Here is a 144,179-nt window from a genome sequence, read left to right on the forward strand (position 1 = left end):
ACTTCACATTCGCGTTTCTGTTTGTAATGATTCTACCTCTAGTTTTTCGACGTAAATTGCTATCGAGTTATGCTTACTGATCAGTTGTCCCGTTTCGGGCACAAAACGCCCCATAATCAATATGGGCTTAAATTGGAAGGTAAAGCGGGTTAAAGCTAACGTCTAATATTCCTTTGCTCAATCTAGAAACTAATTAGAGTATGACGATGAGATCTGACGTTGCCATCATGTACTCATTCAACGTGCTTTAGGTTGTCTACAAGTCTCTTGACGGAGTCGAAATACCACGCTGCACACATTTTTCCATTTTCAGCGCGTATGTACTGCCATCACTCGTCTAAACCTGCTCTATCTAGATTGCTACCGAACTTCATTTCTCTAGATGCTAGAACATTAATCGTAACTTTGCTATTCGTTATGAGATACATATATATATATCACAACGAATAGCGATGAACGTATGGGGTGTATCTCAGCGCCGGTTTAGACCTATGGGAAAAAGCCAGCAGTACCATTGAAAGATGCGGCCAACTTTTAATGCTGTGGCAACCAGTTTGTGACTGGTACACGAAATAAAGGAAAGGTTCGCCCCTTACCAATGCGTCGGTCGCGCACCCTATAAAGCTATAGACACGGGGCTTTCTGCGTGTTATCGTTTAGCTCTAATGCATATTGTGAGGACAAGTAGGAAGCAAGAGTTGACAAGCGTCATTTCTTCTTGGTCGAGTATCCTGAAAACGTCCCTACGTCGACTACGATCAACTAAACGATTTTCCTTTCAGTTAAACAGAGCAATATTTAGACCAAGCCTTCACACATTGCATATACCCCAGCAAAACGATAAAGCTATTAAATCTTTTTTTTTCGTCAGTGGAAGAAGTTTTGGGAAAATGATAAATTGGTGATTTGGCAAATAATCTCATTGACTCTCATTCGTTGTCACGCGATCGCGTCGCGCACATAATGGCACTTCACTCTTCAGTAGGGCCCGCAAATTTACTCAGGACTGGAAATTTATAATGTAACAAGCAGTATTAATTCTGCCTAATAATTCCTAGATAAAATATCGTTCAAATCGGAGTTAGATTATCTCAACAAACCGAAACGCTGGGTCTGGAAACTTCTACCTGTACACTTGTAGCACAACTTAATCTCGGTGTATTTTTGTTTCGTGTTTAATGTTTGCCTAATAACATCTACTCAGAAATAAAGAAAAACGACCAGACAAAGAGGCTCGAAATCGTTAAACATCCGCTGTTTGTAGTTATAAACGGTCGATTTTAGTTGAAACGCGTCATTTCAAAGAAAAATTTCTAGTAAATCCTACGGATAGAGCTTTAGATCGGGATCAGCATAACTTCACGTACCAAAGAAAAACATCCACTTCTATCGTCGGTACAGAAATAAGAAGAAAGTAGCTTGCCACAAGGAAACGCTTGTGAATTAGATGGCATCTTTGTCGCAAATAAGCTCGCGCATGTGATTATTACCTATGCCTGAGTGCGCTTCGGAACATTGGATTTGAAATTATTTGGCTATGATGAACATAAAATGCTTCCCAGGGCATTTGTTGACAAGGAGACAAAGGCAAAGGCAAACACCCAGAAGGTCGGGTAGGAAGCTTACTTTAGTATTTGGATCATACGAGAAACGTGCTTTCATTTTTTTCGAGACACCTCTGAATTTATTTCAAAGAAAAGGAGTCTTAATGCGGGCACTCTATAATTTGCTATACCGAGAACTCAGTTCGCATTAGCGGATCAGACCTGGTTCAGGATCAGGTGCATCGCATGACTCAAGATCTGCTAGATAATCCTGCAGCCGGGCTGGCGTTACAACACATCAGTTTGCCATTTCCTTCTTCTAAACTACAGCAGAGGTGGGGAGCGGGGGGCTTTTTGGCTATTTGCCTAAAAAAGCCTTCCGCAATTTTTTCACTTGCACATAGGGGATTGCAGTTGGGAAATCCATATGGCATTTAAATGTGAGGTAAAGCTAAATATAAGCATATTGAAACCTCAGCCCGAGCTGCATGTACGGTAGTAAAAGTTTCTACGTACTGCCGTAAAACTGATGTGTACTTTACCCTTAAAGAAGATTACACATTTAGAATTTTCAATCGCAGTCAAAATGACTAGTTCTAGTTCCTTCATAATCGAACATATGGAAGGTTTAGAGCCATTGCAATATTCGGTTTCAAGGTTTTCCATTTTTGATTGCTTAAAAATAATTCGTTCGTGTTATTACAGTTAAATACTACTATTCTTAATAATTATCTATTAAAACCTACAAAGCCTTACTGTCTTCTGTCATTCTCCGCGTCCAGAGAAAACGTAGCAACGCAGGCTTACAATTGTATCCTGCCATCCCGAAGGTTCATCATGTCTGCATATTCGAAGCGTCTATCCGTCTCTGTCATGCGCTATCGATTATGTGGATTCTAAATACCACGTTCAAACCAGTCGATAGCCAGTCCATTTTGAAACTGAATTCATGTCACAATTTCGAAAAAAAAAGGCGCCATTCAAATTAAAATAGGGATTTTCTAGATGTCTCGAATGTTTATTGTCACCATGACAAAAGCCATTGTCACACTGGTGGCAGAATTATACAGAAAACCTATTCAACCGAACTTGTTAGAAACTTTGGCAACCTTGAAAAAGCCTTTGTGTCTAACACCAAAGCTCTACTCGACTCGATTTACCTTATTCTTAACAAGGAGCGAGTTTCTAAGTAGATGTCTGCTATGTGACCGAGCTGACCTAACAAAAAAATACCGTCAGTGCGCTAACGATTGGCAATTATTGGTGACACAAATATTACGGTCGATGGTAACGATCGGCAAGAAGTTTGGAACACAAGGAGGCAGGTCGAAAGGCTACTTCAAGTGAACGTCCTTGTAGCCATCGATTCGGCTTTCTTACCTTTCCACTAACCATGTAGACCTATTTTCTGACTCGAACACTAGGTAAATGACAATCTAATTAAATGGCAAAGTTAGAGAAAGGCCACATCAAGCAAACATCGGACGAAAACAGAGAAGAACACGGCAGGCTACCGTTTAGGACATTGTCTGTGTTTCTGTATGATCGACAGGGGTTTGCTAATTAGCTGATGAGGCCGAAACGATCTTCCTGCAAATGCCACACAAAGAATGACAGAAACATATACAAAAGGCTATGTAACCAGTTTTCTGCACGTACACACTCTATAGTACGCTGAATATGCTGTTCATTGACTATTACATAAAAAATTAGGCTGTTAAAGAAACTGTAAACTACAACGTCTATTGCTGCGAAATTATTCTTCCTATATATATATATATATATATATATGTATAATAAATTTGTGCTACAGTATACATATGAAAGGTACGTTACCTTATATTTAATTCGGTGCTTATAAGTTATCATTTCAGACAGCGTTCACAGCTCACGGGGCGTAGCAGGCTGAAGGAAGAAAAATTTAACTTACCAAAAAAGTTGTACAAGTAGCCGACACTATAATGGATTCCTTGTCTGGTCTCTAAACGATTGACTGCGAATCCTTTGTAAGTATTGCACATGTAATTACAATAACATTCCCTCGAGGTTTCCCATATAGTGAAACTCGTTTCGCGCCAACTTTTTTCCCACATAGCAGAACTCTCTTCCTTCTGTTCTGAAACTTTACTTCAGAATTTTTAGAAAACAGTGGAACGGAACTCGTTGTCCAGGTTTGACATATGAATTCACAAGCTTCATGCCGTATCGCAAATGTCGACGCACCGTTACCTTCCCAAATCTAGTTAGATACACGCTTCTTATTTATTAAAAGAAAACTCGGTAATATTCGCTGGGATTGGGTATATTTACCAAGTTGACTATTTAATGGATGACTGGTAAAATACAAATTCACTAAGGTGGAAGACTAAAGAAGATAATTTTCCAAAAAGCAGCACATCCGGATCACCGCTGGTCATGACCGAAACTAATGCTTTAACAAAAACCTCTGAACGTGACCGTGCTAAAATTCTCGAAATCGGCTCTGGCCCGTTCTCAAACTCAACTCTTTTTGACCTCAGCTTACGAAAAATCACAGGGTTGACTACCTGCAACGCGCTTAACATTTTTATTGAGAATTTATTGCCACATGTTCTGTGCACACACGGCGTGTCGGCCATAATATATAATAATGCACATAATAATGCACATAATAATAATATAAGAAAAAACTTGTTGACAAGGAGAGTCGTGCTTCTACATCGGGCTCTAGTGGAGTCAACGTTGTCAATTCAACTAGCTTGACCATCCGATATTTTATATAAGTGGACTATTCATTTACGTTTGTTCTCGTAATTTTCCGTGTATCGCTTTTGATGGCATACAAAAGTAGGGAATTTAGCGATCTAAACCGCGACTAAACAAGGCAACACGAAGGACGACAAGATTGGCGTTGCGTAGACGCATAGCCATAGGTAAGCCATGTGTGTATGTCTAGTCGCATGTGAAGCGGTCGCTGGCTGCCTGGGCAGAGATCTTGTCACCCGATGCCCAATTCACCCCAAGCCCGCCATCGCTGGCATTCTCGTTGACGACACAGAAAAGATGGGGAAGCCACAACGGCACCCCAGTGCTTTTTACTAGGCGCGCAATGACAATGACTATGCTAGACTAACGACCATGATCGTCGCTCTCCACCTCGTCATCCTATGTATTTACGGAGTGTATAATATCAACAGCGTAAGCAGTTTTTCAAGACCAGAGGGTTGACTCCTGTCTGACTCCATACCCCTCCACCCATAGTGCTTCTATCAAAACTCATCAGAGCTATTTGACGTTCTGGGTGCAAGGAGTGGCCACAGTAACTGGGGTGGTTCATGAAGCGATTAAAACTTAAGAAGCACGACTCAAGTTTTCATCTACTGCCATGTACGGCAAATGCCCAGACCTTTCAGCTGATCGTATTAATAAACGGAAGAAAAAAACTGGTTGGTTATGTTTACAATGCACACCAGACGCAATGAAAGGTCGGGCGGTAAGGGTTACGGATGTAGCGGTTACTAGCAGTGACCTCGACTCTCCCTTCATCCCGGACTTGCTGTGGTTGTTTACGCTCCCAATGAACTCGTTCTTCGCTCATCGTCAAATCCCCCTCTATTCACACGGCGTTTTCCTCCGTAGCACTTTGCACTGCTTTATAAACAACCCTTTCTATCCGACAATGGTAACGGCGTACATTCTAACTCTCTGAGCCGCTAGCATACAGTGTACTTATATATATTCGCTTATGTCAGCTTGTTTACTTTCCCTATCTTTAAGCGCTTCAGGACATTTGTGTCAGGAATGTTTTTATTTCCAGAGACGTTTATGTATTTAGCCATCGACTCTATATTTGATAAACATAAAATGGCTCAATGGGTGGCTGAAATTTTATTAAAAATAGCCTCCATCATACATTTCACATTAGAGGGCGCATTAATTCAAATGAGTTTTTTGACAGTGGAAAAACCTTATCGTTCCTTTTACCGCATTCAGCGCATTCTTAACGTAAATATATTTTCAAACAGAGTTAATCCATTTCCTGTACTCGAAGGACGACCTCTTCCTGTATCAACATATGACAACTACAACGGGAGGCACTTGTTATTATTTCCTTGTGACGCAGAATGTAACTTTCCTCGATACTATGCTTGCTTGCTTCAGATATCCGACGATTACTGTGTCGGGAATGCGTACAGAAAAGGTATATGCGAAATAGATACTTAGCAAATATACATTTTCCTTTTCTATGACGAAACCTAAAATCGATATACTATTTATGTGCGCAGGTTTTTCGTAAAATGGCGTAGATGTAACAGCTGTTTCTCCTGTAAAAAGGATATACAGGTATACATTATACAGCTTCGTTTAAGTTAGCTATTAGATTTTTTAGGCTCGAGATTTCCTTTGATGACTACAAACTTTGAACTTGTACACCGTATTTGACAGAAAACAAGTTATGTACAGAGGCAAACAATATCTGCAAGAACACAATAGCAAGAAACTTATGCATCATTTATGATTGTTCCCGCAATTACGGTTTATCTACGCAGTATGGCGCTGACACTGTATAATAACGAGACATTCTGGTAGCTGGTACTCGCACATGTTCCGATGCACCAATTTCTGTCACTCTGCTACTAGTCACCCTTTAACTAGGAGCCTACATTTGACAAAAACGCAAGGCGACTATTAGAAGTACATACAAGATAGCACAGAGTAAACCTGGAAACATTCCCGGAGAAGCTCTCCTATTGACATTTGACAATAGTACCCATTACTGCTGTTTACTCTCGACTTCACCAGACCACCGCTATTTGAGGCCCTATGCGCTTGCAGCCTTTGGTAGCGAACTTAGACAATGTATACTTTTAGGCGTCTAAAGCATTTGGATACATGTTGAAGCTTGAAAATTCTTCGGGCTTTACTTTATATGTGTCAAAATATTATTTTTGCAATTAGAAAACGAATAAGAACTCCGACCGCAAATCCAGCTAAGTCAAAAGCACGCCCAGTCAATTGAAAGACATAATCATACATTTTATCATCATAAAAATTCTCACGATAAACATAACAAAGCTCGGGATTCTAGAGAAGACAGAAAAATCGAGTTTGTTCTTATTTAGCCTTTGCCCTATCTACAGATTTAAGCAGCGCGGTGACGGGTTGACGGAATCAATGTTATTGCTTCATGACTTGCCATAGTGATGGACAAATAATGGAGCGCAATGAGACCAGCGTGGCCTAGAAAGAAGCTTTACAGTTTAGTTGCCGTAATTGTTTTGAACATATATAATATAATATGTATAATATATAATAAGCCCTTAATATAACGACAGTCATTGTTATCGTCATAACTACGTGAAGGAACCACACAAACAGATACAACCGTTACTAGCAAATTGCTTGCCAGTACTACTCTGAGTCGTTTTGGGGACTCTGCAGTTTTTGAGAGAAGAGAAGCAAAGCAAAATTGAAATGTTTTCGTTCTATTGAGCAGGATTTTTACATGTTTGTAGAAACCGATTTGGGGATTGTGACAACCGCATCCTTGACCGCCTAAGCGAGACAAGGACAACATAATAAAAGTGCAAAAACGGCTATGCAGTCTCACAGGTGTTACTATTGAACCTCGATTGTTTGGGTTCTTGCTACCCCCACACAAGAACTGCAGAAGCATCTGTGTCAGCTATTGAGAAACCCCAAAGACGGTATAGGATAACAGCCGGGTCTGAACGTTAAACCTGCTATTTTTACGCAATGCCTGGTGCAATTGTGCTTGATTTCCGCTTGAAGCCAATGACCGCTCATATAACAGTTGCTTAGTAAAAATCTCTGGCGCAATTAGTGCGTTAGCCAACGTGCACAGAATAAGTACACAAAGGATCGCACGCAGACATATCTTTAAAGAAATGCGATTGAGCAAAGAAATAAGGGAAGTCGAGATACAGTTCGACCAGAAAGCCAAGCAAAACTGTCTCCGTTAAAAAAAAATAAATTCACTATGTCAACTATCCTGATAGTCACTTTATGTGACTTTATATTAGTATTGTTGCATGTGTATCTATACAGGAACATCGTTTTTCCCCAGTGCCTTTTTATGTGCTTTCAACATTAAATTCATTCCACAATGCGCATTGTTTTTTTTTTTTTACCAACCAAGAGGTTCAGAAACAGACTCGGAATTAGGTAGAACTAAGCCCACAATTAGGAACATAGGGGAAAAGGTGGAGTTGTCACTGATATTTGTTATGCTTATGTTATAGGCCTATTCGTTCTTTTTTTTGTTTGTACAGATGCGAAAACATCTTTTCTAAGCGTCACCTTACTCTTAAGCCCTATAATGGAGCGGGATATTGTCGTCTGAGTAAGGCTTGCTAAACGATCATGAAATTAATGCTAATAGTGCAATGAGCGCAGATATGAGTTCCTTCCGCTAACAGAAAAATTGAGTATTTCTTAATGGCTGCTTCTTTCCTTACTTGTCATGTACATATGGTATGCATGCATGTGATGACGTAAAACAGTATAGTGGAGCGTAAAAATTCAAAAATCGACTTAAGAATATATGTTTAATGTATGCCTTCTGGTGGCGTTGTAGTTTCTTTCCGTCCGAAACATCCTCTCATTTCAGTACCTAACGGCCCTGTTACTACAGGTAGACCTGCAGCTACCTCAGTGCTCCGAAAAAAAAAAAAAAAAAAAAGAATAATGTTTGTCATTATGTTGGCTACGTCGGCTACTTTTTTGTGAGAATTTCACGTACCGCGGGTTCATCATAGACAGCTGACTTGTAGCAGTGGTCTGTTCCGTTGTCGTAAAGCCGATGTACAATGGTCCAAACTATAATCCAGTATTGCTAGCAAAAGGCACCATGTCATTGTTGGACGACAAACAGCTAGGCGGATGAAAATATAATATTATGAGATTAGTGCAAGAAGGGGAAATACATAGTGGTACAGGTGTGAAGGTTTTGCTAAGACAAGTATTTACAAGTAACCACGTGAAAGGGATCATCTGCAAGCAGCTGCACTCTAGCTGTTCAAGACTGTCTTCTTTGCCACCCACGTCGATTAATGTTCAGTTGATTCAACCAGATGGGCCACCAGCCGTCTGCCTTCGGGCTTGTTTTACCACACACAAATTCAGACCCGACCATGGTAACAAAATAAGTAACTTTATTCTAACCTTTTTTCGGTAGTCGTACGTAAATGAGAATCTCTATAACGAGCTATTGTACTCCCGCAACAAAGTACTTCTCATATGGCCTAGCCTTTTAACTATTTTCCACTGAACGACCTACTGGGCTACCCAGATTTTGTACCTGTATCGTATGAGTAGTGGGTGGAACTGTTGAAGAGTTTATTCAAGAGAACCCGCACCACTGGAAAATCTTAGTCCACGTGGTCATTCGACAATCATAAGCATCGAAAACACCGTATCTAAATTGAACTATTTGGCGATACTTAGTGGTGTCTTCAAGGGAACACGCAGAGAAAGGTCTTTGTGAAGAGCTGACGTATTGGACGATCCACAGATCAAAGGGACCATAATGGCGGTATAATAAAATCGGTAGTACATAAATTCCAACCACATCCTTTGACGGTGAGAGCCTAGGCTGTGCATCGTTCTATCGTATAGAAGTAATAATGTGGGTCAACAACCAGACATAAATAAAATATTCATTTTTAAGGCTTTGTCTATTACATCTGGTTCGAGTATGCCTTTATTAAAGGGATATGTTATTGGCCTTCGGATATTTCGAACGAGGCCCTTATCCGCCCAAGGCATTAATGTAGCGCTTCATGTTTTATTGCTGTTATTACTATTACTATATTAGCGCGCTGTTCCATAAATAAACGTAGACCGATTGCGTTCGTACAGCGATACCGAATCCTTAGCACTTGGATTATATTTTTTCGTCAATTATAGCCCCTTGTGCAAAGAGGGTAGTTAATTCAATTCATATCAATACAACCGACCTATCTTTACTGGCAGGTTTGGGACATCTGTTACTCGCTGCGGCCGTTTCACCAAATATAAGTTTTAGACGACGGTGGTATAAGAGGGCAATATAATCTCGCGGCCGACACTCTATCTGGAGTTCGCTGTCACAGAATGGAATAAACCTATTTTCAAGGCCATCTGTAAAGACGTTTCTGCAATACTGAGTACTGCCTGGCGAAGTGGAAAAGGAATCATTATGAGGAAAGCTTTTATAGGAAATCCTTGAAAAGGTATGCCGCCATTTGTATAGCACATCATACCATTGGGCTGCATCGTAGGAAGCTGCACCATGCAGTTACGTCTACCTTTAGAATACCCTGCATTTTGCTGGCGGTATTGGAACTGCCATTAAAACATGATCGTTAATTCTAACAAAAGAAAAATACTGCATAAAGGGCACGTAGCCTACCCAAAACTCCAGGAAGCAAAGGCGTTTCTTCGTGAGTAAGCATCCGTAAGGTCCTTACTCTCCCTCCTGGTCAGATAGTCCGCACACGCAATCACTATTGAAGAAAAGAACTAGCGTTTCATTAAGGAGCAGTACTCGCTTCGTGTGCGAGGCTGGCTTATTTTGTCTCGCCGCCTGTCACGGATCGCTATGACATTAATACCGGCGAGCCAATTCTAACTGAAAGCGTTTGAAGGGTATCGCAGCAGCTGTAGTCTACCACTTTGCAATTTGAAAGAAGACATTTTAAATAAGTGCCTCGCACTTAAATTTAACGCTCAGAAGGAGATCGTAAATGGGTGCATGATATTATCAGCGATAGTACTAGAAGCCGATAATTTTATGTCGACGCATTAAGACAGCACTCAATTGCAGAAGAGATAAGCGTTGAAAAAAGCAGCAGAACTAGTCTGAAGGCCTTCTCAGTTAGTGCGTCCGAAAGTATCTGATCGTGCTTAATGTTGCGTCCAGTATAGAGTTCGATGTAGATACGCAATACAGACAAACTGACTCTCACATTGAAGCACTGTATGTAACTTCGTCATATTGAATAGGTTCAGGGAACTTGTAAATCTATTTATATGTAATCTATCTGAATAAACGCGGCTTAATAAGGGTAGGTGTCCTATATTGGACAAATTTTTCGTAGCAACAATTAACTATCCTATAAAACGAATATTTTTAACACTCAGTTTTTTCTAGTAGCTAATAACAGAGCTAATGTTTCTTTTCATATTATTTAATGGTTTTATTAGGTGTTTCACGTTATTGCCTAAGAGTAATATATATTTTAGAAAAATGGCTTTTTGCTGCGATTTTTTAAAGAACATTTTTTGGCTCTAGCAGTTGTTGCAACGCTATTAATACCGGTAGGAACCTTATCACATTAGCGTGGAAAAAAAATATATATATGGCTTAACAGCGCACTTTCTAGCTACACAATGCATACTTTGTCTTTCAAACAGGATTAGCATAAGTGATTACGTATATCACGCAAGCAATAAACGTTCAGCATTAAATAAACCCAGTTCGCTGGTCGAGTTTTCGTAGTTCTGGTTGTCTCAAGCACAGACAGAATAGTACCTCCATTTTTTTGTTGCCAGCTGTGCAGGTTTCGAGCATCTCTCATTTTTCGAGCAAAAAAGAGCATCTCTTCGAATAGAAGAGTTAGAAACTGACTATCAGATTACTGGATGTTACAGTCATGAATGAAGCACACGTAAAAAAACATTAACAAATACGTAACGAAATTTCAATCGGCTCTGTTTCGAGAAAAAGTATTCTGTCCTTCAATAGAAAAAGATAGAGTTCTACAGGGTCTTGCCTGGCAAAATCAGCCCATTGCGATTGCATCATAAGAACCCAGTTTTCTGCACTGATAAAAATAAAACAGCCTCCACTTTGGAACGTACGGGTAGACTTTGCTCAGCCGAACCAGTTTGTATTACTGCAGTCATTTACTCAATTTGGTCTCGTTACTTATTAATCTCTATTAAACTATATTCTATCAGCCTGGCAATTTATTACGTCTGAGATTGTTCACGTAGTTTCAGGATGGATAGTGTGATCAAAAGTAGCCGGGTTTCTGTAACAATAAGGAGTGCACCTAATTAGAATCTATATATATCAAAGCGTGAGAGCTACCTGATTTGCCTATTAGTATATCTAATCCCAAAAATATCTAATGTCTCTTTATATAGAGTATATAGTATTAACCTTGTTGTTGTAATAAACTACCTAGCGGAATAGGATCAAATAAAAATCGCTAGCTACAATAATCTCTCTCTTAGCAGGCACATTAAACTTTTTCGAAACAAGGACCGTTTATTGAAAAGGAGATCACACATAAGGGCCCATTTTACCTAGCACGATTCAAACTACTGACCTCTGGATAGTTTAAATTTGTTTGCGAGCCTTCACTGTCGAGACTTCAACGTAATGGAATAGTTAAATTGGGCTAATTGGTATTGGGATAGTATGTAAGATATCACACAAATGATGCAAGGTTTTGGGACAAATCTTCTCTGCTATTCCAAATGTAGCTATTGAACGCAGTTACATGATATGAATCACTTGCTACGATCCGATACCTTTGCTATAAGCATATCTAAACACTCGCTGGGTTTTAGAGGGCACTGGGCAACTCTAGTTGCCCCACTGCTAATTACTGAAGTGACATAAATTTAGATCTATAAACCATCTTCCGTCCCATAACTGACGCCCGCCGTGGTAAATTACTGTGTCACTGAAACGCTTTCTTTTATTTTTCTTTAAACACTTATCCTGGTGCTCTGGCAGTAGACTTAGACTTCCAGTAATAGACAGCTATGTATTTGTCATTAATCGCCCAGAAACCCAGGGAGAACAGGCGGGTTGAAGCTGACGTTCCGTATTTTTTTGCCAAATCCAGGAATTAGTTGAGGCATGGCGATGGGGTCTGGCGTTGTCATTAAGTAACCAGACAGCGTGCTCTTGATTGTGGTGCCAAGGGTTTACGAGCCTCTTGAACTACATGAGTTAGCGGGCTGTATTCATTGTTTGATTTTCGGCGAGTATCTCGTGGTAGCAGAGGCCATGATGTCCACTGCCGTCACCTTACGTGTGAGCGTACTCGATACTGCTGCCAAACGCGATCTTTTTCTAAGGCGACGCCACTCTGTCGCCTGGCCTATCTTTGGCTGATGATAGAGATAGCCATTGTCTATAGCGATCGCAGCCTTTAAGCAGACTTCTTGCTGATGAAAGTTCCGGAAATTGTCGGCAAAGTATACCACACACGTTTCCAGCTGGCCTCGAGTCAATTCACATGAAATCAATTCTTTGCTCACTTTCGACATTTTCAGTTTTTGGATAATAGCTCTGTAATTCGTTACGGGTGAATTGCCAGTGAATCTCGACCGGCAAAAGATTATTAAATTTCAGATTTTAGTTTTTTGACAGTGCGGTCCCTCAGGTCCTGACGTATACTTTTTTGTCCGTTAGTCTTCCATGCTCAAATCTTCGTTTCTGTATTGTGCTTCCACTTAAAGCCGCCTTGTCTAATATTTTAATTAATCTTCGGTGAATTTTTGTAGCGTTGTGGCTTGAATAGGAGTCGAAAGTTGACGATGTTTAGGCATTGATATTTGAGATTGAAAGATCTTTTTTTTAAGCTTCAGAATTAAACTCAACCTTTCCAACAAGTTTTTGCAAGACTGGCATATTCATCAGCTAAATTTCTTCCGGTAGTGGCGCGTAGTTCAAAAGTTTACAATTTTAGTTTCAAAAGTATATTTCAATTTCAATTTCAAAAGTATACAATTTTAATGGTCTGCCGAATCCGCCTGTAACAGTCCTACGTCTTTTTTTAACGTCGTCCAGCTTGCAGGCTTATATCGGAGGCTTTTAGGCTTTCTGTGTGTTAGAGTGGCCTAAGTCGAGTTGGATTTCGTCCAACTGCTAAATCTACAATTGAATACAGCCCAAACGTACGATGTAGCTAAGATGGTTCAACAGTCGCCACACAACGTTTTCGTTCACACGTCGAATAAAAGGAAGCGTTCTTCGGGTGGCAGTTTGGCGGGCAGCTCTTCTATACTTTTCGGTAGTGGATACGGCCAATTGCGATAGTTAGGTCAAGCTCCTGTTGGTTGGCTTAGATCTTCCGTGCTTCTCGATCAGCAAGAATTTCTTCTGTATCTGATCCCTGGAAGGTTGATATCGAAACAAATGTAATGTTGCGTCGCTTGTATAATGTGCAACTAAGGTGATTAGACACGTACGAGGAAATTCTATGAAATAATTATCATGAAACAAAAACTACAGGTTGACTTAGAAGCGGACGCATTTATGCTAACATAAGCAAATTTTGCCTGGTCGAACGCGGGACCAATAAAAGCCTTAATCGACTAATCTTTTTTAATCTTCAACATGTGATCGGTTGTTTATTTCCACATGTAAAAATTATATCTTATGAAGCTATTTCTCACTTAATTCCTGTTATGTGACAGCGTTGACAAAAAAAAACAATGTGTATTTACCTTGTAGAGTATATGCACCGGAAAAAGGTGGGTTACTGAACGAGAACTTGGTTACTCGTTACGACGGAGAGGTGGCGATTCATTATCTGAGTAAATTCGGACTTTTGAGAGTAATTATATTGCAGTGACTGATGCTACTAGCTGCCTATAGTAAGCGAGGACAACGTATTAAGTACTTCTTGGTGTTTTCATTTCGTAAGCTCCTGCAGATCGTACAACCAGTGAATAGCAATCGAGTTACATGGTCGAACATGTGGACTCCTGCTGTTACGTAAAAACAAGTTATAGAATTCTAAAATGTTCTATTTCATATAAAGACTGGGGATTTTTCATGCACGTTTAGACTAACTCGGCCGTTATCGAGAGTGTATTATACAAGTGACAGCTAGTTGGCTTATAGCCCGTAGATAAGACATATAAAAGCGTGGAGTTGGTAAGTAAATCAAATGGTTTTAAACGTCCTAGAATCAATGGATCCCATTTGATACGCGGTTCTTGCCTTTAGCTTCGCGAGGAAGCTCAACCGTGTTGGCGATGGTTGATGTGGCAGCGAAGTTAATACCATATTACAGTTTTGCAGAAGTCGCGTATTCGAATCCGCACATACGCCCAAATATGATTTTGTCAGAAAATGGGCCTTCATTCTAAGAAATTTGCATCTAAAACAGACAACATCTTTACGTGCGATCTTCCTGAAGCATGGCCAGACCAGGAAGTGGCAGAGATGTCTTCGATATGGCAAGCCCACTGTTAATATATGTGCTTATAATGCCGGGGATGCCCACCTTACGGGTTCTGTAGCTATCTTATGTATATCTATGACGAATTGTAGCAAAAAAAATCGGGCTATCTTTCGTAAATACAGCCATACATTACGAAAATTAATGTTAAGTCAAATTCTGTCAGCAATCTATACTATTAGACGACAAGACTAACAAGTCCATCATCGGGATCGAATGAATTCTGATAACGTACAAGTTCAATATTATTGGAAACGTCATGCGTCAACTAAATGATAAGTTACAATTCAGTTTGATACGGCATTGGGTGCGAGACTTAAACTATCAACGTAACTTGTCCGCACAACGAGCCACATGTCCAATCCGCTACCTCTACGGTTATGAGACGTCTAGCAGGCATTGATCTTTGATGTCGCATAGTTTAATATGTTCCAATATTTTAAGTTGCAAGTGGAAATTTTAACTTAACTAGTACAATATAGCAATTGGTCTCAATCTATTGTGCGAGCAAGGGTTTGGATCAATACCGTCTGAACATCTGCTTGTGATAGGTTAAATTTTATTTAAAAAAAAAGTAGGGTTATACTCGCTTATTGATATTGTACCATAGTGATTTCAGCGATATAAATTTAAGTAGATTCTCTCGGATGGACAAATGACGAGGGAATTAAATAATTGATTTATTAAACAAATGAACTTCGTACCCATTTGATAATACCCACCTAAAGAGAACGTCCTGTACTGGCTTATTGTGTACGTATACAGTCTCGTCAAAGTTATCATGGTTCTGTGAATAGAAGAAAAAGCCAGACGATCACTTGGGTCATTGGTTTGAGTAGGGACTGCTAAACAAACAACTATAGTAATCAAAGGTGAAAATGGACAATTAATCATGCTCTATGTCTACAGTGTTTTTGCTTCTTAAATATACTACAGTTTTTTTCGTCCTATATAAATATTATACATTTCGAAACTTACCAAAGTTACCTAATAATAATATTTTTAGTAAATATATGCAAATTTCACTAATAATAATCAATGATGAACTGTTGTTAATATAAAGTAAGTTATTATACTGAAGAAAGTTCAGACGAACAAATTGCACGATGCAAATATGCGAAAACGCGTAAAAAACCTAATCGAAGTGTTGATTCTTCTCATCAATAATGAAATGTCCTATTTTTCTCTATCATTACTTGTCTTGTTTTTCTCAATAAGAATGAGCCATGAGATTTCAAATCGTTTTCGCCTGATGTCTGCCAATAATGCCGCCTCTTTCCATACAGCCTCTGAGGACATCCTATCAGTTGCCAGGCGTCAACACGTAAACTGCCACTTTATGTATACTTTACGCCCCAGCTGTTTCCTCAGATGTTTATCAACCCATTTGATACATGCGCACCTGGTAGTAGTTGCGAGCCGTTACAACATAAAAAACATTAACGATTAAGCAAGGTCTCCTTAAAATAGATATGATGGGATTATAGATATTCTAAGCGCACCGCTTGTAGGCCTTATGCGCGGCCTATATATAAATAATTGGAACAGTTCACGCATCCTTACGTGCTTCACGTCTTATGTCCGTCCGTCTGTCGCCGTGCTTGTGCTCTGGAAGAAACCATTCAAGACGTTCACTACGACAATACTAAGCCATCTCTGTCAACTGTGAAGTTATAAATTGCAAAAAAAACACAAACCATACACTAACCGTGTTCAAAAATGACAATTAGAGTGACAATGATGTATCTTGACATTCTGGTCAGGCCCTGCCTACGGGGACCTTTAAAAAAAGACGGCCAATGGAGAACTTTTGAATTGATCGCAAGAAAAAATGCAGTCATGTGACTATCACAAATTTATGAGTTTACAGGCACAGCTGTCCAGTAAGCTAAGTGAAGAGCACAGGGAAACAAACACGATCTCACAAGAAAGGCGGAATAATAACAACAGGTTTTTATACGAAAGGCTTTGTTTCTGTGTCAACCTGAAAGACGAAAAGAACGAGGACCGAGTAGGCCAAACTTGAACCAGATCTCCATCCTAAAAACAGGACGATTTGTACTTGAAATGGCCTCATACATTAGGAAATGCTATAGACGAATAAGAAGATCAACAAAGGTACGTGTGGCCTAGTCGTTTCAAATGAACAAAACTATCTGATCGATGAGATCCCACAGGTAGAGCGGACTCATATTTCACGTCAATATCAGATCATCGGCAAGAATCGTTAAAAATGCTCTAGTGGGAGGTCTTTTCCAGCCAATGTGAGTATATGTTCCTTCCACCTATGATCCCACCCATCATCATCATCTTTTCTGATCCCTGGCAAATGAGGTTCATATCCGATCATTTGATTATGAAAGAATTGGCTGGACGTATTCTTCAGCACCAGATATGAACATTTCTAACTGGATGTAGTAAATAATTAACTAAGAAGTGGAACAGGGTCGTAGAGAGCACTGATGAATATGCATATTAGATCAATTTGTTGCTAGAATTAAAGCAAATTTTGGCGTTTTTTTGTTAGAGGAAAATCTGTATTGTTGAAGTTTCAGTCTAACATAGGGCTTGTTTACCTTTGTTAGCAGTTCTGCCTTGCGGCAACCCATCTACCAAATGGCAGACAGTTCCTTCAAGGCCCGCGTCTGAAAACAGCCACATACTGCTATTAATGTTAGTGCTTTTTCAGAAATCACAATTTTCGGCGTTTTAGCCGAGGCTGTAACGATCTCAAGACGTTCTGTGGTCTCGTAAATTTCTCACGGACAGTGGGATGACACTCGTTGGCAACCATATCCCGAAGCCAACATCTTCGCCATAGACACCATCTTCGTGCGCACCTTCGTCGCCTCTATCTGTTGGTTCGTAGGTAAACATATATACATATGTTTAATAATGCATGACGAAGCTGTGGCAGTATAATTTAGCAACCTGGCAACCTCAGATGACAATTAGCGTTGACCAGCGAGACAGTCTACTAGCGCTAACAAAAATTAGAGGTAAGCAAAATGTGCGACTTTAACATGGGTGGCATCTTATGGGCAAGTAGCAAGATTTCAACCATCAGGTTTTTCGTTGATTACAGCTTTTTGGGCATCATTCCTAGATTTCGTAGCTCGCCAAAGGCTTGCTATCGATAGTTTACCATTTTCCGAATAAATTACATAACAAAGAGAAATAGCATAAGCTCAAAACAGTTTCCGTGACTGTATAAGATGATAGTTTTTTGAAGCAATCAAGTACCCTAACATGAATCACAAAGTCAAGTAAATCTCTCATAAGCTCTCCCATAAGCCACCCGGGTCCACGCTGAACACTCCAGTCGAAGAATCGACTCTTCATTTGCATAACGTTATCTTCCGCTATCGCCTCTGTGTACCTGTGCAACATCCCTAGCTGCCACGATGCGCAATGTGCATATTTTCCTCCAAATACATAAAAAATCTCGGTCTTCACTTATTTCTATACTGTAGCTTCTTTTTTTTTCTTGACAATAAATGTATGCATATATAGATAAATTATCAGTGGAATAGCTTGCACGCTGGAGATTGTTTCACATGGCACGGGCATCATTTTCAAACCTGGGACACTCATGCTATATGCCATAGAATTAACCTTGAACCCGAGATAATGGCAAAGAAATATATTCGTCCGCGAGTGAAATTCCTCGATGCAAAACGTGGGCTTAGATATGCAAAAGCTTTTGAGATAATGGCATAAATTCCTACGTTTTCCTACTATTCTGAAAAAGGATACGACATTCTCATGTGCCACATTCTATTAGGCACGACCTTAATGACTGCGACCGCCTCGAAGCGTACGCTCACATTGCCTCGTTGCAAAACAAAAATCACGCTTGCGGGAATTTTACATAATATATAAAATAGTAACAGTAAATACAATAGGCAGCAAGCGACGTCCTAACATTACTATCACTGATAAACCTATAGAATTCAAAAAGTAGCATGATCAATATATTGTTTCAAAGTGTCTTCCCACGTTTCCGACATTAGTTGAATTTCGATCCAACATGTCCGATAAATAATCAGTTTACAAATAGTATTCCATGAACATAATTATTAGCCCTTTGGGGCCAGAAGTTGCGCCGTAACGCAATTACGGCAAAATCAAAACGTGCTGATATTCACTTTACTGCAGAAGATCCAGAAGGTCCAACCGAGTGAATGGCCATAAGGACAGGAAGTTGGTCTACTGTATATCTTATTATATTCGTTTTTTCTTTCGTAGAGCTTCGCATTGCCAATCCAGTTAATGGACTAATTGCTACGTGTTGCTTAGATACGAGGCGTACCCAGTCCCACGAGGCCGGTAATCAATACGAACTTAAATGACGCCTCTTTCGCCCGCCACAGTCCGCTTCTTCGCCCCCTTCGCTGGGTGGACCGTAATGTAATATTATTGACTGTAATCAATGACAAAACTAGCTTTAAAGAGCAATTATTTTAATAGGGTATAGCCTAGAACAGATTAGTCGGACCAATCGCCGGTGTTACAACTTCTGTGTCTGTGACTCTACTGTCGGCCGAGTCCTGGAAACGATCCTATATCGACTGCGAGGCTCTGATAGCAGGTTACAGTTATTTCCTCTACAGGCAGTGATAAGTAATAACCGTAGCAGCTAACCACGGCATTCCCTCTCATTTTTTTCAATCGGCACCGTTGGTTAATATGCTCGTTAAGCGCGAGCTATACTTTCTCCACTAGCTATGCCTTGTTTCTGTCCTTTAATTGATGAAAGGATAGAAACAGGGCACTCCACCCAAAAATCGGCCTGTGCATAGCTGCCTATGTTCGGTTTCCCGGTAAGAACGATAAGTGTAATTGCTCATATCATCATGGTTAAAAAACAAAACCAAGTTAAGTTGATAAGCTTCTTCCTCCGCGACTTTTCGTTCAATGGCAAAACTCGGGTGTCTATTCCGTAGCGTGATATTTGACTTCTTCCCAGTGTGGTCAAGGTGCGGTCACACTCGAAACAGCGAGACTGAAAAAGAGTGATCCCTTCGTTCTAAATTTGAAAAAACCGCCGTCGAAAACCGCGCATGAATTCATAAAGCCAAGCATACGCCTACCCGTTGCTGTTCTGTCATCGGGACTGGCGATTGGGGAGCGATGACAATAGATCACAGGGTCCTTTGCCCTATTTGCCGACATAATTGCAATTACGGCAAGTCCTATATTATATTAGTGCATTTGCAACCTTCGAAGAATCAGTGTATGGAGCGAAAATAAGGACACAGGGCAGGAAGGGTGTTGCCATGGAGCGCTGGCCATGGATTGCTGCACAGCTAATTGCCTTCGTTTATGTCCTCTAACATTACGCTAGTTGAATCTACAGAGGGAAAGGGATTCATGCAGCCCGCTGTCGCAGGACATCCACCCAGGACTGTCGGTATTATTACCCTATATCTGACATTGTCTTCCGACGGTGGATATCTTGAAAGAGAACACGATCTTATAAATTCATTTCAGCGCACCGATGAAACTTTTAATAACAGTAATTATTTCATGCGATATTCTCTAGTCACGTACGTGGGTGACAGTGAGCAACATATAACACAATAATTTAATGTCACAAGAAGAAGAAGAAGGTGGCATTTTATATTCAATGAAAAATCGTACGAACTTTCTTTTTTAATCTAATCACAATAAAACAAACGTCACCAAGGTTACGTAATAGTGGATTTTCCCGGCTGTGTTATTTCGTGTAATACGAAAACACTGACTAAATCATAAAACCGATCAGGCAATAAGATTCAACATCGTAATGCGTAACTTGTACACTTTTTGGCCAAAGCGAACAAAGCCCCCCCCCCCCCCCCAAAAACCCTACCTGCAACCCAACAAATATAGCTTTACAAACACGTTGCGGTTGAACCCTATGCTGCTAGCCCTATCTATGAGACGATGTATATATTTGATTCTATTGCAAGTCATATATATGCGAAACTAATCGAATGGCCACAAAATACTCCTTGCTAAATTACTCATCGTTACAATTTCGTTGTAAAAGTGGTATTGTAAAAGCCAGAAAGGATATTCCTAGCTTTACATGCGGCACCGTCGTGAAGTATTCCATCAAACCGCTGGGGCTCAACATTAAACAAATCATGCGTACGCCTGGATTCGAACCTAAAGCATCACATGAGATGTCCTAAAGTTTAACACGCTACATCGTATCGCCAAACATTGATTTGCCAAGTAGCCGTTTCTTTCATCTAAGTAGCAAAATTCGTCATAGAATTCCGTGGCGCTAGTAATAACCCCCAGTCTAAATGGATTCTCAGTCTCCACCTAATGAGCATCTATAGAGAAAGAGAGAGACCAAGAAGGGCAGAGAAAGTGTAGATGTCGTTATGATACCGTTGTTGTTGCTTAATTATCACAAAAAGCCGATAGCAAATAAAGTCATCGTATCCGTCAGGCGACAGAATGCAATATATAAAACATCATAGAAACATCAGTACTGGCAGTACCAATAATGAATACAGAAAGGGCAGGTCTGAAAATCTTCTGGCGTGATCGAAGAATTAATACTATTATAGTCCCCTGTCTCTCTCTTTTTTTGATATATGTATGTATATACTGATATGATTATACATGTATGTATACAATCGTATCAATATTTGATAGTTATGTTAACGACCATCATTCCTTGTGGAAATAAGCTAGTACGCACGCTAGTATTTAGAACAGATCCTTGTTCAAGCAACTTTAGGAATATAAGCCCTCTTATCGGCCTGTTTAATCCGATCCATCATCTTGCAAGCACCAAAAGAAAGACTGCAACTACATGGATTGGAGCAAAAAGCTTGACGTGAAGGCGATAGGATTTACTATTTGTTTTTAACAGTTCAAGCTTTATTTTTGTCCAAATATTTTCGATGGTGACGACGAGTAACTTAACAATATAGGTTAGCTAAACGTTGGCTACCACTTTTGCCTGTCGCTACTTATGTAACTGCGCAGACGATCTTGTTAGAGAATGTAGTCTGGGGTGTCCCGTAGACAATAATGCAACACAAACGAGCTTTTCCGTAGGAGGTTATGCAATAGATTTTCTATTGTGAGACGCTACCAACATCGCCAGAACGCTTTTCGGCTTTACCCAGTTATATTACTTGGCAATAGGCGATTACGCTATTTAAATCAACCCGTATACGCAAGAATAGAGATAATGGTTAGGATATGTCTATTGGCTCTATATGACGCAAAGGTTTGAAAAATACCACAGATTCTAACAGAACTCATTGTGAATATTTCAGTATTTAAATGAACTTGAGGGAAATGTAGAATTCCTTCGGAAGTTGATAAAAGTTATCTACTAAAGATTAACTAATCTTAGAGTAAAAAGTGTGCCCTATTTTCGCGTGCACGTACACCGTATTAAACATGTTGTACCGTGTTGTGTTGACATATTAGTACGCTGGTGACTGAGAACTGCATATGTAGCGCTATACCTACTTGATTATCTAGAACTTTTCATTTTAGTATCAACTGTTCTAATGTCTATAGTACAGGCTCAAAAAAAAAAAGTTTCGACAACCTTTGGAGCAACTTGCCAGGAAGACCTTAACATATTAGTTCTTACAACTTAAAATCTTGGCCTGTCAGTAAAACCAGCTAAAATTTAATTAGAGTTCAATGTGACCATACAGATACGTCTGGAAAAAAATTTACCACGAAGCAATGTCAAGCGTCAAAAGACCAAGCAACGATTTACTTATAGCACAAGTCTGAAAAAATGAACCGTGTACATCTGTCGTTCTGCCAACTGAAGATATGTACCTATTTAACTAACAATATTGAAATGATTTTTTTTATTGTACATACGCTGTGGCTAACTTCCTCGTGCATATTTGGTGATCGTATTTTTTTTTCTACAGTCGATGTCTTTTCTAGGATAAAAGCAACTTAATTACATTCACATGTGGACGTTCACAGTGGAAGCAGGGTAGGCTGCCGACACGAAGCCCAATGCTGTGTTTTTATGGCAATGGCAAGAGGTTGAAGGCAAGATTCCAAGGCAAGAAAGTTGTTCAGCGTAGTACACTCCTTCAAGCTCTATGGTATATAGATCAAGGCAGAACACTGACCTGACCGCAAACCAGCTAATATGAGGCCGTATTGTCGAGCTCGGCCGCGTGGTATACATTTTTTTTCGAGAATGAGAAAGCTCTGCAAACAATCCGAGTAGATCCCTAGTACAATGAACGCGTTCTTCTATTACTGTCGATCCAGTTTGGCCACAGATCTCAGCCAATCTCATTATTTCTGTTTGTTAGTAAATCTTTAGCCAACGTTCTTTCCGGCAGCCCAACCATAGTAAGTTTGGCGACGGGTAATTACATTGCCTCGTTGGATTACGCGAATGTGCTGAAGCGTTCTACAACGAGCAGTGTTCGCATCGTAAACATATGAGCATATTACGTTAAGATCTTTCTCCTCAGATACTTTGATCTGAAGTCAAACAGATGTGCGATAAAGTTTTCCCACTATGCAGTTGCTTTCGGCGAGAACATTTGAATATTCTATAGGTGACACGATAGAGGGCAAATATATGCACAGCGTAAATATCAGTATCGACGAACTATGCGTCATTGAGGTTTTTCAGATATTTCTCAAACTTGAGAATAGTAGGTAACGTCTGTTTTCTCTATACAGAATATTGAATAACTCCTGTATGTATCTAAAGAGAATTCTCCATTTTTAACACAATACTAGAACGACGAAAAGGGGCACCCCTCAAATTTTTTCAGTCTGAATCATGCATAAGGTTGTAGAAAAAAAAAGATTCAGAACTGCTTAGGGGAAGATTAATAGGATGGGTTTGCGGTTACCATCTGGCAACATCTGACCTTATCGTGCGATGCCATACACATATGTGCATATTGTTTTCGACTTGAAGGATAGGTGTTGGGATCAGGTCGAATAGTAGGGTCTCGTGAGACTTAGGGATACGCCCACGTTCAGAGAGGTGATAGCAGGTGCCATAGCTAGAATCAAAATATGCATAGAGCTAGACACAGAGATGAAAAAACGAAATCATCCCTAAGCTTCTTATGCCGAAAAGGGGTCTTTGGTCGTTTAGTTACATATTTGACTGAGAACGGGATATGACATTGACATTTTTTAGTCAATTTTAATCTTTTTGTCGTAAACGGTTGTCTAGTCCATGGACTACTCATGGTTTATAAGCACGCATGGAAATCGTGCACGCTAGAAGAGCCGTTGTATACAGTGTCAGCCCTGAAACATAATACTGGCACACATCTAATTTTCACTTCCAAAATGTTCAATAGATTAAACATTTAACGGCGCAGTAAACTCCAAGATACCCGACCCAACCTTGTACAGTTACATATAACTTCCACTATGGTATCTAGTAGCTCCATGTTTCAAGTGGCATCTTTGAATTAGGAAATCAAAGTTTAATGTCAAACTGTCTCTAGTAGAACGTGCTGGCGAAGTTAAGGTCCAATTTACGTTAAAGCTGTATTTTTCACCCTAAAATTAGATGTCAAGATTACTTAGGTCAGGTAGACCGTTTGTCAATACTACGCTTACACAGAAACCTGTGCTCACAATTAAAACAATAATAAGCAAGAGCGGCCATTTGGTCGGACGCAACTGTAAAGTGACGCCAACAAGGAATAACGCGATGCGAACGCGGTTCTTCGTGGTAGACTTTGTGCATTTAGAATCTACTTAAATATAAGACCAATAGAGTGGGCACACTTGGCGTTCTTCATTGCAGTTATTCTTTATAGCATATAATTTTTAGCCTTTTAGCCCTTTCGCCTCTCAAGAAAGTGATAGGGCTCATGTTTACATGCGGGTATACCTGAACAAACGAAATTTCTGCCTGTAAAAGACCGATAACTTGGCAGTTAATTACGAAGGGGCTTTACTCTACTACCTCATAACTATTAATATGACGACATAGCACGCTAAGTTGACGATAATAACTGCTCTACTCTTATCCTGTCGTACGCTTTGATTTGAGAAATGCCGTCAGGTAGACGCCAATCGCTGGAAGGCGATCATTTTAGATTTTATCACAGTTTTTCTCCTTGAAGATCTGACGTGGTCACTCTACACATCAGTTTCCTCGCGCGATATTTGTCTATAACCTAGTCGTATGGATTTAATAATGAGGTAATAGAATTAAACTTAAGACACGCGTATTAGAATAACTCTTTTTAGATAAGACGGTCGTTCAAGCGGTTCTGAACGTTTGGCTCGTTAAAATCGTGAAGCTATCGTATATTTCCGAATGGCAGTTATAATTAGAAAGGGCGGCAAGATCCAGAAATATAACACGAAAACAATAGACGCAACGGTTTCTGGATCATATTTGGCATAATACAGTGTTGCGTAAAATAAGTAATACGAATAGGAAAACAATCTAGCTAACGTTTCTCTTAATTAATTTTTGAATATTAACTTAGTGATAACTTCAGCTGGCAAAATAAGAGTTGCTCATAGCTTGTTACATTAGATCATAGACAAACCCCCCACCCATAATCATGACCCTAAAGCAGAATTATATATATATATATACCAACTGAACAACATTAATAACAACAATAATAATACTAATATAATAATAATAATAATAGTAGCAATAATTACAATGGTAGCGTTCAGAAAAGGTATTTATATTTGGCATAGAGGCAAAGGGGGCATTAAAGGTCATTTGTATGGCCCGATTGCATTCTCAGTATTATTTGGTTCAACAAGTAATGTAAACTCCATGTCGCTTCCACAGCACCTTTTTTTGTGTTCACACTGATTTTATGTGGACCAGGGCTTGTTTTAGGTGGCTGTCTCGTGTGCGATACCGATGCCAAACTGATGTGCATACCTCGGCTAGATCGTATAGGAAGTTTTTTTTTTATCACTCATTGTTTTTAAAATGAGCGACAGATGTTTTTCACTGTTAACCCTAAAAATGCTCAGCTTACTTTGCTTGACCGTTTAAACGCGTACGGTGCTCCTATTGCGTAGTTTGTATCGCCTGTGTGTTAAAGGTATTTTGTACGCTTGAACTGCAACGATTTGCTACGTACTTCTTAGCTTAATATTTTAACAGTGAGACAACAAAAGCAGTTCTACGGTTTTTAATCGCAATTGCCACCCCTTTATGCAGCAGTAATATATCCTGAATAGCACGAGCTCCGTTTCGGCAATATTACATATGGAGTGTAAATGATGATCAAGTTTTTACTCTTCTAACTTGGATGATAACCCAAGCTTACTTCCTGCCACTAGAAAGGTCAACGGAGCATCCGCAAACGAAAATCTTAAAACTGTCCTGAAATACCTCAGACACTGCGTTTTTGTCTCTTAGCAGCGTTTTTGCTAAATTCGTATGTTAACCAACCATAGTGACCACGTTTCATGGCAGCACGATGAAGAAGACAGTGAGTAGTTTTCTTTTAACATTGATTAGAGCGTTATGAATAATACGCTTGCGTGACACTTAGGTAATAATGAAAAGGATTGATAAAACTATCAGTTATGTGAACCAGCTCAATCAATGGTTTGAATGTTGAGTTTCTCACTTTACTTAGATATAACACCATGTGATCACCCGTAGTGCTATTTTTTTTTATAATAACAAAGCCCAATTTTTTTTAATTGTGACATAATTTTTAGTCTACCGCTGGAAGTAAGTATTAACGTCTACAAAAATACAGATGTCGTACAAAGTATGTCGAAAAAACTTGGCCCAAATTCACAACAATTAGCTTGCGACAAGTCGTCATTGTTAAAACCGGCGCTTTTGGCGGTAAAATTTAAAATCATTTCTGATTTATACACATAGCTATATGGCTAGGCACGCCGCAGCTGTAAAATGAAAAAAAAACTTAGGCTAAATAGGATAACGTTATGATCAACAAGTAGTTCCCAGGTGCCATGTAAACTACTTAGTGCCGCGTTCCCGACAATAGCTGTCTGTGTCCCACCGGCGCCTAACTGCAATGAGCCACATGCGGGCCTACTGCTCCCCACGAAGCTTTGTCCGTCTCTACGTAGGCAGAAGTAATCGATAAAAAAAATCTTTTCTGTTTCGTTATCACTGCTGAGTAGCCGTATTGTGCGTCTTACATAAAGGGGCGCCAAAACGACGCATCGTTCATTAGTGAACATCAGGCCAAGTCAGCGTCTTTCTATGTAATCCTGTAAGCGTAAGTGCGGCATGTAACCCTAATGGAAACTAAAATATCCCTTTTTTATGGGGTCACGATGTTTTGTTGGCACAAGGTATTGCAATCTCGCTAGACGAAACGACAATGTAGCCAGAACGAGTACGGTAGGCTATAAACTCGATAACTGATACGGAATGGTTAGATAAAAGAACACGTACACTGGACACCAACAAGGTAACAAAAAGGGGTAAGACAACCAGCCACGTACTATAGTAACATAGTGCTAGCTACGATATTCCCTCGTTTGGCTCTTTCTTTAATGTTCAATACGGTGACGCCTGGCTATGCAAAGAAAGGAAGACGAGTGAACTAGGAAAAATAACGAGCACCCGACAGATACGTTTATCAATGTCGTAATGTTTATTAATGTCGTAAAACGAGATTAAATTCAGAGATAGTAGTCCTAATAACAACGCGGAAGACGCTACTTAGGTTTGATCTAGACAAATGGAAAGATCCTAGAAGGGAAAATATGCATATATATGACTAGAAAAATGCATCATTTAGATCCCTAGCATTTTAATCCCTAGGAATGTTGTCTAGTAACGCGGGAGGGAAGGCAACATGTTTAAAATAGAAAATTACGGATTGCATGAATTATATAATAAACATAAAATGTATACTCATCACAAAATGTGTAGCGAAACGCATACGTAAAAACATAAGAAGACACCTAAAGCAGGGGGCATCAGAATCGTAGTTGTCGAAAACTAGTATACGACCGCGACAACGTTTCTCCTTCACAAATTCGACATTAACTCTCTGAGCAATCTAAGCGGCTACGGAATACACTAAATCGCCTATTGTCACGTTTTATGACGGTAGTCAATAACTATTCACACTACAGTAATGTCTGATACAGAAAGGCGTGCGTTGTCAAGAAACAAATTAACCTACATAATTAAAGTGTTCCGGAGTAAAACGATCGAACTAAATCTGTTATGAACCTTTTGGGTTGTAAAAGAGAAGCAACTGTAGGCAACTGTCTGCTTTCAACCGTTCTGATCTCTTAATTTCCACGCACCTGCCCACCTGGCCTGTCGTATAAGATGGTAAAGAAGAAGCGTGGAGCACTAGCTTTTTGGAATGAAAGGGCGCTTGTTCGCCCCAATAACAGATAACCAAGAAAACTCACGGACGGAACGATCGTCTTCGTTTCCAATCCCGGCCGAACAGGTCTCTAGAGGCTTCATCACAAACAGGACTGGGATCATTTCCCGTTCGTTGGAACTTGCTAAAGATCTCCAAGAACATCCACTACCCTATCTGTCTTGTGCAACTCACTGTAAATATAGTGAAGGATGAAGTGTTCTTTGTTCTTTTTTTTTAGCTAAAGAGATGTCGACATTTCACAATCGTGGATTGAGAGAAGACATGCGTGTTGCACGTCTATATCGTGACTCCTTTCGCCATTTCCAGTAACTTTATAATACAACTGCTGTATTTAAAGAAACTCGTTGATTCGTCATTCTTCACTGCGAATAAGCTACTTGATAAAAAAACAAGAGGCTGGCTATGTTCTATTTAGTGTACTTTATATTTACGTAGTTAGTGACGTATATGCATCTAAAGCTACAATGCTGAAAGGTTTAAGCCTTTTGAGAGAAATAAAGGTGGTACTCTTGAGCACCGGTATAAATCTTCTTGTCGGGCTAAACACCAAAGTAATTGAATGATGCGAAATCGTTGATTTCATTTATATAAAGTAAATTGGAGTTCAGTAGCTTGTAGGCGACTACAACGCGGGCTGGCCCTGAACTATCTGTTCGAGGCTCTCAAAAATAATGGGTCTACAGTTAGGCCATTTTGCCAGGCGGCAGCCATCAATCCTATACCTTCACGTTCAAGTTTATTAGCTCTGCCAAAATTCTTGAAAATGCTATGCCAGTCAATTCGGCATAATGATTGACACTTTTTTTTTTTTATCTAACTCGGTGCAAATATAGTCTATCATTTCATTATTTCCCAAAAAATTGGCGATAATGTATTTTTTTAGTTAGTTTTTTTGTTTTTTTTTTTTGTTATACCCAATGCCGTGTTAAGTGTTAGGATTGCTTTCCTCATGATTTATTATTAAAAAATAGTAGCCGACATTATCTATGCCATTTTCTGACGGTTCTCCATTTTATACATTGCGGAATGCACAGAAAGTGATGCCGTCTATATAATTATTATTATTATTTAGACTTAAGATAGAAATACTCTGATAACTTACAACTTTAAGCCTATGTATTTCTTGTCATGTCTTAGCTATTTTTTGACGATCCCTTAACAAAAAATAAATCTGAATTGCAGATAGATATCGAGCACAGCAGAAATGCTATAAAGTACCGAACCGGTCTACGTATCGTCGTTAGGAAAAGCAAAGTTCAAGCTCTCTATAAACTTTGAGCGTATTTAAATACTATGATCTGTTTACTCTGAAGCATTGAAAAACGCTCCCAGAGGTCCAACAGGAACGTGCATACTTATTATTCAGGCGCGCCATATTCTCCAGAAATAAAAAATAACCCGGCGGTAAGTTACTTGTACTTTGGCAATCAAAGTGCTAGAAATCATTTCAGCAGAGGCCAAGCAATAAATCCGGTGGGTAGTTTAATTTTAAGAGGTCGGACGTAGAAGCTAACTGACTTTGCATCGAAAAATGACCTGCCATCAGACGTACTACCGGTAGATTAAGACGATTGTGGTTTTTCGGTCTTGTGCTTTTGTTTCTGTGCTTTTTAGGGCCTCTTAGCCCTGATTCAAATTTTTTAGTAAGGGCAGATAATAAATGCAGAGGTGCTCACTCTTTATATCGAGTTTATTTTGCCGATTCAGCTAACGTCTTGCAAGATAAAACATATATGAACCAAAATGTTCTATAATTCGTTAACTATCGCAATGGCTTACCCTATGCTGCAGTGCTCCAAAAACGGTTAGATACTAAAATTTTCGAACATGAAAAAAGGTATAAGCGTTAACCTATGGGTGATTTAACAATACCTGTATCGATGAACAGTATAATCAAGCTCAAGAAAATTAATTACCACCACCCCTGTTATTTGATTTGAGATTAAATCCGAAAGACTCTGATCCAACTAATCAGATCTAGTAGACTTCATACGCTTAAAAATCGTCGCATGTACACAAATTGTATTTGCCGGGGTCTGTTCGTCGACCTGGACGGCTAGAAGAAATCATAAAAGAGCGCGACGTTTTAATAGGAAAAACCGAATCGGAGCACTCGGATGTACAGCGCAGCATTGAATATTGATGGCGGCACAAAGACGCCGTTTTAATTGCTATCGGTTTGAGAAAATTACGAAGGATAGGTCTTTACGAGACCTTTAAGGAGTCACTGATATCTAACACGGTGGTCGAAAGGAAGAAAGATGAACCGGCCAATTGGTAGCAATAGCAATACACGCAGATTACATAAATGTGTAGCTAACGCAAAAATGATTGTGTTCAGTCTGCTGATATTAGAATGCAATACCAAAATCAATTGATCGAGATATCATCAGTTTGTTGGCGTATTGAAAAGCGAAAGCGATGACAAATAAATGCAATATTTAATAAGAAAAAATACGTATTTATTTAACATAATTGCGTCTGTGAGGTACAAATTACGTGTTTTTGATGAACTACGCTGTTTATTATTTTTTTTAACTATAATTATTTCGACTTATACTTTTACTATAACGTATCTCTTAAGGACATGTTTATGTAACTCTAGAAAAGCATTCGGTCGTAGCATGTGCGTGTTTCCTCACAGAGTGATTGCTTGCGTACGCTTCATCAAGGGGCCATCAGATTCACATTTGCCAACACGAAAGTTTACAAACCTTGGCATGTCAGGTACCTAGAGAGAAGTATGCCGCCCCGATTGGACCTCCCCAACCTAGGGTTACACTTTACTCTTCAATAGAAGCTTGACATTCATACAAATCTATTTTTTTTTTCGTTGTCAATTAAAGGTATACCTTTCGATTCTATACAGACTGATTGACAATCAAAGAAGGTTACCAGGACTCGACCTCCGATATGAACAAATCAGCTCCGTGGCTTAAGAAATTATATTTTTCTATTTATTACAATCAAAATGAGCATCATTATCTGAATTTTTCAACATCGCGCTTTGGCGACGCTTTTAGGCTGTCGTGCAAAGTAATGACTTAAAAACAATCCACAGCAAAAGGCCTTCCAATAGTATAACCATTTCTACTCCGCTTTCGTCGCTACCATTGAATCCTACCGAAGGCAACACCTGGTGTTAAATGTTGCGTGTTGGGTGACAGAACAGCTTGCTAGACGATATATCAACAATGTTCACCGTCGTATTGTTATGGTCGGATTACCTCGTCGCCGCTGTCGCTTAATTCTCTGTTTTCAACAGAAAAAGAGGATGCACTTGGATAAACTTTAAGCCTTGCTGATGTGTTGTTTCTATTCAGACAAATAAAGTCTGCAGAGAACTTTGCGATGTCAGGGTCGCTCATTTCCAGCTACAACTGGTCGCTTTCAGTTCATCTCCCTGTCGGTAATCGCCGTCCATTGTGATATTAAGTCTCTCACTTCATGCTACACGTTCCGTTTAATGGGGAACTGTAAAATAAATGTCACGTCGTTTTATACTGTATTCATATCGATACCGATCGTATACTTTACTAGGAAATTCACAAGTACATGACCGCGTCAATCATTCCTCACGATGTAGGCCTTTCAGGTTTAGAATATATAAAATTAGATGAAATATGTGATCAGTTTAAGCTCTTCCAGCGTCTCGTTCATTTCTGCCTTGGGAACGACTGCAGCTGCTACGGTGGGACACAGAATATACGTAATTACATCATTTTTTTTTCCTTTTCTGATTATTAGTATCGATGAAAAAGGTCTCAACGATTCGCTATTTTTTGGGTTTAGATAGTACGAGAAGCGGAACAAAGTAAGATTTCCCAATCAGTGGCGCCAGTTGTATATTCGTTAAGTGATTTGCCAGATTGCTAATTAGTGCTCAGGTAATTGATCTGATGCATTTTGAACAGCTTTGGGCTTCTTGTACGCCCCACAAACCCATTCTCAAGCGCTTTTCAGGAAAGAAACTCATACACACTAACAGTTAATTCGCACCTTGCCAAAACCCTTCTAATACGATTGATTAGATAATAATAAACCGTCTTAGTTATCGGCTTATTACCTTATTGTTAGTGCATTACTAGTCGAAGCTAGAAGTATAATAAATAGAGATGTTTAACCGGAGAACTCAGTTTTATTTTTTTAAGTTTTTTAAAATCAAATTCTGGTGCAAAAAATTATTTCCATGCAGTAATTGTGATATATCGCACGAATTGTCGTCGAGGAGATTGTATGGCAAGTGATTTTTGTCTTTTGGAACTTGCGCTAATGTTAACATTGGCAGTTTATTCTCTGAGAGCAAATAGTAAATTTTCATTGAAAATCCGTTTGTCAAAAGATGCTGACGATCTCTTTAATAAGGCAATCTATAATGGCTAAAATAGTGATTGTATCCATTCTCGTATTAAGGCAATCAAATTATACATACTATGAGTCGCCTATTCGGCATTCCCGCATTTAAAATTAAGCAATAACCTTAACCTAAATACACTTCAGGTTTTAGAAACATGCTCGTGAACTTGTTATCTCTGATAGACCGTTTCACCAAACTGAGCTCCTCAACTATGTCTGGTGTTACGCACGATAACTAAAAGGCCGACCTTCTCCGACCCGTTGATCCCACACAATTTGGTCAGGTTGGAAAGTCGTTCGGACCCCAGCTCGGCCTAAGGGAATCTAATCATTGTTTTCTACTACTGAAGTACAAACGTGGTGCCGCACCGTGAAGCTAGGTAAGTCCCGTTGATTAATGCCAACGCCGGATTAATATTGACGTGCTGCAGCATCGTTGTCGACATGTCTGAGTCTATCGGCAGCATTCGATAACCCCGCACTGGGTCAGATGGTGGCGAAATGTACCCTTTGGGTTCGATTAATGCCCATAGTACTTAAGTAACATAAGATAACACACTGAACTACCTTCAGTTGTATTATCGCTATTAGATATCCATGTTTGAGCACCTACACGGTCATATAGATAGCGTTGTCGTATCACTGGAAGACTCTGGCATATAACAATAATCATATATTATTATATTAGAGAATAAGATCTTCCCTTGAATGAAGTAACAATCCGCGCACGTCGGTAGGTGTACGTTGTCATTTAACGATTCAAAGGCTGTGATATGTAAATAAAAATAATAAAATAGTACGGCATAAGTAGAGCCGCCTAGACTTGGTTTTGCTTAAGTTAGGTTTTGGAGTTGCTCCCATCAGCATCAATTTGATTTTAAGCTCTAGCTCATGTTTGAACTTGAAGCCTAATTACTCCTAATTCATCCCGATACGACCTGCAACAGCCGTTCTGTAACAATAACAAAATAGTTACTTGGAAATTAATTGGGTTTATTTGGATATAGATCCTCTTAGGGAGTTAATCGAGAAAAAGCTTTAAAATGACTAAGGCTCTAATATGTTACCTTAGCCCAGTGTTCTTAACGGAACGATTACAATCATTTAACGTAGAACACTGATTTCTGTGAGACAATATGTTATATACAGTGTTCCTCGCTTGCGCTGCTGTCAATATTGCTTGTCGATAAAGGTAAAATTTTCAACAAATTTCTTTTATTAGGAAAAACAGTCTCAAGTTAGGCCTCTTTAGATGTAATCTTAAATGCAGCTTAAGTCCAACTGTAAATTATAGCCTACGCTTAGCATCTAATCGCAGTTTGTGCCTATCAGTAAATTGTTGCTCAGACTTGCCATAAAATTATAGGCCAGACTTGTTGGTATTAAACTGTAGCTTAGGCCTACCCCTTGTAGGCTAAATTTAATCTCAACCTCGACCTAACTATAATATAATGTTAGGACGTTAGATTATACACATATCAGTTATTCTTTTTTTGACGTTGGGCGCTCAACAATACGTATACGTGTATACGATCCCGAAGGTTTTGGAATATCTATTACAATACTTTCCACTTGTGCATAGCTTGTAGTGGGAATCTTGTCTTATGATAACGTGCCAGTTTGTTCAATTCTGCACCTTCCAACCATTATTTCGTGTTATGTTATTTTCTAAGTTTTTCCTTATTCAGGTCGACAACATTCAGTTATTGCCATGTATAGTCTAACCGGAACCGCACTCGAAACCTGCTACGGCCGTAGATCGCCAAGTCGTCCGGTTAGAGTATAACTTTCAACTAGGTACTTATTCTCTCCTTGAGCAAGATTGACAACAGAAGTTGGCCCAGATTATCACCTTGGGCCAAGCCTGTCGTTTGAGAAAGAGAGAGAGAGAACGAGGGAGAGGGGGGTTCCGCCACTATGTCTATGCTCATCTTGTTTTCCTGTGGGTTCGCAGGACGAAATATTTGGGTGCAAAGTTGAATGCGACTTCAACGGGACCAAACATAGTCTGTGTATAGAGGTTTCACTGGATCATTAGGTGCCTCGTTTTAGTGTTGGCTGTCACGACCCTGCATGCAATTTTTATCGAACGCCTTTTTCAGAATCCAAGTAGCCTTAAACGATCACTTAGGGTTACCATTTAACTGTAGCCTAGGTCTAGTCCTAAACGTTTCGGTATACAGGTCGTTTACCGGACGCACCGTAAGCAAATTTCAAATCTCTCATTTCAAAGGGACTTCTGTATAACAGCGCTCGAAGAAGCTTAATCTATTTTCAGAAATGTTCGTTACCGTATTTAAAAAGCTAATCCGTCCAACGACAACTTCTACCGCAGCTGCCCAGTAAGCTATTTAGCCAAAAAGGTTCTCGATATTCGATATCGGAAACAAGGGCGAAATCACGGACCGATTTGCCCTTCCATTTACAGACATCATGCATTTACTAATATGCGACCAGCATCGCATAAAAGAAGTTTAAAAGGGAGATGATCAGATATTATATTTATACCTGATCTATTGGGATCATATCTACGAGTTAGGGATCTACTCGACGATGAAAACCTCTAACGCGAAATAAGTTTTCCGAGAGATAATCTTGCATGCTTTCTTTGAGAGCCCCTTTATTGCAATAACCGAAGCATTGTTTTAATACTTGTTCGTTGTTGCCTACCCGATAGACAATGCGCATGGAAGCTCTTTACGCATGGCTCTGCGAGTTTTTCTGTATTTTACATCACGTAGTAGCGGGCGGAAATTCTGATTTCAATATGTATACCTTGATCCAACGTTATCGTTATATGTTTACCTTAAAAGTTTAAAAAGTATTTTGACTAAACCTTGGATTTTTTTATTGCCATGCACAGTTAAAACTTATACAGTTTTGCAGCGGATTAATTTAGCAAATACTTGACTTTAGATAAAAGATCATACTTTGTCTCTGATATTGCGAAATTCAATTTGCTAGCCCGCATCGATGCACAGAAGACGCATCGCAGTATGCCTACTTGATGCACGAATCGGGCATAACCGAAACGTCATACCGTCTGTACGTCTATATTATCTGTATGGTATTTATGCGTACACGAACTATGTGTATAGCGTCATTGATGTTTAACGCCATCAACCGTTACATAGTTAGCTGGTGTCGCCAACGCTTAACGCTGCGCAAGAACTGCTTTTTGCAGAGAATACTTTCATTGGCAAACCATTAGCGAAGGTATACTGGAGATCGAACAATTTTCCCATTACCGTCACTCCGACCAAAATATGTACTAACTATATGTAGCAGCTCAACGTATTTTTATTGATACCTTTGACATCTTTTTCTTGAGGTATCGAAAATTAATCATTTTTACCGATTTCCCATTTCATCATACTTTCTAAATGTACGCAAATCTAGTTACTTCTTTTTTTATCTGGTTTATTCCTATACATTAACCGGTAGTGAAAGAAACACCGTTATTACAAAAATATTCAATTGTCTCGGTAATGGTCCTGAGATGTGGTGTATTTTTCTTATGTAATGTCGTCAGATTATAGCTCACGGGTCTAAAGTCTAAAGCTGATTTCCTTGGCTCAGATATACGGTTATGCAAAGTGCCAACCAATGCTTTCGATGGAGTGGTAACTTTGAAAACAGTATAATGTAAACGAAAGGGCCTTTTGATTTGTCGCGTTTCGGTGAAAAAAGATTGCTTAGTCATTATGACGTCCGCTAAGATTCAAGTTGTTCATAGGTTCTTAGTTAATCTTCCATGGGGTTGTTGTCAAAGTATTTAAAAAATTAACTTTCATCTGCAGCAAGAATCGACAACCTACACACAATGAATATAAATACTTACAAGTTTTCTACTTTTTGCGAGACATCAGCGAATTGTTTCGTTACCTGTGTTAAATAATTTAGCATATATTCAATAGACCTAAAAAAGTACGGATGGCCTATCACACATATACATACGCAGGCTGATTGGGGGACAAGTATAAGCTTTTGATCGAAGCGGCAGTGAAAATGAATAGACATCTATATTAAAGGAAGGCAGGCAATAAATATTATATAGAAATCTATATATTATTAATTATTTAGATACTTGATGATTTACAATAACGGCAATATGTCATTTACTACAAATTGTTTGTGAATAGTGCAAGGTTGGCTGCTCCTATTGGCCCCTTAACGTGTTTAACCTATTTATATTTTCATTTCGTCAGACACCAACGTAGACATTGCTGTTATCCTACCATGTTGTAACTAGGGGAAATTTTGAAAATAAAAGATGCAAGAGCTAAACGAGATTCAATAAACGCCTCTCGCATATAGGACAAGGCAGCCTATATGGCGATACGTATTTTTTTCAGGTTAGATCGACTCGTTCTCGCCGAGATACAAGAATAGCCTAACAGGGCCCTAAAAACGATCTTACGCTTATGGCGATTGCGTAGCCTAGAAATGCTTTTTGAGTTTTGCATACGATACAAGCTCCCTGCGTCTACACCCTAATTTAAGTCTAGATCACCATACGTACTCACACATGATAGACAAGAGCGTCACTTACCGGATTATAACACAGAGCCAAATACGTAACTCTAGTTTCATGTTAGATTCTATTTAACACTAAACAGAATGAAGATACGCTCTTGCCAAGCGTCCCGCATTACCACGATGCCAAAGCAGCCTAGGCAAAACAAAGATTTAGTTGTGTAGCCAATATTTAGTTTTATTAGTCCAAAAAAAAGGTAAATAAAACACATTTAATAAGTGGAACTGATGAGCGCATCTTCACTGTTTGTACTATATAACTATCTATATGCTTAGCATTCGTCATCTGGCGTTAGGATTTCGGACACAGACTTCAAAAGCAGCTAGGACTCAATGATATCTACTCGGTTCACTTAAAAGCATGCTTGATTAAGGTAGCACTTACGAAATACTTTCTCGAAGCCTTAATAGGCTCTATCTGTAACCTACTGTGATGACTATGAAAAATAATGATGTAAATTGTAGCCTAGCTAAATGCGCAGAAGTGTCTTTGCCTATTAGAAATGCGAGCGTATAATGAATATTATGATTTTTTTGATATTATATTTCATACTACGTGTGATCAGAGGTACAATCAAAACGGGATAAACTCAGAAGCGTTATCGGTTAGGTGTTTCTAGCAACGCTTCAATGCGTTCGAGCGCTCTACAAAACTGAAATGATCGTAGCTTGCAATCTATAAACATATACGTTAATTCTACCGTATATACTCGAAGATATTTTCTCTCTTGTTGCATGATGACTGATATATATATAATTCGGTTTCGTGCGGATACTCTGCTCTTTGTTTATTATGTGTGACCGCCGCGGGCACCATACTCTGTAAAATTAAGCGTTAGCCCCAGACTGATCACCGCAAAACAGCAAACATAATAAAAGTTAATCGAATTAACTTTAAAAACTTTTTCTACTGCAGTTGAATTCAGACCTGCCATTTTCTAGTTATTACATACATACATATATTGTTCCAATATATACAATCATCTCTGTGAATCAATCCAATTTAATGTTATTGCGGTACCGTCAAACAGACTGCCAGCAAGTGGATTGCTCATCGAGATTCGTTTGTTTTGAGCTTACGCGCACGTAATAGTACTAAGTTGTAGCTTAGGTAATGATGCTTATTCTAAAAGTATTCCTTCTTGCTTTTACGTATCTGCTGCTTGTTTACTTCCATGCAGCACTCAAAATTGCGCACTCTATCATTTGTAAGTACATTGTAATTTGACTGCGCATAAACAGAATGTTAGGTCAAGTTTAAATGATATTTCTAATAAAAGAAAGTGACACCTACTTTGTTTCGTCGTTCGTTGAGGCTGCCCTGTATATCTTCAACTTCATGCTCGAGAAAACAGTCTGCAAAGTTCAGTAATGGTACCTCAAAGGTGGACGACACATTTACTGACTGGACGTCAATTCAGAGGCATATTCAAAAGGAAACGATCGGCAAGCAACTTTTGAACCGAGCGAGAAGATAAATTGCCGTCATCCAACCCGCAAGGAGCTTATGCGATTTTCTAGAAAATAAATGGGAGTCTAGATGCGCCATAGACTGGTTTAAGCTTACAATGAAACGTGGCTTCTTATTGCCTTTCAACATGTCGCCCGGCCAAACAACGTGCAACATTGACGATAAGTTTTTACACAGCATTGTTACGGGTACTCTCCCGGGTCCATAAGTTTCTATTCTAAAAAAATCATGATTTACCTTGAAAGGGACAGGAAGAATTCTACACACTGACAAATTCTTGAGAAGAACAGGCCTGTCAGGAGGTGTCTGTATAAGGCTCGGTCGGATCAACCGAATGAGGCAATTTAACCGTGGTCATGCTTTGCAGCGACTATGCCAGGCCGCGGATGGCAGACGCTACTCAAACTGCTCTGCAAGTCTGAGTGGAAGGTCCTTTTGTGCCCAACAAATCCTTCAAGCTTATTTCAGATGTTTACACATGAAGCTAGTAACCCTACATTTGTCATTGACAAGGGTTTTGAAAACTGGCGGGCAGATTTGTCAACGCCAGACTTGACGGCTTCCGGTATAAATGAGTTTACTGAGAAATGGGATAAAGTCATAGAGACTGACGACGAATAAATAATATATTCATTTATTGCTAAAATTAGAGAAAAATGCTGGCTTCTTTATAGCGGGAAAATATAAGTTACTATGTTACGACTTACCGCTGATAACTTCCTTATACAAGTGAAGATTGGTATGAAATTTTGGGCATGTAAAATCTCCGATAAGATTAAGCTGGCGGATTTTGGACAATTCATTGTAAAGGCTGAAGTGCAAAGCATTCTGTTTACATAAGACTTATGCTTCTCTAGCAATGAATAGAGCTTTTTGCCATTGTCAACATCAAATAATATTTCTGTCCAGTGACTTAGCTGAGTAGTAATCCTACTGCTCATAAAAATTATATAATCCGACAATATTTATAGATTACACGTCTCCACCGCATATGCGCGATGTGACCTTTGTAGAAACATATCTTCCTGTATGTAAATATAGGGCATATTGTATATTCGCGGTAAGTTCTGTACTTTTGAATTATTTCCATATACATAGACCTCAGTAAGCACAGCGTAGATTTCGATAGAATTGCTTCAAATAGCGTCCACGCTATCCATTGCCACTCAGGGCATAGAAAGGGAAGTACAGGATGCGCCAAAGTCAGAAATAGATGAAAGCCTATATAAAGCAGACAAACAAGATAAACAGTGACCTTCATAATATTGTGCAGGCAAAAAACACAAACAACTGCACATATAATTTGTGTTAGCCAGATCATGATTTTATTTATCGACGAGCTATTCACTCCACAGTCTTCTGTTCCAAAACTAATTACCTGTTCTAAGCGGTACCTTATCACATCATATTGTACAATACTAGGACCGTGTCTTTGTCTTTCGCAATATACTATCAGTTAACGTTCATCGGAAAGCTTAAAAATATATGTACATAAGAATCGAGTCATAAGTTCCATCCCGTTCCCATATTTTTGTTGTTAGGTGTTAAGCTTATTTTTTTTCTATTATTCATTATGGCCTATCACATGCACTAACATGCTCTCCATAGCAACGCCGCACGATATTCTGTTGTTCTCTTTTGCTTACATCGTGCACACTCATTCAGCTTTATCATTGTTTTATTTTGCCTCTATTGTTATCAAGGCTACCATATTTAATAGGAATAACAATTGATAAGCTGCGTTTTTGTTTTAACTCAGCAGCTAGATATTTACATGGACGCAATTGGTTGTTAACACGTTAAGCTTATGGTTTTCGGCTGTGTTTTTGTTTCTACGTGCGTATGATCAGCCTAACTGCAGCATATCGGCAAGAGTACCTTGTTTAATCTTCAATCTAATAAGAATGTGCCTAAACGCCAATAAACTCACGTTTGCAAGCAACTGCTTAGGGAACAATTGATATATATAAGGATAAGGAATTATTAGGTCAAGCGTGATCTTGTACGAGGTCAGTTATTATCCATAATTCGGTAACTGTAATTGTTGCGCTGACCTGTATCAGCGGTAAACAGATAAAAACAGCTTCTCAGTATATGTCAACATACACGTATTTCTATCTAACTTTCTCAAACGACCATGCTACCTCATAAGTTCTAAAGCATCGCAATCTTAACATCGACATTGCTTCCTGTTTGTTTCCCTAGAATTTCTTAGGTAGTATTGCAGTATTGCTATCCCGAGTAGTAATCAATGTAACAAGATAAATTCTCGTGCTCCGAATACGATTCGTTATTATCATTATTACTTTTATTATCGCCGTGTTAGATGCATGAGTCCGGAGTATACTATGTACGACCTAACTACAATCTAATACGTTTTTTTCCATCAGGATCCTATTTTTCGACACTATTAATAGCAGTATCGAGGAGAATAGTATGCAGTTTAGCGTGACGGCCGAGTCTACAACACGTATTATCGCCCTCATATAAACGCTGTACAATTATATATATAATACAGCGTTTAAAAATACGCAGCCCAGCTATTTTTCGCTTGTTAAGTTAGCTATTTATGCACCTATTCACTTCGACTCATTATTCATTTACGTTTGCACCGCGCATACAGTCTTGTATCTGTACATTACGCGAAAATATTGTAAATAACAGCTTCATACGTTGTATTCTACTCTAGTGAGAAGACAAATTTGCCTACGCGCACTATTTCGAAATTCTCGGTTCGACCGGCCGGAATCCAGCGCCGATTCAGTTGCATCACGTCATCGAAGCAACAGAAACAATAGATTTGATCCTCATTTCTGTTTAGTCTGCATCCGCTCTGTCAACAATGGCCTGAACACAATAACAAAACTAAAAAACATATGTGTCTTGATTTGTGTGAATACGCAAAACGTAACACCATACATTATGACCTTGTTCCTCTCGACTCAAATTTGATTCTGTTATATTGTTTTTTTGATCACTCGGACAAATTCTATGGTTACTTGAAGTACATTATCTTTTATTTGAAGTACGAATCTATAATAATTTAAGTACGCTTGGTATTAACACACATGTGTCAATTGGTTCCGGCCTTTCGATCATTATTAACATGTCAAAGATACCGACTGTGTAGTTGCAATATATTATGCTGATGTGTAGGTTCAACTCTAAATGATTAAGGTATAACAGAAAGTTATCTGTGCTTGATAAAAAAATTGACTGTTAGATGCATCTTTGTCATTACATCAATTCCAGTGTCGAGTTTTTCTCGTTCTGCAGCTGTGCTCGTCGTGTTCCGCCTACGAAATCCGCTCGATAAAGGGGTTCAGAGGTCAGTTAGGCTGTTATTAATCCTTCGGCTAGCGCAAATAGCCCTCCGCCGTTGTCGAGGCAACTCAATCCTGGCCCCGCGACGTGAAGGCGTGGACCGGATATCTCGACCGCGCGAACGCGGCGATCGGAAGGATGAGCATTTACTCAGGTACTTCGGATCACAACAGCGGATTGAGCGCTTAAACTCCCTGCGTAAGTAAAACAACGACAAAAGTGCATGGGGCAAAAATGTAATGGTGTACGCAAAACGTATGTATATCACTATTGCAATCTAGGGCCTGTCTTCTTGCCATCGCTGATCACCGCTTACCAATCATGTGCTCTTGTTATAGAACTCTGGTCGAGTCGAAAACTTTCACAAAAAAATTGAAGGTCGTAGGATCATCACAAGGATATGATAATACGCGTTAAGTATGGGTTGAGAGTGTCGGCTCACACGTAGGTCGAATATTCAAATCGACCCTGTATCAATATATATATCGGTACGGAGTAAGAATAATGTCTAGGAAAAAGTAACTCAACAACGCAGAGTGTTTGCCGCCAGTTCGCTTCATGCATTTGCTACGTTTGGTAAGCGAGGTCTGCGAGTCTGTGGTAAAGTCAATTGGATGGGTCGATTTTACCTGTCCTTTGAGTTTTTCAATCCGTTTTCAAGGTTAATGCGTAATTAATCTAATGTCAAGTATCGCTTCTAGCTGACTTCCTCAAATCTCAGATCAAATAATCATTGCGTTGCAACCTAATCATATGGGCTCTCTGTCCTCTTTTAATAGTTTATTACGTATTACTGAGACAAAGAAATTTCAGTCGTTCTTAGCAACGAGTACCTATAGTACAAATTACTGAGCTCAGATCTGTTTCTTTGACAACATACTGGTGGCCGAGAGCAAGAAAAGGCTTAAGTAAGTGCTTCTGAGAGACAAAGGGAATCAAATAGAGTCACTTTCATAGCTTCGTAGAGAAGGCCGTCATCAGGAAGGTTTAAGAATAATCGAGGCACCAACTAAAAGTGTTTACGTTTTACGATAATGGACCTTAGCACGTGTTTGCGTTCAGCTGGTTCCACAAGTGAGGCCCACTTTGGTTTGAAAGCGAACTCTTTTACTTGCTACGTTACAAAAACAACAGAGGGTTTAGGTATGGCTCGTAAGCATCTGCGGTCATTTCTACCAGTTTAGCAAATTTACTCAGTTGGTGCAAAAATAGGAACAGCGATGCAACGAGAGAAAAAAAGAACGTTGGACGCTGCAGTTTTTTAAAAAGAAATCTAGGTGTTACTAGGATAACTAAATTTTCACTCTGAAAAACGTCTCCCCGACTGCCATGTGTACGCCAGCTGCTACAATTTATTCATCCAAAAGAACAGTAAGACTACGAGCTAATTAGTTACGGAACGGAAATTAGCGGACTAGTTACGGAACGTGATCTCAAGTGTTTTCTTCACTTTTAACTCCAATAACAATTATTATTATTATAGTAACGTTTCGGCTTTAATTATATACGGCACGTTTCTGTAGGACCTTTCTATACCCGCTAAACACACGATCCTATCAGCCCCGCACGTGCGCTGTTGACAGTCCTTTGTAATATTTTAAGCAAGCAGCAAATGTTGCGAGCAGTAAAAAACAAATTGACATTTGTAATCGTCTCATCGGCGCATCTTTCGCACGCTTACGAGTTTCACAAGATTATTGTGAATTGCCCGTATATTCCAGAAAGCCAATCTAGAAAAAAATAGCTATTAGGACAAAACTAAACAAAGTGCATTGTTTTTGTTTCGAACGAGTTAACATCAGCCTGCCGAAATGTTTTTCGCTTACCCTTGTTGTGATAATTGGCTCTGTTCATTTAAGGAGTTGACGATCATGTTAGGGCTGGTAGCCTTCAACAAAGGCTATTCGCGCACCGGCGATGTTCGGCATAACAAATAAAAAGTACTACTTATGTTTTTCATCGCGATTATCCTATGTAATGAAACACTTCATAGAGAAAATGGCGTATACAATCTAGCTAGCTAGCTAGAGAGAGGTACTATCTCTAATGATGACACATGTAAAAGGCTTATTATTTATTTCGCTCACTCATTTTGCCATCCGACAATGGACAGTATGAGACTGACAAGAAAATATTTTTGCTTATAAATTCGTACAAATACGTGCTAATTTTAATAGTAATTTTTACTATTATTATACAAGTAAAGAGGAAGATAGACAGTAGCGACGCGATATATGCATTTACGATAACAAAAAATATTTCAGCCATATATATACAATATAATTCGGACAAGGTTTGCGTAGTGAAGATCACAAGATTCATTCACAAGATGTGTTCCGAAGCCGAAAACTACAACCTATCTTAGATTATTGAGAGCGGTAAGAAATATATAACGATTTTCTATTATAGGCCGCTCAAGGTACAATCGCGACACAGATAGCGAAAGGAACTAAGTGCAGATATTTTGGCCAATTGCGACGAGAGCAAATAAAGGTGTTTAACTGAAAGTTGCTTTTGTAAGGCAATGAATGTTTAACATAAAGGGGATTTTATAAGAAGGCCCATCTTAGCTAAATCTATGCCGATGTTCGTCGAAGGGTATAAGCTTAGCATTAAACGTTGTAACGTTCTTGAGTGGCGTTGAAAACTATATTAAATGTCAACAGTTGTCAGGCTTGAATTTTACCATGGCACTAACATTAGTAAACAGTAATAAGTGTACTCGCATAAAATATCTCAGTCTTATTTTGAATATTGATTTATATACATATATAAACTGTTCAAAAATAAACTTGTCTCAAGTGTACAATCAATACAAAGAGAAGTTTAAGAGGAGAAGGGATTTAAGCTATATGTACAGACTTCACGTTCTCTTTTCATAGTAAGCACGTTCTACAAAAAAGAACTGCGCCTGTGCCTAGGCAAGCATCGTCAAAAGTTTCGTATTTGCTCTTAGTTTGCTTCATGCTTCATTCATACTTTGTCTGCCCTAATTTATACTATACGTTAGCAGCGGTAATATGTTGTTTATTAGCAGTTCTGTACGACTAAAGTTCTTCTTACCTGCGGAAGTTTTTATTCATGAAACAGTAAGTGATTGGGTTGCAACAAGAAGATACGTAGGACAATAAATGTAAAAGTGAGATTCCGACACCACCAAGGGGCGTGAGCAGGTCCTTCGAAAAGGACGCAATGGTGTTAACTACGTAAATTGGAGTCCAGCATACAAAGAACTCCAATACCTGCAAAGTAAAGGCATTATCAACAAACTAATACTTGCTGAAGTTGTACAAATCATCATCGTCATTATTACTCAAAACAGCCGAACATGTTACATGACAGAGTGACTGTTCGTTATTCTGATCTGTACCTAAACTTCTCTATTTTCAATGAATCAGCAATCCATGGCGTAGAATTAACTACTTCACAAGTTTCAAGTGCGAACCCTCGAGCGTGGTCGGCCATTAGCAACAGGTCGCTAATTAGTTATTGGAGCTTAATACCGATATACAGAACTGGGTTTTTTTCACCTGCTGACTGATTTTAGGCAGGCATTATGTAACGGTGTTTCGATAACAGACGAAGTCACACTTCGTCATTTTCGGCATCGCATGGTTTTATACACGAGACCCGGCGTTACAGAATTGTTCGGTAAGTACAGAAGCGTACCGCTGCTACTCTTTTTGTAAATATGTACATGTAGGTCTAGACTGAGTCTGGCTCGTCGGCTTAACAGTAAACAGCCACCGACCTATGCAACTTTGGAATAATGACTACCCTGTTCAGTCAATGTATACTCTTTTTCTACTGGCTGTCTCATCGACTTGTACACATTGTATGACTTACCGTGTTTACTGAACAACAAAGCTACCCCTAGAACTCACGAGTCGACCCTGCAGTAGACGTACGTCCTTTCGCCTTATGGGACACTAGTCACTCCGACCTTATTAGCAAAAAACAATCTGAGTGTACGAGAACAAACGCTACTGCTCATAGGGATCAAACACTCTTTAAAAAATAACTCGATAAATCTACTAGGTAGGCTCTAATATCATGGTTCCTCTCCATTGCATTTATTTACGCGAAATATCTTCTAATTAAACACCCTTTGGGGGGTTATTTTTAAGCAGCTTGTCTTCAAGATGAAACGATTGCATATTCTTCACAGACATACTGTATTTTCAAACAGCTTGTGTATAAATGTCCCTAAGAAATCGTGCATGCTCGAAGATCAAAACAACTGAAAGTTTTTACAGGTGAGTCTCTGTGGCCACACCTCTAATTTACCAGCCTTCTTTAGAGATCTAGCTTATCTCCACTGCGCGGAAGTCGAACCTTCCAGTGGAACCAGTGGAAGAGTAGTTAAACCGGTCAAGGCCGTTCTAAACAAAGAAAAGCATCCTGCATGAATAATTTGCCTCGTATTTCCATTGTTGGCTTATTAATTCTTACTTCTTCAGTCGGTTATGGTGTCTTCTTCTCAGCTAAGCAGAACATTTATTTATTTTAAAATTCAGCGTTTTCCTAAATTTTTGGTTTCGTCTTCAGCAAACATGGCATTGATGTCCTTCCGCTCCTTACGGCGAACTCCCAGCAGACCTGTTTGTATCACGAAAATCTCGTCATCGTATTGTGCTAATCCCAACGGCAAGTAAATTATCCGATTGAAGTTCTAGTATGTTTATTGTTTAGGATGCATAGGTTTTTAAAACCCATCACGTAACCAAACGATTTGTTTAAACTTTGAAACGAAGAAACCTTGGACCTTTATCAATACTCATTTGTAAAGCGCAATTGCCGCTATAAAATAATTTGTAACAGCGAAATAACTCTTATGTCATCCTCAAGTTTAGAAATATATAGTTGTAACAGAAGCATACCATAACCTCAATTATATTGTCGCCTGGAATAGAAATTCTCAAGCACTCAATAGTTTGATCAAATTATTATTAATTTGATATATACATATATATATATATGAGTTTGGTTATGTATTTTATAAATTGCTTTATCGCCAACCACTTTATTGCCCAAACGCTTTATCGATTTGCTCCCACTGATAGGTGACCGGCTTGACTGTCTAATTCTTTGTTCGAAAATGTATACGTTTTTTATTCCAGATTGGTAAGTATTTATTCAGTCCTTTCTTCCAATTCAGATTGTCCGTTTTTTCGGGTGCAAAACATTCCTGCCACTGCTCTTTCCAGTCCTCTTTTCAACTTCGCCTGTCGGGATAGCGCTCAACTTAGACAGCGGCCTTTCTACTATCTCTTCCATTCTCTCGAAACGTTTCCCTTTTAGGCCTCTTTTTAGATTTGGGAGTAAGAAAAAGCGTCGTAGAGTCTAAGCCCTAAGTGACCATGACAGTTAGGGCGTATCGCAGATTAAGTTTTGTTTCTCGAAAACTGCTGTACAATGCTGCATTGTCACAGAACAGTTTTTATTTTTTGCGTCGAGTGTGCAGTTATTTTAGGACTTCTTGATAGTGCCCCTTAGCGACTGTGAAGACAGACAGTATGAACTTGTGGTAAACGATTCCTCGACGGGCGAAAAAAGCCTTTTGATTTTGGACTTGGAAAGCGCAACTTTCTTTGGTCAGGGCTCATTTTTGAATCGATACGTCAGCGCACCTGTCGTGGCCGTACACCCACATCTCTATGCCAGAACGCTTACCTGCTCAACATTTAGCTATAAACTTTGCCGTGAGCATCTAGCCCCTAATGTTGGAATCTCTATTCTTTCTACTAGCTTTCTTCTGGTTATTCGCCCGTTGGCAAGGGCGACTTATTTCACTTTTTTCTATGTTCCCGTTCACAGTATCCGTAACAGGCTTTTGGTCGTTTTCAATGGATTCCTATTTGTTGAGACCATTGTTTACTTAGACTCTTTTCAGTGTTGGATCTCTATAAGCATCCTGCAGTATCGGCGGAAAGCATATGCGGTAGATTTTGTTTTTCATCCAAAAAAAAAACAAATACACGCTTATAGTACTCCACGTAGGTAAAATCGCAAAGCATCCAATACGTAGACTTACTCAATCCCACCGAAAAAGTCGAATTTGAATCAGATTGTTATGACATTTTACCTATATGCAGGAGAAGCCGCAAAGTTTTGCTCATGGATCACAAGCGATCATTTAGTAACTTGTTCATTTTACGCAATCTATTGGTAATGCATAAGGATTAATGCGGTCTAAGGATGAATACTGACATCGCCCAGCAACAAAAGCTGAACAAAGAGGTTTTAAGTTTGAATGTTCGTTAAACACTTTGTGGTTTTAACTCGACAACAGAACTTAAAACTTGGCAAAGCTAGAGAACAGCTTTTGCTTAGGGAGCTCGCAATACGAGTTGAGTACAGGTAATACGACTCTGTTCTGATGCCACTCTCAATAGGATAGAAGAGTCTACTTAAGCTGTTTGTTTCTGGCCGCAAGCTTATCATGTTTGCAACGCGATTTTCCTTCATCCTCCTTTTTCACCTCTGGACAAAGTATAAAATATAAATAACTCGTTAGACTGCCTGTAGTAAGTTGAAAAGCCCTGGATAGTAACGATAAAGGCGCCAATTCACTTAAAAAACTCCTTAAACACCAGATAAATGTGCAGCGGAAAAGCCTTCGTGCTCTCCAACCATTTAAAGCTTTTCTTTTAAAAACAATTTGCGGCATTTTTTACTTCTGCTTTCGTCGCAAGTTACTACACGATAAAAGATTAAGACACGTAGACAACCACTTTCGGAATACGTGAGAAGAACCAACAAGTTGGTTGGCCATCTGTGAGGATGCTCCTTTCCCTGCCATAACGTCCAGACGGCCAAACTTGTGAAGTCTTTGACGTACCAGATGGCTGACTGCTCTGCCAAAATGATCAGGTGGCCAAACTCGTTAGAATTTTCAAGCACCAGATGACTTCGTTCCTGCTACAACGTCCAAATGGTCAAGCTCGTTGGAGCTTTCAAGCGCTAAATGGGTCTCTTTCCTGCCACGACGTCGATACGGCCAAACTCGTAGGACTGTCAAGTACCAGATGGCTGTCTTCTCTGCCACAATAGGCAGACGATCACACTCGCTAAGGCTTTTTAAGTATTAGATGGCTCACTTTTTTTGATCGCAACGAGAAGACGGCCAAACTAGTTAGGCTTTTCAAATACCAGATGACTGCCTTACCTGCTACAGTGTCCAAACGACCATACTTGTTGAGGCTTTTAAGCAGTAGATAAACCTCCTTCCCTTCAATTATAAATAAATAAATCGACAAATAAATAGATCGAATTTATTTGAACGGTTTTACCGGGATTAGCATACAAGTAACCGTCTTCAATGTTTAGACTTGAAATGACGTTTTCGTGAGAAGAGATCAAATATGTATATCACTTTCATACAGAAATTCTATTGATAGAAAATTAACATACGAACGGATTTTTAACTAAACAATAACTCCGAACTGTTCGCTCAATATAGATTGTCTACCTCAGCACTTAGCCGAAGCCAAGGTCGCTGGCAAGCGAACGAGACTATATTGATTAAGATGCCAATTTACTAAGGCTTTAAATACGAAGAATTGTTCTAGTGAGTTTTTTTTTAGAGAAATGACAATAATGTCCGAGTCCTTACCTAGCTGCACACTTCCTACCGTAACAAAACCTACTCGGCTATTAAAGTGGTATACTCAGTGAGTTGCACTCTAACGTAGTGTTTGCTCGCTAAATTACACATTGGCACAAGCTTATTTTTCCATACCAATTCCCCTAAAACTATTATCGATCGTAGCTTGTGCGTCGAAAATACAGAACGTTTGAAAAATTATAAAGATTTATAGTGTTGAAAAGTTCTATTGCAGAGATATAGAGAAAAGCTACTTCGGAAATGTTTACAAGAATACAACGCAGCTTTATTGAAAAAATCATAACTTTTTCACAGTTCTATTACGGATATTGTTCTGCGAGGCGTCTCTGGTTTAGATTATACCTACAAGATATACGAGGAATATGCTGGAGCTATATCACTGTATCGTATCACGGTTCAAATGAAGACTTTCGATACCCCTCTGCTGAGCAATATGAAACGCGTAATTTCCTTGGCGTATGATTATCTATCCGGCACTAATCGAAGTGACGAGGATGTGTTTTCTACCATTGTATGGGTTCTTTAATTTAAACGATTTATCGTCGACAGTTTTTGCTACGCCACCCGATGTATCTAATTGTCCAAAGTCATTGTTTGGGCAGGAATGCTTGAACGCTGTCTGTCATCGGTTTGAAAGTATGGGCTTTTAAAATGCTCAAAATGTTGAACAGTTTTGTAAAAGTTATTTGAAAACTTCGTATGGCATCTTAATGACAATCTGAGCTGTTTATAAGTCTGTACATTTACCAGAGTTCTCAGACCCATTGTAAATGTAACCTTCACGCTCTAAAAGTTGGAAGTAACTTCCACCAGGTGTACTTTACTAACGAACGGTGGCCAATAGCACTTAGGGGAACAGGGTACATCCTGAGGTTTTGTAAGTACTATAGAGTAACTTGGATTTCCCTTTACTTTTTTTCGAAAAAAAACAGAACAACTGTGTTTGTTGATTTAATGTCGCTACAAGGCCCGCCACCTGGACTGCCTATACGTACTGCTTCTAATTCTAGACTAATTTCCACAGGTATAAGGAGTACACTGGCGGGAGTCAGTGCTACCCGATTTTAATAAGGAGCAGCGATTTGCACTTACCACTACGAACATCATCCGGATAACCTTTCGTCGAACGGCCATCCTCTGCTCATGGTTATTCGTCCTGAGGTATCTAATGATTTCCTCACGGTGGGTCGACGATGCGCTTACGGGACACTGGGCCGTCGGAGACCTACAGGTGCTCATCGTTGAAATCATCGAGTTAAAAGCTTAACTAACAAAAGTGTGTTACTAAAATTCTAATAAAAACTACAATACTTAAAGCGGGCACTTCTAACAACTTAAAATTCAACAATTAGAAAAATTTCGATTTGGGTAGTAAAATGTTGCTATTATTAGATAGGAAAAAATAATGAGTTAGGGCTACAAGAGGACGCGACCCCACGAAGCTCCAATACCTGTATTCCACAGTACTCTATGCTCCCTAAATTTTTCATGATTGAAAGCGCGACCGTTCAGCAGTGTGTTTGTGGAAACGCATGTGTGTAAGACGCAATTTCCACTAGCAGCGCGTATATTATTATCGTGCCGAACACGTACTTGGCGTCAACCACAGGAGACGAATCTGGGTCGTGCGTAGCCACGGTCGGAAGCGGTTGCGTGGCCGTCGGCTCTGCCGGGGGTATCTTGACTCCATGGCCGGGTAAAGATTCAGACGACTCTTCCGGAGCTGCCACTCGGCACCACTTGACGATTAAACGAGGCTCCCGTTCGATCATACCTTCGTTTGATTTGTGCGACATTACTCCGATGTCGCCCCGCGGGCCCATGATCTTAATCTCTGACATGCGTATGCATGTGACAGTGAGACAATCGTATTTTGTGGAACGGGGACATACGGATGATAACGAAAAAGGGAAGACAAAGTTGATTAGAGCTGAAACAATTGTGCAATATGTTCCTTTAACACTACGTACCTTAATTTGGCCGCTGTTTTTTTACATTTTGATATTTTACAAGTTTGATATCTAAATATTTTCGCATCATCGACATTTGCCTTGAAAATGCATGCCCAATTACTAAACCAATAATTTTATAAAGAATCTGTTATATTTATTGGGCACGGTTGAGATAAATACACCTAGGCCCAGTGTTAGAAAGGTATATATGTATGTATATATAAGAGATGACGCGCCGACTGAAACTTTTTAACAAATTCCAATGTTGTCAAACCACAAATTCTCTGACCTCGCTCAGTTGAGCTATAACGATGAGTTCGTACTGTTCGCTCGGGCTGCTAAAAGACAACGGAAGATTCGAGCTAATGTATACGAATCCTACGTACCAGATAAGAATGGCAAACCTATTTAATTGTTGTCTTTCACAAAATGTTTAATAAAGCTTCCTTCGTCTTACACGTTCTTTGATCTGAATCTATGAAGATCAGCTTCGAAGTATTCGAAAACGTATCGCTTGGTTGCGCTACATTATAACGGCGTAGAAAGATTGCAAATCCCTATTTCAAACTATACAAAAAAGAAACTCACAATCTCTTTGCTATTCACACAATTCCGAATTAAACGAAAAAAAAAAAAAAAAATCGAAGCCTTTGCTCGCTGAAAAAACTTTGACTCCGTTCCTTCATGTCCATCTGGATAATAGCTAAATGCGACAATATTCGGTATTTTTAACAAAAGAGCCAGCGCATTAATTAACAGCATACGCATCCCGTCAGATAATCCTGAATAAACAGAGTTTACTCAGAAGACATCGTATACGCTGTTGTTACGAATAAGCTGTTGTTCGAAAAGGAAAAATAAATACAACGCCGTAACGTACGGCCGACCTGATCGCCGGTAATGCAAAAATGCAGTTGACTAGAAGCTTCTAGGAAAAGTCCGAACGATATCTTTGTTCCAGCCCCTTGCGGCCTAGCGTTGAGGGTGATGATCACGGCTCACTTCAGCGTTAAGACGCTTTGACTTTGGGCAAAAGGTGCTTCAGGTCCATCTGCTCTCGACTGTCAAATGTAATTATGCTGCTGCTGCTGTTGCTGTTATTAATGATGGTGATATTATTCGCAAGGGAGTAACAACAGTTTTTTTATTTTTTGCAAGTTAAAATTAAGGAGATTATTTATATACTCATTTGGGGAGAATATACCAAGTAGTGTAGTGTATAAGCGTTTCGAGTTTTCATTCTAAATTTCCACTGCGCATTATATCATATCAGACGGTAAACTCTCACCACATAACCAAATCGGTAAGCAGCTGCCTAAATCGAAGTCAAGTACGACAAGGCAGGACCAGGCATTCCGATACACTAGAACGTTTCAGAAGATGAGGAACAATTCTATACGGCAGCATATATATCATAAGATCATTTTGTCTCTTGTTCTGGTAGATGAAAGATCATGTTCGACACGCAGTGAAGCTTTAAGTTACGATTCTGATTTAGTCGTTAAACGATCACAATTGTCATTTCCACCACAAGAAACACCGTCTATTTTTTGGCCGGACGAAAACCTCTCTCATTGACCCACAGAGCAATCAAAATCGTAGACATGCGATGCTTACCGCCCACCCCCCTGGACACCACAGACCTTTCACCCAGCCGTTGTAGGAATTTTTTTAAATTTCAAAATGAAACAGCGCAAAATGTCACTTGATCAGCAATCAGAAGAGACGGCACTTAGAGATAACGGTTACTAACTGTCTTTCTTTTCCATACTGCAAGACCTTCGTACGTATATCTGCGACAGATAGCGTCCCGTGAAAACTAATCGCTGCTGAAATCAATGGGGGAAGATGTGTACAGCTTTCTCAAATATGCGGACACATCTGGTGGTCTAAACAGATCTCTTGCTCGATTAAGAAGGCATCTTTGAAAGTCTGCATCGCTCGACTGCGCTTATTTGCTTATGTCGCTATACGCTACGACTAGAAAGATGAGAAAAATAATATTGATTACGTGTACCTAATCATTTCTATTGGAAAAAAAAACACACAAAAAATAACAGCTTAATATACTGAGCGTAAGGTTGGTATTAGCCATGCATGCATGCATACATACATACATATATATATAATCTGGAACAGGGTCGTCGTCGTCGCCGAAATCTTTATTGTGACAGCCAAACAAATTCATCGCTCACAGCCACGCAGAAAGCAATCCATTTGCAAAAAGATACTACCTCACCGTTCAGTTTAACAAAGTACCGGAGCTAAGTCAGAGGAGGTTCTTTTCCACGTGCCAGTGCGTAAACCTTGCCGTAAATAACCTTTCGAGTCAAATGGGGAGTTCGTCAGGGTTTTGGCCGTACGGCAGAAAACATTATTTAGTGCCTAGCCGGGATGATAACTGGAGTTCAGAAGAACGGACTTTTACATGGTCTTGTCGTTTCCATGAAAGTCTATCTACCAGTTAATAAATATCGACCTTAGATAAACGGAAGCGGATAGACGCGCGTTTGATTTGCAGCAAAACAGCTACGATCTGAGATGAACCGGCATCTGATTGACAATGTTTCCGGCTCTCACCTAGTATTTAAATGTTTACGACCAAGAAGTTTGGCGCAGACTGATATCCGATGGAATCTGTGTTAAATAACATTCTATATAAAGAAAGAAAAAAGTGAATTGTACTAAATGCAACAGAGTGAACAAAATTAGGCTCATCTCATGATTTTCAAAGTTAGCGAATTTCAACAAATTGATACGTTCCTATGTTCTGGAGCATGCGTAACAGAGGTCACGGACAAGTACGCGTACAATGGCGCTGTAATTTTTTTCTCAATAAAGCCCTTCCTCGATATTTGAGCCGATCACTTACGCGTGTCTTTATGCGGAATAAATGCGTAGTAAATGAAAACTATGTAAGACCGTTCCATGTCATTTACGCCACTTAGATCCCCGGCGGTCGAAGTTAAGAACACTTGGTGCTAGAGAATAAAGTGCGCCCTGTTTTGTCGATGCCGGAACAAAACCAGCGAACCCTATTAGATTGTATTGGTTAAGACAGAAATGGCAACGTCAAGTAATGCATTAACGTCTTTCAGCAAACGTTTACCGATAACTAGCAGTCGTAACAAATGCGTCTCTAATCGTGAACTGTGAATATTTAACAGCTATCTAGACTGACCCTAGTAATTCCGCATACACGCTGGCGTAGTGCTCGCGCGGACACGACGTCGAGCTCCTCTGCACAGCTCTGACCGGAGTCGCAAAGCCTAGAACCGGGATCAAATACTAACCATTACTAGATCTCTCGTTGTCACGGATTCCCTTTCGGAGAGTAACGGTGATATTTATGTAAGCGAAAGCCATTACTGCAAGAGGGATAACGAGAAGTAGAAGATCAAGCATCACCGTGAAGGCAGTTTCGACAGTTGGTTCAGGCCATGCCTCACGGCATTTCTGACGGCCTGTAAAAAAGGCGAAAAGAAGGCGTCAAGGTCATATTAACAAAACGTCAATTATGTCTTCTGTTCCATAGAACTAACATCTGACAATGAAGCATCGAACCTCCGTTTCACGCATGTGTCGTAGAGTAATCAATATTCCGGTTTCCAAATGCATGTAGAGTGGCAAAACTGACGCCCCAGTTCAAAGTAGAACGCGAATTATGTGCATTTGTGCGCTCATATGATGCTTTTTACACATAGTCGTTCATAAATTTCGTTTCGAAACACGCCACGTTCTATGTCGTAACAAAGACGCTGCCATCATCCTTAATATGGCCCGTTGAGCGGTTCGTATCCCGAACATAGAAGACCGTGGGAGTTCACTGGATAATTCCCGAAGAATGTTCTTGTCTGATTGTATCCAGCCTTAATGAAACATATAGCGCCATCTATAATTTTACCTATTTACTCTTTTTCAACGAGTCAAGAGGTGCGCTTTGCGTGCTTGTATCACGTCTCGCAGGACCCGCATCGTCGACGCTTATAGTACAAGCAGCTGAACGCTGCTTGAATGAGCATATGAACCTTAAAAAGTTATTTTGCTAATAAGTTCAATTGGGAATATTATTATTATTAACAGTAGATCGATCGGTATAAGGAGATCGATGACGAGCGTGGGGGTGGTCTGTCTGCACGCGTCGAGAAAGTGCACCACATACTGCTTTATACAACTGATATATGTGGCATTTTATTACACGAATCACGTTTAACTAGCGTTAGTTTCCCGTTCGCTTATTTTATTAATGTAGATTATTTCCGAATCAGGTGCGTCGCTGGCTTAAAGTCACATATATTCGTCGGCCAAAGAGCCTATAGCTAGCTATATACAACATTCTATTTTTCGATGTTGGTCAATGAAGACGCTTGCTAAGATCTACTGCGTAAACCTAACATAATTTTTTAACGCTTTTTCGACGCAGCGCCCAACGGCGCTATTGATTGCACAGTTTTTACAACGGTGCACGTGATGGCTGTCAGGTAAAACTTACTGGCCACATACAGACCGTTGTTACAACGAAGTTAGGTAAGTTAGTTGGTAAGATTTTCACACGTCGAAGAATTACGTTTCACGAAGTGACATTGCTTCGCGTCATTATGCGTTGTTGTTTTTTGAGTCTTTTTTTTGTTAGTTACGTAGGTTGTATTTCTCGCCATCTAAAGCAAATGAGAAACAAGCATTTGCTGAGCTGCGATATAGTTCGCTTTCAATGCTTCTAACAAAATTTACACGTAAAACTAGCGACACCCTTTTGTACCTATTACATTAATGATAACAATAGTCATCATTGCTATTGTTGTTTATTTATGTAAGCAGTACTAACTAACGGTATAAATATATTGAAAGACAATTTGTAAAATAAAACAATGGATCTATGAAAAAGGATTACCTCTGGTGCAGCAAGTTTGCCAAATTTAATCGCCGTTAAACGCTGCCAACTTATCGATCGCAGGCCCGGTCGGTGAGCTTACTATATATTATACCCTATGGCAATTTTAATTAGAGATAATACCCATGGTAGATGTTCTTTTCAGCTAAAACTTTTCACTTAATAGGCAAGAAAGTTCGTGTGCTATGCTAGAACGGGTGTTCCCATATTAGAAACAAAAGCGTTACAAGTATAGTATGGGTACCTTTTCCAGTAGGCTGTAATCGGTTGAGCAGGAAAACTGGCAACATGGCGGTGAGGGCAAAAACCCAGATTACGAAGACGCAATGCCATGCATGTGACGAAGCGTACCAGCCCCGCGACTTCAATGGCTCGCACACCGCATAATAACGTTCGATTGAGATCATTACTAGTGTCCAAGCATTTACCGCAACTGTCACCCCTGAAGCGCGAAACAATGAAGTTTATAGGAACACTGAGTGAGCCGCTGATGGAACAGTTACTCGACGTGAAGACGTGAATATTCCGCCCCCTCAAGAAAATAAATTGGTAGAAAAAATCTGCTTGTCCGCTCATAAACACATATCGAGAGTATAGATTGCACAGCCAAGGAAAAACGACGACCTTGTAAAGAATGACAGGGTTTATAAACTTAATCGAGAGATATATTTATTCAATGTTTAACAAAATTGTGCCAGCCATAAAGCGTCAATGAAATGATTGAGACAAACGTACCACAGCCATTATCTAAAATGCAGATACCCATATATATATATATATATATATATATATATATGCGCGTTCGTAGCTATATATACATACCGCAGTTTGCGCTCCTCCATCTCACTTTGTTAGCCGCCCTAGGTTTAAATGACATTAGCAACGACGAGCAAATGATGGCATTAACAATTGCAGGAAAAACGTTTTCTATTGCCATATGTTCCATTTCGCTGAATTTGCTTTGTCTATCGGTATCACCATCAGGATCAATAGCGTCGTGCTATCGTAGGACTGTAGGCCGGCTTACAACGGTCGAGTGATGAGCGTAGAGGCAGATGGGGCGTTAGAAATTGAAGTTGGCCGTCGATGCAGAATGACATCATTAATGGCGACTGCCGGCACAAGGCAACGGCACTATGTAAGGACAAAGGCAGAATTGCTAAATAGGCACAGAACAAGCGAAGGCCGAATCGAAAGATAGAACGGGAAAGAAAGTAATCATCACGCGGGCAGTGCATCCGCAAACGCATTTCTAACAGACCCCTTCCATGTAGCACAAAACAGGTCGTTCGATGGGCAGCGTAACGCCTCGAATTTGGCTCTCCTATTGGTTGGGCTTTCCCTTTTTGAAGCGTGCGAAAATCAAAAACACCGGCGACTCAGAAATGTCCCACACGAACGAAGTTGAGATAAGATGCAGGCATAAAATTGGGCATTCCATCTGGCTGTCCATCTGACAAGTACCATTGCTGATTATAAACATCCGTTCTTGGTAGTTGGGGGTTAGCAATGGATATAGGAGACTATGTTTGATAATAAAATACATGTGAAATACGCAAGTCTATGGAGCATTAGTTGGGTTACTTCAACCTTGTTTGTATCAGGATTTTTAGTTGTGATTTAGTTATTCTACGCGTAGTGAACAACTGTTTTTCTCTTCCACATGACATTATGGCTAGGAAAAAACACTCCTTGATAAACAATTATCTTGAGCGTCGTTATCTATTCAGCTGTCGGTTATGAAACCTGTTTTTGTCTCATGTCAAACGAGCCACTTTTTTTACGAAGAAAATATTACTTACCTTGTAGATATGGAATGACTTTGCACATGATTTCGCCAAAGACGAAGTTTCTAAGTAGGACGCCGGATAAGGTGACGGGCATGCAAAACACGCCCAAGAGTAGATCGCTCACTGCCAAATTCAGTAAGAATACGTTGGTTGCCACCTGTAGGTAGGAAACAAGAACAAACGTAAGAGTCAGATTCAGACGGGAACTCGCCAGGCGAATCGTAAGGTACTTCGAAACACCCCTGTACCGACATGCTTGTGAGCCTCACCCCGCTTTTAAACAAGGTACTGTTTTTAAGCCCGCATGTATTCTTAGCTACGCTGGCAGCGTCTTTCTGATTAGTTGCTCACTCGACGAAACGTGTTTAAGCTCAAACAGAATCGGTCAAAGCAGCTACAGCGGACAACAAGCATTTTACCCGACTCTAAACGCAACCGGCCGTACTTATCCATACTACATAAGTATATTTAGAAGATCGTTAACAAGAAAATTAGCAGGATATTGATTTTAAGTAAGTGAAAACAAAAGCAATGACAAGTAGAACACAGAGTTGTGTTTCGAGTCATTTTAAGCTATTACCTGTTGCTCAGAGACGCTAGATATAACTTATCTACGTTTTGTGAAAGCTTGCGGCATCACAAATTAAGCTATTGTTGAATTCGCTGAAATATTTGTATTAACGTCTATATGGTGAAGTTGAGATTCTGTTCTGGTTCAGAAATAAGTAGTTCCTATTGAGTGCAGACAAAAGTGATGACCGTTAACAACAGTGTTCCCGTACAGCGTCAACCCGTGCTAGCATTTTTAAACACAAAAAATAATTATCAGAGGTTGTTAGAACGGTAACGACGATTTTTTCTTATTGTTTCTTCATTGTTTTATTCGTGTCGCGAAATTCTAGTTTAAGAATAGGTATGTCAAGCGGCAAAAAGTACAATGTCTTACCGATACTCTGTCAGTTTTGGATGTACGAAGAAGACCATAGCTAGAGGTGTTATTCAGAGGTGGCTTGCTAACGTCGACCGTTGGTTGAATCTTTGATTAATCGAAGGTACTTCATCTGGCTTTTCGAGATCGGCTTGGATTGCATGAGTCTATACTATCTAGTTGTAGCGTTTTCGCCAGATTGCTTCGGTAGTTCCTTGACATCGGCAAAACACTGGTGTTTATTTTTTATCTGACAAACCCATTTCAAAAGCACGAATCCAGCGCGAAAGTTGGAGGAGAAAGGCAATATCCATTACTTTTGTAGAAGATGCTGCACAGGAGATTTCGAGAAGAAATTACTTAATATCCGGCGTTTTGAAATATTATTATATGTCGCTGCCATAATATACATCTATAATTTAAAGGAACTCAATCTTTGTTTACGTAGCGTTCCAAGTACCGAAAAGACTATTTGTTCGATGAAATTCTACCCATATGTAAAGCGTTATCATGTACTGACATTAGACGAGGTCGATCGAATTTGGGGTCTGCGATACCTTTGCATAGATGGAATCGCAACGTCTACAAATATTTCAAGCGTTCCGCAAAGGTTCCGTAAAAAGCAAGGTTATTTTGTTTTGGTGGGAGACATTGGTTGAAAAACGGCAAAAAAATACTTGAGCAAAACTATATTATCCCTCATGGAATCTTTCCTGACTGAGATCTTTCATAGGGCACGTCCAGACACTAGCTTTTGAGAGCACCTGGTTACAAGGAATGCCCATTCTCGAAAAATTCTTTAATTTCAGAGAATTATTACTTTGTTGGTATAAATAAATAAGCCATTCAAATGACCCAACTCCCGTTTCGCACACATTAAGGTCCCTGTATATCCTTGCGGGTTTCATAACATTCAAAATATACAACAAAACTGCAACTATGCAAAAACATATGAAAAAATAAAACGTCAAAAAAATAAATTTAATAAAATTGAAAGGATTCTGGCGTGGCTTTTATTTCGTAAATAAAAGAAAAGAACATGCTTATATATTCTAACCTTCTTAAAGATATTTGTTTGTGGTATATGGCGTAAGCGTGGGTAGCTTGACTTATTTGGATAGCCATTGCGAAAGTTACGTTTATTATGAAGCAGACAATACCCTGACGTGATAAATGGGGCTGGGTCACTCGAACGAATTGGGTTTAAGTGATGTAGCTTCGTTTCTTAATGCATTCAAAACTCGAAAGAGAATGCCCTTGCGGTATTGTGATATGGTTAACACTCGTCTATTGAACACTTTTCTATCGGTATAAACCAGATGATACTTGCGTTCGTTGAACCTATTCCTCTGTGTTGATACGAATAACTATTGATTTTAATTTCTCAGAGAAACACAGGCGATAAAACGGACGGCATCGACAGCTATCGGTACTGCGTATAGTTTTAGTATCTCTTTATATAGAATAGCGTAATAAGATTAATATAGCGACAAACTTATTCCAGCGGCATATCCAACGATAGTTCTTCAACGGCATAGCAGTATAATTATATCATTCAACTATGTAATTCCCATTTGTCTCCTGCGGGCGATCGATGAATTACCCAACGACTGAAGATCGAATACCTAGAGCAGCTTCTAACAACAACGTTATGGAATTCATGCGGCATTGTCCTATAATAATCGAGAATATGGAAGCTATTTGTGCTTATTTATTTACCAACAGGGACAGTATCATATCGTTGTACTTTTTGTAGCTAGAATGAAGATTTCTTGACTTCTAACGAAGATAGAATAGTTTTATTTATTTCATTCCTTTTCCAGCTCACACGCGCACCGTCGGTACAGGCTACACGCAAGTCGATGCAAGACTAGATTAAAAGCACACAATATTGCGTTATTATTCCTATTATGCACAAATGGTGCAAAATTCTATGTGCTAAATGGTGGACCTGCCTAGCGTGCTGTTGTTAGCAAAAATCTACGTGTTGATACCGACGTCGTAAACGTGCACGATATTTTTACGAGCTTTGCTATTGAACGTGGTTATCCGTTCTGTCTTCCTCAATCGTTCTGACTTTTTGTTCTTCTAAATCTTATTTGTCGGTTAAAACAACAATATACTGCGTTCGAGCTCGTGTCATCCGCGCTTAAGCTAGTATTTAATCCCAATCGCGCGAATCATGTACTATGATGAAGTCATCTATACAACAGAATCGTCAGTGATGATTAGCCAAAAAGGTATTTTGAAAATCAAACGATCTTCATTTACCGTCCCTAAATTCATTTTAGTCAAAAATAGCCTTGAGACTAGTCGAATGACTATCTGAAGCCGTCCTTAAGCCACTTCTATCTCAACTGTGCTCATTAGAAGGTGGGGAAACCAATCTACTTCACAGACAATGCCAGACGAAGGACTTAATCACTTTTTGTTAAACGGAGAGAAAAGCTGAGTACCTGGAGGTGCCATTATGGAAACGATTAACATTCAAGATAACAACTAAAACCAATATTGGGGATATTAGTCCTAGGATAGGGGTGAATGAGGGCACGAGCTCAGCGAACGAATGAAGTTTTCCATTGTTCTATTGTCAGACACAAATTTATCTTTAGCTAAACAGTATAATTCAACAAAGCTTTCGCTTTATATTGAGCAATATCATTTCGTCGTAACTTGAATTATAGATCGATTAAGATTCGGCAGCGCTGATCAAAACAGCTAATTTAAGTATAGAACTTTTAAAGCGAAACTTTCATACACACTGTAAAAAGATCGATATTTCATCCTACAGGCCAGAAGGAGATATGAAACAATTGATTCCGACAACTGACTCACTTTCGGTTCCATTCGTCCAAATGTTTAACGACATTCCCATAGATCGCTCTGGAATATGCCAAATTCATTTGGAACAAATACACATTTTGGAGGTTGCATTATCGACTTTACAAGTAACAGTGGACCCAGTCAATCTGAGTCGTCTATCTCACTTGTGCGTGCAGAAAGCAATGATCTGAGGGCAGCGAAATCAACGGTCAAGCAACGAAGCAGACGATCGCAGTAATATAGCCCTAACAGATAACTCATCTACTCTGAAGAAGCCCCATTGGCCAAGTCTAGGCCTTTAAATGGGTCTGGTTGATTACTCTATATCAATACGATTTATTGCACCGGACGACCAGCAGTCCCCAGACTAGGGATAGCAAACCAATCGAGAACGACAGAAGAAGCTCGGGCCTAATCCACCGCATTAGTCATTTCCAATCGTAGCTCGACGGAGAGACCGCATGCTCTCAATGCAAACGCGCATGCACGACCGCTTGAGTGGCCGTGCTAAATATCAATTAAAACAATGTGAGTTACACAACAAAAGTCGATTGAAAGTGCTTAAGCGTCAGCTACAGACAAACAAACAGTGTTCATATTCAACAGAAAAAAAGAACGATATTGCCGTACCTAGACATCTCATCATGCCTTTATTATGTAGAATATATAGATGAGTCCCTGAAATAGCTGATTCGTTTATCCGTTCGCTTGAAGCCCGCTTTTAATATTAGGCAGCATCTTCTTTAGCATCTTTTCTACGTAAGGTCTATCGGCGTACATGTTGACTTGAGTACTGAAGTTAAAAAAACGAAGATTTTCTTACAAGTACAATCCGGTACACCCCAATACAGGGCTACACAGAGGGTTTCGATGAGGGTGCGATAGTCAGACACTCCCGTGATTGATTATTTGCTTGATAAGCTTGGGGACACGTTGCGGTCTAGGTTCGAGTTCTGGTAGAAAATAGAAAAATTTTGTTTCGTGGTGGGAGCCAGACGTCTGTGTGAGGACGATACCGGACGTAAAACTCGAAACATAAAGGCAGATATAAGAAACAGCAATGTTGATAAGGCAAGATAGGTATACAGCTGTCAGTTCTGCTTCAGCCCTGATTTAACTTCTTTCGCCAGCGGTAAACCCAAAAGAAGTGCATACGGTTACTGGTAAGTTTGCCAACTACTTCTGCCTTGGCGTCCTTGTTCATTTATAACAAAAGGAACGTCACTTCTGCGAACAATACTACCCCGTATTGAGAGAAGCCATTGTTAACAGACCTTACGAATTTTAATATATGAGATAAAGCAAAAAGGCACTAATAAGACCTTAACAAGTGCCGGCCGATATAGCAATGCTATCAAAAAAACGTTTTGTATTCGTACTTGCTGGTTCTATTATATGCCAATGCGTGCGCAAAAGCTGTGGACAGAACACACTATGTTGGAAAAAATAGAAACTTTGAAGAACAGCGGTGGCGTGACAAGCCTAAGCTCTGCAACGAATGAGCTTCGTTATGTCACCGAAAGCTAATTGAATCGGGTGAGATTTTCCGAATCTACACCAAATATCTGAGGGAATAACACACTGTTTCGTTTCAGGTAAAGCTTAGTTCATAATCCACTCGTCGAAAAACCCAGCCATCAAGGTTGTGAGAACTATGGGTTGAATAGAACTAGGGTCAGACAATCGCCTGTTATGAAAACGACCTTATGGAACATTCATAAATATATTTCAAGCTGTCTTCGCCAGAACGGCTGAGCCAATGAACCAGACAAAAAACAAACTATTAACTTTGAACATTTCAAACCTAAATATATTTCAAAATATACAAAAGCTGGCATCTGTTATATCATTTTTATGTATATATATATTGACACTGATTAGCGCTAACTTCTTCGACAGGGGGCGAGTTATTAGCTTCTCTATTAAGGAAGGCAGACTGTTTGGCCTTTGTTCTTTTTTTTTTAGGAAATACCGATCGAACATGCGGATAATCTCGAACGACCAATAGACATGATATTGATTCAGAGAAACCTCAATGCAATTGCTATCTACCTGTTAAGTTTTGTCGGTATCTAGTGTATAGTACACATACAGTAAGATTGCCGACGGGTTGTGTTTGTTACCGGTATTGAGTTAGTAATCAAAGTTAGTGATAGAAGTATCCATGAATCGGGTTCAGTCTACAATTTGTTATCATTCTAATACAAGCACTATGGTAGTAGCAGATAATGTCGCCAAGATTAAAACCGTGCTAGGGTACAACTCTGATTTATAGCGATGAAAACTTCTCTCGTAGGTGGAACGTTTAGATAATAGTTTTGTCGTATATGTAACTGTGTTTAATACGATAGGCATTAATAAGGTAAGCTAAATCCATCTTATCGTTTTTTGAGAAGCCACGATCCTTATGTTACGCATGGTTTAATGGCAATAATTTCGCTCTATAAGTATCCTTTCGATTGTACGAAGCCTATGCTAGTGGGTTCAACAAAAATTAGTTGCCCAGATACGTAATTACAAAAGGTATCTATCGAACTCAAAAACATCTCTAATATGCATACTTGGGTACGTTGATACATTAACCATATGATCAGTAAGCGACCTGCCGGTCAGTGTTGTTTCTTATCTCAGCGTTAGCAACTGATGACAGTAGGTTCGTGGAAATGGGAAAGGAGGCTAAAAAACTTCACTCTCTGGCAATCTATGAAGTAATATCGGAAACTCATTCCGAAGATTTGACCAGGTTTTAAGCTAGCAGAGAAGAACCAGCCCGAAATCACACGAGGTCTCGAAGAAAGATGTATCTAAAATATATCATGTACTTATGTAAATAAATTTAATTTATTGTTTTTGTTGCACGTGAGCAATATGAATGCAAAAAATTGACCTAAAAGTTTGGGCTATCAGAACCGCACCGCAACGTCTCGTACACAACGTTGACTTACGAAAATCGAAGAACAAAGTTGGAATAGCTTTCCGTCAATTTTAATTCTCGCTCAAATAAAGGACTGCATATGGTTATGACCAAAGAAATCCCCTAACAGACAGATATGAACTTTTGATTTGGACTATCTACAAGAATAAAATAGTAGATGACTGGGCGATCGACGGCACTTCAGCTTTACGTAATCCAAAGTATTCAGATAGTCTTTATGCCTATTTTTTTTTTAAGCAATTGCATTATAAAGCAGAAACACTGAAAACGGAAAAAAGCGATACAATCAGAAAAAGCTGCTGTTTATGACACAGTCTGTGATGATGTTGTTTACGTCGGATCAGATGATGTCCAAAGCAAGTACATGTATCCGAGGGGAACAAACCTTCTATTTTCGACCTCTTCTTGGAGCTAGTTCCGCAAGATTACCGCAGACACGACGGACATACCTATTTTCCTAAGCTTTTTCTTGGGAACGTTTGAACTATTCACTTCAAACTAGGCAACATACGTTTCTTTACCAGGCAGATATCCCGTCCGTATTGAGTCACCTTCAAAAACGGAAAATGGCAGATAGGGACAAACATTTCAAAAAAAGCCATTAGCAACAATGGCGCCATCTAAACTCGACCAGAACACTTAATGGCCGCGAAATAAGAAATATTAAAAGTTTTCATTTTCCATCCGTTCGGACAGCAGAGGAATTAAATGTAGTTAAAATAAACATTTGATAATTGCCAATCTCCACGTCAGTACGTAGTAAGTCAATAAAGTTTAGCTCAAAATAACAATGACGTTGAAAACAGTTGTTTTCATGATAGACTTCTCATAGCTGTGGACCGCTACCGCAAATTATTAGGCCTTTACACAGCTATTGCTTTGGCCTTAAAATTCGAATCCTAGTAACCGCACAGTACGCCACTTATTGAATGAGTGTGAGTTTTGTATAAAAGTAGTTACTAAGTTGGCTATTTTGCTATACAAAATAAGCTAATCGTCATGCCACTGCTCTATGATTTCATCATTCACATGCTCCCACGCAACGCCGCTTTGCGTCAGGCTTGGTCGGGCTGCACAAGAGGGGAAACCAGAACTTCATTAACTTACGTAAGGTATTAAACGCAACTCCTTATTTGCTCAGGGTGGGTTATCAACGTAGGATGGTTTATGTAAAGTCAACAATCTAAATCAGTAGGCACACTGCTAAGGCAGCCACATTTTGCTTAAATACAATAAACACGGTTGGAAACTAGACAGAATGAGGGACAGGCATGACAAGGACCCTAAAAAACTAAAAGCCGTTGTTTTTATGGTTAGCTGTTACCAATAGTTTCCAATGGGCAGACTTACTTAAAAAAACAATGTACTTAATCAAAGAATTAACTGACATAAATGTAATAGTGCAAAAAAACAGGAAACTCCTGTTTTACCTGCGTTGATATTGAAGACAGTTCGTGATGCATCGGTACACAGTGTAGTTCTACTCAGAGTTTTAGGAAGTTAGATTACTTTGACCAGTATGGTAAGGATTTCGAAATAGATAGGTAAAGAGTTCCTAAAAAACACTTTTTTCTTAATAAATAACATATAGCTCGCTGCAATATTATCGTTCAACGGTAGCTACAAGCCGCGTGGATCTATCTATTTAAAGAACGTCTACTTGATTTTTAAGTATTATCTAGCTAGTGGGAACCTGATCGTCTGTAATGATACAACTGAGTTATACTCCAAAATCAAGGTAACTTCTAGTTCAAATACTTTTGCTTTTCGATTAATTCCTATGTATCCCTGATTTCGCACCCACCTTTCCTCTTTGATTCCTTGTGAGCGTCAGTATAACGAGCAGATTCCCGACGAGTCCTGTCGCAAAAATCGCGCCGTACGATAGAATGAGCAACGCGGAGGAGTCAAATATCGATGTTTGTCGCGCCGATACAGAAGACACCAAAATCACCGATACACCATTGCCCATCGATGCGCTTCCCGTCACCATCACGTCTAAGGCTGTTTCCGCGTCAGTGGCGAGGTCGCCGAGAGTGCCTCCGCTAGCCATTGCCACAGCCTCTGCTGCCAAACTCGACCCACCGCTGCTACTAACACGTTCGCCGACTCCAGCGCTGACGCTTACGCCGAGGCTACCGGTGAAGTCAATAATGGAGTCGTCTTTTGCGCCTATTCCGGCCCCACCGATGACATCCATCATCAGCATACTCCCGCTTTCATTCATGTCGCATGGCGATTGTGCAGCCCGAGGCGCTTGAGGGGCGACAACAACTGGTTTCGCCAATTTACAAGCGCTGCGATTGCTACCACTATGCTGCTAGGAATATCACCACCAGCACTAGCACCGGCCTTCCTTGGACTTCGGCTTGGAGGCCGCGGCTCGCCGTCTTCCGCTCCTCCCAGCTACAGCAGCAGCAGGAAATATCGAAGCCGTTCGCTACATGACGATAATGATTTTGAACTAGAAACGTAACAGAACGGGACGATAGGACAAGTTAGAAAAGGCCATCATCGCTTCAGAGGTAAACATCTAATAAATCCAACAGAGCTGTAAAATTCAGGTCAGAGCAGGCATTCAATAAAAGAGATATTTGGTAGCGTAAAAACGGTACTGCTGTTCGTATCTTTCTTGAGCTAGAGAAGCCTTTAATCTCGAGTAGCAATTTAGAAGTCAGAGGGATGAATTTGACTAATACTTTTTACGTGTAGCTCCGTTAGTAATTCAGTTTTGATAAAAAGCAACAAAAAATTATGAAGCAACAGCAGAGATCACCAAATCGTAAGACTTTTCCGCTTTTGATGATGCTTCCGATACACAAAAAGAGCTGTATAACATGTTTTTGACTAGCCTCTATATAGAAGTGAAGATCCGAGATGGAATCTTGAGCCTGAACCGCTTCGTGTAGCCTTTTTAGGCATCGCTTTGTACCCATCGACATAAACTGTACTTTTTTCAAGTTCAATAAACATAACGCGTGTTATGTACATCTTTGTACTTCTTCGTAGCGTGTCACTTTTGCGTGATAAACGTATATTTTGCACTACTTGTTTATTGAATCTGAAAGTTGAACCATTGTCTACACAGGTGCGAATTGAAATCGATTTGATTTAATTAAACTGACTCAATACGGTTCCATTCGATATTCTATGGTTATATAAACGTTACATGCCATACTTTGATATCGTGTACTCGCTATCGCGATGGCAGTTTTGTAGCTTTGTCCTCTCACAGAATATTACGCTACTATGCTATTTTTTTTTGTATCTTTTTCATTTTGGGCGTCACACCTGATCAAGGCCCAACTTCAGCAATATCATAATTCATTATAAATCTGAACCAAAGTACTAACAGTAGTATGCCCGCGGTGTACACTATACGCTGTAAAGAAAGGGCTTAAGGGGCCAGAAGGCCGGCCCCTCGATACAAAACTCGTTTACCTTCCTGATGGCCACTAAATGTCCCAGTTTATAAACTAGATTTATTGGTGCTCTGCGACTGATACCTGTGCATAGAAAATCGGAATAAAAATTCAATGTAAGTATTAATAGTCTGCGTGCATTTGCATGATCTTTCTCACGGCATCAACGAGAGGCGCTCGTTTCTAAGCAAAAAATCACCGATACGGATGCTATTCTTTCACCGTTACAATATATCTTGCGCGAGTGTATTGTTTCTTTTAGAGCGTAGTACTCTTTTTAAGAATTTTCATTTTCGACATTCAAAAGCATGTATGGTCACTTGAGATATGTCTCTCTCTGTGAGAGAGAGTGTCACTGAGATATGTCTGTTCAATTTTATATCAGATTCTCTTAAATACAAGTTGTTGTTATTACCCACTGTAATTCTTATTACTAAGAGCGTTATATGCTCTGTACTGAATATCGACGGTCTTTGCATCGGACGTGACAATGGCATTAAGTGTTAGCAGTTCGAGTGAATATATTAACAGGCAGGATTACAAACAAGGCTTCAATGAAACGTCTTTCTGGGATTACAAGATTATTCTAATCAATGAAAGCTAGGCCGAGATTTTTTTATCCGATTGGCGTCTATGATCAAATCATAGACAGCAGCTAAATTCACAATCTTATAGCTACTAGTCCCTTTGTTAGAATTACTAAGTTAACAGCATAAAAAACGTGTGGGCATTGAGTCTGACTGGACCTCAACCCCAAGGTCTGCCATAGACAATTTGATATAAACATGGCAGATCTCAAACGCTTCATTTTTTACAACCTGATTTGCAGACAGAAGCGGGTATTTAGAAAACTGATAAAGTAAATTTGAAAATCTGTATAATGAAGGTGCGCGCAATCTATGTTCGGTACGTTTGATAATCTGCATAAGAGCCCTCTCTCCGCCGAACACAATCGTTAAATATCCATACGGCGCAATAATGCGGGTGTCGAGAAAATTGCATCCGGATTGGAACGTCAAAATGGCCGAAACGGGTGTGTGGGCACTTTCCCAACATCAATAACCTTCCTTCGTTCGACCAAAAAGCATTATGAATATTTTGAAATTGAGACTTTTGTTTATAGCGACAACGATCTCGGCCCCTCTGGCGCCGCTAATGCCCTTGAGTTTGACGGTTATTTTCTTTATTTTTCCACCTTGAAATCGGCGATTTGGGACCTGACACCGGATTGACACCGAATACAGCGGACTAGATTGCCAAACCTTTATAACACATTTGTCTCTTTTAACTTACGAGGTAATCAGGTCAGTGCCAAGCTAAGCTACTGCTTCCATACTTGTCTGAAAGGGCACAGAGGGAAACTGAATCAGATTCGGTCGAATAGCTCTTTTCCTTCCATGGGCGGGAATAGGTAAAATTGAACGCATAGCGACATGGCGCCCAGGAAGCTTGGCAAATGCGTTTCTGTCAAACTACAAAAGCAGAAGTCAACGATGGTAGTCATGACGCACCTTGTTCGAGGACTCGGCCTTACAACGACTGACGTTGAAAGCACAATTCACGAGCGCTGCCTTACTCAGGCGTGACTGCTATATGTCACCGTTCACGCTTGACGAGGTAAACGCTTGGGAGGAAAAGAGGGATTCATCTTCCTGAGTGCTTGTATTAGGGGTTTCGACCACAACTTTGTTAAGAAGCTCTCAAAAACAGTCGATGCCCGTAATGAAGCCGGTATTCACTACCTTCAGCTCGCTTACAAGAAGATCTGTAGCGCGGTCTCTGATCTGACTCTCTTGTTGTTGACTTGTTAATTATACAGGAGCAGCTGATTACTCATTACATTACAAAATGAGCGTTTCGGCATCGAAGGCCACACGTTTAAGAAACTCATCCCTGTTCATGAATCCGTCGTTAGTCTCTTGACTCTTTATCGTCTATTTTACTCCCTTACACTAAAATAGCACAGACATCTGCTTATTGCAGGCGGCAATTAGCGAGGCAGCAGGTGGCGACGCACTGTGCCTTATAATTGTAAAGTTCGCGTCAGACACTCCGGCACGCCTAAGAGCGGCTATATACAAGACCCTTCCATCTATCCAGCCTAAATGAGGAGGGCAAGTTTCATAACAATGCCCCTAACAGCCGTTATATCCCAGGGCTGATAACAAAAGCTGGAACATTTCGCTTCTTACGCTTGCCCTAATAAACAAAACTTATTGCATGTAGCGAACGTTTGAATATTTGCAAATTTCCAAATTCTGTGAGGGACATATAGGGAGCAATCCAACGTAGGATCGTGAGATTCGCTTATTCAATGCACGATTTTATTTCTCGATATTCCTATAATAACAATAAGCTCTTCGTAGAAACAGCTAGTTTTTCGGGTGAGAACTTGGCTGGCTTAACCCACCAGTACCTAATGTCCCGACCGTACTTCCAAAGTGTGCGATCAGACATTCTGTCCAGGCCGCGTTTTATCAACAAATAGTATTGTTCTATCATTTTACAGTGTCCGTCCAGTGCTAACGAAGCCATACATATGTGATAGATATGTTCAGCGTGCAAAAATGCACTACATAAAGAAGACGGAGGCCTAATATAAAGCGACATCTTATCCCTTTGAGGCGTATAAATAGATGGCTGACGGATACGTGAAGTAACTAGGGAAGCATGACGGGAACAAGCTAGTAGGAAAGGACGCGCGTTAGATGCCTGCTGCGGGCGGAAATGATGTAGGAAAAATATCAGTACAAAGGGAATCAGGACCTGGCCCATCGAAATACGGTTGGTCCAAATAAATTCGATCTTTGAAGATACCTTTGGGGGCTACTGGGGGCCGAGAAAACTACTCATCGGAAGCTATTAAGTTTATATAGAAACAATTTGATAGAGTTTTATACGTTGGTAATTGGTAAAGTTCATCATTTGATTGCATCAAGCTTTCGTTTCAAATGCTGTGCAGAAGGAAGCTTCAATACGATCGTGTGTGTTGTCTACAGATAGGCACAATAGGCAATGCAGCACATGTGATGTTTCTACATTATGTATAAATAGATTCGGTTTCTTTGGAGAACAGAAAATTAAAATAGATATTTCCATTATTTGTACCATTCAAAACAGTTGGAAAAGAAAAATCTGTGTTCGATCGAAATTACTTTGATGCTATTTTACAATGTAACCGCGAGATGTACCTTACAGCCTAATTAGGTGTTAATTAACGAGTTCGGTTAGTTAGGCGATTGGCGAGTTGTCGTGCCTTGTTCAGCGTGCCTTGTACACCGATACGTACAAGTGCAATTCATGCACGTGACAACTTCGGCAGCATAGGCAGAAGACATTCGCCGAACTACGCAGATATTTTTAGAGCTTTCTGGTATCCATGTTCTACTTGCTTCCTCCTGCGGGAGTGAACTCGTCGAGGGCAAGTGGAAAACGCTATACTCCGTCAGTACGATAGCGTAGCGTTACTGGTAGCAGAAATATTGTCTATTGTGCCAGTATAACTAATAGATGTTTATTAATTAATTCATTTATTAACTGAATCATTCGATAAACTGTACAGCCGCACACAGGTGACTGTACAGCTATGGAACTCATCTCAGATGAGTAGGATATACGCATCGGCTGTATAGAATAATAATCGTTGAATATATGTGTTTAGAAATTTATTTTTTCGATAACTCGCTTATATATAGAAAGACCCGTCGTTGATTGATGTCGAAGCGCCAATCTTGTGATTCGGTTCCTATTGTATAGGAAGTAGAGCTGTTTACTGGGCGAAACGATAACGTAGAGTTACCATATATAGATAAACTTTCGAAGATATGTATTGCCAACTAAAGACAATGTTGTAGTACTAAATCTTGTTTCGGAACGAAGCTGCAGCTCCCTTGAGTCGTGATCGAGCTATGATAGTTTAGTTCAGAAATCCTAAACCATCTCCAATGCCTTTCTCATGTGTCGTTAATGGTGCTTGTAACTGATACGCGGCGACGTCGTCTCCTCAATGCGCTCTCCGTAACAGGCAACGACAAAATGCTTTTGAATTCTCCCGCCTACTAACAATGCTGATGCAAATATCGCTCCATAGAAAAGATCTAGCACTGGTAAATGTCAAGTAGAGGAATGGTTATGATTCCCCACTTTTCAGTCTGTCCCACCAACAAGGTCTCATTGGTCAAAGCTGTACAATTAATTCGACTACATTTGATATAGGACAAAGAAAATGTCACAAAAAATCTGAATTGATTTAACACAAAAATCTGCCGAAGGAAGACAACAGTGAGATTGTTGTCTACGAATAATCGATATTAAGCAGGCCCGATTCAGCAAAAGGGAAATTGGTTCAGCTAGGACCGAAAAAGGCCATTGTGGTGGCCTTTTCACCTTAGTAGTCTACATTGTTACCTTAGTTATAGAGAAGTGACCTGTATGAAATGTGAATTTTTTTTGGCAGACATGCAAACGTTTACTTTTTAGGGTCTGGCGTGTATATATGCGTTCGCAGAAGGCTTTGCTTCTTCCGGGGATGTACCGCAGGCCTACTGTTGCCCCTGGTACAACGTAAACGTAATAAAAATGTAAGTGTACCATATGAGTATATAACTATATGGGCTAACATACTGTTCTCCTTGCCCATCAGACGCTGCAGTTTATAAAGATGGCTTTATTAAAACTACCGTAAGCACTAGTAGAATATATCACGGGGCTTGGTTTGAGCAGTGTCCATTTGTCTTGCTATAATTAATTCATGCTTATGTGACATAGGCGAACCTATTTTCAACACCTTGTACTCTGTACGACGAAAAACCGAGGGTTTTTAGCTAATTATAGCCTTTTTCGTAATGTAGACCAATATCCTATCTTGGTGTTCGTCACAAGAGGCATGTCGAAATTGATTTGTGTTGAAGTTCTTGACTATTAACGTTCTCCGCAATCATCATATATATACATATATATATGTACTTATCATTGAAACGTTTTGCTATTAGTTTTCAGACAGCTTTGTCGCTTTACTAATTCTAACTTTAACATTAACTTGATTAAACTACTTGAGCAGCTACAGAGATTTGATGTCAGAGTTCAAAGCAGCACAAGACTTGTTAACTTTTTCAGTTCAGCCTTTTATACAGATAGGCCTCGTTGACAGCGAAATAGGCAGTGCTTTGTTCTCAATAAAAATAAGTGATAGGACTTTGATTCGGCCTTCCAATATGTGACAAAGTAGAATTGTCAGTACCTGCTATGGCTATCCGTAAGTTGTTTCATACTGGAATCTTTCAACAACTTCTTTGTAGTGTATTTGGTTTTAAGAATTGAAAACCTCGAGTCCAGCCAATATGACTACTAAATAGCCGATGCAGAGCGTGTGTAAAGTCGTTTACCTGCTTTAATGACTTTCTGATGGTTAAGTTTCATCCGTGCCGGAATATGAAACTCTGCTTAGAAAGATCGCTTCCTAAGCAAAATCGTGAAAAGGTATATATATATATATATAGAACCACTCTGTGTAAAAGCAATTTGCAAATGCCCAAAAGCTTGAAATCGTATAACTTTAGTTTCTTACTGCAGATACGATATTATTATTATTATAGGCTTACTACTAAGAAGAAATGGCGATCAGTTCTCAACTGATCGAGATAAGTTAATTTAGAACTCAGTTTCAATCGTCACAACGTAATTTTGGGAAACAGAGCCATCGATTTTAATAAGACTTTTAGTTTGCCATTACCGTCTCTGAAACTTCCGGTTTATTTTTGCATTGCAGTCATTTGTTAATGCTATTCTCACTGTATAACACGTCATGCCTGTATCACATAGTGTCCTGTTTTATCTAAATAATATTTAGTAAACGTATTTATATGGTAACCAAGCTTATTATTTAAGCATACTCGCCACCGCACGGCTGATATTGTGTCACGATTCATTTGTATGGCAAGGTAGCATACTTAACTTGAACTTGTCGGAATCAAGTTTTTCGAACATCGAAGATTTGTTTGCCGAACCGGCCTGATACGCTTTCGTATAGTATGGGGGATGAATGCCTAAATACGGGAGGTACAAGCGCGTATGGAATAAAACGAGCGTATTTATTAATACTGTTCGATAAGACGGGTTCCGTGTCCACAACTTCATGTAAATTATTAGCAATATAATATGGTGATTTCCATTCAAAAAGCTATACCTTTATGCATGTTTACAGGGTTCTGAAGTCAAGTAAAAGCCTTTGAGTTTAACGCTCAGAGCAGCCGTTTTGCTGTTTTTCGGCAGATGCTTGCCGCTGCCCTCCCCAGCAGGAGCATTATGTGTATTCTGAACGCCTTCAATAAGCTCACTGGCAGATGAGCTCTTTGAATCATCACAAATCATTTCCCTCATTTCGCTGCATCATTCAGTGGCTTCTTCCTATTGTGCCATTGATGATTATCACGATCGATCTGTAGTAGTAATGAACGATCTAAAAGGATTATATGTTAAACGATCATCCCTCCGTATGCTGGCAGATATGTTAACCATGATGACGCCGGGTTGTTCGAACTAGATGGTTCGAACCTTGTCGGAAGCATGCAAACCTGTACTTTGTTGATAACATAAATAATTATGCTTGAAAAAGATTACGATAATTAAGGACCGTAACTAAATGACTCCTCGCAAAGATCTGCTTCGGGTTTTGACTGAATAAATCAGTTGCAATAGCCTGTTCTATAATCTGCACAGAGCGTCCTCAAACTAGCGTTAGGAAACCATTCCGTCCGTACGACTAACTTTGTCATTACGTCCAAAGTGACTGAACCTCACACAGTCGGCAATGTGAAGCTTCACTCATATTCAATTGGGATGTTTTTGCCTGAAAAACAAATTGCGCGACTAGGGACATAGACTACTTTTTCCCGCTACCACGTATAGACAAAATACCGGACTGCGCCTTACGTCGTAGAGGGTCGGGACAGGCAAGAATATTGACATAGATAATAATGAAGTTCTAACTCTACACAATGGATATAACTAGCAAACGCTTTGAAACTTCTCCGTGCTCTATGTAAACGAATACGCTCCTGTTGTCTAACAAAATTGTGAGAGTTGTGCTTTCATTACCATTTTAAAGTATTATACATGAGCGAAATGAAACCTTCGATTCGTAACGCGTATACTGCAACTCCACAAATTGCTGCCTTTGTCCAGCAAGCCACTTCACATCAGTGTTGAAAAAAATATTCTCATCGGGGTGCAGTTCTTCCGGGCGTAACAGAACGCGACGAATACCCCCCAATAGCTTATATTGTTTATAGAGCCACGGAAGTACGAACCTGTTAACTGTGGCGCCATCTTTAATGCGAACCTTGGCAGTGCTGTCGCGGCTTGTGCTATTCATAAATGTTTTTTTTTACCGAGTGCTGTACCAACTGCTAGCAAAGAGTAAATCACCTCTATAGAATGTGTCACACACAGGCCGTATGGTGAACAGTCGTAGGCTCTAGCTAATGACGTCTAAGTGTAGCTATGATTTTGCTGCAAATACGTAGCTGGTTTTCAGAACGCTGCTACTGGGTTTAGCTATGTCCAGCGGTGCCCAAATATACGTTGTTCGAGTGATAGCTACGAGTAGTTATGTAGAGTAAATGCGTTAGTAAAGCTATTTGACAAGTAGTTTCCATCGTGTCAAGTAAGACGCACATACTATAAGCGTATTGTTAGGGAAATCGGCCCGCAGTGTTGTTGAAAACATATGTGAATTCTGCTGTCACGGACTTATAGCATTGATACGAACAGATCCTCGTTAACGCTGGAAGTCATCTTTCGATTCCCTCCCAATGCGTGCACCGAGTACTGTGAATCCAGCACCGCGTTCACGTGTCAGCCAGCCATATTCCAAATAGAAGCTTCTAGAAGATTGCCTTTTGTAGCACAGAATGCGTGCTCGTACGCCTTGCCATATAGAAGAGAATCGATAAAACAATATGCGCAAAGGGTACTGCGAGTTAGGCCATGAACGAGATCGGTTAACTACTAATAATCTAAATGACGATCAAAAGGGTTGAACGTTTTTTTTTTCGCTTGTGGCTAGGGAGCAGTAACCTAGTATAATGATGAATACTTTACAGATTCATTAGTTAGTGGTAAGACGTTTGGTCTGAACGGGATTTTCGACAGGTACCGACAAAAAGAAGTCTTCGAAGTTGATGATATTCCATATGCGCGATAAACTAGGTACGCTAGAGACAGTCGCAAAGTCAGCTGGCATCCTTGATCGGTTTAAAGGACTTCTGCATCGGTAGTGAAGGGTGAGGTGTAATCATGGCTCTAGAAGAGGACGACTGATTTGTTTTCTTCGGTTACAGCGGCAGATAACAGGCGGATGTGGTAAAAGCCTAAAAATGTACTTCCCACCAGAAAGGAAAAATACGCAGAACATTTCAATAACCGCCATTGATTGATGCTGCTTCAACGGATGGAAGACAGGGAAATGATCGACAAAAGCTACAAGAAATCCGTAACAAGCAGAAATCAATTGAAGCCATGATGGCTGGAAGCTCTGAAATGATCAGATTAGCTTCTTCAACGCGGGACGCACTTTCATTGCACGCGCATCGCACGTTGCAACAGCTTGCAATGGTTCTAGCCGTCCGAGCTATTATTTTTCATAGTTACGCAGTAACAAACAGTTGAGTATTTCAAAAACGTATGGTTGTATGGTAATATATGGTTTAAAAGCGTACGATCTGCCCGGCCGTTCACTCTCGAACTGATTAGAAAGGTCAGCGACTCGTTCAACTACTATATTTACATATTGAAAACGAATGATGAATATACACAGTTATACAAATCTGGACATTACGTACAACGCTTGTCCTGTTAACTTTACTGAACGTTATAATTTTCTGAAATTGTCATTTTCATCGAGGAGCAGACCTGTAAAGCAGTCCGTACAAACTTACGATCAGTTTTGTGAACGGGCAACGGTTTTCCCTTGTGGACTCGCGACGATCTTGCAGAAACACGCTACACAGAGAAGAATCCGGTAGACCTTAATTTTGGGTTGCCAGTGGGTCCAAAGTTCCAAAATTTAAAGGCGCAAATCGATAGAAACTGTAAAAAGCCCAAAAAGTCTAGCAATAGCTAGACGCTATAGGCCGCGCCGTCACTCCGAAAGTCGATAGATAGTCTCATAGGCTTTTCGCGCTTTCTTCCATAGCTATTCCACCATTTAAACTCAATTCTTATTGTGAATTTCTTTTCAAGTTCTTCAGACGTCGTAGAAAGATCGGCGACACCAAAGAACGGCGTCAGAACGACAAGCAAAACTGACGTTATATCGATGCGGACGAACAAGTATTAGACGATCACTAGTCCTTGCTGCCAATCCGAAGTTTCCTCTTTTAACTCGGCGTTTAGTTCTAGAGGGGATTGGTTGCTCTCAGTAGTAAGAAGAACAAAGGGATTTTCGCCCTAAAATATAAGTTCACCTTTACGCTTGATGCAGGCGCCCTACATCTGTACATTTGTGTTAGTCGCGTTGAAAATTATTATATTGACAAATTTCAATAATTATTTGAGCCATTAAGTAAATTTATCCTGTCAGTGCTTTCTTGTCTGAGGTAGCTTAAAATAAATTAGGCTATGACTGAATAACGGTATTGACTAATTACACTGCATACCCTATTTAGAGTCATTATGATTCAATCGTGGCTGAGCGACTAGTTTTCACTGCGTTGTTATGTTATCTTCATTTGGAAACCGTATTTGTTACTATAGCATAGGTACACCCGGAAAATAAGATGAATTATCATTGATGCCCAGATATTACACTGTTAAAATTTCATCATTATCCTTATAATATCGTTTCAAATAAGGAGACTGTATCGTAAGCGCTAACAGCGTCCCACACATCATAAATTTGTTCCTGCCATATACTTTATGCCACGTATGCTTTACAACGATATATAATGAGATTATAATAAAGTTTACTTCCTTATTCTACAGGAAATTACGGTTTTCCATTGTGTCACAGTACGTTGCAATGTATTTTCCGTCATTGTTAGCGACGTTCTCCCACTTGTCAACTGTTTTTTTTAATCCCTTTTGTCATGATTTCGACATTCGGCGTAAACAAACTGGCTCAACCAAGTTTTGAGACATCTTCTATTGCCAAATGTAGGGTGTCTAATTTTATTTGCCAGTAGACGGAGGGAGTGAAAACAGGTTTGGAAGTCCAGGGAAATAGTTTTGACGATGTTCGCCGTGCATGACGGGGGCGTTGTCATGGGGCAGGATGACCTAGACTCGCTTGTCCCTTCGTTTGATAACGGTTTCATACAAAGAGGCTCGAGTCCACATTACCTGTCAACTGGGTTTTAGCTGAAGCCACGTCAAGAAAAACCACGAGTTTTATCCGCTGTATGCTAATCGTGAACCCCATCAAAAAAAGATATTGTGTTTTAGGTAGCTTACGGATCCGAAGCATGTTTCGTGGGTAATTTCATTCGTGAATATAAGCTGTGATAAGTTACGGAAGTTCACCAAGACGTTTCGAAACGATCAATAAGCATGTGTCGTCGAAAATTTGAGCAGTCCACAGGTCAAACACACGGTACTGATGATTTCCTGCCCACTTTTATCGAATAATGCAGCCCACAGGACTACATTGTTCGATAAAAGAAGTGCTTTGTAAGATAATTCTAAAAATGATGATTTTAGTGATTAAGTGAGGTCAGACAGAATGCGTGTCACGTGTTCCATATCTTTCATTTACACATAATGATATCTCAGAATCACACTGATCAGCCTTGCAAAACGTATTGACGGTATGTAGATGCGAAACCATTTTTAATGTTATTGCAAAGGCTCCATTAAGTAATGAGATGCACAGCACAACGCTTTCTTGACTCATCGTTTATCCGATCATCTGGCTGACTATATAGTTTAAGTCATTGTTCTGAAGATATGCGTGACTATGTGTCCTGCAAATGTTAATCCTGAGCCAGCGGTTTTGTGACGTTTCACGTTTGGACAACTTTTTCATATCGATAAATCATGCATTTCGTCCTTGAGCCTGTCAAATATGCGCGAATACTCCTTGCTTGCCTCTATTTAGCCTTTATAACATTCGGGACCATGATGCATGCCTAGATAGCAGCTGACAAGTACGATGAGAGTGTTCATTCGCTAAACGTTGAAAATAGTGACTGATGCTGATTTGTACTCCTACGTCATTTACAACGAAGGCATAGCTTCGAATTATTTCGAACTACATGTCAGCTCGTCATGAAAGCTTTTCGGCCAGTTGACAAAATCTAAATTTTAACTATCTAAGTGTTCTCTATCCTAAAATATTTCGTACCCTTCATCTAACATCGTCGTTTCAGTTTGTCGCAAAGACAAAACTTTATAGCAAGGCCATATAGAGCCTAAGCAGGGAACTGATCAAGCTGTTTACGTGCTTACTGGCATAGAGTGAAAGTCGGCTGTGAAAAAGCTATAGCTTAAAGACTTCTATTATTATTAATACACTATCCTATATGGGTTATTCTTATTTAGTTGTTAATGCCTGTTACACTGATAAAGTTCGCGCAGGACAAGGAATACTCTGTCCAAATGGATAGTCACATGTAGGCATGTACCTAGTCACGTTGTGCACATTTATGCGTAGATAACTGACTCACCATCAAAGGAAGCGGGTTACCTTCAATGCACTCTCAGGTGTTCGCACAAAGTTCTACTTCAAGTTTCCACAGTGTAGCATCCCGATGCCTAGAGATTGCTTACAAGACTAACCTGCACGCACACTTAATGGAAATATGTTTCCAGCAATCGTTACGGAAGATCAAGCGCAATGCGCACTGCTTGATTATAGTAGGCCGCTAGTGACTGATCGGACAAACTAATCAATGACGGCTTCTCTCTCTCGTCTTCTGTCTTGGGTGTTCCATCTCTTTGGCATCGGCCGTCCTAGGTTTTGTCCTTTAGCGTTTATTTCATTGCATGTATGGGAGCATGGGTACCGGGAAGAGTTTGAGTAGAGCTGGTGCAGTTCGCGTAGGCACAGAAGGTGTATGGCCTTTTAACAAAAGTGCTGCATCAAGTTGCTGTGCTCACTAGCACTTGACACGGCATTACTATTGTCAAGATGTTAAACCACGAAAACATCGAATCAAAAATGGAGCTGGTTATTCTTCTAGTTCATAACATCAGGAAGGAAACCCAGTTTGAAAATTCCAATTTAGTAAGTGCCGCAATCAAAAACATTTGTCATGGACAGCAAATCACTATTTGATTCTACTTGAATTGTCAAGGCAAGACATGAAACCTAAATCCAGCGATGATGGCGACGAAATGGCAAAGGACACATGTGATATGACCGTGTCTGCTGAACTTTGTCGACCACCCCTTCGAGAAGCATCACCTCTAGCCAGAACGCGTTTAGACTTAGGGTAAACTGTACGGACCTTATTGGGGGCGTTTCAAGAATAACACATCTACCCGCCCACTCGGAGAGGGCCGTTCATAAGGGAAAGGGCAAAAGAACGGCCATTGAGGACGGGGCCGGTTGAGTCCTGACAAAATATCATGGTGGGGTGAGGACCCGCTAAGGTCATTTGTCCTTTAAAGACAAACAGCAAGCTTGGGTGCATAAAAATTGAACGGTTAACTTGTGCAACTAGTACCATCCTATAAATGCAACTATAGCACCGGGTGTCTTGCTCGTCGCTGTATTGCTGCCACCTCGGGTACCAAATACTAATAATCAGCGCTATCATTCACCTTATAAAAATTCGTACGAGCCAATCTATATGCTATAAAACACGAAAATAAATGTATGTGGATTTGGGTTTGCTGCATAACGAGTGAACGAGACATGTCTCCTGCCTGTAATGCGTTGATACTGTATTATTCACTATGGCTACGAAATTATAAATACTGCCACGTTTTGACCGGGTTTGTATTAGCGAAAACCAGACGTCGACATAATTCGTACTTGAAATCTTCGTCTCTCGAAAAACACATCTTCATATACATACAAGTAAGTTATTGACAAGCAAATAGAGGAGAGTAAAGGGAAAGTTGAACGCGCTAAACCAAATAGAATATTCTATTCTAACTCTTCTACATATTTTTCTTTTGCAGCTCCTACAAGTTCCTATCTTGTACTGTCCGGCAGCGGCTGTAGCAGTATCTTCATGGGTAGCTCTTCTAGCAATTAACGAATTACGATGGTCACCTGTATGACGACACAAGGTCGTCATAGTCTTTTCTAAACTGCGATAGCCGGGAATCAAGCTTCTTTGAGTACTTTGTTGTTAGCCTACTCAGCCGATAATTAATACCACTGCAGAAATCACGCATAGCTTGTATTACATTGTGATATTTTTTCGTGCGTACGAAATCTTTTTTCTCCGACGACGAAAAATTTTGTTTTCTGCTTATGCTGATGAAGGTCAACCGATCTCGGTCGGGTAGTTTGTCGGACGACAACGGCTATGAGCTGAGATAGCTGCCAGAGTGTTGCTGCACAATTAGAAAATAAAAATACTTACTGACGGGAGGGGGTAAAAACGAAAAGACCACTTAAGATGAGTGCATATTGGTAAGGATTGGAGATAAGACTTAGTTAATGTTGGTACACCCATCCATTAGTAGCTGGTGCCACCTACTCAGTTAATTATATGCAAATCATTAGCGTGTGTAGACCAAAAAAAGTGAAACTGGGTTGAAGACAGGTAAGACCGAATAGACACCTGATTTTGTCGGGCCTCAATGGCTAGTTATAGCGGCTTTCCTTGAATGGTTCGTTCATGGCGTTATGCCACTTTTTCTTAGCTTCCCTTATCAGTGCATTTACGTAGATATATATATAGAAGATGAATGTTCACATACAATATGCTTGATAATTTCTGTTCTATAAATATATTTGTATATATAGGATCATATCAAAACCCAGTGATTACGTATAACTAAAACGTTTATATAATACATCTCAGATAATTTTGACATGATAAATTTTTACAATAACAACCACAGAAACAGCATGTATTACTGCCTGAAATATGCCTGATAAGGACATTTTGAAATATATCTGAGACCTGCTATCATAGCTTAACTACGACTAGCTAAACACGCCTTGTTTGTGCAACATTAACGAGTAATCCATAAGGAGTTGATTTTTCGTATATATACGAATAACCGTTTGCCCTATAATAATAACCGAGCTCACATGATAACTCGAGCTGTCGGCTTTATAATTATTTCCTTTAGGGGGGCAAAAACACTGGCCCACAGAGTTGGTCATTGAACAGCACGTTATGCTTTCTTTAGCACAACACTGCAAATATCTAAACGATGTGTCCTTATTGGCACAGTAGTAGAAATTTTAGGAAGAGACGTGTCGTTTTGCACTGAGGTAAAATAAATGAAGATTCAGCGAGGCTTGCTCGAATAGTCAGCCCTGCCTACGTGGTACATCTGATCTAATCCAGATTTCTAACAAGCTTTAAAAACAATATACGTAGCTATATTATAATACGGCAATGTTGACCTTACAACGATCAAAGGCTGAATTAATTTACTGCAATATTAATTGTTTATTTATTTAAAGTGGAACTTCATAATTTTTATTGGTAGTTAAGCAGGGTTCTTTTTACCTTCAGTGTTATTGAAATATAGTTTGTTTTCTATTGATATATCAATCTCGGTACAACTGCTTTCGTAGGAGGTGCGCATCTATCTCTATCTTTCTTATTAACTGACAGCTTTTCTAATTAGAAATTTTCAACATAAGAAAATTTTCTATGAATGTATGGTGCTCATTTGGCTCAGATTCGGCTGGCACCCGTATGACAAATTGTCCTTCGAACGTTGTCTCAGAGCCCCTCGTGTTTGTTTGCTTAACCTGCCTAGGCGTCCTCTCTGGCAACGTTCTAACTCCGATTGCGTTTAGATTTCCAACGGACCTAAACCCTTAAAAGTTTGCCAGGATCAGTCATGTCAATGGTCGCTACTGCTCTGTCCTCCAATTGGATGTTATGTTTTAAAAGTGGCACATTTATTGACACGGAAATAAAGACAGATAAAGAAATATAATAAAGAAATAATATATATAATAAAGAAAGCTAATACGCCGGGGCCAAAAGCAAGCTAAAGCAGAAACCTTAAGCCAAAATAAATCCGACGCAAGAATGTGTCCCGATACTACAGGAGGCCCCTTTCTCGACACCTTATAGGCGTAATTTTTACGTATAAAAATAGTGATGGTGATGATAAAGAACAGAGGCGGGCAAACGTTTCGATAGGCCAGAGACAACGCGATATATTTCGAGGTAAAAATAGTACAGATTTGACCGGTGGTCGCTGTATCTATCGTTGAGGTGGGAATTATTTTACTAATTTACTCAGATAATTTTTTATAAATGCCAATAACAAAACTGAGGTGACTGCTACGAGGAACATTTTGCCTGCTATGAAAAAATTACCAAAATATCGGAACTATCCGGTTCTTTATGTTCTTGGCTCTGATCGCGGTCAGACATTCCATCAGACGGACACACGAAGCGGAGTGTGTCCAAACCCAGACCTGAACGTGTTCTCTAGGCAAATTCACTAGGCTAGCACGGACAGTATATTTCTACGCCTAAAATTAATATTCTGGGATGAAAATGGTCGAGGCACACTGCGAACGCTATGAAAGCAACTCTGCTACGTTGTGCTAGTGTCTTAGTTTACTTACTACAAAATATAATGAAATATATACAAATTAGATAATATACTTCCGTGAAAATTAGTACAATAACAACAAAACATTGAAGGTCCTACTTAAGGGAGTCTTAAGTATCCGACGGAGTGATAATAACTATCCTAGTAAACACATTTTACATAAAAAAAAAAAAAAAAAAAACTTTATGTACTTCATATGAGCAAGGGAACAAGCAGTGATCAGGCGAGTGACCTACGAAGTTCACCAACTACTGGTATTAACTATTAAAAATCAAGGTCCATGACAACCTCGACGTGAGAATATGTTTAAGGTTCAAGCGCATGAGGGCTTTATGTACGATTGTGCAACAAGTAAACGTTAACGGCGGAAAATTGTTTTGTTTTTTTTTCATGACCAAGGTCCGGTCGAATGACAAAAGTCTATTCTTTATTATCGGAATAGGGGAGTCACAAAAATATGTATTGCGTGTAATTAGAACGATCGATTCTATGGCCTGCTCAGGTCCAGCTATTCATTAGTACAGTATTATAAACGATACCCGTGCCTCGCAATGCAAGTGTAGAAAACTTGCAGACCGCCAGAATTTCGGCCTTTACCACGGACCAAACTGTTGATTTCGGTTAACTGTCCAGGTTCACCGGGTGGAGAATGTCTAAATACACACGTTTTCGTTATACGTTGTCTGCTCAAGGACGAGTCCTATAGATGGACTGACCGTCAACACTGGCAATTTGAAAAAATGGGACACCCGTGGGACGTGTGTCGTTACTGCCGTTACAAAATGATGAATGAAGACACATGGGGCGCTTAACATGAAGTTATAGTAATGATTTCCAACTACACATATTATTTTTTGCGGAATTATCTTTTTGGCATTAATGAAAAAGGACAAATCATCTGTCGTCAGGCGCTTATGGTAGTAAATCGTCTGATTACATTATAAAGAATCTATAAAATATTATATTCATGGCTAGCATTACTATTATCCCTTTCGGTCTTCGCGCCCAAGAACAAATGCTTTAGATTAAATTCAATCAAAATGTATTTCACGTTTGCCCTTCAAGTTTGCCCTTAAAAAAAAATTAACCATGTAACGTTATTCATACTACACAACAGCATAGTTCACAGACAGTCGTGACAACGATTGCTAGAGCACTCTTTAATATGAGACGCGGTTATATCAATGTACCATTGTTTTACAGCGAATTTAAATTTGATTAATTTGAAAAAGTACGAACTCGTTCGTTCTATATGCGTGCATAGGCGATATATATATATATATATATATGGGCCTGTATTATCTATGACAATGCAGATAGAGAAAAACGACACCTAAGGACTGAATCTGTAGTCGGCCTAAAAGAGGTTGGCATCTATAAAGGCGAAGCCAATACCCATATGTGTCGAATGCTGATCGTAGACGTATCAAAAATGGCTTAATTTTGACGTCTTGGGCTTAGTTGTTGCATGAGTGGCAGAAATACATTGATTCATATTTTTCATATTTAACATCAACGCGTACTATAACATTTGTCTTTTTCCTAGATAGATAGATAGATAGATAGATAGATAGATAGATAGATAGCTCGCTGACACCGGAAAGGGTTCCCTATCTACGAGCACTAGTTTTCGACAATACGATCAAACAGTAAAAATTAAGACACCCAGGTCTCGAAGCGTCACGAGTGGTTTCTTCAGGTCGATTAGGGTATGTGCAATGTTTGCATTGATCTAATTCGCTAGCTGTACGACACGAGCTCACAACTTAACGATACTGGGAAAGTTAGAGTCGCTGCATTTTTCTCTAAGAGGAAACGTTTCGTTTTAAACTTTGGTACTATTAAAGCTTCAGAATCTTCAAAATTGCCAAAAACTAAGTGCAGTTCTTTTATTGGCTATATGTTATAAGATGAAGTTATATTGGACGTTTCACGTCTTCTTTGACTCGTGTCGAGTGATCGAAAGCAAGATAAGTAACTTTTTGTTTTCAATCACGGTTTCGTTTTTCTAAAACCTAATCTCTCAAACACGGACTGAAAGAAGATAACGTTTTATATTCATTTTAACATTGACTTACTACATACCTACTCTAAGGACTATAAAGGTCACGGTTGGATAGAGCATCCACGGCACACGATGCCGTCAATACTGATTCGATGGAAAAAAAACAAGTGGTCTTGGAATATAAATCTCTTGTGTGAGAAGTTAGATTAGGGCATCTTGGCTACGTACTCGTTCTATTATAACTAACAACGTTTAGATGGAAACAAGTTGTAAATCATTAAAATTCATTGGCGTAACTCATCATTAGGAAATATGTCTCACATTTTCACCGTCATAGGTCAGAGTTTTCTATAGTTATATACATAAGCATAGTGGTTATACACGTCTGAATGCGCTATGGTTGCTCCTACTTCTCGAACTAGATGCAATTCGTAAAGATGCCAATACGCGACGTCCCACACTGTATAGAAGATGAAGATGACGTATTGCGTCTTCTCTAGCAAAAATCACAGCTCTTCGAGTGACGGAAAGTATTTACCGTCTAGATTCGTTGAATGACTAACTTGTTTCACTAGTAACCCATGTAGTCCTAGCTCTGGGCCTGTGGCATCGGTAAGATTATATGGATCAACGATGGCGATTGATTTCAACTAATATTTTCTCGAAAACGAGTAAATTGTCGTGATGACTCATTTAAGTCTTATAAGACGTCTTTGACAAACGTGTTTGACAGACGATTTTTTCCTAACTTTGTGAATAGAACCAAAGTTAGTCTCTGGCCGTACCGAAGCAACGAAAGCGCCCATCGTGTACCAATGGTAGGACGAGCACAGGCTCATAAAATGGTTGGCAATTTTCGTCTGCTATAAAACGCATATCAACTATAATGACGGGCGATTGGCGGTATCTACTTTGACGCGGCCCAAGCACGTGCGGCGTATCAATTTGCGCATGCAGATGATTTTCAATAAATTTGCTATGAAAAGCCTGTTGCTATACGCCAAGCCACCGCCAGATATCAAATATAATGGACGCCTCGTGACGCTAAAAGAAGACGCATATGCTACAATCACGTCTTAGTTGTGGTAGCCTTACCCAGTCCCATGTCACTAACTATCTTCAAATGTATCTTCATTTGAATATTCATGTCTTCAATTATCGATGTCTAGCCTTCACTTCCATCTGTAAGCTGTCACTCTTCGCCACTTATAACCTTCATGCACAAATGTCAAAACTTCAAATATCTAAACACGTATATTTTCTTCGTACTAGATGCATCTCTGTTTTCACTCCACCGAGTTATGGGTAGATATCGGTGAGTACGTTGACGTCTAGGTACGTTAAAGCCACTGGATAACTAAACGATCAACAACAGTAATTGGTGACAAATTTTTGTTGGATATTTGGAGTGGCGTCTGTCATTGCTTGTGTTGGTTAAGTTACCCCGAGAGCAATGTAGCTTGTTACAGTGGTGTACATATGAAAACAAACTGACTGCCTGCCTGCCTGTTCGTATAATGGCAGTCCAACAAAAGTCGAACTAGTCTACGACTCTATGCTACATGCAGGTGGCTACGGGTGGAGGGTGTGCGGGGTCCTTGGTTAGATCCGTCCTGTCTCTGCTCACCCATGCTGGACTTTATAGACGGACCACTGGCTGCGAAAGAAGGCCAAGCAGATTCCAGCTGTTGCAGCTATGTTGTCGGTTAGTATAACGCGGCGCTATTGATCCGGGAGAACATTCAATCCATTTCTGCAAGTAATAGTTCTTCAAGTGACTTCAGCTTATCGATACTGCGTACGATGATGGTCTGCGATACTACAACGAAGTGCCACGCCCCACTGAACACGACTAGTTAATTCATGGTGTGTTCGATAGACACGAGCTGAAAAGGACCAGAAATAATGTCTAACGGCTTATGTACCAGATGTAAAATACCGAAAACGTGATCGTTACGAACGTGAGTCATACAACGACAGCTTTGTCTTAGCTTAGGATGATTATATAGCATAGTCTAATGAATCGTAGTGTACCTAGTCCCACTATTCATATAAAGACACTAGTGAATTCAGCTGCCAGGAAAGATGAAATATAGTTTCTCTTCTTTAACTAGTAGATTACATATCTGGCCGTTCATTACTGCGACACATACGAATGACGTAATAACGCAATTGCATTAAGGAAGTGACGTTGTTTTGGGCACTATTTGTTCGAAATTTTAGGCTTTTTATTTCTTGGGATCTGTGTCAAAACGAGAAAAATACTGCCTCCTCTAAAGGGAGCATGGTAATTACCCCCAAAAGTATAGCAGGTGTCCAAATGCCAGGTTTAGCCATGCCATAGGCCAAAGTAAAAATCACGCCAAGACGTTTCCGACCGCAGCCACATGTTCCTCCCTTGACCCAACGGTAACATTTGCTTCAAACGGTGAATACGGGACAGGTGCAGAAAAATCTAAATATTTAGTCACTTTAAAGTAGATGATTTGTTTGAGTAGATTTTACTTTGTTCGCTGTTTCTATGATTTTAATAACTTAAGCTCTCAGTAAGCTTCTGAACGCCGACTGAGCATACAGAATCGGCTCGTCTGAGCCGCACCTTTTCACCATGTGAAATCTGCCGACAAATGATTTCATCAATGAATTCTTTTAGCGGCATTTGAACAGGTACCTTAGTAGCTATCAACAACGACAATGTAAGGACGCTTGAAGTAAAGAAAACTTTTTGGCGATAAAAATAATTAAATTCAATACTAGTACCATTGCTAGAATAGCATATATAACGATAGCTGAAATTGAAGAGGTCTTCGACGAAGAGGGCTATATTTGAAGTGAAAGTAACAATATGTTTTTGACTGCTATACTTGCGAGTTTTTAGCCTTGAGGTTTATATAACGTCGCTTTTTTGTCGAAGGAAACTATTGCGATAGTATACAATTCACCTAAGTACGATACGACGCGGATCAATGCGAGTCACATGGCATTATTATTATTATTATTATAGTTTTTTTTTATTATTATTAGTAAAATAAGCTTAGGGGCCAATGCTAATAAGTAAGCATGGAATGTTTTATATTATTTTATTTAACTCACTGTTGTTTCGTCTAAGTACTATACTTAAATTTCGATGTTAAAATGGACATGCGTTGCTATGAGATCGGTGCCACCTCCACTGCGACTCGATAACGAATCCCTCTCAGTATGGACGTACAAACATCCTTGATGCTTGCCCCAGCTCTCTATGCCATGTGTCGCCGAAAGCCCATATCTTTATAGCGAAATTTTGAGGATGATCTTATTGCCTAACGTCTTTAAACCTGTTCATTAGACTATATAAATCACCCGACCTATTTCCTAGGACTGAATTAAAAATCGCAGTTACTATGGCTGCGACCTGACACGAAAAGCGCCAGTTCCTTTCTTGCTGGAAAAAAAACATTTTTGTCCTGTACAAAATATTGGATACAAGAATTAAGTTAAGAAAACAAATCGCCAGCAAATGTTCTGTTTTTCTTTTTTTAATAATTTAACTAAGTAAAACTTTTTCTCTGTTTAGACCCTGTCCTGAAACGCTGAGTTCTCCTCATCCACGATCCATTTTTTGAACGAGAGTACTAATCGGTAAACAAAGATTTGACGTAATAAGCGAGATAGTATCGCTAAACCCAAGACAACGGTGAAGCTCCTGTATGGAGTGCAGCTTCTGGGAGCAAAGCGTAGCGTTGCTTGCAAACTGATATGAGCCAAGTTCGAATATATTAGGCCTAAGGAAAGTAGATCTTTATGCTGGTTATACGCAAATATATAGCTCACATCCATTGGCTTGTAATGGGCAATATCTTACGTTTTTCACACGCTTGAATAAAAAGTATAAAAACACAAAAGCAAATCACTACCGCAGCTTACCTAATTTTTTCGAAAACGCATACCTTTATAGATGTCCATTTTGGGGGCTCTTCGATTCGTCTTACCCGAAAGGATAGAGCTTAAGCAACAGATAATTTCTTTATAGTCGAGATAGTGATTTGGACATATACCCTTCGACCACTGTACATTACTTCTGGCCGCAAAATGTCTCGATGTTAGATGGGAAAAGAAACCAGCTGGATGATCCGTCAGAAATGGGAGGCCATTGCTCCTCCGAAGGCGAACCAGGCCATAAAAGCATTAAACGTTGCTGTACCGTTTTTATTGCATACCAGCTCGAAGTTAGTAACGCCGAGAGCGATTTTCGCTTAGCCGAATGACGGACCAAATGTGTTTATGGGGGGCGGTCCAAATTCTCTTAAACGCTTGAATGACAATTTTGCACGGTACACGAAAAATGGACGACACGTCTGTCATAAAACTCACGCCAATGGGTCCAGTCACAGCGACGACTAGATTCTATGAAAGGTTTGACATGTGCAAACAAATTATTTCGTCACATATATATATATATATATATATAAAGTGTATCACAAATATAAGTTAGCGATGACTCGTCTAGATGCTCGCGAGATTCAAGATCACTAAGTTATTTTTGTTCCCTACCCCCCCCCCCCCCCTAAGTAAAGTGTTGTTTCAGCTATTTCAATGATTCACTCAAAGTTTAATATGTATGAAGAAAATTGCGTACAAGTTTGTCTGAATCAAATCAACAATTAAAAAGTCAAGTTCAATTCGAAAAACCATTTGCAGTTCGAGGGCAACGTAACAGGCTCGCATAACTTACTTACTAGCTTCGAGGGCAATGTGAAGTTTTCTTGCTTAAACCGACATCTGGACTTGTCGACCTCGTCTCACTCGTTCCTTACTCTCTAAACAGGATCTTCATTTATTAGTAATATGAGGTGGTGGGTGTCTATTCTATCAGTCAGCCTGATTCATACTCTTATCTAGCAACTGGAGCTATAGCTGTCAGGCCAACGTGCGGGTGTCTAATTCGGCAAGCAGTTTATGTGTTTTTTGCATACTATTTATTGCTATTATTGCAAAAAATTATTCCTTTATTATTTATACTGACCCAAACCTCGTTCAGACATCGAGTTATTATTCTAGCCCGGGCACTAGAATTTTCGTCTGTGAATATAGAGAGTTTCCACACGATAGACGACAGCTTGTATGAAAAGAAGTCCAAATGTAGAGAGAGAATAGGAAAGGGAGCAATATTGCAGTTCAAAAAAACAGTTGTCTGGATTGGTCAAAGTACGTTGCCTGGACCAACAAACCTACATATGCGTTTGCCTTACACTATGCGCATTGTGACTCTTTTGACTGTTTGAATGGGATGAAAGGTCTTCGGGATGATCACCTATTTAGTATAACATCAAAGATGTGCCCCCCACAAAAAGGTCTTCACGGGGAGGGTACCGCTCAATTTATTGGGTTTCCTTAACAAACCTAAAAATAGCGTGACAGCCATACCAACGCTTTACCACTTCGGAAATTCCAATTAGCGCTGCTCATGATTACTATAGCAACGTACTTTAAGCGATGCGCATTAATTAGCCGCACCACGCTATCTCCGATGGTTGTAATATCAGTTCAGTGGTCTTGTTTGCCATCTAGTAAACAAAAACGTAGACTTGAACCTCAAAAAATACGACCTGATATGTTGCGAAATTTTTGACAACAATTTTTTTTTTTTTTTCGAAACGAACCATGTGAAGGGCCTATACAATCGGATCCGATTTCATAACACTATTTGTTTGGTTAGCAAAAAAAAAGCCAAATTAAAAGGATACGTCGCAGTCGAGCTGACAGAGTGTATACGTCCGTATAGTAAAAATGGCGGTCGCGGAAAGCAAGTAAGTTGTCGATTATGACTCGCACTAAATACTGTCTACATCTGGTGAGAAAAACGCTGAAAAAGCAATATGCTACTTCTAAGTGAAACTTAGAATAGCCACCGATGAACAAAATGTGGGTTAATTTTATAGCACACTAGATTCTTTTTTTCGTGCTTGCTTATTGCGATCCAGAATTGGGAGCTTTATCGAGCCTGCACACACCGGACGATGTTAATTTTTGAAATTTCAGCAGCTCAAAACATCTTTCAAGTTCTGTAGTACTAATTTCGTATATTGTATGCCAAATAGATGATCACTGAACTATTTTAAGATCGCTGAATAACGAGCCTCCATATTGAATAGTGTACTTAATTTCGTTTGCCCATTCTAGGTCAGTAGTTGGTTCTAGATCAACTGGAAACAGATACTACACAACGGATATTATTAGATAAAGAAATATATATGTTAGAAGCTGATTTCGTTTTCAACTCAAGGTCCTGCTAACGTTTGGAAAAAATCAAGCTCGGCCATCAGAGTACTTTCTTATGATTTTATATGACCTTCCTCCGCCGTTCGGGAAACAGATAAATGGCTCGGAAGACTTTATCTTTACTTTTAACGACCGGATCCTTTCGTCTTGATTCAGCTCAACAATTCAAGCTGAGTGGCAATGTGCATTCGTCATTTCACTGTTCCCGAGACTCATACGACAGTGCCCCTTCCCTTTGTATCCTAGCCATGTTATAGCTTGTCGCTGTTAAAGCCCATATCGGGTTTTTGGCATAGTTTTTCGCGCAGAAGATATTTTTTTTTTATTTCAGATATGGAAACTTTGCAGTAGTTACATGGGTATGTAAGCGGCTAGCGATGGTTCTCCCAAAGGCTTCGTGTGACATCGACTCTACTGCTTTCAGTATTTTACCTAGTACAGGTAAGCGAGTCGAAAAAAGTGGTTAACCTAACTCGAATCTAGGCAAAGAGTCTTTGTGGTAACCTTTCACGGACTAGAACTTTCAGTTCACAGTTATCCTTGAACGTCTCAATCAGCAAAAGGCTACGGTTAGAACTGCTCGAAAATGATACATGTCTCTCAGAATTACTATGTATCTCCTCTCTTTAAGACGGCTCCCGAGTGGACAATCCGTCGCTCCTGCTAATCGAGGGTTTAACCTCGCATCAAGCTTAGCGAGCAGATAGGTCGGCAAAAATGGTTCGACGAGGTATGCAGAGTACGATAACGCTGACACTGAGAGAGAAACATAAACGTAGGCTCCAGACGCTACGAACGGCAGCGGTCGACGGAACTCGTTCCTCATATAGCTGTCGTTGAAGTGTCTGTTTGTTATGACGCTTGTTATGATGCTGCTCGTGATAGATATGCTGCATGAGTAACACGACGACACTCGAAAATAGGAATTTTAATCGGTTCCAGTAATCTAACTTCACGCATCATCCCGTTACCGTCGACGTATGTGCAGACTATTCGCAGATACTATTATTAAAAATAGCTGAAGAGCTTTATGCCCTATACACAAAGCCATTTTAATACCGTAAATATATTTATAATAACGTTCTTAATGTCTAGTATTTATAGCTTGTGTTCAGTTTCTTAACTGCCAATTCTAATTAGATATATTATAAAGCCGATACGCACTCAAAGTACGAAATGAGGTTAGCCCTATCAGCTGGAAAAGGCTCGACGCAGGCTCGTCACGATGTCATCCTGTATAACATAGGCTTTCTTTAATTTAATCAATTATTGCGTCCCAGAATAATCCACCCCAGCGCGCAGATTTATTAGCGGTATAAACTGTAATCACTTTGATGCTTAATATTAAATAACTATTCCTAACTCAGCATTTTCTACTAGATAGCACAGTTTGTGTCATCGGTCAAAGTTTTTTTTCGTAGTTAAAATATTTCCGGATCCAAGTTGTTCCGCACGAAGTTTTCTCGTTAGGCTAAGCCTACTTACTAGAAATGGCCAAAACCTATTTCGCCATCTTCAAATTATCCAAACGGACGTAAATATTTTTTTTTCACACTTCACCCCTGGAGCCAGATTGTAATATTTACATGAGATGTATCTTTAATACATATTTGATGCAGTCTATTACTTATTCTAACGGGTTATATGTGATACATTTTGAATATATCTGCTCCATTTCGTTATAAGCGCTCATTACCTGTTCAGTAGTTCACACGGAAAAACCATTATTTAGCTAATAAACTGCTAAATAAAAGCTAATCAACCACTGAGTCCGCCGCAGCTATAGACTAACGTGCCATTGAGATTCGATTTCTACGTATTTTTTCTATTCAAGACTGACCCAGTCCTGTTCGTTAGAGCACTGCCCAACAAAAGCGATCTCGTTATTAACGTTTATTATTTTTGCTATTTTTCCTTCTCTTTGTTGTTGGTGGCTTGCTTGTGCTACATAAAAGCAAACAGAGCTGCCCTTCTACAACCATTTAAAGGCATCAAATTATCGTTTTCTGCGTTTTTACGGTAACCGCAATAATAGCTGTAGCAGTAATAAGAGAGTTGATCCATTTTTTTTTATCTGGTTTACCAAGGCTTTGATCTGATTATCTGATCTATGATATTCTTCTGAAGGCTTCGAGAGAGATGAAGAAGTTTTATGGATACAACTGTCATTAGGATCGTCCGTTGTTTCCATACTGAACTTGATCCTATTTTGTTACTATAATCTACACTACTCGTCGATAAAATCTACAAAAAAATTTGAAAAGTGTCTCCCGGCCTCTGAAGAGCGACGAAGTCATCCGTTTAACATCCGTTAACAAGAATGCTTCGTCTTCGTATGTATATATATATATATACATACATTGTACATTTTGTCCGTCGGAAACCTTCTTAATATGGCCAGTAATTTAGAGATAATTACACTTGTTATTAAGTAGTGCGTTAAAAACCAAGTTATTTCCGTACGTAATCGCAAGATTACTATTGCACTCACCCAAGTAGGCCAGTGAAGTGCCATAAAGTCATTCAGAATGAAAAATGATTTATTCTTATTATATCCTGCCTGTCTCTTACTCATATACTACTTAGCCATTCAGGGATTAGTCACTTCAGCCGGGTGACAGCGGATGTGGCTGGTCCTATTTATGTAGTAGTTCACACACAAGCTGTTCTCTACATGCTGTCCTGATTTGCTCTACTTCATACTGAATCATCTATTACAGGTACTATCACGGTGTCCTTCGCAGTTGATAACTGTCGAGCGTCGGAGAAAATAAGGTCCCGTTGGTCGTTCGTCTTTAACCCGAATCTCCCCGAAGGACTGGACTATTGCTTTTTTTTTCGATTGCGTATTCAACATTAGTTCAGGTAGGTAAGCATTTATACACTGTCTCATCTGTTTGGGTCGACCGCGATTAGATTGCTATATATATATATATATATATATATATATATATATATATATATATATACCTTGCTTTTCTTTCGTTATACATTTGTATTCATCGTGACGGTAGCATACGTTAAGAAAGAACGTACGCTGTGTCCAGACAAATATGCGAGTATCATTCCTTTTTTTGCTCAACTCTATATAGCTAAAGCCCGTTTCAGCGTTTCTCGACTCCTTTGGTATTTGTAATGGTACGAAATGGAAAAGCAGGATTTCTCATTTACGCTGACATTTCAAGGTATCCGCCTACAATAGTAGAGTGTTTAAGTGTCTTTATATCGAAGCAAAAAAACTTGAGTCCTATCAGTTGAGAACCTTTACTATTCAACTTATGGCCTATATTAGTACCATTGACTCTAGACGTTACGCAGCTATCAGGAGCAATAGGGCAAGTAGTTACTGGCTGATCAAAGGTTCGAACCGGATTTTACTATTCACACAGTTGATTATAATCGTGCCCCATGTCGGCCCTTCTAGTACACAGAAGCCACTTGAAAGGATACAACATCTTTTGCATATGCGTTATACACCAGGACATGGGGCCAAAAAGCTTTTACCTAAAATCGCATAGATACGGTTCTCTGTTTGCAGATTTTTCAATAAATTCTATTATTGCATTATGACGTTTGACGTCAGTCCAGTCAGTTCTGTGCGGGTTGCTGGGAATCTACCCACTGATGTTCCTTGAAACAGAAACAAAGGAACAAAGAAGCTCGCTAATTATAATTGAAAAGCACGCTGCATTTCTGGAGATCTAAAGAAATTGGGTCAGATCCTATGTCGTGAATACGCAAATCCGGCGAGGCGGAGATCCGTAACAGGTAGCGGTTCATAGAATCGTAGGATTTGTAAACGTTACCTGCAATCAATTACAATGAATATTTTTAGCGGAATATCGAAGGCAGGCTCATATGTGGAGGCAAAATTTATTATCGGTAGAAGTAAATGTGTTCCGTTATTTTTCTATTCATAGCGGCCTCTTACTACGACTACGCTATTTAATTTCCAATTATCTTGAGTCGTTCCTGAGGGTTTAATAAACTGAATCAGCCGTCGTTTGTTAATTACTAAATTGCCATTCATCAACGTACGATAATACAGGCAAAAAAATCCTTCCGAATACAATAAAAAAATATATATATCGCCATAAGCTCGTGTGCGTCTTACCGATGTTAAAGTCGTAACATAATAAACCTTTTTTGCGTAAATGACAACCACACTTTACGTCTGTTTGATTATTCCGTCACACAGTTGGCTACAATTGTTTTCTGTAGATGTGTCTGAGTGCCAACTATGTAAAATGGCTCTATCCGCGCAAAAACAGAAAAATGGTTGTTCATTTGGCTCCTGTCAAAGTCGTTCTCTTGTCAGAAGGTCAAACGATAACAAATGGCCAATTTCTAAAATCTAAACCTGCCTATTTAATAGGCCTCGTGTGCCTGTATTAGCTTTCTAGAAGCCAGCGGAAAATTTCTAGAAATATAAAATACCGCGGACTCTTTGCAACTGTTTCTTGTCACCTCGCAATAGCCGTCAATTAATCATCAATCATACTTCAAATGTAAGATGTGTTACATCATTTTTCTTCTCTATTTTTTTTATCTGACAATCTATGTGAATGGTGCTAAGCCTCGCCTTTTCTTTTTAGGGTTTGAAACAGCATCCTTCTGGGTCAATGCCGTCGTCCTTTCATGTATTTGTTGCCATTATATATAGTATAATAGTTAAACTAAGCTAGCTAAAAAAAGATAGCAGGAACTACACACGCATAGCTCAATGAGCATGCGAAATTCTCGTCGGCAAAAGCTTTCCTATAAATATGTTGTCCGTTACGTAATGAAAGGCTCAAAAGTTGCTAACGAAGAATCGGGAAGATAGTCAATAACTGCATGCTACTAGAGTTCCCATATGCGTTGAAGACTACTACGGATATATATGGGTTGAATCGACATCTAAACTACGGATTTAGCACACCACTATCAATGCTATATGTACAAAGGCTACGAAGACATTTACTGTGATAGGTTGTGAGACATACATTATGATTCCGTACTGTATAGCTGAATTTTAATGTGTTATTATAGTTAACATGACGCCTCTAAATGACTGCGCGTTTTTCTTAATCATAATATACTATGAATTTAATTATCGTTTGTCATTGTTTGTGCAGTGACCTACCTTTTGTGAAAACCCTTTTGACCTATTAGCCCATTCCGCATTGCTCTACTATTCGTACTTTGTCGCATCAGTTATTGTTGTTCCCTATGGAAACACACAGATCGTATGGATGTGTGGTACAATTTAACGGTCAACAAGTTTCAATATAAATCGTTTATCTTTGCCTTCTTCGATGTCGTATGTTCACACACATTTAGGGCAGCCAGGCATCAACCTTTTGCAGGGTCATACGCTGATTCTATTCAAATAAAGATTGACGAAGAATCGTGGCAATCTGCTTTTATTACCATCCCGCTTGTCTTGCCATTGGCAAACACCTCCAGTTCGGCGACCTCAGCACCCACGACGCCGACAGCGGCAGCTCCCGCCATTACATTAGGGGAGGCAGTATCGGGTAATCATCGTAAAAGGTGTGGCGTCAACGCATCTTCAATTGGACCAAGCAACAATGGCTGCGAAGGGATATATATATATATAGCCTGTCGCCAGGAAATCGATGATGCATCATGAGCTGTGACATAGATCGCATCGTAATTAATAGTAGCTTATTAAAAGATTCGAGACTACTTGACGCCTGAAGCTGACGATGGTGCTGAAAATTCTGGTGACGCTCGTAGGTGCAGAAGAGTTGAGGTGGTGGCTTCTAACATAGTCGGCTGCCTGTCGGGTGCGGTGCTGATACGATACCCTACGATAAACCAACAGGAGAAATACTGAGTCATTCATTTTTAAGGAAAAACAATGCTATTGTAGCTTCGATATATTAAGCAAATACGTCCTTCTCCGTTTAATACAGGTCACACGGTGTCGACGTTTCTTCAACGATACTCCATTGATTTCATCTGGCCGTCCTCCTTTCGCGGTCGTTCCTTGTTTAAAAGTGGTAGCTGGAAAAATTAAATTGATCACTTAACCATTGGAATGCGTTTTATGTTGTAATATAAATTTCTATGATATCGCTGATCCTACAAGTGCCTCAGTTTCATAAAGGTTAGCTTCAGACGAATATCTGGTTTCCGGGTTTTAATGGATTTGTATTAGGTACAAAACATGCTGAAGAAAATATCAAAGGTTTGATTTGTACTTTATCATGGATGTAAAGATGGTTGTCCGGCGCCCATACTGAGCAGTGCTAGTTCGTTATAAGGTTTTATTCATCTCTATCAGCCACTTTCAAGGGAAATGTTTTTAAGAGTCGACACGGTTGCCAATGGAGTTCATTCGTCCCGCTCGGCTTCGGCAGTACTCATCGTTCCGGATGATTGGGTTGCTTTCAATGGCTATTGAACTTTGTCGACATCGACCTTGCCGTTAGCGTCTCTGTAGCAAGTTTAGAAACTAGCTGACGCTGCATCATTGCGTCTACGACGCCAAGCGTGCCTTATCATACATTACCGCGATAGTCGGTACGGACCGTTTAGGCGGTAGCGCCTCGGCCGTACGAGTTCGTTAAACGGTCGATGGGCGAGAAGCATGTTCGAAACAAAGAGCCTTGGATTTCGGATCAGCGTGTCGTTCGATCGATCATAAGGCCGTGTACACCCGTGACAAGTCGTGTGTGCTTGCCGGAGTCATACCCAGAAGGGTACCCATTACATGGACTGAGATCGGTTGTAGATAATATCAGGTGCGGTATTAGGGTGACATGCAAAATAGCATTAGTTCCTTAATTAGCTTTTCAATTCTTTCTTGTGTCAATGCTAACACGCAAAAAACGTATCACCCTTATCTTAAGCGAGAACTAATAATAGTGGAATTAGTTAATTAAAACCTTCATCTAGTTAATATTTCACGTTCAACTTACTTCATTGAAGCCTATTTGATTATCTCGAGCAGTCGTGCTAGATACTTTAACCTTATGGCTAACATTGGCAGCCGATGTAGCTTTGCCAGTGTTTCCAGGAAGTTCCTTGCAAAGTACATAATCTGTGTTGATAGAATCGCAGCAATGAGATTATTATGGTTGTCAAGGGCCACGGATATCCTCTTTGCGGAATTTCTGCTACTTGAAAAAGTGGCATGGGAGAATTACATTAGTAAATTCCAGGTGCAAACCCACGCCCATCATGTCATTCTACAGTGGCCCTATTTGACGGGTACGCAAGACTAGAGAAGGAACCACTGTTATTGTCGTTACATTTTGATTTATCTATAATATGATACGCGTATATTTCAACTTATACAGGAATAGCCATATCAGAAAGTGAGAAAAATTGTTAGCAAAGTTACTGCTTTTTTGGGATCAATACTTCACAATTAGCGTATATGTAGTCAAGAAATTTTTTACCAAATCACGGTTTGGCATACGCTGCACCGGGGTCACGTGACAAAAACCGACGAAGTTCCTGTTGAACATCAGCGGCTACTATTTAAACCTAGGAAGATTATAGACCATTAATATCGCAATTACGCAATTTTACTACAGACGCGATGCGATAACAGGCAAAATATTTAATTACTTCACCAACGCGAGAAGCACACCCTAATCTGTAGTTTCTTTTTTTTTTTTTTTTTTATCCACCCTTGTTAAAAAGTGCGACTGGTTGCGAACTTCTTCGGTTATTCAGAGCAGGTAACAATCGTTAGTGTTTATATAAGCCAATTCTGATAACGCTATGAGGATAGAGTTTAATGCTTTTGAAGCTATTCTTGAATAGCTAGCCTATGTCTTTGACAATCTACAATGGTCTTTCTATTGCTAGCATTATAAAATATTATCTTCACCTTCGAGGAAGTGGTGATTTGATAGCGGGCGAAAAGTACCGCGGATGTCCCGAAATATAAAGAAAAGCAGCATATTCTTGATGCCTTGTGGGATCAAATCTCGCAAAATGCGAAAAAGAACTTCGTTATTTTTTTATGAACATTGTACAGTCAATTTTTTCGGCGGTCATAGCGAAACCTGCGTCCTTCTTTAGCGGGAACAGGCCACAACTGCTAGTATTAGTAGTATAACAAATTAGCCATTGTCCCTTCGTCTCCGAAGTTTGCGGAACGCTACCCGGCATAGAATACAGGGAAAACGAGACAAATAATTGGACACCATAGTTAACAGTGATAAAGTGCATAGCAATTTTTTTATTTAAAAAAAAAAGAAGAAGAATTATGTAATGATTCGATGGTTATGAAGCTGAGGGATGCATACAAGCTGCATGAAGGTTAGTCGAGTAGATTGCGCCCGAGAAGAAGCCAGCAGTTGCGGAACTCATATCCGTCTATGTTGGTGCTAATTATCTGGTTTATAGCAAAGTAATGCGTTGGGGAATTGAAGAGTTTACAGACTTTATAAAAAAAAATCAATCAGCTTTGAACTACCTTTAACCTCTTCTACGAAGCAATCGTGTGCAGTATATGTGCGGACTAAGCTTGAAGAAAGAAATTGACTTCGGAAATAGAAATGTATGACTTTTATTGTGCACACGCCAACAAGATAGAATGTACACTCCCATATTAAAATAGCAAATAGCCACACGATACGTTGCGCGTTCTCATAAAACTCGCTATTAGTTCTGGTTTCAATCACCAAGCCGTTTCACTGCCTCAATGCTGGTAAACATTTAAGGTTACACTGCTTAAAGCCATAGGCATTTTCTGTCTGAAAGGTCAAAACAATACTTGTGTGCCTGAAAAAGAACATCTGCCAAAAAGGCCCAATTGGTTAGACAGATAATAATATTTCTCTCGTTAGGGCCCGCTATTAAGAGTCAGTTCTACGCGAAGGTATGAGGCGTTAATTATTTACAGCAACAGATTCTATGTAGCGCTAGCTATACATATACCAAGGAGCCCAGGTTCCTGCGTAGTTTGTTTAGGAATACGATAGAGTCCGAGCTAACAATTTGGTAGCATAGCTTTACCAAGGAAAAGATGAAGAACAAAAAAGAGCAAGTCAGAAGATCAGGGACTTTTCCAGAGCCCAGACTCTCTCTTTCTAGAAACCGTAATAGAACTCTACATTGCTCAGTAAAAGCACATTATGGAGAGTAGAGAACGTGGCCTTCCTGTTTCCATTTTGCGCGTCTAATGGGCCCAGGACACTGATAATCCGTCCTAACTACTGTACAGCTGTTTATTTCGTAAAGAATAGGTTATCAATGCAAGTCGGAAAAGGGCTGTTAGCTTCTCTTAATGCAGACAATTGTCTCATTAAGGGGTTATAACTAGATATTGTGACAGGCCCCTTTTTCGCGTACGTCAATGCAAATTTTATATTAGTAGTTAACAAAGTTAAGGCCAACTATATAGATGGCCTCAATCTGTAACCACGTGGGTTAGGTCAAATTACTTTCGCGCGACAAAGTCACTCCGTATAGAGGCATCATTGCACTATCTTTATCGGCTTGCTTTATAAACATGTTTGCAGCGGAAAGGAACCACCGATGCTCACTCTATTACGGCGCTATCGAGGATAGCTACGAATGCTACTTCGAGCAACGATCACAACCGCATAAGCATATCTGCGGATAAGCTTACATTGGAAGAGCAGGGGGCACAAAAACTGGAAGAACAGCTGCCGTCCGCTAGACCAAACATAATATTTCTTGAATTGAACAGCAAATAGCTACAGGCCATGTCAACATCGCTACTATGAGTAGTAGTAAGCAAAATCCGTTTCCGCAGCGTTCACCGATAGTGCTGAAAAGAGGAAGTCGTATATATATATATATGTATATACGCACACACGCATATATATATCTATCTATCCGGCCGTACAGGACGTAATCAGCCGATATCGGAGATAGACAAAAATAGGATGGCTTGAGTTACCCGAAAACTTTATGCAGGGCAAATATTCAGGAGTAGATACAGGAGACGTTATAAAAAAAGATAAATCCGAGGTTAAGTCTGGGTGCTTTAGCGAAAACATCAGTAGTTGTTATCACAGTCTTGCAGGAAATGCCTGGTTAGCACGTCCATTCTTATTTCCATAGCAGATTGCCGATGTCGATAGCACGTAATGTCTAAAGTAGGCCCCGTCGCGTGCAGCCTAACACGCAACAGATTTAACTTTTTTCAAACAAACTTTTTGCAGATGTGTCACTCAGCCTCGGGTACTTACTTACTAGGATCCTCTCCATTCTATACTTCTGTTTCAGCCTTCAACTAGATATTGAAAAAAGAAACTGACCTTTTTTTCTACAACTTTCGTCATTCAAAGCTACACCTGAACTCTTCATTCGGACGAAGAATATCGCTTCCCTTGGCTACGACCCGTTTAGACCGGAAGTTTTCGTCATCAAGCGAACTGACTGTTAGCAATCACATTTGAATACATCCGGCATTTCCGCCTGAGAATCCTCGGTCTTGACTGCAATTTTCCTACTCTCGATCGATTCAACCTAAAGTTCTTTTGTACGATAGTAATTTTTGTCAGAAAGCTAGCGTTTAAATCATTAAACGCATCCAAATGCGCAAACGAAAAAAAAAAAACAAAAGGATCAAACATCTAGCTGTAGCCCCGTGGCGCAATAGCCAATGAAAGACAAACTGAATTTATAAACATAGTATACTCTGTTGTTTAACTCTTCCTTGATAGAATTAAACGGTAATGAATTTTATTATGCATTATGACTCGGTTTGCATGACGTCATGTCCTAATAATATTTCCACCTGTTTGGAGATTTTAAAAATGGGCTAAATATCAGAATTCTTTGTAAGGCGTTCAGTTCTAGGTTGGAACTGAAATCGAATTCAATTTTGGCTCCGCGCATGGCCGTCACGAGAGCGAAGCCACCCGCAACGAATCGTATTATGCTTTTTTAATTACGGAATGTCTGCTTGAGTCCGTTTTTCATAAATCTTTCTATAAACCTACAGGGACCCTTATGTGTCTCGAATACTGGTACGGTTATGCAGTGGGCAAGGCTCGTGTAAATCAATATTTCTCTTCCTTATATGCATACGCACTGTAAAGCATGTATGAATGGATATATCTATGCTTGCAGGGTTCGAGCAAGAACAGCTGAAGCAGAATTAACTTAAACAAAAGGTAGATGTTATACACAGCAAAGGAGAGATTCGGACTCAGTGGCCCTAAACGCCACTTTCAGGCTATTATTGAAGTAATCAAAGGCCCTGTCTTTGCAGCTGGAAGTCGGACAACTAACATGAGTGGAGCCTTTACCAGCCGTGTAATCGATGCAGGAACAGGCCAGTAATTGAAATGTCAGCCAGGCCCACTCGAACCGAAGGCCCAAAAGAGTACAATGCACATGTCTAAATATGCCAGTTCAGGAACCTATTATATCCTTTGGAACACATGGGACTGATATAAACAGAGACAGCCTCCATGGCTAACCGAGTCGCAGCTATCTGAGAACAAGACACTAAAGAATATGGCTGACTACGTATGTGCTTGCATATTCACATGTACGTACACAGACGTTAAAGTTCTATTCTTAAACTGCGCCGATAGCCCTTAATAACAGGTTAGTTGATTCGTCTAAGCACAAAGATCCATGTAAACACTCATAACGCAATAACAACACATTTTTTTTACCTGCTGCGCGCTTAAACTCATTTTTCTACTAGTGTCGAATATGCTAAAGATATGGACAGATCAGAGATTGTATAGAAGAGCGATGTGCTTAATCATCTTATTCTCCTGAATTAGTTTCTTAACGGTGTTCCAAGCAAGGTGTGACTTGCAGCATACTTATCGAACCCGTCAATTAAAAATGTGAAATTACTTATTTTCCAAAGACACCGCACACAAGCCAAAAGAACGGACGCTTACATAATGATGCGTTTACGAATATGATATTTATCGTGGGGGTAATCTATGCCAAAGGCTAACTATTTTCGTGTTTTGCGTCCGCTACTTGAGCCGTCAGGCATTGCAGCCGATGACCGGCTCTTCGCACAAAACGATGCACGTTCACGCCCGGATTCGAACATAAACCATTACTCTTTCGTCCTAGGTTCAGCAGGCAAACACGTCCAATCAGCGTCAATAAATGTGTTCTACTCTACCCCCCCCCCCCCCCTTTAGATATAAAAAAAAGTTACTGGGAGGATCGTCGACTTGAAATTGGTTCGAAATGGTTGAAGTACTGGTAAAGGAGGAATGCATTAAAATAAAGATGGGGTAATGAAGCTATATAACAACGGTAAAAAGAAGTAGTACAAAGTTAAGATGTGGTACCTTAAGTAATATTAAATATGAAAACCTTTATAAAAAGTGAGAGATTTTCTCAACACAGTATCTTAATTGGTATAATTTGGATTTGTGCTTCAAGTGTAGAGAAAAAACACGTGCACGGAAAATAACAGGTTGGCTACCACTATCTAGCGAATGTCGATGATCTAATGCAAAATAAAGTAAGATGTAACCATAATCACACAGGAATACTTGCAAAAAAGGGATATCTGCCACTGCCAAAGCGAAACAGAGGGTCTGGCCTTGATCAAGAAATGATCTTGCGAGAGAAGTGAAACGATTGAAGGAAGAAAAAGGGAAATATACACCGAAAAAAGACACTCGGCAAATCCAAACATATACAAGCAGGCAAGTGGAGTCAAAACGTTAGAAAAGTGATTTAAAATCAGGCCCCACAATAGAAGGGGTCGTCCGTAACACAGATTGTATATCAACAAAAAGATCAAAGAGACTAGCTCTAGAGACCTGCGATACCTGCAACAAGGTTGCAAGTAAAACATTATCGAACGAAATTATCAGACAAAATCGTTCGCCGTTTTTAAAGATATCAATATTTAGTGAAATGTTCGCGAGTAGGTTTTGAAATAGAGGATAAAAGAACAGGCAACATATTATCCTCAGGTTCCCTGTACAACTGTACTCCGATGCCATAATGGCTTCAACGCGAGACGCCTTTGAATCACAGCAAATGTTGAATATATGAATTCAACCACAAAAGGTAATTTCCAAAAGGATTCCATTTAGTGGCAACGCGGGGCAAGTAGAAGTAACTCTGCGAAGATAAAAAGAAGAATATCAAAAGGATACAGGGATTAAGAAACTGAGCCTGTGAATATAGGTAGCATTTCTAAAACAAAAGGTAACTCAGACGGGGCAGAACTAGAAAACAAAAGTATACTCAGAAATCGTGATGAAGAAAGCTGCCGTAGCATACACAAACGGGATAAAAATGCTGGATGCTACTGAAGCACCTAGTAAAGCACATAGAGAAAGTATAGCGCTCAGCTGGAATGTTTGTGATAGTCCATTTTAATTATGTATAAGTGCTTCGTATTGTGTAGAGAAAAGAGGGACTTGGAGCAATGAAACTTCTGCCTAAAAGCCAAACCGTCAATATACAGGGCAATTGAAACTACTAAGAAGGTACAACAAAGGGCATTCAATCGTATTGTTGTTAAGGGAATAGCAATCGGCAGGAACGAGTAACAAATGACAAAAGAGAGAGCGTCGTCTGCGAAAGCGTTTTAAGTGGAACATAAACCCACACCGGTATATTATTATTATCAAGTAAAAAGTGTTAATGAATTAAAAAAATAATTAGTAATTCTAAGACGTTCAGAGGTCAACCATGGTGAACCGTGGAGATGCAAATATAAACAAATCTGAATATTTACAGGAAAAGTGAAATGAAGGTTCGTTGTCCTTTCTACCACCATCCGGAAAAACCAGGTCTATTGGAATATATTGTAATAGGATTGGCATGGTAAACATGAACGTTTCGACAGTCAAGCACGACCGGGAAGACGATGAAGGGTCTGCGCGGAGAGAGTACGACAAGCAAGGCAAAACTATCGAAAATATTACCTTTCATTACGAGATTGGAGGAAATTGAGCAGAGGAAGCATTATCTGGGTCGAAAGAGAAGAGCGTGAAGTGCGCACAAATTAATTAGCGTAAGCTCAGATGGTCAATACAGGTAGTGTAGAAGTAAGCTAGTAAAAACGTTATAGGTTGCATTGTTGTTATGTAAATCCATAGCATAATGAAGCGCTAAAAAAGAGCAAGCAAAGGCACTCTTAATGTAGCCAAACGCATTATCTGCACCAGGTTTCTGGGTTCTAAAATAGAAGTGCCTTATCTGAACCATGGACCACGTTATGGGCGGCCACGTGAAGTATGGCATGGCTAGGACAAGCTCCGTTGCGTGAAAATTCGACCCAAGAATCGAGAAAAATTTTCCGCACAGCTGCGAGCAAGCCGCGCTACAAGTCATTTGCAGGAACAGGCTACATGCGTACTACTAAGAGTAATGAAATGGAAAATTTTACTAGAAGTCAACTTTAACATATGACTATCATTGCTCGTACAATAGGAGAAGGACGTTTCTGAAAAAATAATTTTAGCATAATGAAAAAAATAGTTGAACAATGGACAAGCCTCAACGTTAGCGGCTCATAACATTTTGTTAGATCTGAAGAGGCTGATAAAGCGTGAGATGACAAATGCAGACCCTGACTCTGGACCCATCCTGTCAAACTTCGAAATAGAAAGTCAACTTTGGGCTGCTTTGATATCTGGTGGTACCATCATCGAAGTTACACTAACTAGAGTTCACTGGATAAACGTGTGCGAATTCGGGCCTGACCTGAATATCAACTCTAATCTCACACTCATATTTAAATAACTATTTTACATACATCTTCGATAGATGCAAGCAACAATTTCTGACCGGCTTGGAAAGCTAATCTGTATAGTGGTTATTACATGTAAAATAACCAGTTAGTTAAATTTCACTGTTTTTAGAAACGCATGAAATCAGACACACAAACCAGTTGTGTACCATTGTAGGCAACCAGTTTGTGGTCACCTTTTAAAATGAAACCCTTGAAAATAAATCCCACTTCCTACCGTGCACCTGGGCAAATTTAATATTACAGGACCAACAACAACGGCGACGACGCATTTTGGAGACGACAGGCTGCGCAGAACAGCCGTGTACAACATGTAGTACTAGGCACAATGAACCTGGCCAATATCACTACGTCAGTGAAAAAGTTGTCCATGTACAGTTACTCACGAACACGACATTTGCTGCCATATTTGGTCTATTTTACGTACAAGCTGTAGGGTTTGAATCGCCTACTACGATAAACGAAGCGCACGTGGAAAGAACCGGTAGAGAAACGTCGATCGTAAGACAACCGGACCGATTTAACTGGCAGTATCAGCTACGTTAGAAGGCGGCAAGGCGCGACAACCTTAGACAATAGAATTCATGTCAAAAACACGCGACTGAACAAACTCAGTATTGTAAAGGTGTTTCTGTGTGGCTGTGTACAATCGATTGTAGAGCGGTCTATCCAACCTACTCGTTAGTTCTCGCGAAGCCGAGTGAAAACAACGAAAAAAAAAAAAGGCGCAACTTCACAACAACTAGTCGCATCTCTTTCATCAAGTGACACTATCAAGTGCCAGCTGAGTCGCTCTGACATCGACAGCTTCTGGTGATTCTGTAGCACTGCACGTGTTACTGTTAAAAACGCTTTTACCTTGGTATTTTAGAAAAATATGCAGGAGACCATACCAGCTGGCAAGTATGACGCGGCCTTCACGCGAAAAATATCGAAGATAATTTTCTCAGGAAGTTGATCGCACGTCCTACTCTGTTGTGTTTTAAGCTTAGCTGCATGCTTGATCTAAGATCGTATTTTCATCTAAATCAGGCCCATATCATTTAAGTACATTCTAAATGTTCACAATCTTTTAGACATACGCAGCACCTATGTATGCGCGGGCTTCGTAAGGACACAGTACATTTTCGGATAGATCAGGTGAGAAGTCTTTAGATACTTGCGGCTTCAAAATGTGATTCGTAGTCGGCCCTTTTGAACTAAAATGTCTATGCATGAGATACGCAAATGTGGCGACCTTTGAGATCCTCTTAACTTCAATGGTGACGCTTTGGCGAGCTATCATCACCAATAAGGCAGGCGACAGGGCAGGGGTGGGCAGGCTGACTTTGTAAAGGTGCATGGTGCCGGTAATACAGTTTCGTCCTGTGATGAATTACTAGCTCTGATTTATTATTTGTGTTATTTCTCTCCATAAATTAAATGGTGCTCCGTGGAATCGCTGACCTCGGAACGGGCTGGTCTTACTCGATCAAACTATTTTTACATCTGATATATAAATGCCTTTACACGCAGAACGAACCACACAACGAGAAATTACTGGCCAGATAACAGGTATATATGTATGTATATAGATATATAGGCGAGAATACAGTGAATTCCTTCTAGTTACAATCGGCAAGGGGTTTTCATCGCTTCCAATGATGTATTGGATCACAGATGAACTCTGAACCACACAGTGTGTGTTTGAATATTTAGTACTCATATACAACGGCCTTATAGTACTAGCAAGGTCTCTTTTCCCAAGAGAGGAAAAATATGTATACACATAATACTCCTAACACATGCCTAACTCATAAGTACGACAAAAAATGGATAATGAAATTCCGCCGTTTGTAGGAACTTGTTATATAGTGTGCCCATTAATTAGGTACATTCAATTTGTGTGAGCTACTGTAAACTGTACGTTATCTAACAGCAATTGACGACTCGACTAATACAAGAGTGGCTTGGCGTACTCTACATAGAAGAAGAGGATTGTCGCCATAATTGAACGACGACAACCTGCTAGGTTAAAGGAAACAAGAAGGCTATATAATGAGACTTTTGCAACGAAGGGAAAAATCGTAGAAGATAAATTTGCCAGTCTACTCTAAGTGTGCACTGCAATCTTCATAATTAAACTATCATGGCAAAAACTTGTGCATATATCGATAAAAAGAAAAATTATTATCTTTTGAACGTAATTAGAGGATTTTCAGTTTCTCGGCTACGTAAACTGGTCTGCTGATGACATCTACTTTACCAATGTAGAGTCTTCATGTTCAAGCCATTGTTGTTAGCTTGCTTGCAATGGTTCGATCTAGGCCGTTTTCTCCTCTAACAAACATATGAAACGTTCATAGCCTACTATACTCGTCTGTATCGCGTGGCATATCCGAAACGCTATGTTTCATGGACCCGTCGTCTCTAAGCGACCCGCGTGTACGCATCGGCTGGACGTTATTGTTACCATTTCCACCAAAACCATGTAAAGGTCGTGGGACTATCAGTGATCAAGCTATCCGCTATCGGAAACCCTTGGTTTACTTTTCATATCAGCCGAAGCGGTTGCTGTAGCTACAAGCGACAGGGGTGATTTCCTTTGTGTTATATAATATACACGCTGTTGAGGGGTGCCAGCATCTAGCGGACAATGAATCCTGGCCGAGAGTACCAGATGGCGTTAATAAAAAAATTGTAAATTTGAAGCGCTTTTCATCCAGCAAACCTCAATGTTCGTATCTAAACGAGAGTGAGGCTGAGGTGGACATCACGATCGGTCTTTATGTAATGTATGTGAATGATTGTTTGTACGCAGTGAAAGTACCTCACCGGGAACTTTTTATATTACATGAAGTAAAACCTAAAGGCTGCATATAGACTCTACAAAATTATTGCTGATTTCCAGGGATCGAATTTGTTTAATCCAAAATCTTATCCGTCAGAAAAGGAGTTTAAAAATTACTATTAAATGAGCGCTGTTGTCATTTAGCTACTTTTCACATTATCCGGTTTCTACAACAAAAAAAAAAATGTTTTGTCTTTTTTCAGTTGAACAACGTTAGGTTTTGCATAGTGCTAAGAAGAGCTGCTCTCATTTAAGAAAGCAGCTCTTCTTAGAGAGTCGAACGTTCCGAAAACCTTTCAAGCACACGTTCGATAGTTACTATTTTGGCCATGTAAAACCACGACGCTCTATTTAGAACGTTACTCAAGCTGTTACATTACCCGGCCAGCGTCGACGTTGTGAACTATACAAGCTGAATCTGTTAATATCATACGCTATGTTTTGCCGTTTCCGAAAGCATCGCGTTCCGAACAGCAATGCCTACCCCCTTCATGAACAGGCAGACAATTAGGTCGCCGTCAAACTTCGACCATTTTTATACCGCGGTTTTTTGAACCGGATTAATGCTACCTGATAATGTTTGTTTCGTTTAAATATTTGTTATTAGCTATTATAGATGAAAGTACATACTCATACAATATTAAATGCATTTTATGTTATCCGTCTTGCAGTGAACGTTGTTGATTCGGTGAAGTGAAGGACCATTCGAGATTATTGGGCTGACTGAGGAACATCGGACTTATATCATTATATAGCTTAAGGTTCTATTCATGTATACGTAAACTATTTGCACGTACTTATGGGGCTACATCAATACAAACCAACATCGTATTCGGATGGGGGTGCATTTTGCTCGTATGTTAATAACAATGTTTTTACTATATCTATATAAAAAATATTATTTTTTGTTTATTTTATTATTATATTATCAATTTATGCACAGCTTTAACGATGCGTGTCGAGTACAAAATTATGTAACAGTATGCAAGCGGTTAGTTTTTTTTTGGGTTGGGTCGAAAATGATTAAGATACGTGAGCCGTTCTCGCGTGGCCTGCTAGTAGCAGGCCGTCAGGCCGTGCATACAAATATGCCATGAACAAATTTAGCTTTCAGCATGTTGTTATGCTGTGGAACATCGAAGATTCGCGATCGGCATGTAATGGAGTATACAAATATTCTTATTACTTAGGTATAATTAACAGACTTATTCTACTATTGGGATTTAAAATTACTTAGCATGTAAACCGGTAGGAAGGAAGGCAGGCAGGTGGACCAGTTAGACCAGGTTGGACCAGGTGGGAGAATAAAAAGAAAAAGCGTTGAATGAGTGTTGATTGGCTGCGCATCTACTTAGTAGGGAACACGGACGGCCGTTTTTAGTTTTTCAAATCGATGCAATCACGATTATGCCACAAAGGCAGGGGTGTCACTTGGATCGTTCAGAAACAGGCCCCTGTAGAGAGCCAAATTACTAATATCTTATATAAGACGATTAAATAAAAGTCTTCGAGACAAGTAGCAAACCAAACAGTTTTATTGGACACATTATTCATTTATATGGGAAAGGCACATAGTGGCTCGAATGTGGACGGAACCAATCTTACCAGAATTGCTGCTGGATCGTTTTGTACGTATATAGGCTATATACTACCTTATTATAAGTAATAACAGAAGAGAAGAGACAACGGAAATGTATATATTCAGAATTAGACAATAAAACAGTCAGCTATTTCGTTTTACAAAGTTTAACTTAATATACGTATGTTAGATTCGAAATTGAATTTAACATGACTGGCCGCAATGAACTATAGGTGCAAGGCGCGTTTCCAGGCCTCAATACCACTAGGCTGGTATAGCCGTCCTGAACGCTGCTTTCTTTATTAGAGAAAATTTCAGCGTCACCTGAAGCAAAATTGTCAATATAACACCTCTAGAAAAAGCCCTGCCTCTTTTCCATCATACAGCACCGACAAAACGCACAGACTTCAGCTTCGAACTTAAATGGTCCACGCGCAATACGCCAGCCTCACTTGACACCCGTAGATATCTGCTGAACTTGTGAAAATTTCCTCTTTTTATCAAGACAGAGAGGACTCACCATTTGATAGTATCAGAAGTTGTCAGGGGTACGAATAGAAAACACGGACTACTAAAGCTCACGGATACTTATGACGAAGTATACCAATCCATTATCCAAAGGAATATTTGCTACTACTCATTTAGAATTCCCATATCCTTAGTCAGTAGTAGTCGCTAATTCCCTAATAAAAGGCCGCTGCGGTACACTACACGAATTCCGTAACGAAAATGGCCAGTATATAAGCACTTGTAACAATTACGTTGGATCAGTGTTTAGTTGAGGGCTTGCCTTGCCGGTAGGAATCCGTCTGGCCATCTTCATAAATTGGGGCTCTCACTTGACAAAATTCATTCAATCTAGTGTCACTTATCTATATCTGAAGGAACGAACATAAGTTTGTGTTTTTTTTTTTTCTTATAATAGATGTTTCTAGGGGCTACGATAAATGGCTAATTTATATCCAGCATTTCTGGTAGGGAATAACAGTCGTGGGCCACGAACATTTGTTGGCAACACTTGTCTCTTAAATGTTGAAAAGAAGCATTTTCGGCCGTTTATAAAACATTTATTGAGGTATTTTGTCGCAAAATATCGGAAACAGGATCTTTATGCCATGTGATCGCTATGCTATAGTACCACAGTTTGGAATCGAAATAGGCACACAAATTGGAAGAGTCCTATAGAACAAGTCAGCCCTTCTTTATCTGGCTTAAATAATCTAGTGGTAGACAATTTCGTACATTTTTCCTCGCTTGTAAGAAGCAGGTAAATCAGTTAATTTGTAGCAGTATTTTTTAAAATTTCGCTAGCACATAACTGAGGCTAAAATTTACATTTTTGTCACTTATATTCGCAGGACAATCATAACACCCTTAACAATAAATGAATAAGCCAGTCAAAGGACACATTTGAATATCACGGACGCTTACACATGATAATTAATTATTCTTCCACTGAAAGATGATCGATCACCATAGTAAAATAAAACATGCTACCTTAAGCATAGGCGCACGTATAAACGTGTGCCACACGCACGGCGTATATATGGATACTTTAACTTACATCGAAATCATAGATATCTGGACATGCTTAAGTTTAAATGGTTATTAATCTCAGATATTATCGATATGTGATCTTCTCTGACATAATGGATATTTCAATACAGTGCGCGTTTAGTTAGCGTGTTGTCGTGTTAAACCTTTTCTCCCTAACTTAGCTACGCATTTTTATTTTTTCTAAGATGCTTTTGCTTTATGTCCCCTAATATAATAATAACTTGACATTCGCAGGCTTTCTAATATACGGTTCTGTGATCGTGTTGGCCACATAAACGCTTGAAACATCTTTGGAGCACCAACTCAACTCGTCCCACAGATCAGTTGGTGTACTTAATCATGAAGAAACAGACATGCGTCTGACCACACGCAATCTATAGAAACCGATGATAGAATGACAGTGAGGGAATACGTCGCGGCCATCTTGCCTGGCGTCCTCTTTTCCACAAAAATGAAGCGATAAAAGCAATAGCATTCTAAATGGCCTGAGTAAATGACTACATACGAAATAGACGCTCGCTATATACATATATATTTTAACACCTTTCCTTTCAGGGAGGTGTCTACTTTCTCTTGTTTTTTTGTGAATACATCAGCCATCTTCGGATTTACGGACGGATTACCCTACATATAGTGTTCTTATCATTCACTATGATTTTATTCTTTATCAGACTTCTTAGTTTAAGGTACTTGGGCGATTTTAATAATACACTTTTTATAGCCAATACCTACTTTCCATGCCGAGGTTATAATATTTGCCTAATCAAATGACTTCATTAGACCCCGAACGACGTCTTCGGGCAAATGCTATTCTAGCGGAATGGACCTGTAGTTTCTATCTGTTTGCTTTGATACTCTACAGCCTATTTTAAATTTCGACCCTCGGGCTAAGATCCACATCATGTGTCCTTTCGTGCCATTTGTACACCGTTGTATGCAACTACTTACGGCGGATCGTCAACAGTCAACAATTGAAGTAGGCAGTAGTAGGTAAGGAATAGGGCAAGCGTTTTCGTGCATCCACTTTCCTTCGATAGTTGCTCAACTGTATAGTTCCTGACATTAAATCAACTTAAACTATGTTAGTTCGTAGCGTCCAATCAGGTTTCATTAATATCACATCACTGTGAAGTATGTTAGCTTCGCATAAATTGCGCGCCCTCATATCGTGAATAACCGAGTGGCGCCTAAGGTCTAAACACGCTCCAATAACTCTTTATGTGAAACAGCTTTGACTGGCAGCACTGAGGTAATGTACCACATTGTTAGGTGCGGTAGCTTCAAAGTAATAACCGAACCAAGAAGTCCAGGGTTTAATAGGTAAGAGTCCCACAGTATCAGATAAACAAAACAGCTGTGAAGTCTGGGCTGTGTAATGCATTTGTCCTCAACTTCCAGAGAAAAAAGGTACGGTTGCTTTGGAGGTCAGCGTCCTCTTTGTAGTTTTGTAGTTTTTTTTAGGGTAGTTTCATTCGGCCATATCTTCGATGACGTCTGCTGGTCTTGCCTACTGAGATTGTTCATTTTATCTGGTCTCCCTTCTGAGATCTACGTGAGTGTTGGAACAGCACTAGCTAAATAGTCTAATAAGTACGACCTAGTGCCAATCGGCATGCCTGTCTGACTAGACAAATGAGCGACCGTCAAACGACTAGGCAATTTTTTGCTGCCGCTTATAAACTGTGTAATCCAGTAAAACCTGAAACGAATCATCATAATTTCGTGCACACTCGGGTATCTATCATTTCAAGTTGAACCTCGAAAATACGGGTCGGTAAAGAAGATTCCTACGGTCTTCGTGTCTACTTATTATATTGAAGGTCCCTCCTAAACTAAATTTACCTTGTAAGATCTTGTAAGACAGCAAATCAATTGTCACTATTGATTCTACGTGACAGATATATACGCTGCAGATTGAAATACCTGATCTTAGATTTAAAGCGTATTTTTAAGCGTTAGCTGAACGGCAGCGATCTTCTTCGCTTCTGACAGAAGTAGTGCGTCAGGGAACAAAAGTCACGCAAAACGTCGTTATCGAGACGCTGCTGTGGGAAATCTCATACCGCGTCTGCAGAGCTGATGAGTTTGCACAACTATACCAATCATGCGGAAACCAGAAGTTCCGTACACCACAATAGGCTTGTCCTGTATCTGCATTTTTCTACCTTCCAGACGGAAGCACTTTTACCAACGAAGTCCAGTGTGAAATACCATTATTGCACAAATATGCGGTAGCTTTCGAACAGCAGGCATGGTGACTATATAACTTGACACAACAAAAAAATAAAGCTCGATAAATCGGCCACACTATTCGACTAATTGTAATTTTATGGTATACCAAAACGTCGGAACGTGTGTTGGTAAATCCTGGATTGAATAAAGTTAGGATTTGAAGGTCTCGCATACGTGACGAAAATACGTCACTGTTAGAAACACTTTTTCAATAGTAAATCCACTGTGCAGTATGCCCAATGAACTGCCTGCTTGCAAATGTCAAGTTCTCTTAAACTTTGTGGCTATCGACTTCTAAAAAACTTGTGCTTAGGGTCTACTGTTTCTGCTCTCCTAATTCTGCCCCGAACGAAAAATTGTAACCGGCCTTTTTGTAGCGCTGGACGGTTTACAAATAAGCCAAAATCGCATCGACGGCAAAATGACCGTCAAAGGGTACGCATACTTAGGAATAGAAACTTTGCAATAAGTCGGATGGTTTTTGTCGCCAACAACTGAAAAATATTCTTGAGTATTGTGACCTTTATTGACGTGGTGTGACCTTTACCTAATCGCTTCCCAGTAAACAATAGCAGGTGATAGACATTTCAGCTCATCATGTACAACTTGCGTATGTGTGGGTCTATTATGTATATAGTTCGTTCTATGTGGGTTATATTTGAGTTTGGGGTTCGAGCCATCTGTCAGGCCTCCAACACGGCAATGTATAAAATAAATCGAACGGAATCTATCAATTGAATTCTGCTGTTGCCCATATCTCAGTCCTTTTATTCCATATCGTCTTCGTCTAGTAATTCCATGTCAGTGGAAATTCATCAACAAAGTGATCTCCTAGTCCGTTTCGCGGATCAAAGGGCTTATGTATGCTCAACGTTCACCCGATGATTTACTGACCCTGAACTATCAATAAGCCGCTCACTTGTCTCGAGGGGTATAGACTTAACGTTGATTATATATAAGCATGTTTCTATTCTGCGCAGAAGAGTACTGGAAAAAAAATGATTAAAATAGTTTGTCACATAGCATAGCACTGATGTTGAGATAGGGCTTAGTTAACTAGTTTTTAGGTTAGAGTATAGAAAGCCACCCCATTGATCCCCAGGTGGGATTGCGATGAGGCATGCACTATCTTTGTTGCGTCAACATGATTTTCCTTAGCGCATCGTAACTGATGGTGCAACAGTGTCAATCATAACCAAAAGATTTTCTTACACGCTGAAAAATGGCTAAGTAAGTTCAGTTAAAGGCAGTAACCTTAGTAGGTTTTTTTCCCGTTTATGATGTTTCGTTTAACGCCTATGCTTCCTGTAAACGGATTCTGTAAGTATGTTACACCGTGACGTTTCATTTATCCGGTGACGATAATCGGATCTTGAGCCTAGTAAGTAAAATTTCTCGAATATATTAATTGTTATTCGAAATCACAGGTTCGAATCGGTAAGCGTCCATGTTTCAGCTTGACGAAATATCTTTTCGTCACCGAGATAACCGTAGATGCTAGCTTCAGATGCGCGATTGACCGTCTGCACGTTCCGACTCGGGCACTAAGTGCCTTACCACCACTATTATTCTTCACAGCTGGTCGGTTTGTGCTGATACAATGGATCCTTACTGACTGATGAACCAAGAGAAAGGTAAATTAGCGATGAGAAGAAAACTTACGCTGACATCATAATCTTAACATTTTTTGAAGTACACGCTAGTCCAGCGTTTGAGAAGCCCCTTTTCCGCAAGCTAATATTGTAATTTAGTTTATCCGGCGTACGGTAGATTCAGTTCAAGCTAGGGCGAGCCCGATTTCAGGCATTCAAAGGTTACTGATTTCAGCAAGACCATATCTCGCCTGATGCCAATAGAGTACTTGCTAGAAGATGGGAAGCCAACTCGTGCGTAGGCTACAGAGCTGCTCGACTAGGTAAGGGCACCTAACCGGAAAAAAGGATTAGTTACCACGGCGATATCATTAATTAGTTATACCAAGCATCTACACGCAACAATATACGCATTAGTAGAAAACCTAGTAACAATTACACATTGATACATGGTAAATTTTAGGAAGCAACAGAAGTATATTCATTTAAAATATGGTGCGTTTATTTGAAAAGGCCCTATTATGAATAACGCTATATTATATATATTACTGCACTATTATCGACGCTCTCGATCCAACGATTCGACGATTCTCATGCGCCTCCATTTTGCCGCTTCTGTCTAGGACTCGAATGATAGGCTGGCATTGTTGCAAACAACATATATAATATAAAAGGTAAACAGTGTTGTCACAGTTGCCCGCCAAATTTAAAGATACAGGGTAAAGTGGTTGTAGACACACTTCGTTTCGTGCTGGAAGAAGCCAGTCTCGCAGAACACTGAAAGACAACCGAAACGCGAGTAGGTTTTCCCGCCTTAGCACAAATTAAAATAAACCGAGAGCTTGAACTCGGCTAGAAAAAACAGAGCCAATTTTTCGTCGTGTTTACGAGGACTCTTTGCTAGAATGCTAGAAACGAAAAACACTTGGAGAACGTGGGAAATCTAAATGATTAGAAACTTGGCTAGATAAAACAAATAATAAACACAGCGTTTTGCTATTTGCATACTAACATTCCTAAGCTGTTGTCGTTTGTTCTATGTATCCGATAGAACGATCACGATTAGCTGTTTTCGGCCGTACTTAAACAGCGAACTGGGAGGCTACCACACGTTGGTTTGTTGCAGAATCCGAATAACTAAATATATATAGATACTTATATATGGCGCCTACGGAAGCATAGCCGTACGGGTCGAGAGATGCGCCTATTAGGCTCGTTGTAACCTCGTTCCCAGGCTCAGTTTCCTACTGTGAAAATGTCTACGTTTAAAACAGGTTATTTTATACAGAATTGTTTTATTTAGCAATCGCGACGCAGGAATCGCTTACAAATCTAAAAACTCTTTACCTTAGAAAAACAGACTTGATAACTTTTTAGATTTGATTATTTCGCATAGTTTACAGAATTTGTGGTACACAATGGCCACTGTAGTTTGTTTAGGAAAGGTAAAATATTATCACTCGAGATCACGCTGTGCACTAATCTGTGAGGTTCACGCGTATCAGTTTCAATATCTGCTACTGAAACTTGGAGCTGGACATGAGAAATCTGAAGTCTAGATCGCCAGTATAAACGAATTATACTCATTAGTTAACATTGCGCCTCAAAATGAGAGCTACTTTAGAACAATATCTGCGGTACCTGTTTCCGCACTTCATAAAGAACATCGAGAAGACTAACGATAGATAAAGGCTAAATCCGTATACGTACACCAAATACTTTCAAGCGTAGCATGGTTACCGAATTGAACATTTCGGAGACCGCAGTAAAACATATATGTAACTGGTCTGATGCACTGATTTTCATTCTTTTTCCATTTGCGAATTCAACAGACCAGCTATACGATCGATTTTTAGTGTTGAAACCAAGCAAGAAAGTAACCCTGCGGGACGACGCGCTGGGCTACCCCCTCACCCTTTTGCTTTGGCGATTTATTTGCATATGTAGTTGATCGGTTTTCCCTTATGCAAGCGCATACGAAATTTAACCTAAAGGTAAGGAATCCATTCAATACGCGTATGAGTCCTGGAATAAAAAGCCTGCTTCGTTAAGTCCCATCGAGGGGCAACGTTTAGCGCGTTAAAAATTCTCATTCTCAGTTAGATGCGACTGAGTCCTAAATCTCCGGCCTGGGGGTGATTGTTGGTGCAGGTGCCAAATCTTATAGTTACTTTCCGATACAAACTTAATCAGAACAAAAGTTTTGAAATCACAACGTTACTTGCTTTTTTTTCTAGCCCATTTAAAATATCGTAAACGGTTACAATATCATGTATGTGTCTCTTCTGATATAGGCTCGTAGCGAAATGACTGGATTATGCGCTACACTGTCGTACAGATTGTAATGGGCATCCTGTTTGGACAAATGGGCCGCATCAAAGGGTTGGACGAGCTTAATATCGCTTTGAATGTCACTTCACGGTAACTTGCAAATTAATTTCGACATCAAGATGTATAACATATACAGGACTTAATCCGGGAACGCGTGTCGATGCTTAATGGAAGAAAGTCCGTAGATGTACATGCGATGTTACCAGAATTAGTTCTAGGGAACTTTGTACCTTGCTATTGTAATACCGCAAGGTTTCACCTGAACAAACCAACTGCAGCAGCTAGTTACCATAAGTCGGTTGAACAACCGTATTTGAGTTGTATGTTAAGACGTTGTATACACAACGTGTATACATTGAACCGTCATATTTCATATATTGTTGAAGCACTCCAATAATTACGCATTAGACTCTCAAAGTTTATGAGCTTCGACTTAAAGGAGCGCACGTAATTTGTGGGATTAGCAGCTTTAGGATTCGAACGAAACTCTTTGAGCCCTAAAGTTAAATAACGCAATACATCATCGTACCATACTTCAAGCCTGAGTATTTGAAGACCATATTTAGTCGGGAAATAGAGACTGAATATTAAATACATGAAAAAAATAAATGAAACAATATGGAAGCAAGTATAAAGCGCGGAATGTCTGAGTTGTGAAATTCTAGCATATCATTGCAGCCGGAGAATGAAAAGTGCTGCGAGTAAGAATTAACGTACGAACAGAGTGTTTCAAAAGGAAAAGCTTCAAGGTTTTGAAGGTACCGATGGTGAATTATCGCAAATCGCTCCGCTGAAAGTTGCTTCCGAATTATGACCCAATGATACGGGGATTAATCGGTGGGGTCTCACAATACCAGACAAGTGCCTTAGCAATGGAGCCTGGTCCGCATAATGCGTCAACAATTAAATTTCACGGAAAATCGTGTATACGGGATGGTAGGTAAAAAGAAGGTGGAAACTACGCCAGTAATGGCAATGAAAAGGCACGCATTTGAAGGCCGCTTGATTACGTAGCTGAACGCGCTTATCTCACGGCTTTCCTAACAGTGTTCGACGAAAAAACTCCAAGACCGGAAATCGTGAGGTACTTCACGCCAACAGTCAGTTTGAAAAATTTCAAGTAAACGAGATGCCGTCGTAAACTTTTAATCCGTCTATCTACTTTCTCATCTTTTCCGTAACCATTTGCCCCTACGCCTATGGGCTCATATAAAAAAATCGAGGAGTGACAAAAAAGGAGAGATACATACTATTCGTCTATGATCGTTTTAGTCACATATTTTTACCCCTGCGGCTTATATGCAGCTGTGGGATCCGACAGCTTGATACTACTGACTCTGCAGTCTATTTTCAAATATGTATCTAGAAACTGATTAAGTCACCAACGTTTTCATATAGAAAGAAGTGTGTGGAAGCAGCTCTTGATATTACGGTCTTGCCCCTGAACCCTATGACTAGCTTCTTTAAAATGCTGTTGCCAGCTGCGAGCCGTATCTATTATTCAGGTGTCAAGGGAAGTTTTCACTGAGGTTTTTCCGATAGCAGCGAAATACTGGACCTTACCTTTGATAGGCACGCGTATTGTCGAGTGCGCCGATTGACCTTCGTAATAACTGAAGTCGTTCGCCCTTACACCTGCTCTTTTATACAGAAGCATGTATGAAGGTCGACGTATCTAACAAACTAAAGCCGAATGAGCAAACTACAACTATTTCTCTAGAACATCACCACCATGGTGTATATACTCATGCATAAAGTGCTCGGAGCCACAGGAGAAACATCATCCGTTTTGGGTTTCATAAAAGGGAAATGCGTTGAGTAACAAACTGAAATGTATTACAATGGCTGCCGAAAACCACAAGGAATCGTTCAACTTCTGAGCTGTGACTTCTCACTAACTGAATTATTCTATATTTGTTTCGAAATACACATAGAAACAATGTAACTTCCAGCAACATCCTAACACAACATTTCTAGTCCTTTAACGATTCTGCTGGGCGTACAATTACAGGATTATTTTGGTACAAAGTTGTGAGCGTGCCAGGACCGTCCTAAGGGATCGCAAGGTCGACGTCTTTACTGCTGCCCAAGCTGGGTACGCATACTACATCGTGCGTAACTGACGGCGAGATTTTTGGTACATTGAGTTGAGCGAAACCATGCAAATGTTTTGAAAGGAAGCTCGTTATAATATAATAAATTGCCATAATTAACTGTGCGAAACGTGTAACTGCACCCTAATCAGTCTTTTAAACAGAACAAGATCCCAAAAAATGTTCGTGCATTCCTTCCGCAGTCTTAAGTCCCCTTGGAAAAGAGGATGTTAAAGGTGGTAAAAAGGCAGTGTGTTTATATAAGTGTGTTTGTCAGGAGTCCATTAATCTCTATTGTTCGTTAATGTGAACTGTGAGTGAAGAGTCGTATTCGTCTATCGTATTTTAATGGCGGCAAGCCGAAGCCATCACAGCATCTTAGCATGAAAAACTACTCGATTTTTTTCCTAGACAATAGATTAGGACACGAACTACAAATCATTTGGTACCAGCAGGTTGGGCCATCAAAATAAACTGTATCGTTTAGTTGAAGCTGAAGGACCAAAAATGCCAGTAAGATATGCCCCGTGTATGGTTCAGTGATTGTATTTGGATCCTCAGCGTACACGTATAAATAGTGCATACGCTATAAGAGAAAGACATCAAGTTACACAACACGTAGTAACTCTAAATATCTACTTGTACGACCATGGTAACAAGTTTTACATGCGAAGTGTTCGGATCCGTAGAGTGCAGAGAGACGTATAAACGGTCCTATATTTCGTTGCTATAAAGATTATAACTCGAAGCACCGTGTATGGGACTTCTAGAAAACCTATGTAAGTCTCCTAAGAGCGATCCTTATCAGAGGTAAAAAAAATTGATCATTTATTATACAAGTGGGGTCAAACGAAGTCGTCGATGAAGACGGGTCGTACTCCTTCGCAGCTGCAAGAATTTCATCTCACACGAAAAAATGTATGCTCTAAATAACCTGGTGAAACGAGAAGCGAACGAGGTGATAAGAAACACTTACGCGAAACGAGCGATAAAATACTGTAAAGCGTTGGCCTATTTAACAAAAAATTACATTCAAAAACGGACTCACTCCTGAAGCAAGAAAGGCGCAAAATGCGTGTTGTATGGCATTACGTTCTCTAGCTTAGTAATTGATTATATAAAGCATTATAACTTTTGCTCCCAAAAGGAAAATAGTTCGGCAGTGAAACTGTAGGGTAAACGATAAAGATTTTAAGATGCCAGGTACCGATACGGTGGTGCTTGATATCAAGTAACTGGTAACGCTCTCGGAAGGGTCTCAGCCTTCAGTGTGCGGAAGCTTTCTAAGACCGGCGAAGTGCTTACGATGCAGCGGTGATCAATAATAGCGGACAAGCTGTTGAGCAGTAGTAGTATAGGCACTCTGATATAGATCTATTAGACCTAGAAAAGCATACAATGCTACAAAAAGGACGTACAAAGGGGTGCAGACGCCCAATCACAGAAATATATCGCAAGCCGTGTGTACCAACCTTAATCCGATATCGTTTAGTTCGTACAAAGATGTGGTTTTCAATGGGCGTTCACAGGCCGAAAGGTTAAGGACTCATCAGTTCATGTCAGTTGATATCCACCGAATTTACGAAAACACGCAAAGGAGAAACAAACGCTCCTGCAGGAAACACGCCATCACAAAAATTAGACCGGTCTAGGACTCTAGCCCTCTGCTTCAAAAGTGATTGCACATATTACGGAGACACGGTGTTATGTGTTCCTATCTGGATCACCAGACCAAAGACAAACCAAAGATTTATTTAATGATATTTTTAAGGTGTTTAGGAACAGCAAATTACAAATAATGAACTTTTGTTCATAAATAAATAATAAATACAGATAAATGTACAGAAAGGAGGCACAGCCTCAGTAATGGGCGTCCATCTTATTAGGTTTAAAACGGAATGTATACCCACTGCGTTTCATGGTGGGAGCCAACCATATAGTAAAATTATTCAAGTTAGTCGGTGGTTTTTTTAAGTTGATCATGAACTAAAGTTTTAAGTTGGCTACTACGTTCAAGGAAAAATCGCTACGAGTAAAAACAAATGTCTAGCTATCTATTGGTAACTTTTGTACCGGTAATAACAGCAAAAGACACCAAGGTGATATTAGGGTAATGTTAGCAGTAATCATTGGATAATATTAGAGTAATACTAGGATAATTATCTAATTGTATTAGGGTAATATTAAAGTAATTATTGGACAATATTCGGATAAGATTAGGGTAGTACCAGGATAACTACTAAATGATACTAGGGTAATGTTAGCGTAATTATTGGATTATATTAGAGGTAATCATTAGATAATAGTAGGGTAATATTATAGGTAAGCATTGGATAATACGCTGGATGGAATGGATAATAATACTAGGGTAATTACCGAATATTATTAGGGTAATTATTGGGGCGGTATCGGGGTAATTATTGGGGTCATATAAGGGTAATATTAGAGTAATGTCAGAGTGATTATTAGGGTGGCATTGGGGGTAATATAAGGGTAATCATTCATGTGATATTAGAATAACTATTGGAGTGCTTCAACAATACATGAAATATATGTTCAATGTATACAACATCTCAACATACAATCCAAATACGCTCGTTCAACCGATTTAGAATAACCAGATGCTGCGGTTGGTTTGTTAAAATGAAAGCTTGCGGTATTACAATAGGAAGGTTTCAGATAATTCTGGTAACATCATACGTGCAACTACGGGCCTTCTTCCACTAAGTATCAACACGCCGTCCCGAATTGGGTCCTATATATATTATACTCCCTGAAGTCGAAATTAATTTCCAAATTACCGTGCAGTGACATTCAAAGCGATATTAAGCTCGTCCGATTTGTCCAAAGAGGATGCGCATTACAGTCAGTGCAACAGTGTACCGCATAATCCAGTCGTTCCGCTACGAACATATATCAGAAAAGACTCATACATGATATTGTAACCGTCTATGATATTTTGAATGAGCTAGTATATAATAAAAAAAACCGAGTAACATTGCCATTTCAAAACATTTGTTCTGATTAAGTTAGTATCGGAAAGTAACTACAAGATATGGCACATTCATTAAGAATCACCCCGAGCCGAACGCTTTGCGACTTCACCATTACTTATTATTATTATTAGATAAAATATTGAGATGCGCCGTGCTTCTTGGGTGCCTATCTTGAATTGTTCAGTATGCTTGACGACTAGTTGGTTGCGTTTCGACCAAAGAGCTCTTCGTCGATTCTTGAACCTCTCCATCTGCCAGCAGTTACCAAAGATCACACAGTAAAGCTCCCAAAGGAACTCGTCCTAATGGATTTTACTAAGCCGAAATTAAAATGCCGCTACCAATACAGCTAAAGCTGAATATGAAATTAGAGACCGCCCTCAGGGTTAAATTATAGGTTAACTGAGTCAAAGTTACATTGCATAGCCCTGTTAGCAGTCCAGACATCTAAAAATCACTGGTCAAGTAAAACGTTAAGCCGCGCAGAATCTAGTCCACACAATCACACCTAACTGAGAATGAGGGTTTTTAACGTGCTAAACGTTAGCCCTTGACCGAACCTAACAAAGGAGGCTTCTTATTCCAGAACTCACATGCGTATTGAATTGATTCCTTACATCTACGTTCAATTTCCTATGCGCTTGAATAAAGGAAAACAGATCAACCACATATGCAGAGAATTCGCCAAGGCAGTGGGGTGAGGAGAAGCCCAGTCCTACGTAATGACAAACTACAGGGCGTCACCACACAGTGTTACTTTTTTGCCTAGCTTTAACACTAAAAATCGATTATGTAGTCGGCCGATTAAACTCGCAAATGGAAAAGAATGAAGACCAGTTATATATATATATATATATATATATATATATATAATGTTCAATCCGGTAACCATGCTATGCTTGAAAACATACGGATTTAGCCTTTATCTATCGTTAGTCTTCTGGATCTCCTTTATGGAGTGCGGAAACGGGTACCGTAGACACTGTTTTAAAGTAGTTCTTGTTTTTAAGCGCAATGTTAACCAATGAGTATAATTCGTTAATGAGTATAATCGGCGATCTAGACTTCAGATTTCTCATGTCTAGCTCCAAGTTTCAGTAACAAATATTGAAATTGATATGTTTGAACCTCACAGATTAGTGCACTGGTCTCGAATGATACTATTTTACCTTTCCTAAACAGACCACAGTGGCCATTATGTAGCACAGATTCTGTAAGTTATGCGAAATAATCAAATTTAAAAAGTTATCAAGTCTGTTTTTCTAAGGTAAAGGGGTTTTAGATTTGGAAGCAATTCCTACGTCGCGATTGCTAAATAAAACAATTCTGTATAAAATAACCTGTTTTAAACATAGACATTTTCACGGCAGGAAACTGAGGCTAGAAATAAGGTTACGACCAGCCTCATAGGCACATCTCTCGACCCGTACAGCTATACTTCTGTAAGTACGTAAGTATATATATATATATACTGCTGCAACGAACCAACGTGTTATAGCCTTTAAATCCATTAGAAATGTTTACGTACAAGTGAAGCTGGCTTACCCTGATCGGCTTACCAGCTTGTTGGACAAACGACGATAGCTTAGAAGCTGTAATTCATTATGATTCGTCATGTCCAAATCGGGACTATTGATTTCGGTTGAATATTAAATTAGGCCCGTTTATATAGATAACGCTCGACTCAGTTTCAGATCGCTAATAAACAAATATCAATCTCTCTGTCTTAATCAAGTTCATTTAGCGAAAGGCCCTGATACATTAGTTAAATGAGCTTTCGTAAAAGTGATTCTAGTCCCGCTGAAAGTTTTCGTTCGTTATTCGATATATCCCTCCAGATATCATACCTATACAATATTTATAGAACTAGACAAAGTATAAATCATTCGCTTGGATGAACGAAATACCAAACTATAACATTGTTTATAACAAAATAGAGATTCGTCTCCATTCGAGTACATTATGTCGTCATCTGGTGGGACATCCGTGGTAAGATTGTTACATGCTAAATTCTGAAGACTACCAGGCGTCTCTTGAGATCAGTATGTTAAAAATCAAGGACTTTTGTTAGTTTTTCTTTAAACTATAAAAGAAAAATAGAACTGGCCTTTAAGGGCTCTGCGTTCATTATTTGTACGCGTCTTATCCATCCAATTTCTTAATCTTGTTTGCGAGCGGCCCGCCTAGACTAGTCGTTGTTGTTCAGACAAAGTTTACCAAACAGCACTGAAATTCCTGTTCGTCGGCAATCAGTTTTCTCGACCAGGACGAAAGATTCGTGTTATCCTTTCTACGGCTATTCTCTTGGTTTGCCCTCATTTATACTAAGGCGCAAAGCTTAGTCGTGTTTCGGCCGAGCCAAAGATCCTTATTGTCGCTAATGAATAATATCACCATAGCAACTAATCTTTTTGCCGGTCAGGCACTTTCGCGTAGTCGACCTGCTCGGTAGTCTTCACACGGCTTGGCTATTCGTTTTATAACAAACACTACACTGGCCTACCTAAAATTCATGACTTCTGAATACTTGGTATCTGATTCACCGTAATCTGATTCGCGAGAAAGCTGCCGAAAAAAAGGGTGTTGTCAAATGTTAAGCTTGTAGGCATTTCCGGAAATGTTAAGGTTATAACACCACTGCAAGAGTTAGCTTCTCAGCGCTTATTTTTGTTTCCAACTGTTATTATTCCCCATCGACATGGGTCTTCCCTAGTGAGGATTTATTGTAAAATGACATGAGCCAGCTAGTTGTGGAGGATGACAACGTTAGTAAAGCATCTGCTACCCCAATTATAGAAAGGTGCAGACATCCAATAATGCATCGGAAAATAGCCTTTGCTAGTATCTCAGTGATTAAAGGGTATTTGGAACGACTGGAACATAAACGCTTACTTATTCGAACTTATGATCTTGAATAAAAAGAAATAGCCTGGAGCAGTTTTTATTTACCTTCCTTCTATGCGGACTCTCTGCGATATGTCAAAGCACAACACCCCTCTAACTTCGTGTACCGTAAATGCAGAGAACCACAATATGAGTTCGTATATGACGGTATGACACACTAATGAACTGTGCTTGCAGGAAACACAAATATTCAAACACACTTTTCTAGCAATATAACTTTATTGGAAGTCTGTGGTCGCGTCAGCCGCAGACTTCCTATACGCAGGACTCTCTGTTACCAAGCTTTTTGTTAGTATGTAAAAAAATTTTGCGGTTCGATTGATATGATAGCACCGTCAATTACGGCGCAGTAAATAGGATCATGGAGATGTTGCAACGACAGGGCACTTTACTTGTCGCCCCACTTGGGGTAGATCATGGGATCTTATTACTGTTAACTTCCTATATTCTGTCCGTATTTAAGAGCCAAAATCCAACACTATGCATAAGCTAGTCGTCAAAATTTCATGTCAATACCAGTGGTTATATGAGAAGTAATTTTAATAAATTTTTCCGATATTCTTTTACATAAGATCAACAAGCGCTTTTCGTGTATATACGTAGGAAACCTTATGTGGTATAGGGCGTTCTTGAAGACTGAGTGTGAATTCCGACATGTTAGGCTGGCTCCGTATGATTGCTTCGGTTGCATAAACTCATTAGCTTCACCGATGCTGTGTGAGATTGCCTACATTATATATTCCGATAAAGACACTTTGCATGACTTTCTGCCATTGGCACCCCAGGGTGTATCAAAAGCGAGATTTAGATCGATGGCTTTTGATTAATTTTTAAAAATACGCCTTCATTAATATAAGCAGTCCATATATTTGTCACTTACCATAAATAGTGACAATTAATTCGGTGTCCTACAAAATGCCTCTCGATAGGCGTAAGCCTGTATATTATCAAAGTAGAATGATAGAAGCTAGAGGTGTACTTCGTACAAATAGCATTCTGCCGCACAAGCGGTAAGGGGGTTCGGGATCTGATGGAATCATTTGATTATGTAAGTGTTATCATCCTAGCGTGGCACCTAGGCATCTACTATAAAAAAAACACATCGATAAAAATAATTAAATTACTTTTAACCGAAAAATTTGGCTTGAAAAATTCTTAATAGTTCGCCTATGAAGGAGCGGCTGGTTTGTTCAGACGAAGCCATAAGAAAAAGGACGTTCTACTAAAGACAAAATAATGCTCATTATATATATATATATATATATATATATATACTACATGGGTTCTAAAGGATCACAAATCTCATTCTAATAATAATTAATAATTCTAGTTAAAGTCAAATAGGATAATTTGTCTTCGCAGCAAGTCGCGCTGCGCTTATTCACTAGTTGCAGTGGTTTTATACACTAATGAAACCGTGAGCCCTAATAGCGCTCATGTTGTTTACAACAGGAAATATAGCGAACATTTACTCAGACCTCTATCGCTTCATCCTTAAATATGCAGAACTATATACGCTTTCGCTCCATAGGATACCACGCAGAATGGCCGTGGCGACTTCCCATATTATTTTTCCTTTTATAATTCATAGACGTTACGAATAGGGCAAGACTGAATGCATAACAGAGTACTGCAGCTAGGACAAAAGAGTCCTTAAACTGGCTTATTAGTTTATTGCCAAGGGTCCAATGATCGACCCGTGTTACAGATTCACTGATTTACCTGTTTCTTATAAGCGGAAGAAAAATGTACGGAATTGTTTACTAACGGTCTGACTTGCTTTATGGGACTCTTCTAATTTGTTTGTTTATTTCGGTAGTGCGATAAAAAAGAGTAGGCTTGTAGGTTGGCACGAAAAAATATAACATGGCAATTATATGGTATAAAAAAATTCAGCCTCCAACATTTCCTTTTAATACTTAAAAGACAGATATTACCAACTAATATTCGTTGGTCCATGACTAAGATGGCGTTCCATCAGAAATGCTGCGTACAAATTAGCCATTTATCGCGATCCCTAAAAATACCTATATTGAAATAAAAAAAAGCATGGGCTTGTGTTCGCTCCTTCAGATAGTGACGCTAGATTAAACGAATTATGTCAAGTAAGTTTCAATTTATAAAGATGATCGCACGGATTCCCACCGGTAAGCGCTCAACTAAGCAGTGACCCAATGTAATTTTTATAAGTGCTTACGTTCTGGCCACCTCCATTGTTCTGACGGTGTAATGCACCGCAATGGCCTCTTAGAGCACAATACGACTGTAGATTTATTGACTATCAAATAATTGAATGGGCCTCATTCACGCCCTTAAGTATCATGAATTGTAAGTGAGTGGTAGGAAATATTCCTTTGGTGAGCTTCGGTTCACCACGGGTACCCATGGTTTCGTATAGGTTTTAGTAGTCCGTGTTTTTCTTCTGATACGAATGGCGAGTCCTTTTCGTCTTGGCAAACATAGGAAATGTGAACGGGTTTAGCAGATATCTACAAGTATAAAGTGAAGCTGCCTTGTTGCGTGTGGGATCATCGAAGCTCGAAATCGAAGTCTGTACGTCTTTTTCGATACTATACAATGAAAAAGATGCATAGCTTATTCTAGAGGAGTTGACGACACCTTAGCTGACGCAATTCTTCCCTTTAATTTGTTTTGGTATGGGTAATAAAAGTGCTAAATCGTCTTAAGGAAAAAAACGTCTGATAGAGCAGCCAGCGTTGAGTATTCAAACAGCCATCTTGCTTTTCTTTCATTGATTGTGTATGCTTCAAAGTATACCTCATTGCGAAGATAGTCCATAGCAGAACTGAAACCTGGAAGGCCGCCTATGTCTTGTCCTGTTGCATTTTAAACTGAATTGACATAGTTTCTAAAATGCTCTGTTAAGTTACTGGATGCGCAAATCTCTACATAACGGTCCGACGGAAATTGCTAATTTGAATGATAGTTCATTTCCGATTGGCAGTACAGTGTGCTATTATGCCAGTTGGTCCTAGTTAAGGCTCTTAGGGATCATTTTGATGTATGTATGTATGCCGTGCTTCTAATTATTAAGGTCGACGACTACGTAAAATACGCATCTATTATATCGTTGAATACATTTTTTTAAACATTTCGAGTGCATATTGTTACACGTTTTGCTTATAATATACACAAATTGGTTTTCATAACTCCACAGATAATTGACTATTATCGGCGCTAATTGTATTGAGCGCGTGTTGCAGTCTTCAGACAGAATGTGAAGACCTAGGCGTATAGAGCAAATAGCGATATAATTACTTTACGGTAAAACCAGTGATAATTGCAACATGATCCTACATCTTTTGCTATATAAATCTAATATGATGTTTTAATTGCACTTCTATACCACTGTATTGACGCATACCATTCCTCCTTTATTGATACATTACGAAAAATTGATTTTTTTTCATTAACAGCATTATGTCTCGTTTGTAGGCTCCATACGACCAGCTTAAATTATTCTCGTCTCGTATCGAGTGAGGACATTTTGAAAGCTTTGTTTTTTTTTTTCGTCTCGGTTTATGAATTACCACCAGTTTAGGTTTGTGTAAATGTAAATGTATATTTGTTACGCGTAGTCCAGGATTAGATTATTACAACAATGTAGGATTGAACGTGCACATTTTCCCCCAAAAAGTCTATTTTTCTAAAATAGCATCGAACATTATTTGGTGGGAGAAATCAAAGCCGAAGTGTTCGATGGTATATATTAATGTTATGCTACTTGTTTCAAACAGTGATTTGCCTGAAACAAAAAGCGATGGCTCGCTATGTAGATGTTAGAAAATTTGTAAATATCTCGCAAAAAGCGTTATCTTGACGATTTATGTGACTGCGCCTTAGGGGGTAATCGTCGAGGACACGAGCTGTTAGCATAGCTATTTCTATTTTTTTTTCTCTGTTGAGTGTCCTTTGACTACGTCTTATTTGGTACTGAATACATGGTACATGGTATTGAATAGGCACAGCATGATTCATGCACGGCTTTTAGATTTGACAGTTTTTATCGATCTATTTTTATCTAAAGGAAGTCTGTCATCTACTGTAGCCCATACTAAACTATTTGCTCGACTGCGGCATATGGGGCAATCTTTATCATTTTCTATCATAGCAAAATCTAATGATTTACATAAAACAAGCTGTAAACATAGAACAAAATAATGTTTGGTTCTAAATGGCTTAAAAACCGTTCTGCCGATAGAACGTTTCAATGAGGAAGTTGTTAGGCTCTGCTTACTAATACCACTTGACGCATGATCTTCATTAAAAAGCTACTTGAGGATGAACGAAAAAATATTTCGAAAATAACTAGTCAATAGTTTAAGTTACAAATTGGAGCTGTCAGCGCAAAAACACGAGAAATGAACCCGTGAACCGAATCATCCACTAAGTATTATTTAACGTAGGTGCCATTATCGCTTTTCGCGTATACGATAATGATCGAAAGAAAACAATCTTCTAACGTGACTGATCTTGTCGGATTTAGAGGTTTCGTCGAAGATTCAAAATCACGCCGCAGGCACGTTCTCACTTACATCGGATGCACTCAATTAAGCTATCGGTAGATGACAGCCATGTTACAACAGTGACTGAATTTTGTGACAAAAACGATTACTTTATAGGATTACTACTTTCAGAGGCTGCAATTTTTAATTAAGCCTTAGCCAATGGTGCATTTATCGTAAAGCACCTTTACATCAACTCTATTTGCTCAAGACAAATTGCTGCCAAACCAGTGCTTTATACCATATGAACGTTCTGAATGAAAGTAGATATTTGAACAAAATGTTTTGCATGTGTTGACAGAAACATCCACCGTGGCGCTAATGCAATTGATACGTTTCAACCACGACTCGACCTCAACGCTGAGAAGACTTTCTCATCGTGCTGAAGAAATTGGCGAAGAACGATGATCTGACTTCTCAAAAATCATCATTATTCGTTAATAATAAGTTATGATTCCTTCAGTTATCGATAAGATATCAGTTATTACTATATAAGTAGATCGTTTTTTATAGCGTACATTATTTATTCCATAATGTAAATACATATTACGTATGTGAATCTCCTTTTCCAAGCGTTCGTTAGCTACACTATTAAATATAACCGCATATTGTATATAATTATACTCGTGCGATTTCAGTCGATTTTACGATGAAACCGTGATTAATCTTAAGTCAGTTAGAAAGCGCCCTCATTTCAGTGCAAGTAGGCAAGCAGTCAACAGAGTACAAAGGCCTTTTTTGCTGCTCCCAGTGCCTGCAGGACAACGCGCACACCTCCTAGAGACAAATAATTTTCATTATCAAATTTGTAGTAGTTCATAACAAAGCAGTTACTGTTAAAAAGTACAAAGCCATGGCGAGGATAGCTGGGCCGTTGGATAGGGTAGCAGCGGATGCCCTTATCTACTTAATCGTGGTGGCAATATCTACAATGCGTAACGGCAGTATCGGACGTAAAAATTAAAGCAACAGTTAGGAGATGTCGTTCGCTGTCAGATGGCCCTATACAAGTTCTATATATCATTTAGATGTATAGCTTGTGCGAATAGTTAATCAACACCGAACGCCAATATCAGTAACCAATCATATATCAATTACGCGTCGTTAGAGCATCGTACCGCGTAGCGTTTGCCCCGTATTGATGTATATACTATTGTAAATTCGGGTGGCAATATATTGTTACGCTTACAGTTTCTTCTCTGCCATATTACGAGTACCTTAATGACTAGATATATCCACAATAACAAAATCAAAATCATCAATAGTCGTTTGAACATGTTTCCAAGTTATCCAATACAAATAATGAACCGGAAGTTTTTTTAATGGTAATTTGGAAAAAACGATTTTTTTTTTTACAAGCAGCTAATTTTTGCCTTCTATAGCATATTCAGCTATTAAGAATGTCGCTACACGAGAAAGAGGACGTCTATATTAGTCATTGTACTTTCATCGATATATTTAACCAAAGCTGTGCTCTCACAGCAGAGGCTGTATTGCGAAGACAGCGCTACACAGAATTTCCGAGGCTTTTCGTCGCACGGAAAGTTTTTTTATTTTTATCTTCTAAGCTTTGCAACTCTGTTGGCTTCTACCGCGTTTCAGTAACCTATCGCAGCCAATATGCAGTCGTATTTGTCTGAACGTCTGAACTGCTGGCTCTTGAACATCGATTGTATGGGGATCAGTTATATGAATAGCAATAATTTATTGTGACTGGCGTTAAAGGAAGTTTTCTGAAGAAACCTGTCGCACACAAGCGGCAATTTGTAGCCTTGCCATAATTGCTTGCTGTTAATTATCCACAACTTCAGTTTGCAGCCGTCTATGGGACCGGGCCAACACTTAGCGAGTAGAGGAAGCTACAAGTGCTTGCTACACGAGGAACACTTGTGGATAAGGAACCTAACTAAGCCACAGGTCAAATCTAACGGTAAAATCAATCTCAAGCATAAAAACATTTCTCACGGAATCGTTATCAATGTTTAACCTAGTTACACTGGTTTACCATTCAGTGAAAATGTTACAATTATTAGGCGCTAGAACTTGATTGTAGATTTCAATTTCGGATTATTGGGAATCTCTCGTAAAATAATTGACTCTGAATCGACTGGTATAATCACCGAACCGCGACGGTAATGGACCACTTAGGTCGCAACTTACTTAAAACATTTCAGCAATTAAAGTAGTATAGATTCACGAAAAAATGCATATTTAACTATACGCAAATTACTATTATATATCAACGTAGAAAATTTTAAGAACGAATTTAACAAATGTAATTATTTCCCTTAAATAAGTTCGGTTCGACCTTCGTGGCGAAAAGCTAATGACTGGGAAAACTTATCTGGTGTTTAAGAATTAAAAGACTGTAAATTTAAATAACACAGTTTAGACAGTGTGCTAATAAACAACGCAGCCGAGTTGAGTACGTCATCTTCTATAGCTATTTTCGAGCCTGTGCGAGTATGCATAACGCAAGGATATAATAATAGCGAGGGTAGATGGAGTCGTTGAGATTGCCATTTAGGAGTTTTCCAGACTCGTAGCCACGATGACCATGAAAGTCGTGCAAGATTGGATGCTCCCAGGATTGTAGAAACTTGAAAACATTGCACTTAAAAACAAGAGTAAATATTGTTTCATCTGCTTACTAAGGCTGCTATCGGAAGTCTTCGATGCTATCTCTGAGGGGATGTTCTGAAACTTCACAAAAAAGAACGGTCTGTTGTAAGAGAGACAACACGGTTTCAGAAAATGTCGGTCAGTTCTGTCAGCGATTGATAGAGTCCTCCAAAGCGTGGGGAGCAAAGAGACGGCAAATTGTAATCAGAAATCCATTTTGGGCTATTTCCTTGGATATCAAAAACGCATGTAATATTCTGCCATGGCACATGCTCCCGAAGTATCTGAAGAAAGACAAAATGGCTCTGAGTATATTGTGCGCAGGTCTTAAGCTATCTAAGCGGTCGGACAGTGACAATCAGGGCGTTTCCTTAACCATGATTGCCGATGTATTAACCTGCACTAGAATTCTACGACTACCAGACTTTCTAATGGAGGTAGATTTAATGGCATACGCGGCCGACTTCTCACTAACGGTGCAGGCGCGTAGACTGAATAAAGAAAGGCTCCGCTTTGGAGCCCCAGTCTAAGGGCTCCGACCTCGACAGCATACTGTTTCGAAGCACTAAACCGTTTTAGCCATAAACATATGTTAGGCACACAGAACAATCAAAACAAGTGGACCTCGTGTTAACGGGAACTATCTTATGGGATGTAAAAGTTAAAAACGATGGACAACCTGGGCAAGTCCAACAGCGCACTGGCAGTTTTAACATCGCCTGCACTGAACAGGGAAGCCGCCTTAGGGCGCACACCGGCCATGCACGGGTAGAGTAGATGACAACGCATTTCATATTCTGGCGCCATGCGAGGCGCTGAAACACGTTAGGATGATTTTCTTTGATGCAGAGGTAAAGAGAGCCTTGACAAAAAAAGCTAAGAAAGCTGACGCGTCACATGTGCACGTCTCAAGAATACTAGCGCGGCAAATACAGGATAGCTAAAGAAAAAAATACTTTTGTAAATCGCCATTTCCAGAGGAGAAAGATAATGCCAACAAATAGGGTTCGAAAGTAGAGCAGAAGGTTTTTATATCTCTTCGCCAGGAATTAGGTCTTCTGGTGCGGTGCGGAACCTAACTGATGTGAATCCGACTTATCGATTTAACAGTACTTGCTATTCCTTCTTACCAATCCGCAGTATCATCAAATGATTACAGAATTAAGCATAGGATAGGAGCTGCGAATTAGTGGGTAATAATGATCTTAGTGGAACTAGGTTCAACCCTCAGCGCTAGGCTCGGCCATTATGAAATAGTCCTTGCCCCAGTGGTGTCGGGTCAAGCCTAAGTTGTATTATTCAAACTCTCTTGAAAAAATTCTTTGTGTGTCTAGTAGGATTCGTTACTACTTGTGACCACGATTATATAACGAATGCCTTGCCGATTTAAGCATACCGCTAAAAACAATAACTAATCTATAAACTTTGATTTCTTTATAAATAAAGATAAATTTTAAAAAAATATTCATTAGATGTACTAGGTGGGAAAGTAACCGAATTAATTTGAAGCTGTCAAAAACTGATTTAGTGAAAAGACAACGAGACTTCTTTTAACAGCCTTAGAGGCAACGATGAAGAGTCTAGAGAGCTCTCCTCCAGTTCTTTTTAATATAAAAGAACTGAATCTTTTGTGGCACTTGTCTTACTTTATGCCATACTGATCTTTAGCCACATTGCTCTCTAAATGGTCGGAAGTACGTATGCATAATAAGACAGCTTTTAATTATAGATTTGTTTCTCTATAGATAAAGATAAACAACGCCAGGTGGTGGCTATTCTAATGTTAAAATATATTAACGCGTGTTAATGTTTGTTTTTTTGTTTCATATTGAATATGTTTCTTCTCAAATTTGGTTTAACCAAAGTCATACTAAACGCATTGGTCCCTGTCACTTACTACATGACTAAAGCGTATTGATTAGAGCTTACAGTACGTAACATGTTGTGATGAAATATATTAAAGTTGATTGAAACCAAGTGCCTTTAAAGGTTTGGCAAGATAATAAGCTGCGTTTAGTCTTTTATTACGTAGGAAAATGGCAGCATACATACGAACGCCTGGAGCTCTTGATTATCGTTCATATTTTCTATGGAATGGGTTGTAGGTGACACGGCTGATTTATCGCTAATACGTTATATAGGTTTTATCTGTGTGGTCTGTTTTTATGACGTGAATGCCGCAAAATGGTCGTTCTTTTCTACTAGAGAGGCGAAATGTAGTCTATCTCAACGTACAGACTACTCAACTTCATAATGCCTCTGGTCAGAAGTTAAACACGTTACCTAGGGTAAGTGAAGCCACAGGTAAAGGCAGAAAATCTTAGAATTCCTACATGCATGTCTTCTCGACTGCTATTGGCAAAGACAGGTATTACGTAATAGTCGCTTTTGATTCGATTTTGTATCGTTAAGAAAGTGCTTGTGTCACAGCTTTATAGAAACGACACTGTTTACTGTCTTTGGATCGTATAAATTATGAGCAGTATAATATCGATGGATAGTATTTTAACAAGCAAGCATTTATATTACGAACGAAAGTGCCGCCGTTGATAGTTCGTTGTTTATTAACAGGTTTAGTAATAGTTTAACTAATAATAGGTTCGATTACTGGCTGATTTAAACTATGTATCAGGAGTTGAGGGCGGCTACGTTACCACTCTACAAGATCTGCTAAACACATGCTCTCTACATTTATACCTTATAGAAACAATAATGAAACGATAGTCAAGTGTACCTTTGGACGCAAATAGAAGTCGTATGGTTAAAACGTCTTGCTTTCTAGCACGAACGAGTATACGAAAAATCTCAATCGATCTACGTCGGTCTCAAGAGGGAAGGAATTTTCCTCTTTTCTTTACTTTATTCATGGTTGGAGAAACAAAGTGCTTTTACGAAGCGTTTCAGGGATCTCGCGTGCCCAGCTCTAGGCCGCGGTGCAGAAATCTTTTCAAATACGACACTCAACAGGTAAAATCAGTTTTTGTTTGACATTGGCTAATAGCTGACTTGTCTGGACAGGCAGAGACTAACGAGCAGCCATTTTGAATTACAATCAAAGGTCAGAAGCCTGATTCTAGCCCAGTAGGAGTGACCTCTCCAGCTTTCTGTTATACACTGACTAGAATTCAACTCGAAGTTCGGTCAAAGGGTTTGAAGGCACATGATAAACGAGACGATTAACTAAAATGAATCTCTAATTATATTTATAAGTCAATAATAAGCGGGTAACAAAGTCGAACGTTATCTCATCGGGACGACCGAGAGTCGTTGTAAAAGTCCACCTCGTTTTTGTTCAGTTATCCTAAATATATGCTTAGAGTTTTACAGCCTTAGCTTTGCTTCAGCTTCTTTTCGCTTTAGCGGTGCTTCTTGCAGCACCTCAATACAGACGAGAGTATACCATTGGTATTAAGCGCCGTTAAATTTGCTTGTCTCAGGCGTTTTAATACAGGTTAGTTCGCTCATTATATTTTCATTAGCATAAACGTTGTGTCGTTTAAGAACAGAACTGATACATCTCAGAGAAATTACGCTCAGACAACGTTAACGGCCCTCGTCTATACAGGGTCGGTCTCTCCTAATAATTTGTTTTAATTTCAAGACATTTCTTGTACTAAAAGCTAGGACATGACGTTTACGATGAGACGATCTAGGTAGTTTTTGTCAGCGCATACATAGTGTCAAACAATAATAAATAATTAATTCCAAGTTCGTTAAGAGATAAAAAAATGCCCCTTAGCAAAGAGTGCATTACCGGAAGTGTGTATGAAGGTGTTCATGTTGGTCCACCGTGTACTCCCGGGAAGTTAACAACTTTAGTTAAAGCAAGCAAAAAATATATATATATTTACATATTTTGACGAATATAGCTGAATTTAATAACGATGCAAAGGGTTAACGTACTTTATACTATGTGTCTTTGTCATTACTCAGCACGCAATGAGATTAACGTGCCTCCACGCGTTTACTCTATGAAATTCAATTATCTTACGCAAAAAGAAAGAATGCGATTCGTATGACGATATGATACAGATCAATTTGGCAAACCATTATAGAAATCCTACGCTAAAGTCTATTGTTTTAGTTCAACGGGTCATGGATTGGCGACAGAACGGAGGGAAATTGCTCATCAAAGCGGACGACAAAACGTTTGTTAACATGGCTCTTTTATCTGAGACTGTAAAAAACTTCGGGAACGGTAAGAGATATGGCCGATATCCTAATAACTGAATGGTGCAGCAAGTGGGGCTTCACAGAAGGTGGATTTGCCTCTGACATATTTCCACAATTGTTGCACCAGTAATTTTTTGTTATCACAGAACGAGCGCTCTACCAAATCTACGAGAGTCTGTTTAAGCCAGCATTCCCATTCACCGAGGACGCTTAGATCACCGGACTAGCTACTGAGCAAGCTGGCGTGCCCCGTTTGCAGCTGCCTCGGGGCACTTCAATGAATCCGCGAAGAACTCCGGATCAGGCAACCGTTTTGGATAATCGTATCTTAGATCAGCAAAGATGTATATATAAAATTGCAAGAAATAAGCTAAATTCAAGGACCACATATTCACGCAAACAGGACAGTGAAGAGGATCAAATCAAGTCATGAAGCAGACCGTGCCAATCCGTGATCAATATCCATTCGACATCATTTATATTTTTTTTTCCTATACAGGTGTCGTTGATGACTATTATTATACCACTAAAAAAAATAGGTAATAGTCATCAGCTATAAGGTACAGTTCCGTACAAATGTTGCTTACTCCATTTGTTATGTAAATTAATCAACATAGTGCAATACATTCAAGTGCATTAATTATAAACCTGGCTATTTCATAGTCAGTGATTAGGGTCTGGATTTCAAAAAATTTAACGGAAGAGAAACCATAACAGAGTTTAGAATGAAACTTGTTATGGCTATGACTAAGATGATGTATCACATCAGTTACCGACTTCGTATCTACAATTGAGGAAGCTTTACTTCTCCTGCACCGCATAAAGTATCCCCTTTTTTTAGCCGAGTTGAATTACACGTAATCGTTATTAATGTTATACCAGTGTAACAGGTCCGTTCTTAGCGTGCGTTATCGAATATCATCTCTCAGTTAAGGGCTAACCTAGACGAAGGATATTAAAGAACACAAAGGTAAATCGTACAATGTCAATTATTTTTCTACATATTTGGGATCACTGTATATGTATATGGAAGCCAACTCCATCCATTTATAATGTATAGTTCCAATAATGGTGTCAGCGGGTTACTAGCGGTGTCCGCATTACTAGCTGTTGCATTAGAATAAAATAAAAATCACTCGCAGCTATTCTATTGAGTTCAATAGGAGTCTACTATTATTAAATCCGTATAAACTGATGTGTCGCACATAATTCCAATGTAGAGTCTCAGGTACACTTACATGTTCATCACCGTCATGTAAAACTATTTAATATACTTGTTTTGTGAGCCAAGATTACCAGGTCATTGACGAGCTCGTTGTCGTCAATCTCCGAACGATATTCGATCAAAGGGTGGTACACTGATCTTTCTATCACAAGAGAAATAGTGTGACACGCTAATGATTCTAGAGTGACCGAGTTTGGTTCCGATTCTCAAGTGGAAATACATTTCGTAAGGTTTATTTGTAATATTCGAAGCTGTTTCACATTTTTTCAATGAAAACTTCCGGTCGGAGTTGAAATGTACGTAATATTGTCTACTATCTGCTCATGCTATGAACCATCGTTCTATTTACAAACAGAAAACACATTTGTTGCAACGCAGACATGCTTTTACTTTGATCAATTTAAACCGCAGCTGCTTTCAGGTACTGTAATCTCTATGGACCAAGCATGCTCTGTTCCTGTCGACGTACCCCGCTTCGGTGTCATGTAATGTACTTTCGACCGCTATGAAAGCGCTTACTGAAATGGACTTGAAGGAAGCCTTAATGAAACGAGGTAATCAGGTGAACGACGAACCTCTATTGGTATAACGCACCTCATTACTGACCATCGCCTGCTTTGAGGACAGCCAACAAAGGCTCACTTTGCCTGACATATGAATCTGACTGTCAAATAAACCGTCTAGATGAGGTGCCGTTTCCGACGCCGATTTCTTTCAGTCCTCGGAGGTGGTATTCTCCTCATTTTCGCTATTGTTATAATGGGGTTCGATGGTCGTCAACGAGCGCGAAAGCGTTCCTGGAACATCGAGATGCCAGTACTGCTTCAGACAGCGAAGTTTCCCACAGACGGCAGTATCCTCGTATGTGTGCCATCGGCTCCCGGAAATTTTGATAAGCGACAAGCTATTCGAGACACGTGGGCGACGACTCGAACAATTCGCGTCGTTTTTTTTGTAGGTGTTCCAAACGGCACCAGAGCAAAGTATCACCAGAGGGTCATAGAAGCTGAACATGAATCGTTTGATGATATCGTACAGGTAGGGTTTAGTGACACCTACAGAAATTTGACGCTGAAAGTGATTTCGTTAATGTTGTGGGCGAGTGAACATCGCTGGCCAGACCGTCGACTCATCGTTAAAGCGGACGATGATACATTTGTTAATACACCTCTGCTGTTGAGCTACCTTGACCATTTTACCAATGGCAATATTTACGGACTCTATCAGGACACATACACAGTGCCGCGTTGTAATGTTTCAGCATGCAAGAAGTGGGGTCTCACGTATCATGAATTCCCTTCAAATATATTCCCGCCACATGTGCGAGGCGCCATGTACATACTCACCGAGATGGCACTCGAGCGATTACTGAAGTATCTGTTTGATCCTCCGTTTTTGTATATCGAGGACATATATATTACAGGGCTGGTTGCAGGCCGAGCCGGAGTACCAGTTTGCAGTTTGCCTAGCGGTCTCAAAATAGTTGCAACGAGCCCGACAAAAAGCACTGTATTTATCTTAAACAAAGGGCTCCTTTCGCAACATTACTGCCAGCCTCAGCACCACAGAGATTTCTGGAAACGCGTGCGCAAAAATCTTCCCTATAAAAATTGAGAGCATATAACATGTACCATTCATTTTGATGTCATAATTAAAGATCAAATTGTGCGTATTATTTTTAGAATGTTATTTAAAGGTATCTAAGTATAATATTAATAAATTCGAATTCATGCCGCCCCTTATAAATATATTGTTTTTGCCTGAGAATAAAGTAAAACAATGCCCTTAGCGGCAATTTCACGAAACAATATGGTGTGAGCACTTCGAAGAAACTTTGAAGCTGAGGTATCTCTCTAAAAAGCATGGGCCCCGTTCACTTTGCATAGTTAGATAAATCTTAGTTATATTTCGTTTTAATTCTACATATGTTTGTTGCGCAATACTTCTTCAAGGTCTACTGTTCGCACATGAGGGGTTTATATGTTGGTTCTATAAATTACTATTTAAATGCAATCGTTACACTTTTTTTTTTGTTCGCAGAACTACCATATAAACATTTACACGCAAAAATTAGACGCTGTATAATTTGAACTGTTTGTTCGGGAAGGTTACGGGCGTTCATATAATCGTTTCGGTCATCCACTGCCATCCATGAGACACACTTTCATACAAGCGGATTGGCGCACAAGTGTCTAGGACAAAAACCCTGTAACTGAGATTTGAGTGTGTTGCATCACTATGTGCTAGACTGTAATAAATAAAGGAATGTTGATATGATAACGTCAAATCAATCACTCTCCATTAAGAAAGCGTTAAAACAAACGATAGAAGTGCCTTTACATGAGTTCACAAGTGGTCTGGACATCGAATTCGTACTGTAATTGAAATCACGTGACGTAAAGAATAACTGCTGATTGGAATTATTGCATTTCTTACAAATTACGAGGTTTTTGAAAGACACTTTCTACTGGTATGTAATTTTTTTAGATTCAAATTTTTTGGCGTATCTAACTCATTTTTAAGCGTAATTTTCTCTAAATTTAAATCTAGAATGTTTACGATATATTTGCGTTCGATAGCTCTTTGTATATTTAGTTAAAACGTAGCGCCAATACATCTTTAGGGATTTTATTTTTAGGCGATTTTTCAGAACAAAAATATTCAGATTTTTCATACTTTAGCTCCTAGTTACCTCCCGAATAATTGTGTTATAATAGCTTCTACTATGTTTGCGTTAATTCTCAATAGCTTTATATAGATATTATATATATTTGTATAAACCAAAAATTTCAATATGCAATACATCCTAGCTGTGCGTGGAAGCAGCCAGTGTAGACAAACGTAGCAGCCATCCTACGTTAGTTACTCGTCTAGACAATCACGATCAAACGTTGGCTAACAGAACGAAAAACTCAAATCAATAAAGAATTTACACCGAAATAAAGCTTTATTATCATTTAGGCTTGAAAATACGAATTCTATCTGTTGGGATGGTCTTCAGGGTAGTGGAACTGCTCTATAGTTCAGGAGTTCGTACATGTTCGTGCTACCTACCCTCTACTCTTCAGCTCGAAAGTAAAAACGATCCCAGGGAAAATATTATACTGTATATAATGTTTCTTGGCCATGATGTCAAAAATGAATCCAAACCGCTATCTAAAAATGCTCATTGTTTTCTATCAAATAAGCACCTGAAGGGTATTATTTGAATTTGCTAAATCTACGTTGTGGGCGTCGTCCCGCACCCACTGTTATATGGTTGGAGATTTCCAATTATATAGCGCTGTAGTAAAGTGCATATAGTATTTGCTGACTACAGAGGCGTAGAAGTGTACGTTGCTAACTGCTAACTTCCTCCATCAATGTCCCTCGGTAGATTCGACAGAGGTTAGCTTATTTCTCTACCTACTATTTAGCTAGCTCGGCAAATATATGCATTAATTTTTTTTATATAGATTTACCTATTTCTTAGTCGAGTTGGTTGTGCGTGTATATGTAAATAAACTTCAGTAAAATTTGTCATTATAACCTAGTTAAATAAGAGATTGATCTTGATTAGCTATAATCGAGAAGAGGTCGGCTAGAATTCCGAAGAACGAACCCTCGTACTGTTAATGGATGCACCTGTTCGCTTATATCCAGACTACTGAACTACTTCTAATGTTTATTTCAAAATAATACGAATTATTGCGTCAAATTGACTAAGTCGAATAAAGTGACCCGCCGACTTCTTATTCGTATATAGTACTGATTTTGTGTTCACACACTTTTGTCTAAGTTTCTCCTGTTGGAACTTGATTTAAAATCGTTTAGTAGTTGTTTTCAGAATGGCAATAACTAAAAGCTTTGTGATCGCTTTTTTTTACATTTTTTGGGTATCATTATTTTGATATATCGGCACACACTTAGTTCGGGACCGAACTGCTGGGCTACCTAGGCCGATCTAGACATTTAACAACGACGTATTTCTAATAAAAAATCTTTACAATATAATACAAATTTTATCATTTGAAAGTGGAAAGGTAAAACGGAAAGAAAACGTTGTAGAATACAGCGACCTTACCAATGCGCCCACTTAATAGATACTGGTATATCCGGCCTTATATTGTTTGTATCAAGATCAAACGAGGTATTATCAATGTTAAAATCAATCATTTCCAGTGCGATTCAATGTCTGAAATAATTAGCTCGACTAAGCATCAACCAAGAGATGTGCTTGACTCTGGGTCAAAATAAAGCACCTAAGCTTATCTTTCACAGTGTTCTCGCATGACTGAAATATGAAAGAAAATCTACGTTATACGAATTACAAGTTACTTATTGAGTGCTTTTACAGAAATTGTTACTAAAACAATAACTATTAACCATGCATAACTAACACCTGCGACGATTGAATTGATTATATAAGTGTTGTAAAAATACAACTGAAGTACTTCACAACGACTCTTCAGTACCTTATCGATCGATTTGCCGCATAATCGAACATTTCATACTAATACATATACTAGTAGATCGCATATTTATTGCATCATAAGAACTTATGGAACTTATGAGCTCCTGTATCAAAAAATTATAATCAAATAGTTGAGATGCATAAACTCATCATTTTGAGTAGAAGCCGCCGCGAGCTATCACCTTATACCATGTCAAAAAGAGTCAATCTCTGACGTTTTGCCAAGCTTAAATATACGAGGACAGCTCTGTTTAGCGTCGAA

At 39.5% G+C, this 144,179-nt stretch overlaps 2 protein-coding genes and 4 long non-coding RNA genes across 10 annotated transcripts; 3 read left to right on the forward strand and 3 right to left on the reverse strand.

Annotated features, from left to right (window-relative positions):
- Positions 1-11,751: 11,751 nt before the first annotated feature.
- Positions 11,752-80,571, reverse strand: LOC111254531 (cholecystokinin receptor-like). Of its 5 annotated transcripts, none has more exons than XM_086985189.1 (9): positions 79,799-80,571; positions 66,521-67,180; positions 58,043-58,187; positions 56,485-56,682; positions 54,643-54,813; positions 50,991-51,231; positions 50,490-50,622; positions 15,457-15,521; positions 11,752-13,660 (listed from the first exon to the last, which is right to left on the reverse strand). In XM_086985189.1, exons 2-9 carry the CDS (start codon positions 66,941-66,943, stop codon positions 13,585-13,587), a joined length of 1,452 nt encoding a protein of 483 aa, XP_086841315.1. In that variant the 5' UTR covers positions 66,944-67,180; positions 79,799-80,571; the 3' UTR covers positions 11,752-13,584. The 5 variants fall into 5 exon arrangements, with proteins under 5 accessions (XP_086841315.1, XP_022671206.1, XP_086841314.1 ...); XM_022815471.2 differs by lacking the exons at positions 11,752-13,660; positions 15,457-15,521 and adding exons at positions 39,738-41,964; positions 44,834-45,012 and having other exon boundaries at positions 79,799-80,568; XM_086985188.1 differs by lacking the exons at positions 11,752-13,660; positions 15,457-15,521; positions 56,485-56,682 and adding exons at positions 39,738-41,964; positions 44,834-45,012 and having other exon boundaries at positions 79,799-80,567.
- Positions 16,284-28,374, reverse strand: LOC147758255 (uncharacterized). Its single transcript, XR_015318710.1, has 3 exons — positions 28,106-28,374; positions 17,311-17,379; positions 16,284-16,342 (listed from the first exon to the last, which is right to left on the reverse strand). It is a non-coding gene; the product is annotated as an uncharacterized LOC147758255 (long non-coding RNA).
- LOC111254541 (uncharacterized) lies at positions 41,828-51,807 on the forward strand. The gene is made up of 4 exons (XR_002675074.2): positions 41,828-41,968; positions 45,318-45,421; positions 46,319-46,417; positions 50,422-51,807. It is a non-coding gene; the product is annotated as an uncharacterized LOC111254541 (long non-coding RNA).
- Positions 80,572-87,233: 6,662 nt separating the features above from the next.
- LOC111242967 (uncharacterized) lies at positions 87,234-111,310 on the forward strand. Its single transcript, XR_002670243.2, has 3 exons — positions 87,234-87,809; positions 94,830-94,974; positions 110,306-111,310. It is a non-coding gene; the product is annotated as an uncharacterized LOC111242967 (long non-coding RNA).
- Positions 111,311-117,074: 5,764 nt separating this feature from the next.
- Positions 117,075-139,673, reverse strand: LOC147758256 (uncharacterized). Its single transcript, XR_015319830.1, has 2 exons — positions 139,536-139,673; positions 117,075-117,371 (listed from the first exon to the last, which is right to left on the reverse strand). It is a non-coding gene; the product is annotated as an uncharacterized LOC147758256 (long non-coding RNA).
- A 475-nt stretch (positions 139,674-140,148) lies between these two features.
- On the forward strand, positions 140,149-141,210 carry LOC111249712 (beta-1,3-galactosyltransferase bre-2-like). The gene has a single exon (XM_022803948.2). The coding sequence runs from the start codon at positions 140,149-140,151 to the stop codon at positions 141,076-141,078; it is 930 nt and encodes a 309-aa protein (XP_022659683.1). The 3' UTR covers positions 141,079-141,210.
- Positions 141,211-144,179: the final 2,969 nt, after the last annotated feature.

This window comes from Varroa destructor, unplaced genomic scaffold (genome assembly GCF_002443255.2).
Source record: "Varroa destructor unplaced genomic scaffold, Vdes_3.0 BEIS01000001.1, whole genome shotgun sequence".
Lineage (NCBI taxonomy): Eukaryota > Metazoa > Arthropoda > Arachnida > Mesostigmata > Varroidae > Varroa > Varroa destructor.

Bases quoted from the DNA above. Each gene is read 5' to 3' on its own strand.
- LOC111254531 (XM_022815471.2), bottom strand. From the start codon at position 66,943: ATGAATGAAAGCGGGAGTATGCTGATGATGGATGTCATCGGTGGGGCC. The intron at 54,814-56,484 runs GTACCCATACTA...CCTTTTTTACAG, and splicing joins ATTACAGCCTACTGGAAAAG to GCCGTCAGAAATGCCGTGAG. The intron at 50,623-50,990 runs GTACGTGTTCGG...GAGCACCTGTAG, and splicing joins TCTCCTGTGGTTGACGCCAA to GTCTCCGACGGCCCAGTGTC.
- LOC111249712 (XM_022803948.2), top strand. From the start codon at position 140,149: ATGAGGTGCCGTTTCCGACGCCGATTTCTTTCAGTCCTCGGAGGTGGT.